Here is a 111533-nt window from a genome sequence, read left to right as displayed (position 1 = left end):
ACCTTGCTGTACAGGATACACACAACACAAAATAAAGTCTTCACGGGATTCACACTTGTCAGCGATTTATTTTTTTAAAAGGGGGAGGGTCCTGGAGGTGAGGGGAGAAGACTGTAAAGGGGAAAAACTGAAAATTGAATATGTGCAAGTGTAAACCAACCCAAAATACAAACACGGGGGAGGGAGGAGGAGGGAATTCTGATGCAATTATACAGGCGGGGTACTTAAAAAAAAAAACCAAAAAAAAAAAAAACACCAACAACCAAAATTCCAACCTTGTAACTTGGGTCTGAGTTAGTTTATATAAAAATTAAAAACTGTATAAGGTTTCTTTACTAAATTCTACAGGACTATCGGATACCTAGCATATGCTTACAAAGTCTGCCCCATCCTCTTTTCCCAATCCCAGGGCCCAGGCCCCAACCAGAGCCTGACTCACAAGAGCCAATCTCGCCATCCCTGTAGCCTAGACCTTTTGCTCTTGGAAAAGGGACATCCAATGGCTTTGGGAGCAGCAGCCCAGTCTCCCCACTGTCTGATTTAATTACAGTGGTTTCTGTGAGGGTGGAGGGATGTTATTCTCTTAAACATTTGCAGCTTGAAACAGTTGAGGAAGCAGCTTAAAAAAAAAAAATCTCCCTACCCCCATCAATCCGCAATCCCCCAATTCAAAAACAAACAAAAACAAACCTAAAATCACAACAGCGACTGTGCTCCCCTTCCAGCAGGCCCACCCATCCACCACCAACCACCAAGCCCATCCCTACACTCCATACATTTGATTCTTGAAAATATTAATTACAAAATGCCCTTTGCCCACAGCCCCTAGGAGAGAACTGCATATAAGCTTCATCTTCATCCCCATGGCTCCCTACCACACAGGGGTCTGGGGCTTCACCCACCCCCTGATCTACCCCTACCCCAGGAAGAGGTTCAACTGCAGCACAAGCTTGGGCAGAAAGGGGAAGGAAAGGGAGGCAGGGAACCCATCACCCTCTGGCTCCCCCTGGGGCCAGCTCACTTTTGTGCGTTATAACGTAGTCCAACTATACAATAGGGGGTGGGAATTGCCCAGCCTCTATACCCCCATCTTACAGCAGTCACAGCCAGGGGGTGGGGAGGAGGGGGTGAGGAAAAGGGCGGTAGGTTGGGTAATGGAGGGGGCCCCCCCACAAGGGGAGCTCCATGTATCCGCCCCACGCCCCCCTACCATTTATAAACTGGTTTTGTAAAAAGAAAATAGATATATTTATATAGAATATATAAAGCACAAAAATTAGTAGTTTTACATTTGCTCTCCCCGGGGGTGGGGGGAGAGGGGAGGGTTCTCACCTCCAGCCGGCTCCCCCATGCCCCACAAGACTATGTACAATCCCATGTATAAATAGATAAATACCCCCCACCCTCCCCGCGCTGACACTAAGCTCCCCACCCCCACATCACCACCTCTTCCCACCAGACCAGCAGCAGTTTGGTGACTGAGGGAAAGTGGGAGCTCTGGGCCACACCCCGCCTCACTGGGTATGGGCATGCCACTCAGGGATAGCCCTCACCTCTATCACCCACCCACCCCATCCAGGGGCTGGAGGGCAAATGGGCTCATGATGGGGTTGGGAAAACAGGAGGGAAATATCCTGGTCCTAGGTTTAGCACATCCCTCCTACCCCCATGTCCAGATGGAGAAGGAAGTCCTAGAGCAACTAGGGGGCCAGTCATCCCCAATCTTCATCATCATTAGCCTCAGCCGCCATCCCATGCCCAGAATTAAAAACAAAGATGGATTTTTTGTTGTTGTTGTTTTCTTCCTCCTCCTACCCCCCTTCCACCCACTCAGAAGAGGGCAGTGAGGTGGGGGAGAGGGTTGGGGCAGTAGGGGGCTTGGAGAGGGTCTCACATTTCAAAACAGCAAAAAATCCAACACTTAAATGAGGTAGGTGTGGGTGTGGGGTCTCCTTGCCCGGCTTGCCTGGCTTGCCCTTCTGGGCAGCTGGGCGCCTCTTTCCCATTCATGTTGCATTTGTCAGAGTGGAAAACAAGGAAACAAAACCCATAGAGAGAAACACAGAGGATACGAGGGAGACAGAGACAGATTGAGAGGGAAGGGGATGGGGGGTGAGGGGGGGGGGCAGGACCCGGCAGGCAGGGCCAGGTGTGAGACCCGGCCTTTGGGATTGTCAAGCTTAGTCAAGTCTCTTTGCAGCCTTGAGTTGGGCCGGAGAGGTCAGTGGGAGCAGCAGGGCTGTGAGGCCCGGCCACACATCCTCCTCCCCGCTCCCTGCTGCCTCCCAGATGCTTCTGGGTAGTTCCCGGCCCATATCCCCCTCAAACCTGAGATGCCCAATGGCTGCTTCTGTCTGGCTCCTCCTGGAGCTGGGGGCAGAGATGCAAGCCTGGGGGCCGATGGCAGGGAAGAGGGTTATCCCTGGTGCCCAGGGTGGGCTTGGCCTAGGGCCCTCTGCCCCAGCCTCCTGCTCCAGGGGCTCCGGTCAGCCGGCAGCCCCAGCCCTGGGTCCTGGCTCTGGCCGCTACCTCTCTTCCCTCTCATCCCTTTCAGGGAAGAGGTTGGGGGTGGAGGGACTCCCCTGCCTGGTAGCCTCAAAGCTTTTTAATTCATCCATTTCCGACAATTCCAGGCTCCACAGTGGCAGGGGATCTTGTGCTGATCGTCCTCAAAGTCAAACTGATAGTCATAGGTCAGCTGTTAAGAAAAGAGGGCAGAATCAGTACCAGCCCCTCAGAGGAATTGGGGAGGGCAGAGATGATCTGCTCTGAGGGCAGTGGCCTTGGAACTTGGCTCTGGGGAATAACAGAGAAGAGAGAGCTGCTTTGTCACTCACTCATGATGCTTCCTCTTACCTCCTCTCCTTTGGGGATTCGCCGGCTGGAGATGATGATGATTTTATCCTCTTTGTCAAATGTTACAACTTCCGCCACACAGTTAGGGGCACAGGAATGGTTAATGTACCTAGGCAGTGGGACAGAGTCAGGGATGCCACATGATTAACTTGGGATGATTTTGGTTCCTTGTTGGCCTACCCCAGTGTATCACCGTCAGAGATCCCTACATCCCTCCTTCCTAATTCCTCTCACCTGGCAGGGCCTCCGGTCAACGTAGCATCAATCACATGTTCATTGTTTATCCGGAACATGTAGATGCCTCGATTCTAGAAAGGAAAAAGTTGCAGAAGGGACAAGAGTATCAGAGAATGGCCATGGTGTGATGGTGGGATCAGGTAGCAAGCTCAGGCAGTGAGTTTCATTTCTTCTTTTTCCTTTCTCCCACCTCTCACCTCCTCCTCCCACAGCTTTCCACCTGACCCCCATACTGCTCCTTGTTCCTTGGCTGAGTGTGGACCATGCACCACGATGGCCCCTCTGTCAGCCCCTACCTGCTCCTCATAGATTTTCTCCCGCCGGTTGGCCACCTCGTTGCGAATGATGGTGCCAATGTATTCAATGACCATTGTGTGCTTTTCTAGGTCCTTGGCTGCATAAAGCCCCAGGCCCTGGATGCGGGAGCGAGCCAGATACACATTGTTCTTCCACTCAGTGCGCAGCCGCCGATATTGAGATGACTTGGAGTGCACAAACTGCTTGCTGTACGGGGTGTTAGTCTCGCCTGTGAAGGTGCTCTGATATGCCTTGGACATGCTGGTGCTGTTCAGGGTGTGGGGCCTGGGAGGTAATACAGTGCATAACAAGACAGCTCTCCCTCAGACCAAGCACACACCACCTGCCTCCTCCCTGGGATGTGCAACATGCCAGTTAGGGGCATGTGCTGCCTTGGGAATAGAGTGGAGGCATATGGGTCTTGGTTTTGATGAGGTAATTAACTAGCTATGGGGACCCTTCCAACACCCTGGGTGGCACAGAGATGGGGGGTGGGGAGTGGAGTGAAGGGAGGCACCAATTCCCCTACACTGAGCCCACTCTCCCATCTCCTTGCCTTCTACCACCCTCCTGCCAAACTGTGCTTAAGGCCGTGCTCTTCTGGGAGGAATTCCCCAAGCAGCCCAGGCCTGTAATTTTTTGCTCAAACGCCTGAGTCCTACCGCCTGCATATACTGGAAGCCCTGAAAATGGGGCCTGTGCTTACCACATTGGACTGGGTTTGAATTAAAAGTGGCTCTGAATTCACAGCCAAAAGGGACACGCTTTCCTTTCTTCAGACTGTCCCCTTTCCTAATGTAACATTGGGCTCTGTGCAGATGGCTCAGTGCAGGGGAATGACTGCTGCCTGGCAGGATGCCTTCTCACCACCCTAGGGCACCAGCCAAATTCTTCCCCATCCCAGAGCAGTGGTTTTCAAACATTTTTTACTCTTCTTTCTTTAGCAGGAATCTTTTTTTTTCTTCTTAACAAAATGTTATTGGAACTCCAATACATCAACTAGATGAAAATGAAATTCTTCTGGTTGAATTTGAAGGGGGAGTTATACCCGGGGAGGGCCAAGTTCTGCCCGCTTAGTTCGTGTGTTCCAAGACATTTTGGAACACACACAGTTTGAAAACCACTGTTACAGGGCATCAAGGATGAGGGCTGACTGGGGTAGAGTCAGACACTCTACGACAGCCTGAGGAGTAACCGAAGGCCTTCACAAAAGCCCTGCTACCGTGAATTCTGCCTCCCTCTACCCAGTGACCAAGGTCAGGCTACTGAGGAACACAGAAGGAACAGGAAACCACAAATCAACATGTAATGTTCTGGTCCCAGCTGTGACCTTTGTCTAGTCACTTAACTTTTCTGGGTCTCAGTTTTCTCAGCTGTGAAATGGGGGTCATACCACCTGCCCTACCTACCTCATAAGGTTGTTGTGAGGATCAAATGAGATAATGGATGTGAAAACGCTTTGAAAAAAAAAGTATAAAGTGCTATACAAATTTAAGGTTTTATTACTTTTCTATTATATTTCTAATTATTTACTTTTGAAACCAACTCAGCCTGGGGAAGGGAAGGTGACCCTAGCACTCATGGGGCATCTGAGGTTTGGGAGAATCACAGGTCCCCTGGGAGCAAAACAGGAGAGGAAGGAGATGACTGGGGCCCTTATACAGTTCATAAAATTTTACCACGGTCTACCCAGAACCTCCCCAACAGCCATTCATTCCCAGGATGCCCAAGATAAGTCTGTCCTAGACCCCAGGTCAACCCAGGACACCTGAACAGGTTGGGGGGGAGTTGGGAAGGGATACCGTATTGATAACTACACACCCTCTAACCAGGAGGCCTAGAGTGAACCCCCAGTCTCTCCAAGGGGAACTATAACCTGTAACCCCAAACTCTCCATTGGCCAGAGGGTCCCTACCAACTCCCACACTCATATCCTTTGGCCCCAGCCCCACAAGCTCACCGTTTGTAGTGTGTGAGGATTTTAGGCTCTGATCGGGCACAACCAGTGGGGTTGATCATGAGTGGTAGCTCCATTAGGGGGTGGCGTCCATAGCGGAATAAATAGTTTTGACAGCTCTCCACTCCAGGCAGCTGTGGGCACAGGTCATGCTCACCTTAGCCTGAGCCCTTTTGGGGCAGGACCAAAGTTCTCAGTGCCCACTTCTCCCCCAGCTCCCGGCCCCTTCTTACTGATTCAGCTATGCGCAGCACAGCATGCACCGTCAGCCCAAAGAGTTCCTCGCCTTTCAGGTACTCAGGGAAGAGCCTCAGCATGTCGGCCTCTTTTCTCATGGCAGCCACAGGCTCAATGATGCGATTCCACACAGCTAAGAGGCAAGGAAAGAGAACAACCCTCACCATCTGGTGAAGTTCCTCAGAAGGAACTTCTGCTCAGTGAACCCGACCCTAAACTTGATCTGGAGCTACCTCCCTGTCACGGGGCTGTGTGGTTCTTCAGGACCCACTCATGGCCTCCCAGTCCCACTCTCCTTCAACAAGCCACACTTCCCACTCAGAGGGGCATTAGAGTGCCTTGTGACACAGAAACATGAATCCAAGGTCCGGGAGACCCAGCACAGGTCACAGGGCTTGCTGAGAGTCAGAACAACAGGCCTGCTCTGGCACTGGAAGATGAGTTCAGGTTCTAGTACTAGCCATTGGACCTTAAGCCAAATACTTAAGTCTAAGATTGTTTCTTGAAAACCTGGGCATAAGAACAGTACTTACCTCAGAGGGTTGTGTGAACAAAATAACCTATGTAAATCACTTAGCTTAGTTTGTGGCACATAGTACATGTTCACTAAAAGGTAACTGCTCTTATTATTATTTTTATCATTAACACTAAAACTAAGATCAGCCGAAACTGGTTTGGCTCAGTGGATAGAGCATCTGCCTGTGGACTGAAAGGTCCCAGGTTCGATTCCGGTCAAGGGCATGTACCTTGGTTGCGGGCACATCCCCAGTGGGGGGTGTGCAGGAGGCAGCTGATCGATGTTTCTCTCTCATCGATGTTTCTAACTCTCTATCCCTCTCCCTTCCTCTCTGTAAAAAATCAATAAAATATATTTAAAAAATAAATTAATTAAAACAAACAAACAAAAAAACTAAGATCAAAAGAATTTTGTCCAGAGAAAAGCAACCATGGTTAGGATCAGGTTGGGTGAGCCAGATGGTAAGGTCTCAAAACTGTATTCTTTTGTTCCACTGAGGATAGAAAAAGGAGCCAGAATGAAGTTAGACAAGCAAAACATCTTCAATTACAAAGGAATTTAAGGTGAGTAAGAGAGGCTAAAACACTTTCTCTGGGGATTTTCAAGAGACCTCCACCTACGCGCAATAGAGGGTGTAGAGTGCAGAAGATCACTCACAAGGACCCTGCAGATCCCTTTTCCACATTGTAAAGATGATTCCAGGAGAAACTTGCCCAACTCCACATTACCATTTCCAGGGCCCACTGCTCACCCTGGGGAGAGGCGTCAGTGAAGACCAGGTCCTCCAGGCCCTGCTCCATGACTTTGATTATGAACTCCGGCCGACCGTTGTTCTCACCAATAGAGCAGCGGTAGCAGCAGCGGCGGTTGTTGGTGCGAAGGCTCCAGTAGATGCGTGTGGCTTCGTAGCCAACGGGATAAAGGGCAGTGGCACTGTGGAAGTCGGCCATCTGATGAGGGAGCAGCTGTCCAATGGCATGGAACACAAGGCCCCCTACCCGGAACATGTGCAGCCGCTCTCCCCGCTGGATGATGCTAGCGATTTGCTTCACCTCATCCCGCTCAATGTAGACCCGCCGGAAGACAGCAAAAGAGCTCAGCTCTTGCTCACAGGGCCCTTTGATCTTATGCATTGGACACAGCATGGTCTTGTCCTTGAAGAACATGCACTTGGCGCGGATGGCGCAGGCAAAATGGTAGACGTTGGGACAACGCATGCGATTGCAGCTGCTGGTGGCACCGGTGCGCTGGCACAAGGAGCACTTGGTTAGCAGTCCTCGGTGGAGGGCCACTTCCACGTTCATCAGCGCCCCACCCTGGGTCTCATAGACCTCCGTGGACCACAGGGCACAGTTGAGGTGCACCCACAGGTCCAGGTCCAGGTTCAGCAAACGGGCAGGCCCATCAGTGGCCCCATCACCCTCCTCATGACAGAAGCAGCAGCGCCGCATGTCTCGAGGCACCTTGTCAGGTCGCAGGGCTGTGCCAAGTTGTTCCATAAACTCTGCCACTTCCCGCTCATCCTCTTGCTGCCCACTGCCCTTCTGGATGGTCAGGAGCAGCCGCAGACGCTTCCAGCGCACCCCTTTCCACTTCTTGAGCCGAGGGGGCCGGCAATCTTCACCTTCTTCAGGGGGCCGGGCTCGGGGCTTGGGCCGGGTGGACTCAGGGGAGGAGGCCAGGGGCAGAGGCGACGGGACAGGTGGCTCAACTGAGGGTTCAGCTGGGAGCTCGACCAGGGGTTCAGCAGGGGGGCTGGCAGGAGAGGGTGCCAAGGGGGATGGGGGTGGGGAGGGTTCTTCAGGAGGTGGGGCGGAGAGCTGTCGAACGTCCAGATTGGAGACATTGTAGGTGTAGCTGTGTTGGGTGGGTGGCTCTGGGATAGGGCTCTCCTATGGGAGGGGGCACGAACCCTGTATGGTTAGTGCCAGCCCCTCACTTAACTAGCCCCCTCCCTCCTCCCACCCAGATCCCACTCTCCCAAAAGCCCTCTCTGCTATCTCTGCCCTAGCCAGAGACACCCCTTTTTCTCACCCAGACCCACCTGTTTCAGGAGGCTCAAGATGTCTAGCTGGCTCTTGAGAGTATAGCCAGGCAACACGGCATCAAATTGCTTCAGCCAGTCAGGGCCAGCTTCTGGGCTCTTGCCTCCCAGACCCTTTTCTTTCCCACCTGCAGGAAGGAGGGGGTCAGAGCCTCCCACCAGAATCATTCCCCTTAGGTCCCCAGGTGTTTTCCTGCCACACTCACCAGGGCCCTCAGCTTCCCCCTTCTTAGGCTCAATGCCTGCCCGGGCAGGGCTCTCTGGGAACAGCACCTCATAGGAGTTGGGGATCTTCATGCTTAACAGCTCTGCCACTGCCACCATCACACCATTCAGGTTCTGTCAGAGCAGGGAGGGGAAGGGAGAGCCTTGTCAGCAGGTTGTGTACAGTGAGCACTACCACCAGCTTGGTGGGGACAATGACACCTAGAACACAGCCCCACAAGCGGCTGGTCAGTCCAGCCCCTGTGCCATCCAACTCTTCCCATGTACTTGTTTTATGGTGGCCTTTCCCAAACTGCTGTGGGCATTAGCAGGAGCTCCACAAAAGGGGCCGGTGTCAACTAAGTTTAGGAAATGATATACATTATATCCATAACTTGGGAGATTAATGATAATTAGCAAATTAGAGAAGCTGAGGAGTCTTGTAGTAAGGACTCCTGTTTGGTTGTTTTAACTGGAACTGCCCATTTCCTTTGACAACAAAACCCTGTTAACATTAAAAAACAAAAAACAGTTTCACCAAATATAATGGGGAGCTGCTTGTATCATATGTCACATTATATATACTCTCTTTATTTGTTGAGTGTGTCTTTACCACAGGACTGTGAACTCCCTGAAGGCAGGGACCCCTCATGCTTCATTTACTCTAATCCTACAGCCACTAGCCTAGGCTTTCACATGGTAGATCCTCAGTACATAGCTTTAAAGGTCCGAATTTACCCAGACAAGCTTCAGGGACTGCCCTCTGATCAGCACCCCTTAGGCCTCTAAGGCACCCTCCAGGACACACCTTGGCTGCAGCAGCAGAGACCGTCAGCATGACTGACACCTCACTTCCTTTGCCCTTTTCCCAAGTTGTGGCAGGCAGCTTTCCAGGGGCCTCCAGGCCTAGAGCCCCATAAGGTTTGGTATCTGGGAAGACTAAATGAGAAAGAGGAATCTGTTAGCCTCAGCTGCCCTTCTGCCCCAGCTCCGACACCCCAGCTCGGCCTGGCCTGGCCTATGTTCAGGGCAGCCCCTACCTGGAATGCTGGCCCGAGGAATGATGGGGATGACAGGGGAGAGAGCCCGGTCTTCCTGCTCCCACTGCCCTGAGCCCAGCTGAGGGAAACGAGGTGCCTCCTCCCCCAGGATGCTCTCGGGGGATGAAGCTGGCACAATGCTGTCAGGAGAATCGCTGTCCTCATCACTCTCCATCCTGTGGGCCAAAAGTAGACATTTGTTGCTACAGCTCTGCAGACCCCCACTCCCAAATCTAAAGATTAGTAGATATCACAGCCTTACTTAAAATCTACTATTGGCCAAAGGGAAAATGAGACAACCAGATCCCTAACCCCATTCCTCACCCCCATTTCCAGCACAATCCCCACCTGACATCCTCGGTCTGATTGTGAGGGGGTGTAGGCAAGGCAGCCAGCAGATCTAGACTCTTCACCTCTGAAGTATCTGAGGGGTAGGTAGGGAAAAGAAAAGTCAGGCCTAGGGTAGCTAGAGCTGATGGTGCTTTCTCCACCACATTTCAGGCCTAACTAGTACAACATCTAGCTTAGCTATCATGACCACTGTCTACCCATCTACCCATCTACCAGTTTGGAGCAGACAAACTGTATTTTGAGCATTTCCAATGTGTCAGGTGCACTTTTTATTTACACTATTTTAACACTCCATTAAGTATTATAATATCTATTTTATAGTGAGGAAACTCAGGCTCATACAAGTCAATCAAGTTACTGGGCTATAGTAACATGGCTAAAAGAACGCAGGAACCAGGATTCACAACCAGCGCTGACAATAGTTTATACCCACCAAGGCTGTCTGTTCATTATAAACAAAAGTTTCATTAACACTCTGTCATCCACTTCCCTCACTGTCTTGGTTCTAGACTCCCGATGCCCATCCTTGTCTCCAACAAATTAGTCCTGAAGAGGTCCTTTCTATCTCAAGTACTGGTTGTGTGCACACAGCGAAACATGCATCTATCTATGTCAAACTGTTGGACAGGGTACACGAACTGGCTTGGACCCCAGCCACCAAATCCTTCTAGAGGAGAGGCCCACTCTACTCTTGACTTACCCCTCAATGTTCCTTCAGTATCCCGGGCAGAGGCGGCATCCTTGGGGTGCTCCCCCAGCTCTTCAGATGGAGTGACGCCATTCACCATCTTCTGCTGCACCGATGGGGGTGGGGTGGGGGGCAGCGACGAGGGTGGTGTCGGCGGGTTACTCAGGTTATTCTGGGGGTGGGGTGGGGTGTTGTGTGCAAGATGGCAGGGGGAGACTGACATAATCTCCTGGCCCCACACTACATCAGCAACTTCCTCAAGTATCCCACTCCCACCTCCACCTCCCCAAGAACCTCATCATCCCCAAAAGGTATTGTCATTTTCTAACCTTGGTAAGCAGCTGGGAATAGTAGTCAGGGCCAGTGGGCAGTGCCCCACTTCCAAAGGTCCCCCTCAGCTGGCACTGCCCATTGATTGGGCAGCTACTGCCAAAGGGAGCAAAGAGGCTAAAATTGGCGGTGATGGTAGGCTCCGTTAGGGGCAGCAGGGACAGCTCCTAGGAGGGGCAAGATGACAAGGTTGGAAACCTGCAGCACGTACATCTCTGCCACTGCATAGCTGGGGGCCAGGGTGCCCCCTTTTCCTGAGTTGGGACCAGGGGACTGGCTCCTGGGGGTCACCTGTTTTAGCTGTTTCAGCAAGGCCTCGCTGGCCCTGACCCCGTCCTCCTTCCGCAGCTTCTTTCGGGAGCTCACCAACCTGTCGCTTGCCTTCTGTACCCGCTTGGGCTTCGGTGTCAAAGGTTTCCTGGCTGCTGTATCCTAAGCCGGATAAACCCACAGTGAAGGTGGCTGTCTTCCTCAGAGCCCTCACCTCTTCTGTTTGACCAAGACCTTCTCACTCTGCCCCACGTTCCAGGCCCCACTCTACCTGGAGTACTCACCTCCTTATTGCTGGGGGTACCCTGTAGTTTCTGCTCCAGCCCAGCCAACTTGCTGTCAATGTGCCCGTTGATCTCTGTTCGCAGCCCCTCGGGCCCCCGCCCAGTGCTGAGTTGCACATTCTTTGCACGTAGAAGCTTCTGCAAGAGCAGATGCCCGGCCTCTGAGCGGGGGCCTGCCAGCAGGAGGTGGTTGCTGGTACCTGGTGTCCCTATTGGCTCCCCATTGGCCTCCCTCTTCACCACCTGGGTTCCCAGGGCACATGGCTCTTCCCGAGGCTCCTGCTTGATGCTGAGATAGGATGGTTCGGGCACCGCCTGCCCATTCACCTGCTCTGGATGCCCAGGTACCAGGCTGCTCTGCTCCGGCTTCTGGGCTTCTGCTGGGTTGTCTGGGGGATCCCAAGGTCCCAGCCCCTTGCCAAATAAGGTATCTGCAAGCTGGGCAGCAGCAGGTGAGATCTTCCCAGGAGGCAACTCCAAGGGCAGCCCTTGGGGTTTGGGGGTCCCTGGCTGTGTGGGAGGGAGCTGGGCCTCAGAGGGGAGCTGGGAACTAGGGGATGGTAATTGTGAAGAAGGTCTCTTTGGCTCTTGTGGGCTAGATGGTGGAGGTGTGGGATGAACAGGACCAAGGACTGGTCCAGTTGATAAGGCTCCTTGTGGGGCAGGGAGCCGGGGTGGGCCCTGAGGTCGAAGTCCTGCCCCTAGCTCCTGGAGAGGCCCTGTCTGGGATCCAGGGAAGCCCCCAAGTTGGGGCTGGCGGCCTAGGAGGCCCTGGAGGGGAGAGGGCTGGGTTCCAGGCTCCTGATAGGGTGGGGCCTGGCGTATGCCCTGACTCTGCTGTAGCTGCCGCTGCATGAGGAGCGCCTGCAGCTGCTGCTGCTGCTGAGGGCTCAAGTGCCGCAACTGTGGGTTTTTGGCCAAAACTCCTTGGAGCTGTGCTCGAAACTGACCCACTGTAGGCATGACTCCAGCCCCAGGCAGGCCCTGCCCAGACTGGGGAACAGATCCTGGTTTGGCAGACTGTGGCCCTGCATTATTTTGCAAGGGCCGCTCTAGTCCATGGTGCTGTTGGGAGCCCAGAAGGTTCTGAGTTATGGGCCCAGGCTGCTCCCCTAAGGAAACAGAGGATTGGGCCAGCAGGTGTGGCACAGAAGAGGCCTCTGAAGATGATCCACTGTTTGATTGCCCATGGCTGCCCACACCTGCTGTGTGGAGCAAGTTAACTTGCTGCTGCTGCTGTCCTTGGAGCCTCAGAGGTGGCTGCAGTGGCACAGAGTTGGGCTGAGGCTGGGCCTGGGGTTGGACAAGCAGGAGTTGTGAGTCCCCAGAGAGTGAGGGCTTTACTTCCCCTGGTTCAGTGGGCACTGCCTCAGGTACAGTCCCTATTGCTACACCTCCCTGATGTGTGGAGGGTCCCTCAGTGGCCTCTGGAGGAAGAGTGGTCTCTACAATGCTTTGTTCCTTGCCCGTTAGGAGGAGGGTTGGGCCCAAGGCTCCGGGGCTAGAAAAGTGTTGTTGCAGAGGCTTGGCTGGCATTCCAGGACCAAGAGTCACTTGCTGCTGCTGTTGCTGAGGAGACAGTAAAGTTCGACTCTGGTTTAAGAGGCCTATCTGCTGCTGCTGCTGCTGCTGCTGCTGCTGCTGCTGCTGAAGCTGCTGTTGCTGTTGTAGCTGCTGCTGCTGTTGCTGTTGTAGCTGCTGCTGCTGTTGTAGCTGTTGTTGCTGCTGTTGAAGCTGCTGCTGCTGTTGTAGCTGTTGCTGCTGTTGAAGCTGTTGCTGCTGCTGTAGCTGCTGCTGCTGTTGAAGCTGCTGCTGTTGTAGCTGCTGCTGTTGTAGCTGTTGCTGCTGCTGTTGAAGCTGCTGTTGCTGTTGTAGCTGCTGTTGCTGTTGAAGCTGCTGTTGCTGTTGTAGCTGCTGTTGCTGCTGTAGCTGCTGCTGCTGCTGTAGCTGTAGCTGCTGTTGCTGCTGCTGCTGTAGCTGCTGTTGCTGTAAGGAGGCCATTGGCTGAGTGCTAAGCTTGGGCTGCCCACTATGTGGCATCAGACCCTGCTGAAGATGAGAAAGCCCTGCCATGGGTCCCTGCTGCTGCTGCTGCTGCTGCTGCTGCTGCTGCTGGGCTGTGACCAGTCGGTGTCCCATAAGGCCCTGACTTTGCGGTGCCAGCTGAGGTGAACTTGGCACCCGGGACTGGGTCAGAAGCACCTGTCTGTGAGGACCCTGAGGGCCCAAAGCTCCAGGGTGCGGTTGCTGCTGCTGCAACACTGCCACCTGGGCAGGGCCCAGCATGCCCTGGGGCCCCTGGGGTGGTTGAGGGGACAGCTGCTGGACCAAGAGGCCCTGATGGCTGCTGGAAGGCAGAAGCCCTTGGGGCTTGGGACCCAGAGCCTGGTTTGCCTGTATCCCAGGTCCCTGCTGCTGTTGCTGCTGGATTGCCACCTGCCCTAGGAGGTGCTGCTGCTGCTGCTGTTGCAGTTTCTGGGCAAGCTGCATGCGTTGCTGCTGTAGCTGTAGCTGCCTTTCCTGCAAAAGCCTCGAATCAGGTCCCAAGCCTCGAAGAGCAAGATTGCCAGGAAAAAAGCCCCCTGAGGGGCCAGCCAGGGCTCCAGCCCCGCCAGAATGTTGTTGTTGTTGTTGTTGGGCCAAGGTTGTGTTGAGGAAGGGGCCACCAGGCTGTCCAGGGAGTGCCATGCCCCCTGGGGGCAGACGAAGTCCAGCAGCTTGCCCACCAGGGGGCCCCTGTGGTGGCTGTAGCGCATGGCCAGGGAGCAGCTGACCAGGGAGCTTGGTGAGTAGCCGAGGACTCTGGGAAGGGCTAAGGGCCAGCACCGCTGAGTGTTGTTGCTGCTGCTGCTGCTGTTGCTGCTGCTGCTGCTGCTGTTGCTGCTGCTGCTGTTGCTTATTCCGATATTCTGCCATGAGATTTGTGTGCTCCTTCTGTTGCTTCCGGACCTAATGGGAAGGTCGGGGATGTCAGCCTCGAGCCTGCCCACCATGCCAACCCTCTTCCCAGCTCCTGGTTGCTAAGCTGAAGCCTGCTTTCCCCACCTGATCCAGCTGTTTTTGGATCTTGCTCTGCTGCTCTGTAACCAACTTGAGCTTCTCAGCATCAGCCTCTGGGAACTCCCGGCCAGCCTTTTTGGCAGTACGCTGTTTGGCACACAGAGCCTTCCGGGATTTGCGGTGCACACCAATCTGTTCCTCTAGTACCTTCAGCTGCATCTGTAGGAGCTGTTGGGTATGGAACAGCCACTCTTCATACTGCCGCTGGTCAGCCTCATCTGGAAAAGAAAGCTGGTGTCAGGACCCATAGAATGGTGATCCCAATTCCTCTTCCTTCAAATGCCTCAAGCCATTTTCTTTTAGGCTCCTCCCCCTCCCCATACTCACTGATCACTCCCTGGGCAAAAGTAGGTGGATTGGGACGAGCCTGGGAGGGGTCACCAGCATTCCTCTCCTGCAATGAGAGACACTGCTAAAGGGTCATATTTCCATACCAGCCCCTAAGAAGGGTGACCAAACAGCATGGGACACAAATTCCCACCTGAGCACTTACCTGGCCACTCCCAGCTGCTACGTGGTTCTGCAGATCACTGCCAGTCCCCCCTGAGAGCCTCTGGGCTAGCAAGGACACTTGCTGCCTAGAGTTCACCAAAGCAAAGAGGATGTGTTAGTAATGGGGAAATATGAAAGGCAAAGAGGAGAAACAAGGAGGGAAGGAGATCAGGAAGGAGAGGGGAAGAATTGGGAAAGAAAAGGTCCAACTGCCATCCAAGTCTTACCTGTTCATACCAGGTGCCACTCCAATGCTACCCTGAGCCATCACCTTCTTGATGCCTTTCAAAGCTACCATCTTGGCCTTTGCAATGGGATCAATGATATCTTCTGCAGCAAATTTGTCCAGGTCTGGAGAGGGGAGAACCAAGGGAGCTGGGCATTTGGGTCAATGCTCCATTCTATGTCTGCTATTGCTTCCAACACTTTAACCTCTATCAAGCCAAGCAAAACAATGGCATTGCATGATGGAAAGACCAGTGGACTAGGAGCCAGGCAGCCTAGGTGACTCAGCTCTACTATTCACAGGACATGTGGCCCTGTTGTGTTAGGAAAAGGTACTCAGTAAATATTTGTTAAACCAATATATCAATGTTATTTCACCTTTCTGAGCCTCAGTTTACTCCACTATTTGGTAGAGATCATGACTCCCTTTTCTGCCCATCTCATGTGGCTACTGAGAAGACCACATATGACAAGAATATGAGCACAGTTGACCCTTGAACATGGATTTGAACTGAATCCAATTATATGCAGATTTTTTTCATTAAATACTGTAAATGTATTTTCTCTTCCTTATGCTTTTTCTCAATAACATTTTCTTTTCTCTAGCTTACTTTATTGTAAGAATACAATATGTAATACATAAAACATACAAAATATGTGTTAATTATGTTATCAGTAAGGCTTCTAGTCAACAGTAAGCTATTAATGGTTAAGTTTTTTGGGGAATCAAAAGTTATACACAGATTTGACTACGTGGGGGTCAGCACCCCTAAGCCCATGTTCTTCAAGGGTTAACTGTCCATTTTATGACCTAGAAAGCATTCTTCAAAAGTAGTGTTCTTACCTGGCCAGTAAGGCTGATTGGTTGAGCATCAACCTATGAACCAGGAGATCACGGTTCAATTCCTGGTCAGGGCACATGCCCAGGTTGCAGGCTCAATCCCCAGTGAGGGGCGTGCAGGAGGCAGCCAATCAATGATTCTCTCTCATCATTGATGCTTCTATTTCTCTCTCCTCTGAAATCAATAAAAATATATGTATTTTTAAAAAGTAGTGTTCTTAGAGCAACTAGTGCAGCCCAAGAACCAATCTGGCAAAGCCCTAGATGCCAGAGCTATTGTAGATCTGACATGGATCACCTACATCCCACTCACCTGCCTGTCCTGGATGCTGGATAGAAAAAGAAAAATAAGCAACCACCAAAAAATCCAATCTTTCTAAAATCATACACATTGTATATTTCTCCAATACTCAATAAATGTTAACTGACTCCCCACTTTTTAAAGGACTAACCAAAATCCCTCCACTGGTCTTTTGAGGCAGTAACACAGTTAAGAGGATCAGAGGGCCAGAGTTCAAACTCTAGCTCTGTTAGTTGTGTGATCTTGGGCAAGTTACTTAACCTCCATTCCTCATTTTCCTTTTCTGTAATCGAAGATAATAACAGTACCTATTTAATGACTTTGTTGTGATGATTAGATAATGAATGTACAGCACTCAGTACACTGATTGCAAATAGTAATTACTCAATAACTGCTATTACAATTTGAGGTCTATGGTAGTACCCACTCACTTTCCTCTACACAAATTCTACTCCAACCTAACCACTCACTCATTCTTCAAATATACCCCATTGGCTCTCCTGCCAATATGGTTCCTGTTGTTCCAGGATCAACTGTATTCAAGTCTTTTCATCTACCTGGAGTGTTTTCTCTTGCACCACTTCTCTCCAAGTCCTAATCCTTAGGTCTTACCACAGCTACAAAGCCTTTGCTAATCAGGCTTCATGTATTCATCCCATTCCCTCTCTCAAACATCTGAATGCCTGCTATGTGCCAGGCACTGTTCCTCCCTTCTTAAAAGCTACAGTGCTTCTGCCTATCCTACTAGTATGGTATTTAGTCAGATTTATGTCCCACCTCCCTTAACTCTGAATTACCTTATGTCTGTAGTCTCAGTGCCCATTTGTTGGCGACAGTGACCACCCCTGCGTAACTAAACCAGTGCTCCCAGCTGAGGTTACCTGTATCTGGGAAGAAGCTGTTAGCCAGCTGCTGCTGCATCGCCAGCTGTTGGGGTTTCATGCACATGGAGGGTGGCATGGTACCCATGGGCTTCTGTGCCAGCACTGGCTGTGGACTCTGCTGGGACACCAAGCCTGCCTGCCCCCCATGCTGCCCACTTATCATATGCCCTTGGTTGGACACCATGGCCATGGATGGGGCCAGGCGCTGCTGAAGGGCATGAGCTGGTGGCTGGGTGGGCATCAATGGTTGGGCCAAGCCTGGCTGTCGTGAACCTCCAAGTCCCAGGGCAAGCTGTTGTTGGGGCCCAGCCAAAGTGGAAGAAGAGCCCTCATGTGGCAAAGACATGGTCTGGGCAGGGCCTGGTGTGGACAGTAGAGAATGCTGCTGTTGCTGCTGGGCTGGCTGCAGCTGTGCTGAGAGCTGCTGTTTCTTCTGCAGCTCTTTCTTCTCATGCTCCAGCAGGTCTTCAATAAGCAGCGGTAACTCGCTGGCGACCAGGGAGCTCTCCATCTTGTCCAACTCATCCCCAGATGCTGCATGTCCACCAGGCAAGGTCAGGGCTCCACTCTCTAATTCAAACTTCTCCAGCAGAGAGGACCCTCCTGGGCCACTCAGTGGGTTAGGGGTCAGCAGGTGAGCTGGTGGCCCTCCTGTGGCTCCAGTGTGCCCACTGCTGGAAAAGGGTCCTGTGCCCAACCGTGTGTCCCGGCTGCCCATCACACTCTGTCCTGGCTTCAGTCCCAGGCCTAGGGAAGTGGTGGCAGGTGCTGGCTCTACCTTGGGGTTGGTGATGGTGAACTGGCAAGGGGAAGGGTGGCGTCCACCCTCCTCCACCTTGGGCTTCACCTCAGGGAGCACTGGTGCCAGACGGGGCTCAGAAGCACCAGCAGCAGGGGGAGGGCGTTCCTCAGGGCCCAGGGGTCCTGGCTCCACCCCCCGCAACAGGGCCTCCCGCTCAGCCTTTTCATTGGCTGACTCCACCAGCCTCAGGTGCTCATTGAAGATGTCCTTCTTGTCTCCAGTGTCCAACTCAGGGTCAGTATAGGCCAGTAGGTCAAACTCATCTCCATTGAGCAGGTCATCTAGGTGGGGATCGTTGGTCTCCAGGTTTTCCAGGGTGCCCAGCTCATCATCTCCCTTGGCCACATCCACACCCAGGCCCAAGTGAGCAAGTTCCTCATCATCCTCCAGGGCCTTGTGGGCATCAAAGTCATCATCCAGCTCAGGGTCCTCACAGGGTAATTTTCCAGCTTCCAAGGCCAGAGGAGGGGGGCGGCCAAGCTCAGTGCTCGATGGGGGCCGGCTGACCAGCTCCAAGCCAGGGGGCAGGGTGGGACCCTTGGTGTTGGGCGCTGGATGGAGGCTGTTGTTCAGTTCAGGGGCCAGCGGGGTTGAGGGTTTCTGTGGGGGAAGGCCTGATACCGTTAGACCACGAAGCCCTTCAGGAGCCAATCGGTGCGAGTCCTCACTTATAGGGTAAAAACGGGGTCTCTGAGGGGGACCCTGACCAGGAAATGGAGGCCCCCCAGGTCCTAGTCCTTTTTGTACATTGTGCCGCAACTCAATGAACTGGGCAGGACCAGCTGGACCAGGCACTGGCTCACCAGGGCCAGGCAGGCGAGTGGGAAGTCCTGCCAAGGGGGAACCTAGGTTTTGGCGGCCAAGTTCAGGCCCAGGAGTTGATGAAAAGCGAGTAGACATGGCAAGTCTCATGGAGTTTGCTGCTGTTGCTTGCTGCTGCTGCTGCTGCTGCCAGAGGTGTTGCTGTTGCTGCTGTAAGGGCAGGGACCCAGGATAGGGTGCTCGCTGATAGAAGGCTTGGGAGCCTCCCACCAGTTGCCTGGAAGAATATGCAGTAGTCAGTAAGAGAAGTAGACATCAAGATGAAAAAGAACTAGAACATGGGCCTAGGGCAGTAGGGAAGGGTAGAATTAATGTGGCAAGGGGGAAGGAATAGGGAAGAAGAATGATACTGGAGAATTAGAGAGACAGGTAAGTCAGAGGCAGTACACAGAGGTGGTCAAGTCTGTTCCCTTGATTTGCCCCCAGTAACCCTGGAGCCTCACCGGCTATTCACATCCATAGAGGAAGGGGTGGCTGGTGGAGGTGGCCGGGAGAGTCGGTCATCACTTGGGAAAGCCCCTGGCCCTAGGATGGGGCCACCCAGCTTGTTTGAGGGCAGCCCAAGGCTACTCTTATCCTAGGAGAGATAAGAGGTAGATGAAGGTGGGGCCACCTTCAGTAACCTGGGCCCTCCACACCTTGCCACCCTACCTACCTGGGTCCCAGCAAAGGGGGTCTGGCCTCGACTCAGCTGCTCAAAGGCAGGGTTGCTGGGATCAGCACCCCAGCTCCCTGGAGGCCCCACTGCTCCTGCAGCTGCTGCAGCTGTTTCCTTCTCCTGCCGCAGGGTATTGCGCTGGATCTGTTGCCGAATCAGCAGCTCTCGCAGTCGCTGGCGCTGTGCAGAGAACAGAGAAGGGTAAGTCTATCGTACTCTAACCACAGGGCTGCCACAGGTACAGTGGAGGTACGAGGAAGTCCCATGATGTCAACTCACCTGCCGTTGCTTCTCCAGCTCTGTCTGGCTGAGGCTGGAGATACCTGGGTCCTGGGTACCTGGAAGTTCAGGTGCTGCCAAAGAGCCGGCCATTCCAGCTCCTGGGTCTTCTCGCTTATCGACTGGAGAGGTGATGCCAGCCCGCTGTGAGGCTCCATGGGGCGGGTAGGGGAGGGATCCATCGGGCGCAGGTGGTGGTAGGACTGATTGGGGGCGTAGCGGGGACAGCCCATAGCCCTCTCCTGTGGACCCGCTGCTGGGTCCCAGAGGGCTACCCGATGGGTGGAAGTTCCCTGTGGCTACTGAGTAGTTTGTGCTTTGAGGCTTGCCCAAAGTAGGGCCAGGCCCAAAATGGCTGTTGATCCCATGGGGTGGAGGGAGACCAGGCTGAGGGACAGGGGGCTTTAGGGAAGAGGGCTCCCCTACTGCCTGAGGGAAAGTGAAACGCATGGGAGAGGGCGTGCCCACAAATGCACCCGTCCCAGGGGATCGGGCGAAATTTGGGGGCTGCCCACTTGGGACCTTGGCATGGAGCTCACCTGCTGGCCCTGAGGGCAGGGCTGCTGGAAAGCCCCCAGCCCCCAGTGGAGTGTGGGCTAGAGGCCCAGACTTAAAGGCAACTTCAGGGGGCTGGGGTCGGGGTGGCTTATGCAATGGGGCAAATGGGTCCCGGGACTGAGGGCGAGAGGGTGGGCGGGAATAAGGGTCAGGGGACTGGAAGCGAGGGGTCACAGGAGATGGACAAAAAGCCTCAGCAGACAAAGGACGGGGTGTCAATGGGGACTGGGAGCTGGATTGGGACTGGGGACTAGCGGGCACTCGGGAGAAAGGGTCAGAGGGCAGTGATCGAGGGGGTAGGGCACAGCAGCTCTCAGGGGCTGGGGGCTGGGGTCGAGGGGTCAATGGGGGCTGAGCATAAGGGTCAGGGTAGGGGCCAGGGCGAAAGATATCTGAGTGGCTGGGGGGAGAAGGGGCCAAAGCCTGGGCAGGGGATGGCTCCTGGGGCCTTAGACCCAAGCCCGGGCTCTGGGGCTCTACCTGAGATGCCCGAGGGGTCAGGGGGGCTTTGAAGACATCAGGTGCCTTTAACTCCAGGCTGCCCAGGTGGGGGCCTGAGGGTGAGTCAACAAAGCCCAGGTTTGGAGGCCCATAGCTAGGAGAGGATGCCCCAAGCTCTTCCTTCTTCACCTCCAGGGCTTTCCGAGACTCCCCAAAAGGCGGGGGTGACAGCAGGGGCTCGGAAGCCTTGCCACTCCCTACCCCTGGGCTCTCAGGCACAGCCAGGTTGTCCAATGAGGGGCAGCGGGGTTTGAGGAAGGGGTCAGGTGTGGAGGGCTGGTGTCGGGGGGTGCCAGGTGGGGTAGTGTGGAATTCCCCTGGCTGGCCAGTCCCAGGACGAGATGAGGTGCCCAGCGTCGGGGGCTGCACAGGAGCCCCAGTCGGACTAGGATAGGGAGGATAGGTAGATGGTGCCGTGGGGAAGCGGGGCTCCAGAGCGTAAGCAGGGGCCAGTCCAAAGGGGTCCTGCGAAGGCACTTGGGCGGGCACCTGGGGTGGGAGCTTGAGGAAGAGCTCACCGGGCGAGTCGGGGCCAGGCACCGTGCCCGCCGGCGGCTTCAGGAACCCGTCCGCAGAGGTAGACAAGCCGGCGGCGGTAGTGGGGCTGCCAATGAAAATGGTGGGGGCCGCAGCGGGGGGCGGACTGCCCAGTGCCCCTGGCTGGGGGGGAATGCGGAGATGTAGGGCCGGTCGGTCAGTCTTACGGGCCATGTCGCCCACCTTGGTCTGCTTGTTGATCTGGCTCTCAGCCTGCTACGGAGGAGACCAGGCACAGAGCAGTCAGGCTGCTGTGGACAGGCCCTACATCCCCCTACCATCAGAGGCCACCTGCTACAAGACATCAATGGTGCAGCCTGGTGGGGCCCCCACTCACCTTTTGCACCTTGTTGATGCGGTGAGCCGCCCGGTTATCTTTGGCCTTTTGCTAAAGGATGGAGGACACAGCCTTAGGCCTAGGGTTCAGCCTCATGCCCAGCCCCCATCCCTCACATCACTCACATTCCCTACCCAAAAGCTGATCCCTTCTGGCCCAGATGCTTTAGGAGTGGGGAATGGAAAGAACTGAAATTCCCCCCAAATACCTCCCCCGTCCTGTTCCCAGTCCTGCTAACTCAGGCTTCCTTCTATCTCACCAGATAGGGGGCTTTATCAGCGGCTGGAACTTTTCTCCAGAGCTTCATGATTTGTTTGCAACGGCTAGACCAGTCTGGAGGGCAGAGGGATTGCATTAGGGAACTTGGCAGGTGACCCCTGCACCTGCCATGTTACCAGGTTGTTGTCTCTCTTGCCCTCGTCCCACAGGTACCTGGGTAATCTTGCTTGAGATTGGGAAAGTTAATGTTGGCATACAGCACAGGCGAGATAGTGGAGAGTTGGCCCAACTCCTCATCCTTCTCCCAGCGCTGAAGGCTCCGCTGGTTATAGGAAAGCCCGTCGCCCTCACCCTCCGTGGTGGGGGTGGTGGGGGTGGAGGGCGTGGTGCCCCCTGAGCCTGTCCAGGGACTGTCTGGTTCACCTGGTTCCGGGCTAAAGAAGCCCCCGCGCTCCCTGGGGCGCAGGGGCAGAGAGTCACAGGGGGCAGGGATGCCACACCCCAACCCAGACAAACTGCCCAGAGGCCCCAGGCCAATACCCTGCCCCAACAGAGGAGGGCCACTAAGAAGGAGGTGGAGAGAAAAAGGGGAAGTATTACTACAGCAGCACCCAGGGGTCCAAGGTTCCCTCCCTTGGCATGAGCCCAACCGGAGGGAAGGGACTATGGGGACGGCCCATGAAGATTAAGCATAGATACCAACCTAGAATCCAAGAATGGGGATTGGCAGAGGCCTGGATAGGAGTCCATTGGGCTGCTGGAGGGGAGATTGCCCAAAGGGAGTCCACCTACAAGAGGCACAGGATCAGAGAAAGGGAGCAAGTGGCCCATCCTGGGGGCAAGCTAGGCCGTACCGCCCACTAGTCTTCAAACCACCCATATCACCTTGAAGAAAGGGCCTCTGCAGCGGTGTACGGCTGCCATCTAGGCCAGGGGTTCCACAACCCAGATGCTGCTCTCGTTCAGAACCCAGAACGTCCTTGAAGAGCTGCTGCAGGTCCTTGGATTCTATCTTGGGCAGTTCTATAAGGGATTGATGGAGGATGCTGCTGAGGGAGACTGAGGAGTTGAGGAGACACCACACATCTGCAAATAGTCATGGCCGGGGCAGGTGCCCAGGACTCCCCACTGTATAAATGAGAGTCTCACAAGCAGGACCTTCTCCTTCTCCCACAAAGGACCCTTTATACATGAAGAGAGCGGGTCACAGCCTCACCTTCTGTAGGAATCCTGTCTAAGTCAGAGCTAAGCATCCCTTCTCCCGGGGTTCCTGGCTTCTCGGGGTCACTGGGCACTGGGGATGCTTTTACGCCCCCATCCTCAGGTCCTGCAATGAGCAGGAGAAACCCATCACCACAATGACCAAACTGAACCACAGAAGGCATGGAAAAGTTTGACGGAGGCAAAACCAAGCTAGGACGAAGTCCTCCCAGCAGGCCTCACCTGGTGTATCAGCCTTGCCCTCAGCACCACGGGATTCTTCATCTGCAACCTCTGTACCGTCATCTCCTATAAGCAATAGTCGCCATTCCAATCAGAGATGCCCCACATCTGACATCCAGAATGGGTCTCCAGCTCCACAGGCCAGGGCCCTTGGCCTACCCTCAATTCCTGGAGACCAGCCCATGCCCCACCAAGTTCATTTCCCAGCTCCTAAGCACAGAGGAAAGTTGGGTCCCTTCAGACCACCTTACCACCACATGACTGACCTTTCTGTAAGGTGGGGAGCTCCTTCCTATCTGAGCCTCCATCCCCCTTGGCTTTTGGGGTTCCTAGCGCAAAGCTTGGCCGGCCCACCCCAACTGCAAAAAGGGCCTTCCGGCTCAAGTCCAACAGCTCCTTCCCAAAGAAGGCCTCCTGTGGGAAGAGGCAGGGAGAAATAGGCTTCTTCATGTTCTGTAGGGCAGAATTCCCTGCACCCTTCAGAGCCTAAGGCCCACCTGCAGGTAAGCAGGAAACATGTCCTCTAGTTTGCTCTTCTTGCGCCCTCGCCGCTGCTGCTTCTTCTTTTCTTCTGCATCTGCTGGGCTCTGTTCCACAGAGCCCTCTGCAGGCAGGTCAGCCGGCATCACTGGGGACAGATGGGAAGTGTCAACTTCTCTAGGGACACTGAGCATGCTGCTCCCAAGCTGGCCTGAGGATGCTTTTTGCCTACCCTCTCCCCCAAAAGCAACCGGACCCACCACCCTCTCAGCCCTTTGAGTGAACCCTCCCCCCGGGCCTCCCTGGCAGTGCCCTATAGGTCCTGTGATCCCCACCTTCTCCCAGGCCCCAATGGAACCCTCACCCGTCTCACCCTCGTCGGGCTGCCCATCCCCACTCAACACCTCCGCCTGTGCAGCAGGCCCCTTTTTCACACGTGTGTGGGATTTCCGCTGTCGCACCATGAAACCACCAATGCCTAAGAGGAGGCAGAGCTGAAGTTGAGAAGCCACTAGGGATTGGGTGAGCCACCCCTCCCCACCCCATTCCCCATCCCAGGGCCTCACCAGGACGATAGGGTTTGCGTTTGCGTTTTTTGCTCTCCTCAGTCTCCTCCTTGCCAGGCTCTACGTCAGGGCTGATGGGGCCCTCCAGTTTAATTTCACACTCCATGTGCTCCACACCACCTGTGTATTTGAACAGAGAAGATGGAGGCAGAGCAGAGATGTGGGCCCTTTTTAACTTTGTCATCCAGCCACCCAAGAACAGAGAGCCGAGTGCCTTGCCAGAGCCATTGGACAAGACCAGCAGTGGCTTGAGAATGACCAGGAGTGACAATGCTGCTCCTTCCCAACATCCAACTCTCACAGGCACGCTCCCGCTTCTTTGGCACTCAGATTCCCCAGCCTTACCTTCACCCTTGAGCAGCTCTTCGGTGTCTAAGTCCCCATCCTTCTTGTCATCAGGGCCAAGGGCATCTGAGGGCTCGGAACCTTCCAGCCCAGCCTCACCTGGGAGGCCAAGCCGTCCTCGCCGCTGGCGCCGCTTGTGTAGGGGTGACATGGTAAGGTTACGCAGCACAGCCATGCCAGTTTCTGTCAGCCACACACCCTCGAAGCGAAAGTACTGGGGCTCTGCACAAAGGGGAAGAGCATGTGACCCCAGGGAAACCAGAACTCCAAGTTTCGGCCTAAGTCCCCAGCTGGGACAAAAGCAGTGAGAGACAGACAAAGTCCAGCCTGTGGCCTGAAGGGTGGAGAGGACCGGTCACCACTGGTTGCTAGCTAAAGTTCTAATTCTCCATCAATGACCTAGGAGGATTCAGGCTGCTACTGCAGAAGCCTGACTTTGCTCATGATTAACCCTAGGTTCACCAAATATATTCTCTAGCTGTCTGGGGCTAGAAGTGCCCCTACTCGCTGAATGCCAGCACACAGTGCCCCAGATGCCAGGAGCAACACCTACATTATGATGGAGGAGATGGCTCCAGCCCCTTCATTGAGGAAACAGAGCAGTGTCCTGTGCTCTCTGGAGATGACACTCTGGTAGTACAGAGGCCATGTTTCCTGGTGGAAGAAACTCTGCCTGGGAAACCAGAGGCCTTGGTTGTAGTCATAACTTTGTCAATAACCTAGTGGGTGACCTTGGGCAGGCTACTCAATCTCTCTGGCTCTTAGTTTCCTCCTCTTAAAATGAGATAAAGTTAGGGGGGTGGAGCTGGACTAGACAGTGTCTAAGTTCTCCTTGGCTTCGGCACTCAGAATTTCACCTGGCTCTTTCACCTTCATAGGCACCAACTCTGGAGGCGCAACAGGTGCTGTGGAGAGGACAAACCAAGGCGGTTTGAGGCCCTGTCCCAAAGCAAGGCACCCCAGTCCTGACTCCTCCTCCCCTTCCCCAGCACCTGGTACTCACCAGCAGGCTTAATTATGTAAGGCTGGCAGGAGACACAGTCAAAGCCCTCATCAGCTGCCTGCTCCACATCATCCTCTGTGAAGAGGCTCTCGCAGCCGGCATGCATCCACCTGGAAGAAGGAAGACATGAGGAGATAAACCCAGACAATGCAAAGCTGAGGATAGGGAAGAGGGAGCCAAACCAGGGGAAAGGAGCACCCTCACCGTTCACAATGGCGGCACTGGATCAGAAGGTCCTCTTCCACATATGGGGCATGACAGATAGGGCAGGTCACTAGGCTGGCACAGGGCCCGCAGTGTGTGTAACTGTTCTGCCATTCACAGTGGAAGCCAGGGGAGGCGGCCCCACACTGCATACAAGACACACACCTGGTGGGAGCAGAAAGGTAGACCCTCAGCACCTAAGCTACCCAAGGCAGCCAGAGGTGCCCTCACTGAGAACCATGTGACCCAGCCTGGTCTTCTAAACCCAACCTGTCATGTTTTCAATATCACATCCACTCTGACATCTCAGGCCCAGGCCCCTCTCAAGATCCTGGGTCTCCTTACCACTTGCACTTCCAGCCGCCCTTGGGCACGGTGAGCAGTGGGGGGTCCAGGCAGTAGGTGTGGTAGCTAATGTCACAGTCATCACAGAGCAGCAGGCGTGAGGGGTCTGAGGCCTGGCCGCATACCTCACACACGATGCACTCCACACAACGCCAGCCCTTTAACAGCATCACCTTGGTGATCTGGTACAGAAGATGGCAATTCCTCAGGGTATGATGGAGAGGAGAGGGCAGACTTCTTAGGGGAGGATGGGACTTACATGGGTGGGGCTAGAGGACCCCAGTGCCTAGGCCAGACCTCCATTTGAGCAAAGAAAGGCTATGCTAAGCACCCTCACCTCAAAAATATGTAGTGACTCTATACTTAGGCTCCCAGGGACCTCTGCTGTTCAGAGAACAGCCTCTCCTGGCCACTGCCTCATTATGCATGGACTGGCAACTTTTCACTAGCCAAGTCCCCAACAAGATTATGGGTAGGATTAGATTGTATTTCCTCCAATTTTTCTGGAACATTTAAAACCTGCTACTAATGCAAGTTAATGTTAGCAGTGGACAAGTTCTAAATGAATATCAAACTGACTGACTAAATGGACAACGAACTGACTAATTATGCTTGAGTCAAAAACACTGCTTTCTCTTTGTGGACATTTGCTTATGATTTTCACTTTACATTTTATCTCCAGACTATATCATGCTTTCTGCTAGTAAAGTTCTCATAGTTTCTGTGATGGACTCGATCATACCAGCAACTCATGGTCTACCACCAAAAAATTATAAAGACCACTACCAATTCCAAAGTATTTTTCCCCAGGATGAGTCTGATAATCACTGGTGACTGGAGAATGACTTTCACGACCAATGGCCACTTTAAGTGGTGTGGGGGCCTAGGATAAGAAATAAGTGACCCCATTCCCCAACCCAGGCCTCTTGGGCTCTGAACTCACCTTGCTGTTGACACAGTATGGGTGATAGCACTGCGAACACTGAGAACAGGCAAGGAGGTGGCCCTCTGCTCCCCGGCCAAAGCTGCCACATACTACACACATGTCCTGGGGAAATACATAGAAACCCAATGTCCAACTAGGTAGGTCTTCTTTTCCCACTCAGTCCTGGCAACTAACTACAACTCTAATCTGAGGGAAGGAGTCAGGGAACCAAAAGCCCAACCCCTGGCCTCAGGACACTGTAAGCCATCATGAGGCCCTGTTCCTTTTTAGCTTGATGTGTTGCCTGGCTGGTGTGGCTCAGCGGTTGAGTGGTCACCAGTTCGATTCCCAGTCAGGGCACATACCTAGATTGCGGGTTGGATCCTTGGAGGCAACCAACTGATCAATGTTTCTCTCTCACATCTCTCTCTAAAAATCAATGAACTTATTTAAAAAAAAAAAAAAATAGCCTGATATGGGTAAAAGTAAGAAACAAAAGGAAGAGAAGATGTGTAAAGATTGGTGAGGCTGAGAGAGTAACATATGTGCCAGTATTCTATTAGCTTTGCGGGATTATTCAGGTGAGAACATACATAAGCTCCCTTCAACAGGGCAGAAATCATTTCTGCCTTTTCAATGCTATATCCCTAGCTCCTAGTTCAGTGCCAAGCTCAGAGGTGACACTCAAGAGAAATCTGATGGATAGAAAAACAAATGAACAGTGTGATTCCAATTCACTGTTTTCTGATTAGCTGGGTAGAGAAGGTCTTTGGTTTTCTGCATCTGCTCTCCCACCTAAACACATACACCCAATGTGAGTCGGCCAGTCACATATGGTACCTGCATTAGGACAAACTTGTCTGTATTGGAGAAGAGAACCACAGTATTTTGCATGGTGTCGTCATCATCATCTTCTTCCTCCTTGCTGGGAGAGCTATCGATATCAGCAACCTTATAGGCAGAGAGTTGTGGAATGTGAGGCAGCTAAATCTGCGCCAACTAAGCTGCTTTCCTCTTTGGTGCTGGGGGAAGGAGGTATGAACCCCTGGCTAAATGAAGGCCAGAAGTCAGACTAAGAAGCAGAAGAACACCCCAGCTCCCAAACTGGGCCTCAGCCCAACGGCAGAGATTTCAGAGAAGCCTGGGGACCAAGTGGACAGAAGGAGTAGACAGAGCCGGACAGGCCCTAGGCTAGCAGGCAGGCAGGTGAGCGTGCAGGGGACTGACAGGATTAAAGGGTGTTTAATCTTGAAAGAGCCAGCTGAAGCATGTTTGGGGGATGGGAAGCCTCTCCTTACTACCAGAGTCTCAATGGAAGAAGTGGTTGATTTTAGCCGGGCCCGTCCTCTCCCACGTCCTCCATGTGCTCCTCCACGTGGCCGGCGTCTTCCTGGGAAACTACTGCTGCGACCCTGAGTAAAGGAAGTGGATAGTAACAGGGAGAAGTTGAGGGTTAGTGAGCTGGGCCCACAGGTTTGGAAGGAAGAGAAGAAACTAATGGGTAGAGCATTGCAGGTAATAAAGGCCAGGAGTCCCAGCAGGACAAGGGAAAAGCTAACTCTCAGACAGCAACAGGTAGGTAGCTCTTCTCCCAAGAAAACTGGCCAAGTGGTACAATGACAAAAATACTGGTGTTAAAGGCCTGAGTTTCTAGTTGATTCTATTACTGAGTAACCATGAAGCTGGGAAAGTCACTTCCCACTCTATGTATTAATATTCTCCTTAATAAAGAGTGGACTAAAGGAGCTCTGATCATCTAGAATTCAATAAGCCAGGTGGGAAGGTATTAAGTGACACAGGATTGTACCTCTGACATTATTAGCATGAAGTTGACCACATCCAGTGACTGGATAGCCCCTCACCTGTTTGATGCGGGAACGAGCTGGGGAGCTGCGCCGCTTCCCCTTGTCCCCTTCGGCTTTGCCTCCACTGACAGCTGTCCCATTATCACACAACAGCGAGTCATCAGTCTCTGGCAGAGAGTCAGTACAGAGCCGAAGGGAGCCTTCATCTCGAGCTGGACTAACATCTGTAGATACCCCCAACTCCATAGACAAGGAGCCGCCCCCCTCGGGGTCAGGAGAGCCCAGCAGGGGCTCTGAGCCAGGAAAACTGGCACTGGCATCGCCCTGGCTCAGATTGGAGATCTCATTAACGATGTCGGATTTGATGAGAACAGGTGGGGTAGGGGCCACTGGTGCATGTGGCTCCTCTTGCTCTTCACAGGGTGAGCCCTGCCCTGTCTGCTTGCACTCTGGGCCATAGACCTCCATAGGGGTCACAGGGGCCAGCTCCTCGGGGTCCAGGAGCACAGGGGAACCCTTAAGTTCACTAGCCAAACTGCCAGGGGTCTGTCCAGCCTCTGGCTGGGAATCAGGAGTGTCAGTCCCATCCAGAGGGGCTGTGTCTTCCCCCAGGCCAGAGAAGTCTTCTAGGGGTGGGGCAGGGCTGGGTGCAGGGCAGGAAAGGTTCCCCATGGGGGAAGGGAGAGGACTAGTAGGGCTAGGCTCCAAGGCTGGGCATTCAGGTTCTGGGGCTTTCTCAATCTCCATCTCAGGCGGCTCAGCCTCATGTGAGACCTCCATTGCCTTCTCTATGGGACTCAGTGGGGAGGGAATGGACAGTGGCAGAGCAGGAGGAGAGCACTGGGAAGGAGGGGAGTTCTGGGGAGGTAGGGGATGCTGGAGGAGTGGAGAACACCGAGGGGGAAGGGGCTCCATCAGGATGGGAGATGCCAGTCCCATTGGGGAGCCTGGAGATGGGGGAAGGATCATAGGGGGTACAGGTTCGGGGTCAGTGCAGTTAGCTTCTGGTGGAGGGCTAATGGGTGTCTCTAGGATGGGGGCAGCCAATGGTGACTCAGGGTCACTGTCCCCTTTGGCACCAAAGGGGTACTCTAACTCCCCCAAAGGAGAGAGGGCTGGTGGGGCCACAGCTGTGATAATGGGTGAGAGCGGAGGAGGAAGTGGATCTGGAATGAAAGAGAAAAAGGGAGCCTCTTAGATTAGATGTGCCATAAATAATCAAGACTGTCCCAGAGAAAGAGGGTACTAACATCCCCTTACCTGGTGGCATCAGCTGAGGTGACATGGATGGCTCCCTAGATGGGGACAACGGCAGCTCCTCAGGCAGAGGGGACAGAGGTGGCTCCCCAGGCTCAGACAGAGCCGGCTCTCCAAGCAAGGGGGATAAGGGTGGCTTCCCAGGTGGGAGGAACAAGGGCAATTCCTCAGGTGCAGAGCATAGGCCTGGCTCCCCAAGGGGCTCTTCAGGTTGAGGGGACAGGCATGGCTCCTTAGGGTGGGGAGACAGGTGTGGCTCCTCAGGCATGGGGGACAGGCATAGCTCCTCAGGCCGGGGGGACAGGCGCAACTCCTCAGGCACAGGAGATGGCTGTGGCTCCTCAGGCATGGGGGATAGGTGTGGCTCCTCAGGCTGGGGGGACAGGCGTGGTTCCTCTGGCTGGGGAGACAGGCATGGTTCCTCTGGCTGGGGGGACAGGCATGGTTCCTCTGGCTGGGGGGACAGGCGTGGTTCTTCCAGCTGGGGGGATAGGTGCAGCTCCTCAGGTGCAAGGGTTAGGCACAGCTCCTCAGGCTGGGGGGGCAGAAGCAGTTCCTCGGCTGCAGGGGACAGGCATGGATCCTCAGGCCGAGGGGACAGGTGCAGCACCTCAGGCCGGGGGGACAGGCACGGCTCCTCAGGCCGGGGGGACAGGCGCGGCTCCTCAGGCCGGGGGGACAGGCGCGGCTCCTCAGGCCGGGGGGACAGGCGCGGCTCCTCAGGCTTGGGGGACAGGCGCGGCTCCTCAGGCTGGGGGGACAGGCGCGGCTCCTCAGGCTGGGGGGACAGGCGCGGCTCCTCAGGCTTGGGGGACAGGCGCGGCTCCTCAGGCTGGGGGGACAGGCGCGGCTCCTCAGGATTGGTGGACAGGCGCGGCTCCTCAGGCTTGGGGGACAGGCGCGGCTCCTCAGGCTGGGGGTACAGGCGCGGCTCCTCAGGCTGGGGGGACAGGCGCGGCTCCTCAGGCTGGGGGGACAGGCGCGGCTCCTCAGGATTGGTGGACAGGCGCAGCTCCTCAGCTGTGGGGGACAGGCGCGGTTCCACAAGTCGGGGGCAGAATTGCAGCTCCTCAGGCAATGGCGACAGGGGTGACTCCTCCAGTGGTAGGGACACAAGCAAGTCCTCCGGTGGCGGGGACGCAGGGGAGTCTTCAGGTGGTGGTGATGTGGGTGAATCCTCAGGTGGTGGGGATACACGTGAAGCCTCGGGTGGCGGGGATGTGGGAGACTCCTCAGGTGGTGGGGACAGGGGAGATTCCTCAGGCGGTGGGGACAGGCGTGACACTTCAGGCAGGAGAGATAGGCATGATACCTCAGGTGGGGGGGACATAGGCGAGTCTTCAGGTGGTGGGGACATGGGTGAATCCTCAGGTGGTGGGGAAAGGCGTGAAGCCTCAGGTGGTGGGGAAAGGGGAGACTCCTCTGGTGGGGGGGACAGGGGTGATTCTTCAAATGGTGGGAACATACGCGATGCCTCAGGTGGAGGAGACATGGGTGACTCTTCAGGTGGAGGAGACATGGGTGACTCCTCAGGTGGTGGAGACAGGCGAGATGCTTCAGGTGGTGGGGAAGTGGGTAATTCCTCGGGTGGTGGGGACAGGGGAGACTCCTCAAATGGTGGGTTCAGGGGTGATGCTTCAGGTGGTGGGGACAGGGGTGTCTCAAGTGGAGGAGATGGGGGTGACTCCCCTGGTGGAGAAAAGGGTGACTCTTCCAGTGGAGAAAAAGGTGATGATTCAGGCGGGGGAGACAGAGGAGACTCCTCAGGCGGTGGAGAGAGGGGTGATTCCTCAGGCGGTGGGGATAGACGAGATGCCTCAGGCGGCGGGGATGTGGGTGATTCCTCAGGTGGTGGGGACAGGGGCGACTCCTCAGGTGGGGGCAGCAGTGGCATCTCCTCATTTAGGGGGGCCTCCAACTGTGGCTCAAGTTGGGCCCCTGCTCTCCCTGCAGATATAACATACTGTGCTCCTATCTAGCTCAAATCCACTCCATAGAAAGTGCAAAGTCTAAGGCAGAGCAGAAACTGTCCCTTACCTCAGAACAGAAGGGGATTACTTTCATGGACCCTCAAACCCTACTCACCTAGTGGTTTGGCTTCACATTGCAGGGGCCCCGGTTCCTTGGGTTGCATAGAGGTCACGTGCCCACCCTTTGGCTGCCCTTGGCATGCAACGTACAGAGCATCGGGCTCATCAGTGGGGGTATCGCCAGGCTCTGGGGGTGAGGATCTGCAGAGGGTACAGGGGAGTAGGCATTGTGGCTCTCGTCAGCTATCAACTCCTAGAGAGTGCACTGGGGTAAGGCATGAATGCTATGGATTGTACTGCCCACCTCAGGGCTCCCTCTGCCAATCTCAGCACTTCCGATCCCGCAGCCCAATCTCTTTCAGTCCACACTACTTACCTGCTACAGACAGCAGAACGCTGCTCAGCAACAGAACTGATAGGCTGTCCTCCCTGGGCTTTGTGACAGCGGTAACAGAGTGAGTAGTTCTCGAACCACTCAGAGTTGGGATTCAGCTCTGCTGAGCCTGCCCCACAGGACCGGCATACCCGGCATGCCTAGGAGAAAGGAGAAGGCAAAACAGGCATCAGTCAGACAGCAGAGACTAGAGGGAAGCATGGGACTTGTCACAACAGAGAAACTCTGGATGTTATAGGAGGCAGAATTAGAAGAGTAAGGCAAGATCAAGGACCCTCACCTTGCACTTCCAAGAGTGAGCAGGCAGTTCTTCCATAGGTGGTTTTAGGCAGAAGGTATGGTATCCTTTGTCACACGTCTCACAGACCAACATCTTAGAGTCATTCCCAGGTTTCCTGCAGAGAAAGGGCACATAATAGGGTCCCTCCCTGCCCTTGTTTTTAACCATAAACTGTGCTTTGCCTAAGGCTTCCCTCCTGCCCTCCCATTCTTACCTGCAGGCTTGGCACACTTTGCATTCAGGGCACTGCCAGCCAGCACGCTTGCGGGCAGTCAGAGCAGTGTCCAGGCAGGCCCCATGATAGTGATGCCCACAACTGGTACAGAAGAACAGGTCACACAATTCCCCCGGTCCCTCACATACTGCACAACGAGCCTCCTCTACAGTCAAAAGGGACAGAGAACACAGGTCAGATATGGATTCCTTGCAGGACTCAGAACAGTGCTGTGTACATAACTGGCATTCCATGGACCAGAATGAACAAATAAATAGTTACTAAGTGTCTGCCTAATATATGCTAGGCATTGTTCTAGGCATTGCAGACATCATAGTAAACAAGACAGGCAAAGCCCCTGCACTCTCAAAGTTCACACCTATTTTAATGAGGCAGGCTGACAGTATAAAATTACCATCTTTGATGAGTGCTCTGCAAAGTACAAACCCCAGGCACTCTTGGCCCCTCACTGCCTGATGTACAAGGGGCAGGACTTCTCACCCAGATGCGCGGCACCCTCACTGTGCTCCGGGCATAGCAGCTGCAGTGTTTTCATGGATAGGAAGGAACCGCTGGCAGTCGCACAGGGGAAGTGGTAAAGCCGTGGACATCCGGGTGAGCGACAAGGGATGGAGGCACCAAGCCTGGTGCAGTGGGAGCAGCGCTGCCAGGGTGGAAACAAAGCCTCAGTGCCAGTCAGCTCACTCCAGAGCAATAGATCAGGCACTAGCTCTGCCCTAGTATGCCCACTGCCCTTCTAAATTCTACCCTGACTCTCAGAAGCCCAATAGCCCTGTCCACCCTGCCCTTTACCTATGCAATCCCCTGGCTCCAGCCCCACCTGTGAGATCCCTGAGAAGATGGCCTTGTCCACACCACATAGTTCTGGGCCCCCCTTCCCCCATACACCGGCCGACCACACAGCACACCAATGGTGAGCCCAGCAGGACCCTGTATAAGTGGAAAAAGGCAAACAGAAAGGAATGAATTAACAAAAAGGTGATCACTGGCTTTGGACCACCCAGCCCCTACCCTCTTTCCTGCCCAGGTCAGTTACTTACCTCCAGGTTCTCCTAGGTGGGCAGGTGTCAGGCCCTCAGGGAAACCAATCTGTGATAGGTCCTCACTGGGCAGTGCTGCCTCATTGCGCCCTGAGCTCCCCCCAGGAGACACCACTGGACACCGGGGCCAGTCAAATGGCAACTCAAAGCGCCGTAGCTCCCGCTGCCCATGCAGACTGGGCTCCCCGCAGTTACAGAGAGCACAACGCCGCAGTGGACCCCCACTGTGGACATACAAGCATCAGCACAATGCCGGGCCCCTGCCCACAGTCGTCCTCCCTCTCCCCCACACAACCCCACGATTTAACATGCCTGTGCTTCCCAAACACTCATATTTTCCTAAATATTCCTCTTGAACGCCCCAGAATCTCAAATCAAATCCTTCTGTACCCTTATGTCCTCATTTCCCCAAACTAGTTACCTGCGGTCCTGGGGAGGTTCCTGAGGCCTGAGACCCCCAGAAGTGGGCACAGATACCTCCACCACATGTGGGTTGGGAAGGTCTGCCTCAGTGGCGCCTGACTCCTCAGAGGCTGCATGTCCATCAGCTGAATGAACAAACAGAGAAGCATACATCAGCCATCACCCACTATTTAATACTAGTCTACTCACCAGACCTATGAGATTATCTAAAACCGTTGGTGGATCACACTGAGGGCATTTTGACTTTTGTCCCAAAGAACAAAGTCCTGCAATTACCTATCTATTAGACAGACTTAGCTCCTGTCCTTGTGCCAGGACTAGAAATTTAAGGTTGTCTGGGATGAGCAGAAAGCTGTCAGTAAACCCAAAATTTGCCCTACTCACCTGCCGGTTCTGAATCTTTATCCTCACCAGGCGGCTTCTGGCTATCCATCCCTCTCTCCGACTGGGCAGGGCCCTCTCGGGGAGACCTGTCAAAGCCAAAAAAAGATATCTATATGCCCAGTAAGTCTCTCCACTAAACACTTTTCCCAGAATCCTAGGAGGAATGCAGCTAATGGTATCTAGACCTTACAGAAATCAGAACAAAGCCATACCTACAAACTACTGTACTAATGACAAAAAAGTTCTGCCTAACCTTTATCCCACTGCCTACTTCCTCCCCAGATAAACACTGACCCTCTTCTCCAACTCTGGATTCTCAGAGGATCCCCTCCCCTTTCTCACTTCCTTACTCCTAAGAGTTCCCAGGGCAATAGCATCCAACTAGAAGCACATTCAGTCTACATCTAGTATCCCCCTTTGCTTCACATCTGAGTTATGGGCTTCTGGTGGGCCCTATCCCTATCCTTTTCACTGAGGCCTCAAGTCAGCTACCATCCTAGAGGTCTGTCAGTGCCAACCAAAGGGTAATCATAAGAAGTCTGAGTACAGCTGAAATCCCTCTCCCAGAGACAAGAGTCTGGGGTCTTGCAGGATGTAGAACATGTTACTGAAACTAAAGCCCAGGTATGGATAGATCTCCCCAACCTCCACTGGTTCCAACTAGGACATCCCAATCACAACATAAGAAACTCCCCAATTTCTACCCACTGCCTATCCAAATCCAGCTCAGGCCTGGCCCCTGCAGCAACTGAACTCAGGATCTCACCCAGCCTGAAGTCCTCAGGTTGTTGCCCTTAGCAACGCCAACTGCCCTTCCTCCGAAGATATCCCTAGTAGTTAACAGAAGTGGGCCTTAAGAGTCACTGAGCATGTGTAGCCAAGCCTGAAGCTAGGCATGCTGGGAGTTGTAGTCTCAGGAAGCACACTGCCACTTGGAGGAGTTCTAAACAGGACAGGACACAGCCCAGCAGAGTAGCTTCCTTCCTCTTCTGTCAACCAGGGTTTCCACACGCACTATGGGGGTGTGGAGTAACGGTCCCCTCTTCTAAAATATGCCTGCCTATACCAGAGCCAAATGAAAAAAACACTAAAGTTATATGTAAGAATATTGAGACCCACATCTTTGGGCATATTTTCCTAAACCTCAGGGAGAACTAAACACAGCCCAAAAAAGAAAGAAGAATAAGAAAAATTACAGAGTGAGGTAGAAAAAGGGTTCCTACAGAAGGAAGAAAGGGATAGGTGCCAGCAGCTATTAGTGGTATCTAAGGTAAGGGCTTAGCAGAGAAAGAAAAGTATAGTATTCCCAGAGAAGGAGGAGGGCGGGGAGAATCCCTAAAACAGAACTCTAAATAAAATTTGAGAAGTTTATCTCTTGCCTTTTCCACTCCTTTTGTTTAACCAGAGGGGCCACATACAAACCTTAGCAAGGACAAGCCCCTCTTCTCAAACCAACTACCAAATAACCTTGTCAGCCACTTGGGGTTGAGTGACTGGGGCAGATGAGACAGGGGAAGCCCTCAAAGGTGCCCAGGATCAATAAATCAATTACTTGAGAACCACAATATTAGTCTTCGTTCCCTGAACTCACACTCCACTTCCAGAGATTAATAATGAGCCTCTGTGACATGTCAAAGAAAATTTTATTTTATTCCCCCCAAACTATCAGAATCTACTAGATTAGAAAAGTGAAGTATCACTTGATGCCTGTTCCCTCCATTCCCAAATCATCTCTTTCCAAAACCTACCATACAACCACACCTGAAAGGAAAGCAAGGTGGTTATCTGGCAGGCCCAAGAAAAGCTGCTCTGGAACTTCAAGGGGCCCTTAGAAGGCACCTATGAGAAGCAGGGGCTGGAGGTCAGGGCACTAGCCAGGCCCCTCTTCCTGTTCAGTCATTCAAGGCTTGAACACACCCAGAAAGCTTCAAAGTTTCCTAAATGTGTGAATTTTACTGTATGCCCCCAAAGATCTTCCACCTGCTCTGCTCTTAAAGTTAAGTCCAAAGGAGTCACAAATAAAAAGCAACAGTGATAATACAGTGGGTGGGAGGAAGACTGCTTCACACAAGGCCAGAGGGACAAATTCCTCTGCCCTCCCCGGAGCACAGGCCTCTCAAGCTGGTAAGCTTGAGGAGGTACAGAAACCACCTGCATCCAGCCTTGGGAGACAGAGTACCAACATCCTCCAAAGCCACAGCCTCACTCATAGAGTCACGGAAGATGAGAGATCACAAAGTGAAGAGGAGAATGTCCTCCAAGCTGTACTATATCTAGGGGTACCTCCAAGAAGCCTGAGCCCCATTTCCCTACCCCTGCAGTCTGGCACCTGCACCCCAATGCTGAGTCCCAGCTGTCAGGCCCCTGAACAGATCTAAACAAATAAATACCACAGGTTCCCTGTCCCATCATTCACAGCCAGAAACCACACAAACATATATACATCAAGGGTTTTTTCACTAGTTCTAAAATGAGCTAATGCCTGGCTAGGCTTCCTCTGGGTAACTAGAGTTCCCCCTGAAGTACAGATCTAAGGAGTAAAACTGTGCTGGCTGCCCTTAGTCCTAGGTCTAAGAAGCCCAAAACAGCAAGGAAGAAGGCAGGGTGGCACACTTTCCTCTCTGCCTCTATCCCAGACCAATAGCTTTAACTCCATTTTCCCAGCCAAGGGGGAAATGGAGGCTTGGAGGGGTGAAAGGCTGAAGCAGGCTCTTGAGTGAACAACTTCTGTAGGACTCAGGACTTCCTGGTTCCCAACCTGAGAATCAAACCACACCTCTCCCCACCCTCGTTTTGGGTTGACCCTCTAGGAAGAACCCAAATGGCAACACCAGTCCTGTAGACCCTCTAGACCAGCGGTCGCCAACCTTTCGGACCTCACGAACCACCAGAGGTCCGCTGACAACCGGTTGGCGACCTCTGCTCTCGACAGTCCCTGGGTCATCCTGGGGTAATCCACAGCTAACAGGGAGAGGCCCCTCCTAAGGAAGTTCATTGAGGACAGACAACAGGAGATGTCCTCCATAGGAGGCAGGGGCAGAGAGCATGGGTGACAGCTAACCTCACTCTACCACCCCTGTGCCACCTCCCACCTCGGGGTTAATATCCAGAAATCTTTCAAGGGCAAAATCCCTAGTTTCTCCTTCCCAAGACCAGGCTCAAAGAGATCTAGCCCATGTATGTATGTTTCAGGGGGTGGAATGAAGGAGTAAGACACACCAGCCAAATCCCTGCTGGGCAGCATGACAGCTGTGAGAGGGGCTGTCCCAGCCCAGGGCCCAGAGGCATGAGGCTCATGCTGCACTCTTCCTACACTCACATGTATACCCCTTCTTCTCAGTACCTTCGGGCAGGTTTGGAAACACTAGCTTCTGCAGAAACAGCTCTGCAGATCATTTCTCCTCCAAAGAGATACAGACTCCTCTATTCTGTAGGCTTGGGACAGGAGCAGAGGGCCAGTTAACATTCCCTGATCAAAAAGGGTTGGAGAGGTTGGCATGGGCCTGCAGGACTGGCCAAGGACTTATGAGCAACCAGCTCACCACACCAGGTCCTGAGAAAGCGGGACACAAAAGCCATTTTTTGCAGCCCACATTCCCAGGGAACAAATCTCAACTGCCTCCTCCATAATCCTCTAGAGATTATGTCCATCCTGAGAGGAGGGGAGGCAAACCAGGCTAAGACAGCACTAGGCCTCGCTGCGGTCACTTTGCCAGGCAGGGGTAGTTTAAAGTTGACCAGCAAGGCCAGACTGCCCCCAGCCCCACCTCCTTCTTGCACCAGCCACCCCCTTCATCACACTAGTCAGTTTCCACACACTCTCCCCTGTTCACAGTCAAATAAGGCCTGGTGAAGGACCTAGGATTCCCTGAGCCTCCCAGAGGCTGCTCTGAGTACCCCGATGGGCAAGAACAACCTTAAAGTCCAACCTGGCAGTAAGTCTGACGGCAGTGGCACCCTCCCCACCCTCCCAAGTTCTTCTGTTCCCAAGGCCCACAAGGAACCCTGAGGGAGAAGCAGTAGTTGATGAGGATCGGTGCTGGCACCAGGGCCCGGGTCCTACTTTAGTAGAGCTCCCCCAACACAAAAATAAACAGGCAGAGAGGCGATCTGGCCAGGTTTCTAAAACTCCCGTGGTTCCCTGAACCCCCAGTCTTTAACGAGGCACACCCCAAGACACCAGGCCTCAGTTCTGCCCCAGCCACCGGCTCAGGTTCCCTTGACAGACCCTGCCAAAAGAGCCCTCCTCAGCCCTGGCACCCCTTTCTCCAACCTAAAGGCCAGCTCCGGCCAAGACAGTCCATCTGGCTGTGCCCCCAGTCCAACCCTTTCTGGGCCTTGGCCGGACGGACTTCACTCACCTCTTCACAGGGCGATCCAGAAATCCTCATCCGAGAACATGGCCAGAGCCCGGGCCGCTCCCCGACCTCCAACCGCCAGAGCGATCACAGCCGCCCCCCGCACGGGGGGGCTTAGGGTGGCCAAGAACGGTAAATCCAGGTCGGAGTGGCCACCCTCCCCTCCAAAAAAAAGCAAGAAGCCAAAGACGGGTTCTGTGCTTCAGGTTCCAGCAGTTTAGGTTTCCATGGACAGCCCGAGGGCGGCGAATCCCGAGCGGACACAAAGAGAGCACCGGCGGCTTTGATCTCGGGAGCGCAGGCTCCGCATCCGCGTCGTCTGGCGGCCTCTCAGTCCTCGGGCCGGGCCAGCGCCCCGGCCGCCGGCGCCGGGCTCGGGCAGGACCAGGACGTCGAGGCTCTCCAGATGGAACGTCGAGGCGCCTCCCCAGCGGCCCGGAAGGAACGCCGCGCCGCCCCGCGCCGGCCCGGATGGAACGGGAGACCCTCGCGGGAGCGCCGAGCCCCTCTCCCCGCCCGGGCCGGCGCCCCGGGGCCGCGCGAGCTACGGCGACGCGGAGACGGCGGGGCCGCGGGGCTGAACCTGACACACACCCAGCGACCCCGAGCGCTCGCCCTCGGCGGCTTCGAGCCCCCCACCTTCTGCTCCCCCCGGGGAAGGGAGGAGGGTAGGTGGGCGAGGAAGAGGAAGGGGCGGGCGGTGCGAGCCCTCTGCCCGCTCTCCACCGGCCGCTCCAGGCCCTGCGCTCGCCTCCCTTCCCCTCTGGCCTCCGGAGCTGCCCCGCCCCCGGCCTGGCCGGCTCTGATCGGCGACACTCCCTCGACCCCCGGCTGGCTGTGGTCGCGGGGGGCCTAGAGGTGTATGGCCCAACCCCGGCTCCCGGCGCCGGGGGGTCAGGAAACTGAGCGGAAAGTGGGGAACGAGGCAGCCATTTGCAACCGGAGAGGAAAGTAGTGCAGCGCGGCGCCGCTCCGCCTCCCCCCCTCCGCCTCCTGTTCGGCCGGTAGGGTGGTTCCTGCGATGGGGCTATTTCCTGGCCCAAGATCTCGGCAGCGGTCGTGGAGATTCTGGAAGCCTCCGGTGCAAGACCTAGGGGGGGCCCTTTTGCCTGGGGAACCCCACTGGAGAAGGGGAGAAAGGAGAAGATTGGCCCTATTTTGTGTTGGAGCGGAGCAGCGGAGGGATACGGCCCTCTCGGAGGAAAGGCTGTGACTCTGCAGTTCTACGCACACGCTGCGGGATCCCTCCGCCACGCGTTAACCCCGACGGCGCCGGGCGGCCGCCGGGTAGACACGTGGGAATGAAGCCCCCCTCCTCTTCGCCCGGGCCCTGGAACTGCCTCCTTCACTGCCCAGTTCGGGAAACTAGGACTTCTGTCACTTTCTAATTCCGTTCCCTTGGAGTTCTAGGTCCCCGAAACTCCAACTGCCCCCTTGAATTAACCAGAAGCAATCTTTCCTGGGAGGGGGGACAGAAGAAGAGCCAGGAGATTGGCCGCTGCTCTGCATCTTGGGAACTGGAGTCCGCAAATGGAGAAAGTGAGGCACGGCGCCTGGCGCTGCAAAGGGTGGCTTTTTGCCACGTTCGGGGACCGAAAAAAAAGCGGAACGAGTCGTTGCTTCTGACTCTCAAAACCCCTCGTGAGGAAAATAGACTGTCAGTAACCCCCCCATTACCACACACACCTCCCCCATCAAAACATAAATGTAGTTCCCGTCCTTTCCCGGGTGCCCCGAACCCCAGTCTTTTCGGATCTTCAGGGCCTGTGTACCCTTTTTTTAGTAAACTAGAGGGACTGTACCTTGGATCCTGGCTGCCACCTGGCTGGAGTACTGTTTGCAGATCCCAAACACTCTGCAGACCACCCCCTTTCCCCCCCTCCCCCATAAGTCTGGATGAGGAATGGAATGCCTTTTCTGTCTTAGCTGTATCCAAGGGATGGTCAGGAGGAGACAAATTCATTATGTACTAGATACTTTATATATTCTTAGTTATGCATTACGTGGATTATGTCTGTATTACAGATGAAGAGACAGGGTAACATTGTCCAACAAACCACATCTAGTAGGAAGTAGAGCCATGAGTAAACAATGGCCATGTTTTTCCTAGGATTGAGGATATATATATATATTAAGATGTGGAGAAAGGCAGGCAAATCAGGTGCAGGGCCAATTCTGTGGGAAAGGGTTTACAGTGCTATCCAATAGAACTTTCTGCAATGATGGAAATACATTATAACTACACTATCTAATGTGCACTATAGGTACACTAATATAACTTGGCCACATGTAGCTATTGAACACTGAAATGTAGGTGGTACAACTGAGGAACTTTTTAATTTTAATACTAAATTAAACTTAAAAAGCCACGTGTGACTTGTGGCTTCCATATTGGAGAGTACAGGAGATCTAAATCCCTACTGGCCAGAGTCATAGAAGGGATCAGGACTAAGAGTGTCCTGTGCTAGCCACACACTAACATCTGTGCCTTGCACTGACCATGCAGGTCTATTTCAGCAAAAAATTCCAGCAGTAATCCCACAACCATCCCAGCTATAGTGGAATATATAAATCAAGACAAAAGCTGGAAAATGGAAGCCCCCCCCCCCCCCCTACTCTCTGCACCCAAAGGCAGGGAGGTAGACTCCACCAGTAAGACCTCCAATAACAAAATAGCTACCATTTCTTAAAGGCTTATTATGTATGAGAAGCTGTGTTAAGCATTTCATATAGCACCTCAGTTTAATTCTCACCTCAACCCTGTGAAGGCTTGACTATACTTCATAAATGAGAATTTGAGGCTCTAAGATGTTAAGCAAGATTACACAACTAAGTGGAAGAGTAATTATTCCAACCCAGCCATTCACCACTATTCTTTACTACTATCCAGCCTTGAAGTTGACCGATACACTTCTAGGAACCCTCAGGCAAAAGCCTATACCAACCCTCATGGAAATGGCAGCAGGAAGGCAGGCACCTGTAATGAGTGTTCCAGGTGAGATGTGCAAAAGGACCTAATTTAATGTAAGGAGAGAGGGCGATGACAGCCCTAAAGAGATTCCTAAGCCACTAAGATTGCTCTTTGCAGTATGCTTCTTCCAGCAGCCCTTATTTCTTTTTAGATTCTGGATCAGAGATGCAAAAGCAGTTGTCGCCGAAACCGGTTTGGCTCAGTGGATAGAGCGTCGGCCTGTGGACTGAGGGGTCCCAGGTTCGACTCCGGTCAGGGGCATGTACCTTGGTTGCGGGCACATCCCCAGTAGGGGGTGTGCAGGAGGCAGCTGATCGATGTTTCTCTATCATCGATGTTTCTAACTCTCTATCCCTCTCTCTTCCACTCTGTAATAAAATTAATAAAATATTTTTTTTAAAAAAAGCAGTTGTCAGGGCTTCTGAAAACCAGCATGACAAACAATTACCCCCAACTGGAAGTCCAACTAGCCTGGAGCGAAGCACTAGCAAGATCACAGCTAAAAATCACACCTAGGTTTTGTCCATCCTCCCCAACTAAGAATACCTCAGTCTCCCCCAGTTGGCAGAAGTTTATGCCCTCCTGTGAAGGATACCATTTAGGTAACTCCTTGGAGGAGATATACAGCCAATTAAGCCCTAGGACTGGTGGGAAGTGGGGGGTAGGCACAGAAACTGTACATATATAGGACCAAACCTTCCTAGCTGAAATATATCCATCCTCCTCCTGAGGTGGTGGACCAATAAGGACAGAAGCAATAGCCTTGATGCCTAAAAAAGACAGCACAACTCCAAAGATGTGAAAGGCATCAAAAGGTCACCAAAGGTATGAAAATAGTAAAGAAAATCTGTTTTAATGAAAGGCACTGCAGACATGGGGATACAGGAGGATGGATACACACCAGAGGCATTATTTCTTACTTTACTCGATTCTCTTAGAAATACCAAATCTTCACAAAAGTTTAGTCCCTGCCTCTATACTCCTTCTCGATTCTTACATCATTAGGAATGAGGGGATTCCTTCCTCTTCCCCAAATCCTACCTTCTCTGAGTTCCAGCAAATGCCAAGGCCCAGGAGAGAAGCTAGGGCCGTTGTGGCAGCTGGCCACTAGAGGGTAGTGTTTCTGTAGTTAAGGGGCTCTTGAGAGCCTACAAACTTGGATGGGTGTGGCAGCCAAATGGTACCTGTAAAGGAAGTCTTAGGGTAATGGTCCTGAATGAGTGAGAAGTCAGGAGTAGGAACAAGGTAGGAGGAAAGAAATTAGCCCTGAATCCTCACCAAAGACCACAGTCATCAATCCTTGGAAAATGAGATATTGGCGCTGTGTTCTCCCAAATACAGAGAAGTCAACTACAAAAAGATTTCTCAGTTTATTTGCATATATACATTGTCACCCTAAGGAGCTAGCTCCACTTCTAGAGTCCCTAACTCCTTCACCCAGCCAACATCCAAAACCTACACAGGAGACTGGGTCCTGAATACCCAGGACTCATATCGCAACCCCGCAGGTTATGAGAATTCATTTAGCAAAAACAGAGGCCAGTGCCCATTAGACATCCTTGCCCCTTTGTAAACATTGACAACCAGGCCACTGGAGCCTGGGGAAAGTGTGCAAACGTGAGGGTACCATACTGTGTGCCCAGAGGTCCAGGACACAGCTGGCAACCATACCCGTGAAGTCCTGAGGACCTGCCCGCCCCCTGTGGCCTGGCAAGTGCCAGGGGAAGAATCCAGGCAGCTACCCCATGCTTGAGGGTTCACATGAGACTGCAGCGGCGCTCTTGCCCGTAGGAATTCTCTACACGGGCAATCTCCTGGATGACTTTGGTGAAGATGCCTTGAGTCAGCTGCACGGGATAGAGATTCAGGGCAAAAAAAGTTAGTTCATTGCCAATAGTACCACCCAGCTCTGAGGTGAATACCCCCCTCTCCACCATCCCCACCACCAAGCACTTCCATAAGAAAAAATACCGCCACCCCCACCATCTTCCTAATTTTCAGACCCAGCACCTGATTCTCTCGAGCAGATGATTCCATGAATGTCGCACCCCATGACTCTGCCAACTTCTTCCCTTCAATTGCCTGGACCTCCCTGGAAGCAAATTTGGGGCATGAAGATGGAAGACAGCCATGTCCCCATGTTCTCTACAAAATCTTTTCTTTTTTAAATTAAAAAATATATATACAGAGAGAGGGAGAGGGAGAGACAGAAACATCAACGATGAGAATCATTGATTGGCTGCCTCCTGCACACCCCCTATTGGGGATCAAGCCCGCAAACTGGGTATGTGCCCTTGACTGGAATTGAACCTGGGACCCTTCAGTCTGCAGGCCAACGCTCTATCCACTGAGCCAAACCAGCTAGGGCTCTTTTTTTTTTTTTTTTAATCCTCACCTGAGGATATTTTTTTCATTGACTTTTAGAGAGAGTGGAAGAGAGGGAGGAAGAGGGAGGGGAGCAAAGAAAGAAACTGATGAGAGACACATGAGGCACATCGATCGGTGGCTTCCTGCACCTGCCCTGACTGGGCAGGGATCGAACCCAGGTACATGCCTCTCACTGAGAATCAAACCCACAACCCTTGGGTCCGAGGGCCGATGCTCTAATAACTGAGCAATACTGGCCAGGACTGCAAAATCTTTATAAAATCTAGATTTCTTCTAACCCATCCCACTTCCAATATTTAGAAGGAGGGTTGGGGAAGGAGAAAATATAAGTAAAACAAAGAAGCCCGGAACTAAGGCTTGAAATATGAAATTATAGCTTTTGCAACAGAAGAGTTCTATCTTAACCTTCAAGTTAGAAACAAAAAGAGGTGAAATGACTTGGTTCAAGTCAGTGGCAGAGCCAGGACCAGAGCCGGATTGATTTGTAGCCCAGCTTACTTTCCTTCATCTTGAGCTGCAGAGATTACCATACCTGTCTGGAGAGAGATCTGCCTTGTTCCCCACTAGCACCACCGGCAGCCTGTGAGGAAACAATAGTTACTACAGGATCCCCTCCAACCACCCATGGACCCCAACCTCCTTCACATCAGGACTGGACAACTCCCCATCAGACCAGACAGGATCTCGTCCCAGCCTCCTCTCTAACTTAAACCAGAATTCCCTTCTGCTCTCTCCCATGCTGCAGTATCCACATTATGTCTCTATTCCCTAGGTCCACTTACCGAGTTTTCCCATGGCCTTCATGTAACTTTTGGTACAGATTCTCAATGACGTGGAAGCTTTAAACACAAGAAATGGAGCTATCAGACTACGGAATCTCAGAGGGAAGGCAGGGGAGGGTGGGTGGATGGGAAGAGATCAACCAAAGAATTTGTATGCATATATGTATAACCCGTGGACACAGACAATAGGGTGGTGAAGGCCTGGGGCGGGGGGTTGGAGGTGGGCTAGACAGGTCAATGGGGGGAAAGGGGGGACATATGTAGTACTTTCAATAATAAGGATTTAACTTTAAAAAAAAGAAAAGAAAGAAATGAGCCACAACCCTCAGATCTTCAAAAGTCCCCTACTCCCAACCTTGGTCACTTACCTATGCAGAGAGGTGACAGAATACACAAGCACATAACCATGGACTCCAATGATGAATGAATAGGGCAGAATGCTGTACTCATCCTGATAAGAAAAAGAAATATTAATACCTAGATCCATAATACTCAGATGACAAAGGTTGATGGACTGTATCCTGGTACCCTCCCTGGGGGACTCCCTATTCCAGTCACTTTTATTCAACAAGTATCTATTGAGTAGCTCCAATGATTGCTACACACTACCAGATGCTAAAATGCTTTTCTTTTAATACTAATTTATAAGTGAACCACAGAGGCTACCAGATTTCATCTCTCAGGACTGAACTACCACATTTAGATACCCCACCCCAAACTCGTACCTGCCCTGCAGTGTCCACCAGGTGTAGGTGAAACTCGTCTTTGCCAAGAGTCACTATCTTGCTGTAAGCTGTAAAGAAAAGAAAACTTGACTGTGAGGTGCTTTGTAGGGCTAGCGATGTGTACCCCCATACATTTTTAACCCCGGGGGGAGACACAGATGGACTAGGTCCAGGGAGCTCTCCAGGAAACTGGAGAGAAAATATTAAGATTCTTATTGTCTACATCTGCACCATTCCGGACTCAGTATCTTGCAAAATCCACACTCTGGCTCCACTCATAGAAAGGACTGCTAGAGAAGAGATTAGATTTAATGCCTAATCAAATAATACGATTAAATTATTCCTTGGCATCAGGATAATCCCATATTATGGAGCTGGGTGGGGCACCCAAGCCCTCCCTTACCGCCCAACCCCCAGGGAGTTCACTCACTATTATCCACTGTAGGATCATAGCCTTCCAAGAACTCGCCCTCCACAAACTGATGTGCCAAAGATGTCTTCCCTGTAGAAAACAGAGGTAGTATCCAATTAGCTATCCACATTCACACCCTCTGTCCTTTTGGGCTGTAGCCCAAGAGTAAAGGGGACCCCAAATTAGCACCCTAGTCTGTGAATGCCCCACGCAATACTTTCCCTTAGCCTACCCTCAACCCTCTTTTCGCCCTGGGTCTCTGCACCTAGGCCACCGGATGCATTCAGTAGCCCCGCAGGAAGCCTTTCCCGCCTCCCTTCCCCACCCCACCCCTGGGAATTTCCGAGATTCCCTAGGATCAAGTCTGTCCCTCCCCCGGACACCTGCGACTTACCCAACACAGACCACGCCCTGCCATCAAACGCTGACCCCGTCCCTACCCCCACCCCCAAGACTAATGCTGGAGACCACCCCGGTATTCCGATAGCCAAGTCCACATTAACCCTTATATATTCCGCTTCCTGCAGCCCTCCACACACTACCACCACCCCAGGCTTTCCTCCAATATCCTTTCAATCCTCGCTCCACATCTCCATCCTAACGATGCCACCATTCCTCCCTAGTCGCGTCCCCGCGGCAGCGCGCCTCCTCTGGCCACAAAGCAGCGGTGCGTCCATGCTCTCCCCAGGGCGGAGACTCACCTACAGAGCGGTATCCGAGGATGACCACCTTCCTATAGCGGACTAGCGGCATGGCAGGGGTCGGCCCCGAAGGGCTTGCAGAACTGCGGGCTGGGAAAGCCCTAAGAAGAGGAGGTCACAGTGTAGACAGATGCAGCAACTGGCTCAGAAAAGCTCTCTCGAAGGTGCAAGGGGCAAGCTAGAAAGAAACCAAAACAAGCGCCGCGCCCGGAGCTCGCCACGTGATCACAACACAGCAAGACTAAAGCGAGGGAGAGGCGCGCCGGGAGAACTACTGTGCCGCGTCGCGCCGGGCTCCGCCCCCCAGACCGCTCTCCATTGGTCTGTTAGAAAAGATTAGGGTGGGGCCACCCGCAGGAGGAAAGGGTGGGCCTCACGTGTAGCGGGAGAACCAGGAGCTGCGCGTGCGCAGACTAGAGCCGGTTCATTCATAAAGAAACAGAAAGGAACCCAGGGTCCTAGAGGTGTTTGCGTATTTGCGACTTAGCAAAAGTGGTTGCAAAGAATCATGGATAAAACACATCCATTGTGGCTGGCCTGGAATTTCTGATCAAAAGATTCTAGGACTTCCTTTTGCAAGATATCTGGGGTCCTTGAATAGGAAAAAAAGGCCAAAGTTCTAATATATTCCCTCTGCTTCCCCCAGCCTTCTGCCCCAGACTTTTATTGTCAAGTTTCCACCGTCTTCCAGGATCTAACTTCGGAACTGCAATTATTATTCTTGGGAGAATTGTTACAATTTATGGCCAGGTCGTTCGAGGTTTCGTTGTCATAATCAACATTTATTTATTCAACAAATAGTTATTAAGCATATACTATATGTTCTAGACATTGCTCTAGCTTTGAGGATAGAGTGATGAATATGACAAACAAGGTTTCTGTGCTCACGAAACATAAAACCTAGTTGGACCTAGTTGGGTCCCTGCCGATTTGGCTCAGTGGATAGAGCATAGACCTGCGGACTGAAGGGTCCTGGGTTCCATCCCAGTCAAGGGCACATGCCCGGATTGGGCTTGGCCCCCAGTTGGAGGCAGCCAATTAATGATTCTCTCTCATCATTGATATTTCTATCTCTCCCTTTCCCTTCCTCTCTGAAATCGATAAAAATATATAAAAATAAAATGTTATGTATTTAAAAAATCTAGTTGGGAAGAGACAAACATATAAACAAGGAAACATTAAGTATTATTAAGTGCTGTAAAAGATAGTGTAATAAGAAATGACAATTTTAGACCAGTGATAATTTTTAAAATATATTTTTATTGATATCAGAGAGGAAGGGAGAAGGAGAGAGAGATAGAAACATCAATGATGAGAGAGAATCACTGATCAGCTGCCTCCTGCACACTCAACACTGGGGATTGAGCCCACTACCTGGGAATGTACCCTGACCCAGGGAATTGAACCGTGACCTCCTGATTCATAGGTCAATGCTCAACTACTGAGCCATGCCAGCCCAGCAGGCTAGTGATACCTCTGCTCAAAGGAAGCCTTGTTTAAACTCAGGTCTGAATGACAATAAGGAGCTTGCTAGCACAAGATTTCCACAGAAGAGTCCGTCACTGTTCTGCCTGCCACTAAAATAGGGATAATTTTCTTCTCTTTTAAAAATATGTTTTTATTGGCTCTCCCTCCAGGGAGAATGCCCATGCATTTTCCTTTTCTATTTCCCTTTCTCTTCCCCTTCCCCCGATTCCCCCTCCCTAGGCACCATTAGCTTCCTCACTCCCAAGGGCCCTTCCTTTACCTCTAGAACTTGTTTCCTAAGCCTATTTCTTCCAGGAATTACTTTTTCTATCTCTGTAATTTACAAAATAAGTTCTCTTATAGTTTGGGTCTTGCTCTGAATTCTTTCCTAGCCAGAACCCATGTACCAAGGTTGCTGAACTCAGGTTTGGTCTGACCCCACCTGTCAGGCACATGGTGCCATTCCCACTGCCCACAACATATTTGGTGCTGCATGACTCGGATTGTTTCATCACTGGCTCTGTGAAGCACAGTTATGGGAACTCCAGGTGTGACCCAAAGGAATCAGCACAAAAGATCTGAGCACCAATGTCACCTCCTTGGAGAGGCCTTGCCTGACCACCTTATTACATAGCAGTTGCATCTCTCAGTCCAAGAGTTGCATGGATGAAAATTCTGCTACGTGAGATATCTGATATTTTACTGCTTAAGTTTTCTTCTAGGATTTTTATGGCTTCACGACTTACATTTAAGTTTTTTACCCATTTTGAGTTTATTCTTCTGTATGGTGTAAGTTGGTGGTCTAGTTTCATCTTCTGCATGAGATAACACCTCACACCTGTCAGAATGGCTATCATCAATAAATCAACAGACAAGTGCTGGTGAGGATATGGAGAAAAGGGAACACTAGTTCACTGCTGGTAGGAATGCAGACTGGTGCAGCTACTGCGGAAAACAGTATGTAGTTTCCTCAAAAAATTAAAAATGGACTGCCACCCAGCCGGCATGGCTCAGTGGCTGAGCGTCAACCTGTGAACCAGGAGATCCCGGTTAATACCAGTCAGGGTACATGCCCGGGTTGTGAGCTCCATCCCCAGTAGGGGATGTGCAGGAGGCAGTCGATTGATGATTCTCTCTTATCACTGATGTTTCTCTCTCTCTCCTCTCCCTCTCTGAAATCAATAAAAATATTATTTTTCAAAAATGGAACTGCTGTTTGACCCAGTGATCCCACTTCTGGGAATATATCCTAAAAACTCCGAAACACCAATTGGAAAGAATATATGCACCCCTATGTTCATAGCAGCGCTATTTACAATAGCTAAGATTTGGAAACAGCCCAAGTGCCCATCAGTAGCTGCATAAATAAAAAAAACTATGGCCCTGGCTGGTTTGGCTCAGTGGATAGAGCGTCAGCCTGCGGACTGAGGGGTCCCAGGTTCGATTCCAGTCAAGGGCGCATGCCTGGGTTGCAGGCTGGATCCTCAGGAGGGGACGTGCAGGAGGCAGCCAATCAATGGTTCTCTCTCATCATTGATGTTTCTCTCTTTCCCTCTCCCTTCCTCTCTGAAATCAATAAAGATTTAAAAAACAAAAAAAAACAAAAAAAACTGTGGTACATTTACACAATGGAATACTATGCAGCTGTAAAAAAGAAGAAGAAGAAGAATCTCTTACTCTTTGAGACAGCATGGGTATATCTGGAGACTATTATGCTAAGTGAAATAAGCTAATCACAGAAAGACAAAGACAAATGTTACATGATCTCACTTATTTGTGGGAGTTAATGAACAAAATGAATTGACCAACAAGATAAGACCTGAGGCATGGAAGCACGGAACAGACTGACATATTGGGGGTGGGGAACAAGAAGAGATAAACCAAAAAGCATGTATTTATATGCATAGCCCATGGACACAGACAATAACGTGGTAAAGGCCTGGGGAGTAGGGGCTGGGTGGAGGGGAATAAAGGAGGGGGAAATATTTTTAATATGTTTTTATTGATTTCAGAGAGAGGAAGTGAGAGGTAGAAAGAGATAGAAACACTACTGATGAGAAAGAATCATTGAGAGGCTGCCTCCTGCACATCCTCTGCTTGGGATCCAGCCTGCAATCCAGGCATGTGCCCTGACTGGGAATCGAACCATGACCTCCTGATTCATGGGTCAATGCTCAACCACTGAGTCATACCAGCAGGGAATACTTTTTTTTTTCTTTTCAATTCCAGGAGAGAGAGAAGGGGAAAGAAGGGGAAGTGAGGGGAAGGGAAGGAGGGCAGGGGAGGAGAGAGAAGACCAGCTAACCTAAAGCAGATGAAGCCTAAGAGAATGGCAGGGACCGGGCCATGTAAAGGAGTTTGGGCTAATTATAGTACCTAGAAAGCTGTTGATGATGTTTAAGTTGGGGCAAGACATAATCTGAATTTTGTTTCTAAAAATCTCCCTCACTGTGGAGAATGCTTTGGGGTTCGAGAGGGATAGGAGCAAGTGGAGAAGCAAGGAGATCAGCTACAGACTCTTACGTATAGTCCAGGTGAAAGGTGAGGGTGGCTAGCCTAGAATGGTAGAAATGAATAAAGTAAGAATTTCAGATATGTTCTGAGGCTGAGGTCAAGATGACTTGCTAAAGAATTGGATACAGGAGGTGAGGAAAAGAAAACACCTATATTTACAGAGAGTTTCACATTGTGCCAGGTGCATTTCATTGTTATCTCCTTTAATATTCACAAAAGCCCTATGGTTGATAATTGGTAGTATTCATTCATTCATCAACAAATACTTATCAAACAACCACCATGTCCCAGACACCCTTCTAGGTGCTGTGAAAAGAGCAGGGAACAACACACACAAGGTCTTTGCTCACAAGAAGCAAGTATTCTTTTGGGAGAAGACCAACAATCTACAAGTAAGCAATAAGTAAGTTATAATAAAAAAAAAGCTATAGCCCTGGCTGGTGCAGCTCAGTAGTTTGGGTTTCCCCGGCCTGCGGGGTCTTCTAGCGGGGGTACCGAGGCGGCGCACCTAAGAGAATGAGAGACAGACAAGGGACGCAAAGAATGGAGGCAAGACAAAAGGGATTCTGATCAAGCCTCAAAACTTTATTTTTACAGCGTTCCTTATATGTGATTTCTAGAAGGGTGGATGCCTAGGAGGGGTGGGGGCTGACTTAGATAATCGGCTAAAGTCGTAACTATAGATAAAGGGTGTGGCGGTTGAAGGGCGGCTACAGAAGAAATGCTTTGTCCTCAGGCAAGAGGAAGTGGGCCTAGTTACAGTAACTTACTGAAGGTCAGAGTTAATCCTTTGACCGACTCTTGGTTCCTGACATCTCCTCCCTCTCTGTTTAAGAAACGGGAGTGGGCATTAATCGACCGAGGAGACATTGACCTGGTTCCTCCCGTGGGCTTTGCATACCCACCGTGTGTGGCTCTTGACATCTTTTGGGGAGGAGAGGCAGAGCCATTATTTTTATCGATGTCAACCTCTATGCAAACCAGGTATACTCTCAGGGAAATCCAGAGGAGGTTGGAAAAATATCCCAACCTTCCCTTGCAATGCTTTGCTCTGCACCCGGTTCGATACCCATACCTCTGGCTCTGGCTAGAGCGTAGGTAAGCATCCCTCTGGTTAAGATGCTGTCCCCATAGGGAAGGAGCGAGTCTGGGTCCGGAGGTGCTCGTGCTCTTGGTAAACCGAGCCCCAACTATCGGCCATTTCCAGGCATTGATAATGAATCTGAATGGGTTTTGCTAAAGCTGAATCTATTTGCTGTTTTATGAGGTCTAAATGCCCAAGGGCCAAATGTAAGAATAAGGAGAAAACCAACAAGGGGACCAAAGATGGGGAGGAGGTAGGGGAGGAGTCCATTCTTGACGAGGTCTTCTTGTAGCTTCTTGATCTTGTCTCGGACGATGCCAGACTTGTTGGCGTAGAAGCAGCATCGTCCCTGTAGAGCCAAACATATCCCTCCCTGTTCTGCCGTGAGCAAATCTAACCCTCAAATGCTTTCCTTGGGGGCCTTCCACACAGTGGAAGGGATTAAATCCTTTCATGTCTTTGTTCTAGGCCATGGCAATTCAATCTCAAACTGGCTATCAATTTCTTTTTGTATAGAAACGGTTTTAACTAGTTAAAGCCTCCTAATAATTTCTAAAAGTCATTTCTACACCTTCTGAGGCCTAATGCATTGGTTATCAATTACAATCTGTAAGATATTTGAAGGAAGCCTCTTTATTTCCTTCCAAAATAATTTTCAGGTTACAGAGTTTCATTTAAGATTCTTTGTCTTTCTTTTTATAACAAGCAAGCAGTACGGTTACAGCTTGAAAGGCAAGCCTCAGGCGACTAGCTAGCTACATTACAAGTACTCTTACAGTAAGGCTGACTACTAATTTACTTTCAGATTTAACATTTTAACAATAATCTTAGTTTACACTGTAAATACTAGTGAAAGAGAATTTAAAATTTTAAAATTTCTCCTTTTCATAAATTTAGAATTATATTTTTAAGGTATCCTCTTAAGACAGAGGGATCATGGGAAGGCTTCAGTAACTTTCTTAGATTTATTTAAATTGCTTACAAAGACATTGGCTTATTTAAAGAAAGGGGTTGGCCTTTGTTATTTCAAGATGGCAGGCAGTAACCACGTGGCCAGAGGGGCAGGCAAGATGGCGGCTGCCTCACAAGCTGCAAATGTTGCTCCTCCTCTAGCTTAAGAATGCAGGTGGCTATGAGTCAGGATTCAACTACTTATAAAACATTGGCTTCTCATGTAACTTAATTTATATGAGACATTGATTATATTTTAAAAATCCAATTTATAAGGTAACCTAAGTAGGTATCTTTAATTTAAAAAAGGAAAGAAACATTCATTAAACTTATTTGATACTTTATTGGTCTGACCCAAAAGTATAAACACTGTTCCACCTCCAGCCGATTCAAAAATGCAGGCTACTTGAGGCTTTTGTATATGTATGTAAGTAAAATATTCCATGCAATTTCAAGTATCAATCGGTTTAATTAAAAAAATATTTCTTTTAAGAGAGAATAGACTTTTGAAATACATTTCAAGGCCTGTGAAATGTCTTAAAAGCTACTCTCAAAACCTTGAAATACCTTGGAAAGATCAAACATATATATATATATATATATATATATATATATATATATATATATATGTATATATATGATTTAAAGATTATATACTTAAATTATCTTAAGAATATCAATTAGATTTAAACTATATCACAGAATTCCCTTTTTAAAATCAGACCAAGAAGTAACATATTTTGAATTTCTAATTATTTAAGAGAAAACATTTTATTTTCTCAAAAATACGTTTTTATATTTTATTACCACATTTATATAATTTCTCTCAATTTAATTTGCACTCTAAATTTTCAGAGCTTGCAAGTCAAATATTAGCAGTTCTTTGATTAACAACTCCTTTATATTTTTAATAAATTTCTAAAACACAAGACATAAATAGATTCAATTCTGTCTCCTAAATCTTTCATGAAGCAAATTTAGATTAATATCTTAGCACTTTTCCATTTCAAAATATCTAGATATTTAATAAACTTTTATTATTTATATAATTAAGCAAACTTTTAAGATTTTAAGCGCCAAAGCCAAACCTATTTAAAGATGGTGAAAACAGGTTTGGTCTATTCAAATGTAAATGACATTCTTAAAAATGGCTATTGGCGGGAACTTGCCTACCTGAATGCTGGGGGAAGGGCGACTACACCTTCCTGCATTAACAAGGGCATAGCCAGTCTTTATCTGGGCTACTTTATTTTATTTTTTTTTTTTTTAAATATATTTTATTGATTTTTTACAGGGAGGAAGGGAGAGGGATAGAGAGTTAGAAACATCGATGAGAGAGAAACATCGATCAGCTGCCTCCTGCACACCTCCTACTGGGGATGTGCCCGCAACCAAGGTACATGCCCTTGACCGGAATCGAACCTGGGACCTTTCAGTCTGCAGGACGACGCTCTATCCACTGAGCCAAACCGGTTTCGGCAAGGGGCTACTTTATTTTTATATTTTTCAACAATTTTGAGTTTCAAATCCAATGTAAGAGGCGAGTCTTCACTCGCGGCGTTCCGCGGCGACTCAAGAGGCGAGTCTTCACTCACGGGAGTTCCGCGGCGGCTCAAGAGGCGAGTCTTCACTCACGGGAGTTCCGCGGCGACTCAAGAGGTGAGTCTTCACTCACAGGAGTTCCGTGGCGACTCAAGAGGCGAGTCTTCACTCACGGGAGTTCCGTGGCGACTCAAGGGTGTCCGGCCGGACCAATGTGCAGATGTTCCCCGGAGAGCCGACTCTCGTGCCCCACGTCTGGGCGCCATTATTTCCCCGGCCTGCGGGGTCTTCTAGCGGGGGTACCGAGGCGGCGCACCTAAGAGAATGAGAGACAGACAAGGGACGCAAAGAATGGAGGCAAGACAAAAGGGATTCTGATCAAGCCTCAAAACTTTATTTTTACAGCGTTCCTTATATGTGATTTCTAGAAGGGTGGATGCCTAGGAGGGGTGGGGGCTGACTTAGATAATCGGCTAAAGTCGTAACTATAGATAAAGGGTGTGGCAGTTGAAGGGCGGCTACAGAAGAAATGCTTTGTCCTCAGGCAAGAGGAAGTGGGCCTAGTTACAGTAACTTACTGAAGGTCAGAGTTAATCCTTTGACCGACTCTTGGTTCCTGACATTTGGGCATCAACCTGGTTTGATTCCTGGTCAGGGCATACGCCTGGGTTTTGGGCTTGAGCCCCAGTAGGGGGCATGTAGGAGGCAGCCAGTGGATGTTTCACTCTCACATCGATGTTTCTCCTCTCCCTCTCCCTTCCCCTCTCTCTAAAAATCAATTAAAAAATCTTTTTTTTTAAAAAAAGTATAACTGTAATGAGAAAAAAACACAAGACATTAATGGGCTAGCGAGTAACTTGGGGTGTGATATTCTTTTTTTATGTGATATACTAGAACTTTTGAGAAGGTGACATTTGTACCTGAGACTTGAATGATGGGTAGCTATTATCTTACAGATGTGGAAACTGAGACTTAGCCATACAGGTAGCACACAGAAGTTATTTCTTCTGGAAAACCCTGTGAAGTGGGTATTTAGGAGTTGAATTATCCTGGAGGACAGGCTTTGCAAAACTATGGAACCATCTAATGCTTTAAAAAGTTCAGATCTATGAAAGTTGTTTCAAAGAGCCATTTCTTAATCTAGCCTCAGAAAGGGACCCAAATACCTTTTCTACTGGGTAAAAGAAGTTCCTTGCAAATCAGCAATTTTAGGTTGTATAATTGGTCCTGAATGAGGTTGGTAGTGATACCAGATTGAGTCTTAAGCACTGTAAGATAGAAGAACTGGATTCAATTAAATTCCATAAAAATTTATTCATCTCCACCCTGGCTAGTGTGGCTAGTCCTTTAGTGCATCAGCCTGCATACCAGAGGGTCTCAGGTTCAATTCCCATCAAGGGCATGTATCTGGGTTGCAGGTTTGATCCCTGGCCCCTTTTGGGGGTGGTGCAGGAAGCAACCAATTGATGTATCTCTCTCACATTTTCTTCTCTCTCTCTCTCTCTCTCTCTCTCTCTCTCTCTTTCTCTCCCTCCCTCCCTCCCTCCCTCCCTCCCTCCCTCCCTCCCTCCCTCCCATCCTTTCTAAAAATCAATGAAAAAAGTATCCTCTGGTGAGGATTAAAAAACCAAAAATTTTTATTCATCTCCTATTTTGTTCCAGGCACTCTGACTATGTGTTGCATACTAGGGATGTAAAGATAAGTAAAAGATGCCTTATATACTACTTGTTTTTCTACTTTTTTCCACCCAAATTTGTGTCCAAGAGGGAGACCTTGCTCCCTGAATCACAGTGGGATTCAGACTAAGGGGGGCACTCACAGAAGATTAAATGGAGGGAGGACAGTGTCTGTGTTCCCCAATAAAGGTCACAGCACCTCTCAATGCACCCCCACACACACACACACACACATACACATACACACAGCTCTTTTGTTCTGTTTCTAGTAACTCCCTCTCCTCACCCCTCAAGCCTACCATGGTAACAGCCTCTCTGATACTCATCCTGGGAAACTGTTCTACCCCTTGTGGTTTCCCTACACCCTGCTCACATCTTTGTAAATAGTCTCTTTATTAAATCATCCTCAAATTCTCTTGTTTTTTACTCAGGAAGAAAGCAAAAGAGCTAAAACAAAGGGTATATATATATATATATATATATATACCCTTTGCCCTATACCTCTGCCCTAACCAGGTAGCTCAGTTGGTTACAGCCTTGTGGTTGCAGGTTCCATACCCTGTCAGGGCATATACAAGAGTCAACCAATGAATGCATAAATGGGTGGAGTGGCAGATTGATGTTTCTCTCTCTAAAATCAACAACTAAAAATTAAAAATAATAAAATAAGAATTTTTTAAAAATTGAATCATGTGCTCATCTCTAGCTGCAAAGGAGCCTGGAAATTTTAGCATTTTTTTTCTACCCTCTATAGTTAAAGGAAGGGTTGGGGGAAGGAAATTAGAAATAAATGTTTAGTGAACCACTCTACAATCTCAAGACCAAGATATTTATTTATTAAATATCAATCACCTGAAAAAGTAATGCCTAAATGGTTACTTTTTAAAGATCATAGATATATAAAGATCACCAATATAGGATCAAATAAAGGAAGCAAACTATCCTAACATTAGGTAAATGGGCTTGGAATAAAATTTCTAGTGACAGCATCATATATTGCTGTCTCAAACAACTGAGACAAAATAAGATGAAATGCTCCCAGAAAAGAATTTTAAGTATCTCTATGAAAAGTGAAAACATTTTTACTATTTTTACATCAAAATTATGGGTTCTATGGTATAGGTCTTCAGGTCTTCTTGGTTTTCCACAGCTTTGGTGGAGAAACAGTTATGGGTTCACCTCCCTGTTGATGTATCAGTTATCAATTGTTGCATAATGAAGTATATAAAGACTTGGTGGTTTAAAACAACAACAATGTATTATATCTCATGATTTTGTGGGTTGAATTAGCAATTCTGTTTTCTCCTGAACTCACTCATATGGCTACTAGAGGCCACAGACCCTGTTGGGTGGCCCTCTCCTTCAACTACAGCTATAGTTACAGCTCCGTCTTGGTTCCTGTCACTCTACCTTCCCTTGCTCCTTCAGAGTTAGGAGCTATCACCTCTAGTGGCTCCCCACTGATGCCAGACTCAGAATGCTTTACCATTCTTGTAGATACTCCTTCACCCTGGCCACGCCTTTATGAACAGACCTTTCTTTTTTTTTTTTTTAATATATTTTACTGATTTTTTTACAGAGAGGAAGGGAGAGGGATAGAGAGTTAGAAACATCAATGGGAGAGAAACATCCATCAGCTGCCTCCTGCACACCCCCTACTGGGTATGTGCCCGCAACCAAGGTACATGCCCTTGACCAGAATCAAACCCAGGACTCTTGAGTCCACAGGCCGACGCTCTATCCACTGAACCAAACCGGTCAGGGCTGAACAGACCTTTCTTTATATTCTCCTCAATTCCCCATTCGGGTGTGCAAACTGTTTCCTCCAAGGACTATGAAATGATACATTTCTGAATGTTATAGTAGGGAAAATTATCAAATAAAAAAATAAAAGACAAAATTATATTGTCCCATGTCACAGTAAAGTAGCTAGAAGCATAGTGGAAGAAAACATTCTTCAAAAAAGAAAAGTAAATACAAGAAAAGAAAGTTGATTGATTCTGTCTGGAAGGATCAGAGATTCCACAATGTAATTGACAATTGAACTGGACCTTAAAGCTTGAGAAGACCCTAAGGGAAAAGACAAAATGCTAAGGGAAGAGTGAAAACAGGGTGTTTGGAAATGCTAAGAGGACCCAGTACCTGGGACACTGTGTGTGGGGCTGTGTGGAAATTAAAGCTGGAAATTAAGCTGGGATCAGATCAGGAATGGCTTTTAATGCCAGCTCTAAGGATGTAACCTTTACTCAGTATCTCAGAGTTCTCAAAATACACCACTAGTGGTATATAATGTAACTTAGGTAATACACAAACTTTTAAAAAAAATATGTACTTTTTAAAAAACAATATGTTTTTATTGATTTTTAGAAGAGAGGAAGGGAGAGGGAGAGAGAGATAGAAACATCAATGAGAGAGAAACATCATTGAGCGGCTGCTTACTGCACGCCCCCCACTGGGGATCGAGCCCACAACCTGGGCATGTGCCCTGACCAGGAATCAAACTGGTGACCACTTGATTCATGAGTCAATGCTCAACCACTAAGCCACACTGGCCGGGCATTATGTACTTTTAATGTATGATAGGAAAAACAATAGCTATAATGCCAAAACTATGAGTTCATAAATATTCTTACTTAGAAGAGGCTAAAGTTGGTAGTAAGAAACATCAGTTGAACTAGAGAAAAATATAAAATAATTTTATGGGTGGAAAGGGACCATGAACATAATCATGGAAAAACAAAGTTTGGGAAACACTGCAATAAGCAATGGAACCTTTGCTGTTTCCTTGGTGGAGGGTTTGGGGGTAGGGCTGTACCATGAGGAGAGCTATGCTTTGTCAGGATCACACTGGTAGCCTTGTGGATAAGGATGTACAGAGGGAGGTTGGGGCTGGAGCAGCAAGCCCTAAATGAAGCCAATACCCAGGAGGAGAAAGATGAGGGCCTGGACCAGGGTAATAACAGAGAGGATGGTGAGGACTTATGCGAAGGGCATTCCAGACAGAAGTTATGAAATTGATGACCTGATTAAAGGGGATAAAGTAAGGAAAGGTGGCAAGATCATTTACAGAATTAGAGGACAAGGGAAGAAGAACAGGAATTTTTTAGTGGGGGCATGGGGAAAGAATTGAATTAATGCATTTATTTTTGACACATGGACTTTGGGCACTTCTCAGATGTTCACATGTCAATGTGTTTCTAGGCAAGCACAGAAACATAACCAGGACACACATACAGGCATCTCCTTCATATTCAATATGTCTGCTTCTCCCCTTACTCCTGCACTTACTCTTGACTTCTATTAGCATGTAATATGATAAACACCAACCCATTTTAGGAAAATGGGAAGTACTTAGCTCCTCCTCAGGGGACCTTGCTCAATCCAGGAACCACAATCAACAATATACAAAATAATTGAATTATAACTTATTAGAGCTGGAGGATCTTGGTGGTCATCTGTATTGTTATTCTCAAACTTGAAGACGAATCAGAGTCACCTGGAGGACTTGTTAATGCAAAGATTGCTGGGCTCTGCACTGAAGTTTTTGATTCAGTATGTCAGAGCAGGATCTAAGAATTTGCATTTTAAACAGGTTTCCAGATGATACTGAGGTTGCTGGTCTGGAGACTACACTTTGAGAACCACTGATGTTAGCACAGCTTCTCCAGAATACAGTCTGGGAAACTGCAGCCTGGAAAAGTTATTGTTATTATTTATTATTATTTTAACCCTCACCTGAGGATATGTTTTCTTGTTAATTTTAGAGAGAGAGAGAGAGAAACATAAATGTGAGAGAGAAATATTGATCAGTTGCCTCCTGTAGGTGCCCCAAATGGGGATCAAACCCACAACCTGGGCATGTGCCCTGACCAGGAATCAAACCGTGACCTCCTAGTTCATAGGTCAAAGCTCAACCACTGAGCCACGCCTGCCAAGTACTTATTTTGTACAACTGTTGTAAAAGGTAAATGTGATATCCTTATCACTCTATTATGAAACAGTTGGTGCTCATTAAATTGAAGCCATCATAATAATTATCATTATTAGTTAAAAAGTGAATTCACAGTTTGGCCAGAGGAAGGCAGATGGTCTGGCCCCCTCCCTGGACACCACCGAAAATGATGGTCCTGGGAAGAGCACTCAGTGGAGCCAACTTGGGAACTGGACTGGTTTATAACACCTCCACATGCTCATGTGCTAGAGAAGTCTTGCCATAATTCATGAGCTCCTGATCTGGGTCCTACCATGCCAATGTATTCATTGCTTTCTCTTCATCACCCAGAATCCCTACGTCCTCTGCCTAGGGCATTTCCTTTTCCAGAGAGGTACCAGATTATTGCCTAATGAACATAAATTCATTATGTTCATTATATGTTCAAAAGGAAAGGAGTCTCTCTGTGGGTTATTTCAGCCAGGTCATATGGAGGCCTGAAGAACCATCCCTGGCTCTCCAGTGACCACTTTGGGCACCTCCCTCCCCAAGATAATTCTGGATACACAATTCTGATTGACTGAGTTGCCCATTTGCCACATTCTACTTGGGGTTAATAGGTTGATATTGGCTGATCCATTACTCTCCCATGTTAGATATATTATTGTCAAGTAGATAAAGCTGAAAGAAATCTTTTTTTCCTTCTTACTCTTTACTTCCTCCTTCCTTCAATCACCATTATGTCCTTTCAAGCCTACAAATACAAATATTTCCTGAAACTGTCTTTTTTTTTTTTCTTCCATAATCCTCACCCAGGATATGGTTTTTATAAATTAAGTTTGTTAACGCAAAAAACAACAACATTGAAACCTGTAAGGAATTTTTGTGAGTTTATTTGAGCCAAACTGTTGACATATGCCGGGAAGCAGGACCTCAAGAAATTGAGATAATACTCCGGAGAATGGCGGGTTACATTTGTATTTATACATTACAATCAACGGAGGGATGTAGGTGGTTTACATGAAATTCATTGGTGATAGATTAAGGAGGTGGGATAAAACAAAGCGGGGCGGAGGGGGGGCGGCAAACCCTGGGACTGGATAAAAAGTAAAATGATGGACACATACTTAGGTGGATGCAGGAACAATTAACATGATAATGAAGGAATTTGTGGTATCTGTCCTGGCGCCCACCACATTTGATTGTGCCCCAGGGGCTCCAGAAAAAGGGAAGTTACAAGTTACCCAGACATTTCAAGGGTATGTTATCATGGATGCAAAAAGACAGATAGGCTCAGCTAAGGTAAAGGTTGACCTTGTCAGTGAAGATACCAGCCTAGGACATAACTGCCCACCATAAGTGCTTTTAGTTAAAGTTTAATTTCAGACCATCCTTTGTGGTTACTTTAGGTCTCTGAGTTTGCAAGACTGCCATGCAGGCCTCCCCTGAGCTTGACAGGTCAGCATGTGGCCCTTTTCATCCACAAGTTTTAAAGAGAGAGAGGAAGGCCCTAGCTGGTTTGGCTCAGTGGATAGAGCATTGGCCCATAGACTGAAGGGTCCCGGGTTCAATTCTGGTCAAGGGCATGTACCTTGATTGCAGGTTTGATCCCTAATACAGGGCATGCAGGAGGGAGCTGATCAATGTTTCTTTCTCATTGATGTTTCTATTTCTCTATCCCTCTCCCTTCCTCTCTCTCTAAAAATCAATAAACACATTTAAATAAATTAAATAAATAAATAAATAAATAAATAGAGGAAGGGAAAGAAAGAGAAAAAAAAATCCATGTGAAATTAAAAAAGAAAAAGAAAAATCCATGTGAAAGAGAAACATTGATTGGCTGCCTCCAGTACGTGCCCCAAAAGGGGTTGGAACCTGCCACCTAGGTAATCAAGCTCACAACCTTTTGGTGTGTGGGACAACAATCCAACCAACTGAGCCATCCAGCCAGGGTCCGAAATTGCAATTGCCTTTTCTTTCTATATCCACTGCCACCTCTTTCTATCAGCCAATATCATCTCTTACCTGCACTACTGCATTATCTTTTTGCCTACTCTCTTCCTTGGACTCACTGACTCCCCTTTTTTTATTTTTTTAAAAATATATTTTTATTGATTTTTTACAGAGAGGAAGGGAGAGGGATAGAGAGTTAGAAACATTGATGAGAGAAACATCCATCAGCTGCCTCCTGCACACCCCCTACTGGGGATGTGCCCGCAACCAAGGTACATGCCCTTGACCGGAATAGAACCTGGGACCTTTGAGTCCGCAGGCCGATGCTCTATCCACTGAGCCAAACCAGTCAGGGCTCCCCTTTTTTAAATATATATTTATAATATATATATATATATACATATATATTATTGATTTCAGAGAGAAAGGGAGAAGGAGAGACAGAAACATCAATGATGAGAGAGAATCATCGATAGGCTGCCTCCTGCACGCCCCCTACTGGGGATTAAGCCCGCAACCCGGCATGTGCCCTTGACCAGAATCGAACCCCGGACCCTTCAGTCTGCAGGCCGATGCTCTATCCACTGAGCCAAACTGGTCAGGGCCCCACTGACTCCCTTTTGATCCACTCTCCACTCAACATTTAAAGAGATTTATCTATCTCTCTCTCTCTCTCTATCTATCTATCTATCTATCTATCTATTTTTAATCTTTATGGTTGAAAGCATTATGTATGTCCTCTTTTTTTCTCCCATTGACCCCTTATAGCCCGCCCCCACTCCTGGCCTCCACCACCCTATTGTCTGTGCCCGTGGGTTATAAATATATACATACAAGTTCTTTGATTGGCCTCTTCCCACCCCCCACCCACCTGCCTTCTAAAGGGATCTTTTTTAAAAAAATAATTCTTTATTGTTTTTTTTTGTTTTTTTTTAAATATATTTTATTGATTTTTTTACAGAGAGGAAGAGAGAGGGATAGAGAGCTAGAAACATCGATGAGAGAGAAACATCGACCAGCTGCCTCTTGCACACCTCCTACTGGGGATGTGCCCGCAACCAATGTACATGCCCTTGACCAGAATCAAACCTGGGACCTTTCAGTCCGCAGACCGACACTCTATCCACTGAGCCAAACCGGTTTCGGCATAATTCTTTATTGTTGAAAGTATTCCATTGACCCCCTTCTTTCCCCCATTGACCCCCTCCAGCCTGCCCCCACCTCACCACCCCACTGTCTGTGTCCATGGGCCATGCATATATGCATAGGAGGACCTTGGTTGATTACCTGCCACCCACCCACTCTCCCCCGCCTTCCCTGAGATTCTGCACTCTGTTCCATGCCTCCATGTCGCTGTATCCACTCCAGTCATTTGTTTATTTTGTTACTTAGATTCCACATATCTGTGAGATCATGTGATACTTGTCTTTCTCTGACTCACTTATTTCACTTAGCATGATACTCTCCAGGTATAAAGGGATCTTTTTAAAACCTGAAATTGGTCAGCTACTCCTCCAAGCTAAAACCTAATTAATTTAATTCATTTAAATGACTGCCTGTTTCTCTAGAAATATATTTAAAAATCCTTAGCATAGTACAGTGCCTATCAGTACTTGCTAAGGCTTAGTAAATATTTCTTGAAGGGAGGGAGTCAAGTTTCTGGACCTGGGAGGAACTGTCCTGTACCTCTGTGTATTAATTCTGCCTTGCCTGTCTAAATCTCAGAGCACCTCCTTATTTCCAACCTCTTAGAAGCACCTCTGTGTAGCCTCTGGCATTTCTTACAAAGTGATTTCCTCAAGGTCACACAGCTGGTGCAAAAGCACCAAATAGAATATATAGCCCTATTGTTCTTAACTGTCTATCACAGTTAAGTGAGAAGCAATCACAGTTTAAAAATGACAACCACTAGTATGATGCTTGATCCTCCCTCAACACTCCCACCAAGTTTCTAGGTCTTGGGATAGAGAGTCTTTCAAAGATAAAAGAAGTCCACCTCCTCACCACCACCCCCCAAAGAAGTCCCTTCATCTTTAGATGATTCTAATGGTTATCAAAAATTAGACATTTCAAAGTATAATCTATCCTAGCCAGTTTATCAAAGGATAGAGAGAATGAGAGAAAGGAGGCTGTGTGTGTGAGAAACCCACAATCTCCTTGTGGTGGCCCTGAGGTGATTTGAGCCAGCTGCCTCCAAGAGAAAAGGAAGGTGGGTGACTTTGGCTTCAGCTTAGTTCAGGGAGAGATTCATAATATATAGTCTCAAATATTCTACAAGATACCATAGACTAGCCAGGGACTAGAACAAGGAAGGGATGTGTGTGGAGGAAATGAGATTAATCTCAGCTCAAATGTTGGGTAGAATCCCAGCTGCTGCAGCTGCTGAGGGCTTAACCAGCTGTTCTCTGGGCAGCTGCAATATTCAGCCCAGACCTGGCTCTCAGGGTGGCAGCTCTGTCTCAGGTTAGGGCCATCAGCTCCAATCTAAGCCAAGACGCTGCTGAAAGAATCGCTGGAAAGCAAGAGAGAATAGGAAAAGAAAAAGAAAAAAAAGTCCTCAATTTCAAGGACTTTTGTTTGGACACCATGCAGGATGAAATCAGACAACTGTGTTCTTAGGATATGTAGTCCCAAAGAGAAAAGTTGAGGGATGGTTTGGGTTTCAGAGAGAAGCAAAGCCAGGGCTAGAGATATCACCTTCAATTCTGTTCCTATCCTCTCCTGTCCTGCTTAAATATCCCTACACTGTCCCCCACCATCTGCTCCCATAACACGTTCTGGGTGGGATGGGGCCTTTCCTACTTGTAATCAGAACTAGCAACATTCACATGCTCAGATAAGGATCAACTTACTGAGGGATAAAGACAATCCAAAAAGGCTGCCCACTTGCCACTCTCCTTTTTCACATGTAAGTTTGACTTTTTTTTTTTCTCCTCACCTGCTTCAAATCCTACAGTTGCTTTTCATCTTCAGGACAAAATTTGAAAAACCTTGAAGTACATCACATATCTCTCTCGCTATACTAAACTTGTCAATGCTCCTCAGATTCACTTTACCCTTGCTCCCCTACTCCAGGCCTTTGCACACACTGTTCCCTCTGCTTGAACAACTCTTACACATATTTCAGGTCTCAGTTTAAATGTCACTTCTCATCTCTTCCATCACACTCAGCAACCTCCTAACCACCTATGCCTGTCTCACCAGATGAACTGTAAGAGCTGTGCTTGAATTTACTGTCTTATTCCTATGGCACAACACAACGTTTGCAACATTATAGGAACTCAGTAAGACCTTATTAAAGATAGCCCCCCTCTCATGGGAGAGGTTCATTTGTATACATATATGTATATCAAGTCATATTTAGAGACAATAATAGGGAGAGGGTTTGAATGTGCTAATTAGCCACAAAATCCTCCATAGGGAAATACCCTGACCAGCCATAGCTACCTTCCCATAGACAACTTCCTCAAAGAAAGCTTCCCCCAATATAGCAGGGACCACAAAAGCACAGTCAGGCGTAAACATGTCAAGGAGGGTCTAGGTCACAAACACTCATTATTCAAGCAGCGTTGATTATTTTCACTAACACCCTGTCTTAGCCCTGGCCTCTCCTGACTTCAAACATTTCTGGAAGCTTGCATTATTAGTCTGCTAGGGCTGCCATACAAAATGCCATAAACTGGGTGGCTTAGACATCAAACATTTATTTTCTCACAGTTTTGGAGGCTAGGAAAGTTTAAGATCGAGGTTCCAGCCAGTTTGGTTCTGGTGAGTGCTCTCTTCCTGGTCTGCAGACAGCCACTTTCTCACTGTTGTCCCGGCATGGCCTTTCCTGTGTGCATGTGAAAGGGAAAGGAAGCTCTTCTTTTAAGGACATTAATCCAATCAGTCCAGGACACCACTGTTATAACCTCATTTGACCTTAATTACTTTCTTAGAGGCCCCATTACCAAATACAGCCACATAGGCATTAGAGTTTCAACATAATTTGCGGAGGACACATACATGAAGTCCATAACAAAGCTCAAGTCCCCTCTTTTTTTAATCCAAAAAGAGCTGAGAGTCTTCTTATGCTTTCTGTGTTGGTGTACCAGCCTGCATGTATTCCTGCCAGAAACCTGTACCTATGTATATATTTCCTTACCTGGTAGCTAGGTAGATTTAGTTAGGGAAGCTAGCTATCCAGGCAGGAGGAAGAAGAGCCAATGAAAATGAGAGAGAAGTAACTGTGACAAAGCTAGGATGTATTAGTGACTCAAGAAGAAAATGAGGAAGAGTCAAAAACAATTTAAGACCCATAGGATGTGGCCCCATCCATCAAGGCAGTCTTATTTCTTATTATTCCTGTTCCAGTTCCACCAGTTACTGCCAACAGTCAGTTAGCAAGTGACTTAAACTCCTCTTTGCCTCAGTTTCCTCATCTGTAATACAATCTCATAGAGTTATTGTGAGGATTACATAAGAATGCATATAAAGCCCTAGCCAGCTTGGCTCAGTGGATAGAGCGTCAGCCTGCAGACTGAAGGGTCCCAGGTTCGATTCCAACCAAGGGCACATGCCTGGGTTGTGGGCTTGAACCCCAGTAGGGGGTGTGCAGGAGGTGGCTGATCAATGATTCTCTCTCATCCTTGATATTTCTATCTCTATCTCCTTCTCCCTTCCTCTCTGAAATCAATAAAGAAATATTTTTAAATATATTTTATTTTATTTATTTTTTAAAAAATATATTTTATTGATTTTTTACAGAGAGGAAGGGAAAGGGATAGAGAGGTAGAAACATCGATGAGAGAGAAACATTGATCAGCTGCCTCCTGCACACCTCCTACTGGGGATGTGCCCGCAACCAAGGTACATGCCCTTGACCAGAATTGAACCTGGGACCTTTCAGTCCACAGGCCGATGCTCTATCCACTGAGCCAAACCGATTAGGGCAAGAATTTTTTTTTTTTTAAAGAATGTATATAAAGTGCCAGAACAGGGCCTGGCAAGTCACAAATGATCAGGAAACATTAGCTACGTATGGTTATATTTCCCTATCTCCTGCTCTAATCAGTTTGCTCATCTTCATCCCAGATTCCAAGTCCTTGCTCACATTGTTACTTCTGCCTGAAATGCCCTTTCTGGTCTCCTCCACCTACACATATTTCAGTATCCTATTTCTCCACAAGCTCCTTTGTACTAATATGACATTTAGGGCCCATTCAACTCACCCTGACAAGCTAACAATGCTGCTGTAGTAGTTAACCATCATATACCTTTAGGTGTACTCCTACAGGGGAAGGAGCTGTTTCTTAATCTGTTGTGTGTTGTCCAGTGTTTTACACAGTGCTACACTGCAGAAGTTCAGGAAATCCTGCCTCAAAAAAGAAAAGGGGTTGGGGGGGGGGGGGGGGGATTGGATTCGGAGCAATAAAAAGGTCACCTAATCTTGAAACAAGAGTGCTTTTAATTATATTTTTGTTCTAAAACAAACCCAAATGTGTCACAGTGCCTTCTGAAGAAAGGAGTGTTATGAAATCATATAATTATAGGAGCAGCAACCCCATGAAAAAATTTTGGGAACCATTGATAATGCTTCTAGAGGAGTGGTAAGAGGAGAAGCAGAGAGGCACCAGAAGCAGCAAAGGGAGTGAGATATGGATGCAGAACACAGAAAACATTTACTGAGTGCCTGCTCCACACTACGCACATACTCTGATCTTGTCCACAGTCTTGTCAGGGAGGCATCATTGTCTCCAGGTTGGCCTGACTCCCAGGCCGTGCCCTTTCCCCAATCCTCATTACCTGTTTTGTTTATGAAAGAGGTATTGCAATTGGAGATGTGGTAGGGCCAAGTGAATATGCCCTCTGAGCCCGCTTCCTGGAGATGCTATACTTTGCTGCTTCCAGGCAGATGATGGATTTTTTTTTTTTCTGGAAGCTGGAGGGCCTCCAGAGGACAGGGATAAATAGGGATGGAAGCAGTGTGTGTGTGTGTGTGTGTGTGTGTGTGTGTGTGTGTGAGAGAGAGAGAGAGAGAGAGAGAGAGAGAGAGAGAGAGAGAGAGATGAGCCTCAGGCCTCCGGCTTGGGCTGACAGGATGTAGTTTAAGGGAAACCTTGTCCCCGGATATCCTCCTGCCCAACTTCTTAAGGTGCTAGGAATCATCACCATTATGGTTTTATGGCTTAAGAGCTTGTTACAAGGGGCCCATCATTGAAAGACTACTTAGTGTATCAGATTAATCATTACCTGAAGTGACATGACTGGAAGGCATCAGGATCTGATAGAGGGCAACAAGGACAGATTTAAAAACACAGTAGTAAAACTTCAGTTCATTTCTGAGGTGCCACTAGGCACCTGGTGTAGACTGAGGGAAGGTGGGTCGAAGGGCACTAAAGATACACAGCTGCTTCCAAAAGTTGCCTTTATCAAGGACCACCTGCAAATCTAAGTATGCTTTCACCTCTAGAAATTGACTCAAGGGTCACAAGAGTGAAGGAGATGAAGTGGCAACTTGGATAAGCATGGACATCTGGACTACTACAGACTAAACTCTACCTCCAGCTTCCAGGACCCAGAGCTAAATCAGGCAGGAGAGGTGCATTAACGCCACAGTTTGGAAGGGCACCCTCCAAGACAGGCAGGAGGGCTCCTCGCTAGCCTCTTAACACCCATGGCTCAGCCCCAGGAGCTTAACAAAGCCCCAAGCCTCACGTACCATTTCTTCCTCCTGCAAAAAGGCTTCTTTGCGCAGGTCCAATCCACCCATTCCAGTGGAACCGTGGTAATTTCCGACTACGCGGGAGTTCAGCGCTCTTAACGCTGGCGTTGGTTCAAGGGTCAACTGTATATAGTTCTTTTCTTTGGTCTAGAAGGGAACTGGTTCTGAAGACCACCAGAGGGCGGTGTATAGCAGGGACCTGGCTTCTGGGAGGACACCGCTGCTACAGGGAAGGGCGGGCTTCCGGTGATACCACCCACCCCTGACCATCCCCCAGGCCTTAGAAACACCCTTTCCAGTGCAGTCCAACTTCCTCAGAGCTTCCGTGGCTAACTCAGGGGCACCTGCCTGCATGGATTCTAGGTGTCTGCTGTGTTGGAAGCTATAGGTTCTGGAAACACTCAGGCCAAGGAAACAGAGCCAGCAATAATGGCAGAGGAGAGAGAAACAGTGGAGGAAGCCGGTAGAAACAACCAGGACAGGAGAGCAGGAAGGGCGCTTGGGTTGTAATACCCATATGCCCTTGTTTGGAGCGCCGATCTCCCCCCATACATCAGGGCTGAAGTGGGTCTCCGCCCTCATCCTCGAAGTCCTTCTGAAGGAATAGGTTTCAGCCTTCTTCTGTCTGGATGCTTGTCTTGACCAAGAGTGTGGGGGGGACTATCAGTTATGACTTAGCTAGGAATTCCCACGGGTCACCAGTTGGTCTAATGACATCTCAGAAAAACACTTGGGTTCCATCCAGACCCCATACCAGGGTAGGAGGTGGCTAGGCTGATGCATGGCCTTGAGAGAGGGACCAGGACTAGAGGTTAACAATAGGGGAGCAGAATTCTTTGAGTATCAGTACCCACAATGGCCTCATCCCCACCGGAACCCCTATGAACAGAGAAAGAACATGCTGGGGCCTTCTCACTCCCTGGACAATTCTGGCCCCTGCATCAGCTGGTAGGCACCTTACTGGCAGAATGCTGTCCTCTCTGGGTGGGAGAAGGAACAAACAGCCTAGAGAACGGCACAACTTTTTTGGTCTCTTGATAATCGATTAGGACACCCCCCACCCCCAGGAGGAAGCAGGACTGGAAGACCTACTGGGAAGGAGGGATGAAAGGTATTGATTCTGGGTGTGTCCTCTTTCTCCCCGCTCTGGAGGTGCATCACCCTCGAAGTAGAGATATTTTCCAATAATCTCCCGGAAACTTTCCCTTTATTAGCCCACCTGCAGGAAAATGTCAGACGTCAGACTGACTGGCTGTGTGAGACAGTGTTAACGCCCGTGTCTGTGCCCCAGCCCCTCCATCTTGCCAGGCTGGGCAAGCACATCATTATATTATGATTTATAAATAGAAAATAAAATTATCGGGTGGGACTGGGGCACTGGGGAAGAAGAGGCGAAAGAGTCTTTGTCAAGGAGTACCCACTATCAACCCACCTACCTAGGACCTGGGAGCACCTCTTCAGTAGGAGGTTGCCCCTAAACCGGGCAGTCCCGCATCGCCTCCATTTTCCTCCCTTTTCCTCCCTCCCTCCCGCCCAATCAACATCATTCGCTGCCCACCTCCCTAGATCTCAGCCCCCACGCCCCGGTTCCGGCGGGCGCCTCGAGGTCCCTAAGTCCAGAACGCTCAGCCCAGCAGCTCCTCCGCCAACCAATAGAGGAACCTGGAGTACCAGTGCATGCCTGTCGGCTGCACCGCCCCTCCGGGGAGCAGCGCCCCCAGCGCGTGCAGCAGGCGCAAAGGAGCAAAGGCGCGGTGTGCCCACTGGTGACTCTCCAGAACCGCATAGCACGAGGCTAGGACGTCGTTGACCAGCAGCGTCCCATGCGCCGTGAGCGGCGCGAACACGCCCACGGCTTCCTCTCGAGCCACACGGGCCACGCGCGCCGGCCGCAGCGCGTCCCCGCCGGGCGCCAGCACCGAGTCCCCTGCGCGCAGCCGGCGCGCGAACACCGGGGCAAAGTCGCCTGGCGCGGGCGCGGGCCCTCGAGCGGCGAACACCAGGTGCCAGGGCGTGAGCAACAGCTTGCGAGGGGGCCTCTCGGTCTCCACAGCCACGAAAGAGGCGCGGCGCTGCAAGTCCCGGTCCAAGAAGAGCAGCACCGGCGTGGGCACCACCCGGCCGGCGGAGTCTGCCGCCAGCACCCAGTCCCCGCGGTGCAGTTCCCGCAGCCCCTTCCGCTCGCCACTCCGCAGGCGCACAGTGGCATTTCCCGGAAAACAGCCGCCGGCCCGGACCGCCAGTGAGTTATCTGCAGGGAACAAGCGTGGAGAGGATTAGATGAAGTCCAGTGGTTCCAGAATGTTAGAACAGGTTCTTAAAGATGTGGGTCAAGCCCCGCGCAGACCTCAGCGGCCCCAGGACAACTGCAGTTTCCCAGGGGTCTGGCCTCAACCTGGGCAGCAATGGAAGGGTGGCTTATAACACGAACAGCCACCTTGGTCTCCCCTAGACTCGCAACAGGGCTGTGCAGCCTCAGTTTCCCTTTGGGAGGAACTCACCACCCACCCCCTACTGTACCGGCTTTGACCGACACGTGGACGTGGTTGCGGGACTCGTAGTACACCCAGTCGAAGCCGGCTTCCACGGCCAGGCGCGCCAGCAGCCCATACTTATTGCGGTCGCGGTCGGACGTGGTGATGTCCAAGGCCCGGCCTTCGTAGTGCAGTGAGTCCTGAGCATGGTGGCCGTCCTCATCCCAGCCCTCAGTCACCCGCAGGCGCACTCCTGGCCACATGTTCATCACAGCAATGGCCAGCGCGTTCACTCGCTCCTTACATCGCTGTCGGGAAGAAAGGAGTCAGCCTCCGCATGACCACTACCACCACCGTGGGGGCCAAAGCGACCTGAACGGGAGGGCAGATTCTTCTGCTTCCAATCCCCGCTGCTCCATTCCCTCTCAGCTTTCGGGTGCCCTGGGCAAGTGAGACTCTGCATAGGTGTAGTCGCCTGTCTGCACTCCCTTTTCAAAGCATCGTTGGGAGAACTGTGGGGTCACGTCTGAGTTTGAGACAGGAGGCGCCTATATCTAGCTCTTTCCCTATTTTTAATGTTGGCTCCTCACCCCAACTCATTCTGGGACTTCAGCTCAACCTGGGAGAAAGCAAGGTTTAGAGGGCGGGTGGAAGCTTGGTCAGGGTGGGGTTGAACAGCCCGGCTCCCCGAGAGGAGCTTCTGTTTGCTGGCCCCCACCGCACGCCCGGGCTGCCCTCCCTCCGCCTGATTCATCTTTTGTTTCGTTGCCTTCCCTGGCACCGGGCATCGCTTCCTTCCTTCCTTCCTCCTCCTCCTTTCGGCCCCTAGCATTAACCCCTTCAGAGTGCGGCTGCCCCCCACAGAGGTGCCCTAGCGGAGCCGTGCGGGATCAAGGCTGCTGGAAAAAGGGCTGGGGTGGCGGGGGCTGCACGAAGTACAATGGCCATTCTCCGGGATGACTTAACCAAGCGAGAATCCCGGGCCGAGGCCGGGGACCCGCCGGGAGAAGCGGACTCAGCAGCTCCATCCACAAAGGCGCTTTTCAGCCACCCCGGCTCAGGGAGAGGAAAGGGCAGAAAGCCGCGCCCCCTATCCCTGCTCCGGCCGGCCAGTCCCCTCCCCCAGCGCGGCCAGACCTCCGGGTTCCAGCTCAGGCTCTGCCAGCGCTGAAAGCTGCCATCTCTCCATCTCTGGCCGGAGAGGCGTGGGAGTAGCACCTGAGAATAGCCGGAGCCGCCCTTGTGTGGATCTGGGGGGCCCCCTGCAGGGTGGGAGCGGAGAGAAGGAAAAGCAGCAGCGGCTGGAAGCCTGCACCCGGGGGAGTGAGACCACGGTTATCTTGGCCGCTCCATTCTGGGAGCCGGAGACCTTGGCGCGCACCATAGCGCGGACCCGGCGGGAGGAGGCGCAGAGAGGACAGCTTCTTTTTCTTCTTCTCTCCGACGTCTCACCTTGGACTTGGTTTTCTCCTAACTGCCAGAGGGACACTTTCCCCCTGCCCTTCTTGCTGAGTCTTCTACACCTCCGCAGGGTTGGAGAGGAGGGGAGGGGAAAGACAGAAAAAGTGGTAACTCCTTCCAACTTTTTGTCGTTTTGTCCCTTAAGGCGGCCCGAGGCCTTGACCTGCGGGGGCAGCAGCCCAGTGCAGAACCAACTCAATGGAGGCCTTTTGCAGCCAGGGTGTGGGAGATAAGCAGGACCCAAAGGGTTCCCAAGCCTGTCAGAGCCCCTCCTGGGTCTGTCCCTTATTCTGCCCACTCTGCTGCAGGTGGCAGCCAGAGGAAGCATTCCATGACCAAGAAGGAAAGGAGTGACCCTTCCCAATCTCTGGGTGAAAGAAGGGATTCTTTCTCCCCTAGACAGGTTTTCCTAACAAAGTAACCTGGAAAACTATTGCAATTAATCAGAGGAAATCCGTACCCCTCCCTCTCCCCCCACCTCCCCACTCCATACACAATTAGGTGGTGTAATGGAAAGTGTATAGGGCTTAGAATCAGGAGTCCTGAATTCTAGTCCCAGCCATGTCACTAATTAGTTTTAAGACTTTGATTAAATCACTTTTCCTCCTGGGGCCTAGCTCTCACTGTAAAATGGGAGGAGGGGTGATGGTGGAAGAATGTGACCTCCAAATTTCCTTCCAGTTCCAACATTTGAGATCATTGGCCAAAGGGGGTCCTTCTCTCCCAAAGCATTACTCACCTCACCCTAGGTTGGTTAAGTTCTGATCTGCCCCAGATGCTCAATACGTGGTAGTTGAATTTATTTTATGTTTTAAATTCCAACAAAAGCCCCTGAAATAAACTGGGCTTGAGGGACACAGGAACCCTTTGATTCTCAGGTGGGTCCCTCTGTTCTTCTGATTGAGTACTGCTTTTCACCTCAGGACAGGCGTTTAGACTGGAATAACCTTGCCCCAGTTCTAGGATGCCTCCCCTATACCAGAGACAATTCCTACCCAGCCCCTCCTTCAGGTACATGGCCCGGTGACCTGACTCTTGGCCACCTTTTCTCAGCCTCCTTCAGTCTTCTTGGCTCACAGAGATTTTCCAAAATCAGGTCAGAAGCCAGGCTAAGGGCATAGCTTTCTGTCTACTGCCTAGCCAGCTCCTGGCCCCCAGCTCACCCCAGCCCTTCCTGCCTGGCTCGGTAGCTGACCCCCGGTCCACGCCTCAGCCATTTCCCGTCTCGCCTGCCGCCATCCCCCTTTCCCCGCCCTCGCCTTCGAAGTCTCTCCCAGCTTCACTCTCACTAGTCCCTCCTTCCTCTCCCCATCCAAGTCTCTCCCAGTTCGGATCTCTCCTGACCACTCAGTCTAGCCAGCAGAACTTTTATTTTGGGGAGGAGTGGGGTGGAGGAAGTTCTTTGAGATTAAGGTCTCTAGAGATGAAGCCCAGTTCACTCACCGGGGCTGCAATAGAAAGTAGAGAAGTTGGCAGTGCCCTGGCGCAGGTGAGGAGAGGCCCGCCTTACCTCGGTCATCAGGCGGTCTGCGCCACTGTTCTCTTCATCTTTGAAGATGATGTCAGGATTGTAGTTGGGCACCAGGTCCCGGAAGCGCTCGGAGCCCCTGGCAACCCTACCTTCGGCTGGCCCACTGGCGCCCAGGGTCCGTTCGGGCACGCTGGGCACAAATTGCTTGTAGAGCAGCGGCACAAGCTGCTTGCGCACGTAGCGGCGCCGGCCAACCGGCCCCCGGCCCGGCCCGCAGCTCTGGGCTGGCAGCGTCAGAAGTGCCAAGCAGCACAGGAGCACCAGACTGGCCAGCAGCGCCATGGATGCAGCGGACTCGGGCCAAAAGGGAACGTTCTTATTCTTACCAGCTCGCCTGGCAGTTGGGCATTCCCCGGCACCAGAGAGCGCAGCAGGCAGAACTGCCCCAGAGTGCCCTAGAGCTCTTGTGGCTCTACGCACCTGGCTGCCGCTAGCTCTGCCTACATGCCCCCAGGGGTTCTGTAACCTGCTACAGACGGGCCATCATAGCAGGGAAGTGGGGTCGTGGGTGACTGCCAGCTCAGCCTGGCTCTGTCGCCAGGCTCCGGCGCTGCCACAATGCCCGGGCTCCGCCTTAAGTGGCCCCCTGACCCCGCCCCCCGCCCAGGACCGGCCCGCCCACTACCACCAGGGCGGGGTCTCTAGCCAGTCACCACTGGTCCAGTTTGAGATTAAGGTGTGTCCCATCCTGGAAACCAGGTAGTTACTTGCCTAGGAAACCCTAGCAGCTTTACAGTCCTTGGCTGTCTGGTTAAGCATCCTTCTACCTCCCAGTCTGTGCTTGGTACCAAACCATCCTCCTCTGATATTTGCATTGGATCTTTGCTCTCCCAAAGCCTACCCTGGCAGGCCATGTCCTCTGCTACTATCCAGAAATACTGGTTCCAGTTCCTGCCCAAAGTCAACCATGCTCTTTGGGCATACAACCTGAGCCTCCCTTGTCTGTCCGTGGTCTTCCCAAAACCTCTGCCATTTCCATCTCTTCTGTTGGGAGTTTTCCCTAGAATCAGCAACAGAGCTTCAAGTTATAGTCTAGTTTAGGACTTCAAAATTTGGCCCCCTTGCTAGACACCCAACTTCTTTTTAAATGAGTAACTTGTCAATTGGAAGTTGCTGGAAGGCAGTGGCTACTTGAATTCTCTAACTGGTTTCCTTTCACCTTTCATCTAGCCATCTCTCTAGCCTTCTTGCTCTCTGGAACCCCCCGCCCCAGCCCCCCGGGGCTCTGCTTCCAGACAGTCACTCAGGTTTATCTCAGAGGCTTTGAGCCTGCTACACTTCACCCACCAATCTACTACCCTTTAGAAATCACTTTCTCTAAGAAGCCTTCTCTGATGTCTTGACACTGACCACCTCTATTTCCTTGAAAACCAGTAATTAACTGCCATTTATTGTGGATCAGTGTTAGAATTATGTCACCCCTAGTAGACAAAGCAATTAAGCACAAACTTACTTTTCATGTAACCCCATGGTTAAGTGCCTGGCCTATAGTAGAGTGCTCAGCAAATATTCATGGCATGGCACCTACACTGTTTTTTGTGAGGTTTTTTTTTTTTTTGGGGGGGGGTGTTTTTGTATTCCATATTCACCCCTCATGCAGCTCCATAGCTAGCACTTATAGCACCTTTGTGTACATTAGAAAAAAAGCACCCCTTCCTCAATACACCTGCCATATTTGCAAGAAAATAGTCATAATAACTATACATTGACTATGAGGTGAATGGTGCCCCTAAATGTTGTACTATGCAACATATACATAACCCTGAGCAGAAACTTTGTCCCTAGCCCCAACATAGCAGGGGGCTTGCATAGTACTTAAAGGCACTGATAGCCTCTGAAAAGATGGAGTTGGGTTCTTCTCTGAGGTAGATCACAAACCTTTGTTAGCTAGCCATTTCTTTTACTCCACATCCAATAGTCAAATCGGGAGGACAGGACTGAGTGTGTGTGTGTGTGTGTGTGTGTGTGTATACAAGGGGGTCTTATCCTATTCCTACACCCATGCCTACCTTCCCCCAATAACCAAAGCACAGAAACAAGGTCATGAGTATAAGGAGAGTCAGGGGACCAGTCAACTTTAGACAAGGCTAAGGGAGAGGAGCTTCCAACTGCCTAATTGTGTGGCCTAACACCAGACCCAAGTCCTCAAAGAACACTAAGAATGCAGATGGAGGGGAAGGGAAAGGATGGTGGACAGGACCATTCTGTTTTTCTGAGTTGATAGACTCAGGACTTGGGAGGAGAGCAAGGCTATTCAAATAAACACAGAGAGAGCCTTTTAAAAAAAACCAAAGCAAACCTTGGGATCAACTTTATTGCTGATGGTTGTGGCCTTTTCTTTCCCACACCCTCATCTCTCTGGTGGTCCGAAGTCCCCCCAGGATAACACAGTGCTTAGGTTCTTCTAGACCAGAGGCAAAGGGAGACAATCTGCCCCCCACGTCTGCCCCTGCTCAGTCCCTCCCCTGTCCCCACCCAACCCTATTGCACATCAAATCATGTAAACATGGCTACAGGCATGGCCTGGAATAGCAGTGAGGCAGATTGATGTGTTAACGGATTTGGGACCAGGAGCCAGACCCAGGTCACCCAGCCCTACCCCATGCTAAGGTCCACAGTTAAATCTAGAAAAACAAGGGGGCCTGGTCCCAAACTCTGGCTCAGATTATGCAACAGTGCAGATGGCTCAGCTCCCCTCTGCCACCCACCCCTCTCAGATTCCAGGTCCTAAGGATCACCCACTCCTGGTGTTGCTTCAGGACTGGGTAGCAGATGGCAGTGTCCAGTTTTTTCCCTCTCACCCCCAACTGGAGGTCACTGGTGTTGGGTCTTCCTAGATGCCCTGGGGAAACCAGAGACAGGCAATGGCAGTCTGTCCAGTCCTGGAAAAGAGGGAAGGCAGGCAGTCAAAAGTAGGACATATGTACAGACCTCTGGGATAAGACAACCAAACCACAAAATGGATGGACGAAGCAGGTTACAAGTAAAGCAGAAAGCCTGCCATCTCCCCTGCTGGAAAGACCACTGCTCCAGAGGGCTCCACCCCACCAGCCTGTGACTCCCACTCCCTCTTACCAAAAGCCCGGATCAGCTCTGCCCGAACAGCTGCGGTGAAGGTCTTCACCAGACAGAGAGTGGTGAGGCCCGCAAAGGTTGCATTGTAGAGGAACACGATGTAAAAATTGCCCAGCCAGTTGAAGCGTCCAAAATCACCCAGCAGGTCAAAGCGAGTGAGTCCTGAAGTACAAAGACCAGGATGGAAGGTGGGCATCCCAGCCCCTCCCTGGCTCAGAGCCCAGCTTTCTGCTGCCTCCTGGTGGCCACATTTCAACACTGCAACTGATAAGTTGGCCTCTCCTATTATTTGAGGGGGGAGGGATTTTATTTTGTAATTATTTTTATTTTAAAAAAGAATTCTTTATTGTTGATAGTATTACATATGCCCCCTATTCCCCCCATTTACCCCCTCCAGCCCACCCCCATCCCCTTCCTCCCCGCCTCAGGCCCTCAGCACCCTTTTATCTATGTCCATGGGTTATGCATTCAAGGTCCCACCCACCCTCCCCCGCCTTCCCTCTGGGATTCTGCACTCTGTTCCATGCTTCCATGTCCCTGGGTCCAGTTCATTTTGTTACTTAGATTCCACATATGAGTGTGGTCATGTGAAACTTGTCTTTCTCTGACATTTCACTTAGCATGATACTCTCCGGTTCCTCCATCCTGTCTCAAAGGGTGAGAGATTCTTCTATTTTACTGCTACATAGTATTCCATGGTATAAATGTACCACAGCTTTTTTATCCACTCATCTACTGATGGGCACTTTGGCTGTTTCCAGATCTTAGCTATTGTAAATTGTGCTGCTATGAACAGAGGGGTGCACACATTCTTTCTGATTGGTGCTTCAGGTTTCTTAGGATATATTCCTAGAAGTAATGGATCACTGGGTCAAATGGTGGTTCCATATTTAATTTTTTGAGGAAACTCCATACTGTTTTCCATAATGGTTGCACCAGTCTGCATTCCCACCAGCAGTGTACTAGGGTTCCTTTTTCTCCACATCCTCACCAGCACTTGTCATTTGTTGGTTTGTTGATGGTAGCCATTCTGACAGGTGTGAAATGGTACCTCATTGTCATTTTGATTTGCAGCTTTCAGGATAATTAGTGACTTTGAGCATTTTTTCATGTCTCTTGGCCATCTGTATGTCCTTTGCCTATTTTTTAATTGGATTGTTTGTCTTCCTTTTGTTAAGTTGTATGAGTTCCTTATATATTTTGGATATTAACCCTGGCCTCTCCTAGTATTAATTATTCCTACATCCCAAGCTCTGTCTCAGAGGAGTTCAGGGCTATAAAGAGTCAGCAGCTAAGCTTGCTCCAACTTCCTTGCCAGAGTTTGGCATGTTCTCTGATGGGGTCCCCTCTGGCTCCAGGTATCCCAAGGAGCTACCTGGGCCCACCAGTTGTTGCTGGGTCAGGAACTTATAAGCTAGTCACTAGTATTTTTTTTAATAGGTAGAGCTGTGTGGAGGCTAAGAGCTCTGACTCTGATCAGACTGCTATGGTTCATATCCCAAATCCACCTCAACTAATTGTGTGATTTGGGGCAAATTCCTTAAACATCTGTGCCTCAATTTCCTCAACTATAAAGCAGAGGAAATAATGGGACTATAAGAATTAAATAACACACATAAAGCACTCACTATATGTGCCACGAGTATTTTAACCCTTGCTGAGCCTTTAATAAAATATCATAACAAATAAGATTTCTGGGGCCCTCCTCCACTTAACTTCAACCGAAAGGAACTAATTGATGGACCTACAAGCCTAGTATACTACTAAATCCTCATGGTTTAAGTATAAATGCTACAGGGGAAAGAGTATGGACTTAAGAACCAAATAGAACTAATTTATTTTTTTGATTTTTGATTTTGAGAGTACATTTATTAAAGCTGGGAACAGGCAGGGGTTGGGGGAGGTAGAAGAGGGTATGGGGGAATAAATGGTAATGGAAGGAGATTTGACTTGGGATAGTGAACACACAATACAATATACAGATGTGTTACAGAATCATACATCTGAAACCTATATAATCTGATTAACTAATGTCACCCCAATAAATTCAATAAATAAGGTAAAACAAAACATAATTATATAATAGATATATAAAAAGCTGGGGACAGTGAAAAACAGGAAAGACTTAAAATAGAAGAGACAAGATCACAGCAACAGGAGGGAGCCTAGGCTGGGCTGCCTAGACTTGGGAAAGGACGTCAAAGTAACAGAAGTGAGTCACGCTGGGCTGCGTGGACTCAGGAAAGGAAGTTACAGAGGCCAAAGCAGAGTTCTTAGAGACAGGTTCAGGGGGTTAGCCTGGGATAAGCTGCTGCTGCCCACTGCTCTCCTGGTTGCAAATCTCTTGGGGACCCTTGGAGCTTAGGAGAAAGAAAGCAAAAGTACACACCTGAGAAAAGGGGGCACAGGCATGCTCAAGAGAGTATGTTCAAATAGAACTAGTTTAAATCATGTATGATATATAGAAAATGATGTAGTGGCGAGGGATTACCTATGCAACTCTCATACTACCCTGGAGTGAACTAGTTACATTTTAAAAAAATTTCTACCAGGTAATTCTAGATCATAGTTCTAAAGATAGGAGAAGGACTGAGTGTATTATTTGATGCCCTGGTGTGTGCAAAAAGCACTGGGCTGGGATTAAGGAGACAAGGGTTCTAGCCTGACTTGGCCTTGCCTCAAACTAGCTATAAAATTGGGCAAATTAATTAGCTTCTCTGTATTTCATCCTTAAAATAAAAATATTTAGCCCTGACCGGGAGCTCAGTTAGTTAGAGTGTTGTCCCAATATGCCAAGATTGTGGTTCAATCCCAGTAAGGGAACATACAAGAATAAACCAATGAATGCACAAATAAGGGGAACAACAAATTGATGTTTCTCTCTCTCTCTAAAATCAATAATAAAAGAAGAAATAAAATGAGAATGTTTATTAGATGATCCAGCCCAAAGGAAGATTTAGGGAAAAGTGGTACTTTTCAATCAAAAAAACAGAAGTAAATGGGGAAGGCTATGTGATGTAATGGAAAAGTATGAGCTTTGAAGCAACACTACTCTGAAACTCAGCACAAGCATTTCACAGAACCTGTTTCTTGATCTGTATCATGGGCATTATACTTTATCATAAGTTTGTTGTGGGATTTAGGGAGAATATGTACATAAAGTGTCTGCTTAGCACCAGTAGGTACTAAAAAGAAGCCAATTCCCTTATCTCTTTTTTTTTTTTTTAATTGACTTTTTACAGAGAGGAAGGGAGAGGGAGAGAGAGAGTTAGAAACATTGATGAGAGAGAAACATCAATCAGCTGCCTCCTGCCCACCCCCCACTGGGGATGTGCCTGCAACCAAGGTACATGCCCTTGACTGGAATCGAACCTAGACCCTTGAGTCCGCAGGCCGATGCTCTATCCACTGAGCCAAACCGGTTAGGGCCCCTTGTCTCCTTTTGCTACTTACCCAGGGTTCGAGAGAAGACAGGAAGTGCTGAGCTTAGGACCAGGAGACAGACACAGTTCCCGATTATCTGAATAGGAGTAAGGAAAGGGGAGATGAGGTAGCAGAGCTACCAGGATCTAGTCCCCATGCATGTTTCCGGGATACATCCTCTACTCCTACCCAACTACCTGTGTCATGGCTGTGTCATGCCATCTGGGCCGCAGGCCCCGGAAGAGTGGAGAACTGTAGAATCCCACGATCGAGGACACCATCAGATAACTGCCACTGGAGTTAGGGAAGAACTGGCCAGCTCCCAAGGATTAATGCCTCATCTCAAAGGGAATACGCCCCTTTCCCCCAGCCCTCCTTTCAAAATCAAGTCTTTTCTTTATTTCTGAACCTCAGGTCGGTGAAGACTTACTTGCCCCCTTCCCATCAGTCCTACTACAAGTCTGCCCAGAGCCCCAAAGGAGAAATTCAGAAGACAGAAGAAATAGTGGGTTTCCAGAAGGATACAAGATGAGTACAACCTGAATGACAGCACCAAAGGAGCCCAGCTTGGAGAAGGAGACCTGGCCCAGGGAGGCACCCTGAGGAATGAAGTAGTATCACAGTGGAGCACTCTCCACAATCAGCACCACCCAGCACCCAGCCTTCCCTCTGGCCTCAGTTTCTTCCCCCTCACCCCAGCTTTTCTTAGGTCCTCCCCAAAAGATATAGTGGGAGGGCAGCCCAGTACCTGCATGCCCCGGGGCATGGCAGCCTCATCGATGAGCAGCTCCAGAATGTGGATGGCCACAATGAGCACGGATAGGCCCTGTGTGAGGCAAGGTAACAGATTCTCATCCATACCCCCGCCCACAGCAGTATCCAGAGTTACATGTTAAGAGCAGACACTCTGCCCTGGCCGGGTGCTCAGTTGGTTAGAGCGTCATCTTGATACGCTAAGGTTGTGGGTTCAATCCCCGGTCATTGCACACACAAGAATAAACCAATAATGAATGCATAAGTAAGTAGAACAACAAATTGATGTTTCTCTTTCTCTGTCCCCTCCCTCCACCCCCTCCCAAATCAATCAATAAAACAAATTTTATTAAAAAAAAAAAAAAAAAAAGCAGCCCTAGCTGGTTTGGCTCAGTGGATATAGTGTCGGCCTGTGGACTCAAGGGTCCTGGGTTTGATTCTGGTCAAGGGCACATGCCCAGGGTGCAGGCTCGATCCCCAGTAGGGGCATGCAGGAGGCAGCTGATCAATGATTATCTCTCATCATTGATGTTTCTATCTCTCTCTCCCTCTTCCTTCCTCTCTGAAATTAATAAAAATATATTTAAAAAAAATAAATTAAAAAGCAGATACTCTGCTCCAACATTTTCAGTTTCCAAGCACTGTATGGGACCTCCTCAAGGCTGATGCTAGTAACAGAGCACTATGAGGGTATTGTAAGATACTAGAGGCCCGGTGCACGAAATTCATGCACGGTACGGGGCGGGGGGTGTCCCCTCAGCCTGGCCTGCACCCTATCCAATCCAGGATCCCTTGGGGGATGTCTGACCAGCAGTGTCGAAATCCGGGACTGCTGGCTCCTAACCGCTTGCCTGCCTGCCTGCCTGCCTGCCTGATCACCCCTAACCACCTCTGCCTGCCGGCCTGATTGCCCCTTAACTGCTCCCCCCTGCTGGCCTGATCGCCCCTAACTGCCTCTGCCTCAGCCCCCCCCCCCACCGTGGCTTTGTCCAGAAAGACGTCAGGAAGATGTCCGGTCTAATTAGCATATTACCCTTTTATTAGTATAGATACCCTCTCCAGGTGGAAGAATTGCAAAAAAGCTAAATAGAAAAATGGATTCTTCCCCCAGATTGATAAGACTTATTCCCAAGTCCAGGTTGTGGCAAGTTGGGGGACAGACTGAATTTCAACCCTTATTTTCACCCACAGCAAACCTGGGTAACTACTCAGTGGCCCTGTGAGGCCTTGGGTAAACTCCTTAACTTCTCTGTTTCTTCATTTACAAAATTTGGATTGATGTGCTCAACACAGGGCAGGACACAAAGTACACACTCAGTAAGAGGTAACTAGTATGATTGAAGATAACCAGGTCCCTGAATCTCCTCCCACTTCCCTCAGAAGGCATAAAGTACTCAAGGGCTTACTACTCGCCACCCCCATCAAGGATGGTATACTCACCGTCAATAACAGCAAGCACAGCATGGCCAGGGGATAACCCAGGTTCCGCTGCCAGGCTGAAGCCTTCCATCGCTTCTCTGTGCAAGGATGGGAAGCGGTTAGCACGGGCTCGGAACAAGAGGCTATTCTTTCGGAAAGCCAGGTATTCCATCCCTACTAATTCACATACCCAGTAGGACCCTCTGTGTCTGCAGAGCCAGCACCTGTCTGTGCAGCAGCTCCATGTCCAAAGGCAACCAGCAGGAGGTGGGATCTGAGGGCAGAGAAGGTGGTGCTGCCTCTGCCCAAGCCAAGCCTATCATCCCACCCGGGAAGAATTGCAACTCACTGCAAATCCTGCGGGTCAAAGCTGCTTCTTCAAAGGCTGAGCAGTACAGCTGCTCCTCCAGGTCTTCTAGCACCTGGGAGCAGGGGAAAGGGAGGGTCTAATAGTCAGGGGCTCCCAGATCCCAAGGGCCCCAGGAGCACCCTGTTCATCCCAGGGCTTTATCGTCCCATTCCTTCCTCTACCCCTCATTCACTACCCTGGGGTCAGCAACTTATCCATCCCTCCTGACTGCCTTGCGTTCTGCTTTGTATGTCTGGTAACCAGCTCCAGGTGATGGGGGTGGAGGATATAGGAGCCAACAAAGGCAGTGGCCCTCTGCAAGGTGTGTACCACACAATCATAGGGTTGCTTTGTTTTTTGGCTCCAGCTTGGCAGGAAGCTCACCTCACAGGATCAAAAGGCAAGGAGAACTACATACCCGCGGCTTGACCAGCAGCTTCCCAGTAACCGAGAACATGCGTGCGAGACCTAGCGGAGTACACACTGTGGAGACAGAAGCCAGTCATCTGACAGACCCTTCTCTCCATCATTCCCCCTAACCACCCCTCCATTCCCTCTCCTTCCACCCTTGTGGCTCCGATCCAAGGACCTTACCCATTATCTCCCAGACCCTAAACACTCACCCAGGAGCAGCAGGACGCCAAGGAAGGAAATGCAGGAATAGAGGTAGGGGAGGTAGTACTCCCAGAAGTCTAAGGGTAAAAAAAAGGAGTACAGTCAGCTCATCTCTTTCCTGCTTATTGGAACAACAGGCCTCAGAGACAATACAAAACTTAAAGAGGTTAGGCAAGTAATGCAAATTAGGAAAGCTGGCCTGTGCCATAGAAGAGGGAGTGGCAGGGACTATAGCAAACTGGAGATCCTAAGCCCTACCTAAAGGGCACAACTGTTATACTCCCCTAGTCACCAAGGAGTAGTGTGGCCAGATCCTCAACCTTGTCAAGCAAAGCCAGAGATCTGGATATTAATGTGAAACCTCCCAACTTTAACATATATATAGCAACTGACTCGTATGTTTTTAAATCATTGCATGGGCCCAATGGAACATTTCTGCAGGTTGGATTTGGCCTGAAGTCCATCATTTCAAAACTTTAGTCTAACGGATTATTTATGCATTTATGTATGTATGTATTTATTTAAAATATATTTTTTTATTGAATTCGTAAGAGGAGAGGGAGAGAGAGATAGAAACATCAATGATGGGAAAGAATCATTGACTGGTTGCCTCTTGCACGCCCCCTATTGGGAGATCGAGCCTGCAACCCCGGGCATGTGCCCACAATTGGAATCGAACCTGGGACCCCTTCAGTCCGCAGGCCAATCGATGCTCTATCCACTGAGCCAAACCAGTTAGGGCCAGTCTAACGGTTTAGATGATCTCAATCTTCTCCACCTCAGAGGGAAACAGTTAATTCAGGAAGGGGAACATCTGCCAACTGAAGAACCACTCAGCCTGGAGGGTGGGAAGGAAGCTGGCCCTCTCACCATAGAGTGACTCCCTGCTGGTCTTGTTGTTGTCCACAATGGCTGACGCCACCCACACCATGCCCAGCACCAGCAGAGTGAGGAGCATCAACATTACCACTGTCTCGTAGACTCGGCCCAGGACACCCTATGGAAGAAGGCAATAGGTGTGGATGGAGAGAAATGCCAACAACGTCGGGGCAGTGTGGGGAAGGAAGGAAACATTGGGAATGGCAGCCTGGCTAGGGGAGCCAGAGGACTGGATTCAGGAGAAAGGGGAAAGCATTTCCCTCTTATTCTGCTAAATCACTCTGTCCTCCTACCCCACAACCGGAATATCCATTCCCATCTTGATATTTTTCCTTTGTAACCTCCCTCCTCGGGTCCTTTCCCCATCCTTGTTTTGCCCTGGGAGGCTGACTCCTGAGGTCTGCATCACACAAGCTCTTTGCCCTTGGTTTTCCTGTTCAGCTTGCCCAATGGAAAGAACCAACAGCTCCTCTGCTGGTGGTTGCACCTCCCCAGCTTCAACTGGGTTCCAAAAGCTATTTTTTCTCTCTGCTCCTGCAAGCCTATGGTGGTAAGGACTTCCTGATGTTACTAGCACCTCAAACTCCTTGTTGATCTCCTCAATTCTAACTATACCTCTATAAATAGTTTCTTCATTAAAATCTCTTTAGTTGAAACATCTAAGTGAAATTCTGTTTCCCGCCTGGATTGATAGATACATCCCTCACTCACCTTTCTGGAGCCAGCGAAGCCCTCAGACTCAGTGAAGAAGTATGCAAAGGGCATGAGGAAGATGAGGGACAGGTTGGAGAAGAGAAAAACGAGGTTCCAGAGGCCTAGAGCAAAAAAGGAAAGGCAGAGGTGGTCAGAAAAGGGTGGCCCAACCCACTGGGGACTGATCGTGTGATCGGGAAGCTGGGGATGGGGTGATTATGACTAATGAGTACCAGGCTGTCTGTATCTGCCTGACACTTTCTGCTCCCTATCGCCCTCCCAAGCTGTAACCAGGAGCCACGCACCATGGATGAGGGAGCCGTTGAGCCACTGGATGTAGTAGTTCCGAGGCAGTGACAGCAACACCTCATTGCTGATGATGGAGAAGGGCAGGAGCAGTACGGCACCCAGGGAAACCGCCAGGGTAAAGGTGCAGAGCTCGAGCCTGGGTAGAGAAGAGATAGTGTCCTTGCTCAGCTCAGACACTTCACTGAGTCCAAGAAGCCCCATTCATCCCTGCAGGCACCTGTAGTTTCTCCTGGAACCAACGAGCAGTGACAGACCAGGGAAGGAGCCATCAGCTGGGGCTCCACTCACTGCCCCCCAGCCCTAGTCCTTACCTTCAGGGAAGCCTTGGCACATGGGATGGGTACATCTCAGGCATTTATGGGAGCCTGGTCATCTGCCATGTCACTTGCTCAGACTGTCCTCAGGAATGTGATCCTCCCACACATGCCCGTAGGGTGCACCAGGCATAATGCCAACCTAAGAGGCCTGGCTTCTCTAATCAGAGATGTGAATTTCTAAGCTTGCCTCTTCAGCCCACATAAGAGCAGGGTCACCCCATATGGCTATGCCCTGAATGAAGCTCTAGGACAAAGGGAGAAAAGGGAGCTAAAACCCAACTTCATAGCCAAGGCCTGTGTGCTGGGCTGCATTAGTTGAAAAGAAGGGACACTTTTATTTATTTGGTCCATCAAGGGGGTATGGTTGCCTTCTTATAATCTGTTGGCCCAGAGGAGCCATCACTGTATCTTTCTCTATACTTACTAGTGAATAAGATTCACGCACACCTCCCCTTCAGGGGTTCTACCTTTCCCATCCCCTGCTGTTTTCATTAATCTGCATCCTACCCTACTCCCTTCCCAATGGATGCTGGGAGGTGAAGCCAAGCTGAAGTCATTTCTGGTGACTCAAGCCCCAGCTGACAGTTTCCGGCCTTGAGGATCCCAGGAGCTCCTGGCCTAACCAGGGAGACAGGAAGAGCAGCTTTTCCACGCGTCCCCAGGGTGGGGTAAAGCCGGAAGAAGCCAGAAGTAGGGTGGAAGCAGAAACTCTCTCTTTATTTTGTGACACCCCACTCTCTCCGCCAGCTCCAGGGCCTCACTAGATTTCAGCTTCTAAAGGCAACTGGTGCCAGGCGCTCAGGCAGCGACACTTACGCAATCTTGTTGACTGTGGCATCTTCATCATCCACTACAAAAGACAGAGGCATGGGGAAGAAGCAGAAGATCAGTGGGCAGCTCAGGGAACCATCTGTGTTGCAGCATGCCTTCCTTCCCCGTCCCTGCCCCCTGAAAGAAGGGCCTGCGCCCACAGAGGCAGAGCTGGACAGGAGGCTCTGGAAGAGCTCATGCTATGAACCCCACAACCTGTTCGCTGGCCAAGGTAGCAGTGGCCCCAGGTGGAGAGAGAACAAGCTAGAAACTCTCTCACTTCCCTCCTTCCCCATCACAGGTTCCTCTTTGTAAGCTCAAAATATGATAAACAACTGGTCTGTGAGGTTGGTTACATCAGTGGCTGGGTGCAGCAAAGAGAAATGCAAGGAGTGTGTGTGTGTGTGTCGGGGGGCGGGGGGGAGCGAGATTCAGAGAAAGTCCCCAAGAGAATTACACTGAGGAGTAGCTGCCTTCTTGGGTGGGGGGCTCATGGAGGGGAAGAAAGGCTAGGGCCAGGACAGGATAATCTGAACAGGCTGAGGCAAGTGTGTGGACTGCCCCTCTGCCCCCCCCCCCCTGCCCGCTCCCTGTCACACAATGCCTACGGGAAGGAAAGCTCCAATCTGAGCACAGATTGGGAAGAGAAAGGCCACCATCACCAGGTCCTGGGGTCCCAGCAGTCACGCAGGTCTCTGGTCCCGGGTGTGGGAGCACTAGGAGAGGAGGTGACAGAGCTTGTGCCCATGATAACATTCACCTTTCAGTTGCCCATTTTAGGTTTAAAGAGGACTTTTATATTAACCATCTCTTTGGTCCACATAATAACAATGGACTGGGTAGAGACTGCTAGGCCCATTTTGGAAAGGATAAAACTGAGGGCCAGAAAAGTTATAGGACTTGCCCAGTGGCTTTATTGGTTGTGGACACTTCTATCTAGACTTTCCACTATACCACACTGTCCCTGCCTGTGGAGGCAGGGAGGCAGAAGAGGCAAAGGCACCAGAACAGCCACCTCTCCTTTCCCAGCAGGTACCATAGACCCATTCTCCTGAGGCTGGCTCCATGGCAACAGGAACACTAGCAGAGGACGAGCAGAAGGGAGGAAAGTCACAGGTACCTGTAGTGAACTCAGCAGGCTTCTTGAAGTGGGTCAGGGTGATGTGGCAGAGGATGTAGAGTGTCGCAAACAGAAGTGTTGAGATCTATGGCAGAGTATGAACTGGGATGAGAAACTCTAAGTCTTAGAACATTCCATAGCCCCAAAGGCCTTTCTGTTCATTCCATGGGGTCACTTCCCCAAAACAAGGCTGCATACTTTCTCCCTGGTACTTCCTTCCAGTCAAGGCCACAGGAGCCTTTAAGAAGCAGCAGATGCCGAAACCGGTTTGGCTCAGTGGATAGAGCGTCGGCCTGCGGACTGAAAAGTCCCAGGTTCGATTCCGGTCAAGGGCATGTATCTTGGTTGCGGGCACATCCCCGGTGGGGGCTGTGCAGGAGGCAGCTGGTCAGTGTTTCTCTCTCATCGATGTTTCTAGCTCTCTATCCCTCTCCCTTCCTCTCTGTGAAAAATCAATAAAATATATTTTAAAAAAAAAAAAAGAAGAAGCAGACAGCCCAAGGTTTGGCTCAGTGGATAGAGGGTCGGCCTGCGGTCTGAAGGGGCCTAGATTCAATTCCAGTCAAGGGCATGTGCCTGGGTTGCAGGCTCAATCCCCAGTAGGGGGTGTGTAGGAGGTAGCTGATCAGTGATTCTCTCTCATCATTGATGTTTCTATCTCTCCATTTCCCTTCTTCTCTGATATCAATAAAAATGTATTTAAAAATATATAAGTGGAACAAATTGCTGTCTGTCTCTCTCTCTCTTAAAAATCAATCGGGAGCCCTGAAAGATCAGGTATGCTCTAGGCCAAACCAGAGCCTCATTTAATCCTCTCCCCCTAAGAGTAAGACTTAGTTGGAGCCCAATATCTACAGTTTCTAGAGTCAGCATCAGCCTCTTTATAGGCAGTCAATCCCTGCTCCCTACCTCAAGTGACTTCCCAACTCTAGGGCCAGGCGTCTCAAGGCCTGTCCCATGCCTCTGGGCGACTGGACCTCCAACTGATAGTTAAGACAGGACTTAACCAGGTTACTCTGCACATGCATATATCCCTACCCTACCCCAAGTTAGCTGCTATTGTTCAGGGGAAAAGCTACTGCTCAGTTTGGCTCCATAAACAGGGAGTCTTGAGAAGAGACATTATTGTATTTGAAGTAGTCCAAGAAGGCAGAATCAGTCTTGTGGGTTCTCCAGTCCCCAAGAGGAGCTGACACCACAGGAAATCTGCATACAGCTATCCATACAAAGAGGAACAAAGTCATAGAGACCCCAGGAGAGCCAGGGGTCTAGGACAAAGTTGTAGCCTTTGACATTAGGAAAGCTGAGTAGAATGAGCCACTCAGATTGGAACCGCAGAATTTTTACAGCCTAGTGCTCCACCCTGGGCTTGCGCAAGTAATAGCTAGGAAGGTGGGAGGGCTCAAAAGGTCATGCTGGAGTTACACGCAGTTCCAGCAGAGGCTAGGTCATTCTCTAGAGCAGAATTGGTGCCAGATGGAGGAGCTACCAGAAGCCTTCAGGCTGCCCTTGCCCAGCACTGATTCCTCAGCTAATGGGACTAAAGGATGGGGGAGACATCCAAGAGGCTGCTTCTCTGTCCAAGGTCTCATCCCTCCCGGTTCTCTAAGAATGTGGGCCGCTGGCCATACACTGTCTCAAGGCCTGGACGAGCCTCAACATATGCCCAACCCCACCATGTGGGACTATCCGCTAAGGGACACATAAGGAAGGATTTCTGAGAGCAGATATGGCATTCTACACATGGACTAATAAACTTCCTACCTTTCAGTACTCATAAATAAGGACAGACTCAGTTAAGTAGTGGCTCACTTTATCCCTCCTCCAATCTGAGGCTGCCCAGGGCAGACCAGAGCCCAGCCTGAGAAAAAATGAATGATAGGCCACTCACTAACATTTCTATTCTTTCAAACCTTTCTCTTTTCCTTTCCATTTAGTACATGGAAGAGAGGGCTACCCTGGGGAGCTCAGAGGAAGAAGACTCAGGAGAAAGGAGAGAGATGAGAGTTCAAAGCAGGCCTGAGGAAGATTTTACTTCCTTAGCGCCTCCGAGTGTCCCCCCCCACCCCGCCCAGAAGTGAGGAGTCCATTGCTGTGGTGGGTTCAGCTGATGCTCTTCTAGGTGGCACTGAGCGAGGGAGGAAGGCAGCCAGGTGCTCTCTAGAGCACTGAGGGGAACCACTCACAGGGGAAATCCCTAAATGTTTGGATAGCTAGCTAGGATCCTCCACTTGCAGGGTTCCTAACAAACACCAATAAGGGGACGGAGGGGGAGGGGGGAAAGGATGGAGGCTTAGTTTTTCTCCATCTCTACCCAGTAGAATCCACACCAGCAGGAGTCCCTTCTTCCAAAGTGGGAGTCCCACCAAAGTCCCCCTTCAACAAACATCAGTTAGGAGGTCAATGCAAACAAGCCCTCCCCTAATCAAATCCATCCCTCTGGGTCTAAGACGGGCAGACTTACCAAACTCTCAGACACATGGGGACCCACGCCCAGAACTACGGTGCTGGGCGGGGGAGGGGCGTAGAGAAGGGGGGAACGGAAACCGATGGGCTTTGTTTATGTCGCAGCTACCCAGAGGATCCGACCTAGTGGTTCACCAGCTGGGGCACCGGTCCTTCAGTCTGGGCCGGGGCCTTTCGTTGCTCGTCCCTGGTGCGCACGGGGTCTGAGGGCGCTCTGAGCCCAGGTGGTTGTACTCCGACCCCAACCGCTCCCTCTCCCGCGACACCCTTTGGTCCTAACCTTCCCACCCGGGTCCCACACTCACAATACATTCGCGGACCCTCTCGTGGAACAGCTGCTCTCGCACGGATAGCACTTCGTAGTCAGCTGCTTCCATACTCTGCTCAGCATGACTGGGGCGGGGTGGTCTCCGGGCCCGGGGAGGACCGGCGGGGATAAAGCCGCCGCCGCCAAGCACCCGGACCCAGCCGAGGAGCCTTTCCTCGCAGCCTGCGACGGAAACTCGGGGTAGGTAATCTGAGGTCCAGATTCAGACGTCCGGACGCCCCGCCCTTAAAGGGGCAGGCACCAGCGCGCCTTGTTTTAAAGGGCCCCTGTCCCCACTCTGTCCCCTCCCCTTTAAGGTCGGGCCTCTGTCAGGTTTCAACGTAAACACCCGCCTCCAGGCTCGTTACAAGGAAGCGTCAGTCCACATTCTACTTTACGGGAGACAGAGTGACGACACAAGGAGTGGGCGGGTTCCTTTCATAAAGCGAAACTCATAGGCTCTTAGAGCCGCCGCTCATAGGTAGAGAAACGATGATAGGCTTTCCCGTAAAAGGAGGCGGTATCTTTGAAGCCAATCGGTGCTCCATCTAAAACTAACCGACTCCTCACCTCCGGCTGTAGAGAAGAGAGAATTTTGGTAACGACTAAAATTTTAGTTCGGCCGTGGTTTAAATGAACCTTTTGGAACAAGGCAGCCAGGGAGGATGTGACAGTGCCATGGGGGTTCTGAAAGGTTACCGCTTCCCAGGAACCCAAGGTCCATAGCACCATTTTCTGAAAGTGTATATATGTTAGAGTGGGGCCCCCTTCACGGCCAGTTTTCACTCAGTTACTTTTGGGATGGCCAAGTGTGTGCTAGAGCAAATACTAAAAAAAACACCAAAAAAAACCTGAATAGTGAACTACAGAAATATTCTCCTGAAACTTTGTGAGGAAATGTCCATAGGGGACCATTGTTGAGTGGTGCTAAATCAAACGGCCGACCTATGTACCACTCACTTTACAGACTTCATCTCATTTTAATATCACAACCTTTAAGAGGAATGTGTTGTGATTAGCATTTTAGAAATTTTAAAAAGGTGAGAGGTTGTCACGTGCCCAAGGTCACATGATCAAGATATGCAAGTTAACTTCCTGAGGTCTCTGCCTAGAGGTATTGTTTGAAAAGGCTCACCTTCCTGAAGTTAAAGCCTTCCTCCAAATTGGAGGAAGCAGTGCAGAAAGTCAAAAGAAGGGTTGAGTTTTGCAAAGCCTCCCAATGAAGAATAAGAGCCCAATTCTAAAGGCCTTAGACTACATCCAGTTAGTATCTGGTGCCAGAATTAACAAGTGAATTCTATACCCTGGTAACCATGGGGCAAAGTATTTTGACTTCCTTTCTGTTTCTCCAGTGATTTGCAATAGACCCTTGGGAGCTGATTTTCCTCTTAGCAACCAAGCCTGAAGTAAACAGAACGTCAACCAGGAGAGAGAGTAGACACAGTTACAAAGAGGAGAAGATAGCTACCCGGGTCCTTGGGTCTGCTGCACGGGATGGAGAGGATAGACAGATGGCTTGGGTCTGTTGAGTGTGTTGTAGGAGCACACATGAATGGGTCAAGGCCCTGCCTGGAGGGACTTACAGCTTGTCAGGGAGAAGTGGCTCTGGAGCTTAACACGTCTCAGATCTCAATTTTAAGCACATGTGATTTAGTGATCTTATTAAAACACAAATCAGATCTTGTCTCAGCTCAAAACCTCTCAAAAGTGACCCCTTTGCACTTAAAAATTCACCTGCTTTACAGTAAGCCTTCAAGGCTTTCAGAAGATATATTAAACATGCTGTGTTTTGTTGGGCTCACTGTTATTTTTTTTAACAAATTTGAACAAAAGCTTAAAAAATCAGAAAATGACTCCTTAAAAGTTCAGATATCTGTCTCTCCTCTCTCTTTTTAATCCTCACCAGGGGATATTTTTTCATTGATTTATTTTTTTTAGAGAGAGAATGGAAGGGAAAGGGAGAGACAGAAACATTGATGTGAGAGACACACCCCAACCAGGGCTAGGGATTGAGCTTGCAACCAAGGTATGTGCCCTTGATCGGAATCCAACCCAGGACCCTTCAGTCTGAGGACCAATGCTCTATCCACTGAGCCAAACCAGCTAGGGCTGATATCTGTCTGTCAAATAGAAGATCTGGCAGAGCTGGGCAGCAAGGACCTATGGCTCTGTGGATGCAGGAGGATGTACCAGTCTTGCACAGCTCCTATTACTTGGGGAAGCACCTCACCAGTTTTTCCATTTACACTGTCAGCCCAACTGTTTTGTGATCTGTGAGCTATCTCCTCTCTACTGCTTCAACTTGGCACCATCTTCATTCTGGCCTTTGGTCAGTTTCTGGTGGACCCTGCCAACTTTCCTTTCTCAGGACACTGCACTTGCTGTTTCCTCTGCCTGAAAGTTCCCCGCTTCTTCTCCTTCCCAATTCACTTTTAGCTGGCTCCTGTTTTCTTTAGGTTTGAGTTTAAATGTTATCTGCTCAGAGATCTCTCCCCCACCCCCCACTACTTTATCTAAAGCAAGTTTTGTTTTACTTTACCTCCATTTATGTCTTTACTCCTTTCCTCTCCTCTTAGGGGACTAGAACCCTCCATTTGGCTTCTAATTCATTCCTTTCCTTTCAACCCCATTTCTTAACCCAGTGCAGTTCTCACAGTAAACACTCAATGTTTGTAGATTTGAGATCTGTCCAAGAGATTAGTTACCTATTTTTTGTGGGGAAGGGGCCACCTTGACTGTGGAGTAAATTTCAACATCTGCAAGCAACACAGAGAAGGGAATAATCCAGATTGAGCCTTCACTAAATGCTAAATGTTAACAGATACTTTACATAGATTAGTTTATTCAATGTCACAAGGATCCTACTAAGTAGACTTTTTAATTTTATTTTTTTAAGGTTTCAAGTTAACGTTTATTGCACACTCACTGTAGGTAACTGCCAAGTCCTCAAAATGTAAAATTTAGCGATACAATTTTACCTTCAAGGACTTCAGAAATATGCCAACTATATAAAAACAATTTTGTGAAAACGTGTAGGAGATAATAATTTGAGTGAGAAAAATATGACACTGGAGGTTTGGGGATAGATATTTCAACATAAGCAATGGGTTCAGAGGTGCAAAAATATGGTAGTAGACTTTTTTTAATGTATAGATGAGGAATCTGTTCAAAGAGATTAAGTAACTTGTGCTAGGAGCTACAATAGTAAGTGGTGGAGCTGGGATTTGAACTGGCTTATCTGACTTGGAAGCTTCCCTTTTCCCCAGTATATCTCCCCAATCTTTGTATTCCTCTCCTTACTAAACTGCTTAGATACTCAGTGTAATAGAAAGGTAAAACTTGAAGAATCCTGGCACCCTACAGCTGTATATGAAAGGTTCATCGTTCTACTTCTTCCTGTGAGGTCACCTTTGAGCTTTCAAATGTTGACTTATTGCTGAAGAGCACCTTGAGAGGAGCAGACAGAAGGCCCAGAGGCACCGACTCGCAGAGGTTAGAGGGGATTTGGAAAGGTTACCCCTTTTTAAAAAATATGTATTTTTTTTATTGATTTTAGGGAGGAAGGGAGAGAAAGAAACATTAGTGATGATAGAATCATAGTCCAGCTGCCTCCCCCCACTGGGGATTGAGCTCACAGCCTGGGCCTGTGCCCTGACTGGGAATCAAACCTCAATCTGGTTCATAGGTCAACGCTCAACCACTGAGCAATGCTGGCCAGGTGAAAAGTTACCCTTTTTTTAATACAAAGATTTCAGAAACTTCCCATTCAGATTATGGGTTATTTTCATTTTCTCTTTGCTTACCTACATGTCCCAATTTCCCCACAGAACACATAAGAAGTACAGAAAAATTCCTGTTCATTCAAATAAGACTAGTAGCTTTAGGGTAGTTTTATTCCCAGAACTTCCTGGGTATTCAGGAAGAACTCATCCAACTCTAAGGTGAAAATACTATAAACTATGCTATGAACTGAATGTTTGTGTGCCCCACCCCCACCCCAATTCATATGTTAAAACCCTAACCCCAAATGAGATGGTTACACTAGGTGGGGCCTTTGGGAGGTAATTAGATTTAGATGAGGTCATGAGGTATAGCCCCCAATATGGGATTAATCCTATTTAATAAAAAGTGAATATGCAAATTGACCGTCATGTCATCACAAAGATGGTGTACCCATAGCCACAAGATGGCGGCGCCCAGTTCCCTCAGCCCTGCCAGAGTCCCACAGTTCTTTCAGCCCAGCCAGGGGGCAGCAGGTGCATGGTGCAGCCGGACCCTCCCTTAGCCCCCCAGCCACCCAGGGCTGGCCCGAGATGCAGGCAAGCCTTGGATGTCGGCTGCCCAGCTGCCCGGTTGCCCGAGGCTCAGGTAACCAGGGCTGGCCGAGGCTTGTGCTGCCGGCAGTGGCAGCAGCAGAGGTGTGATGGGGGCGTCGCCTTCCCCTGATCCCTGGGTCACCTCCCACCCCTGAGGACTCCCAGACTGCAAGAGGGGGCAGGCCAGGCTGAGGGACACTCCCTCCAGTGCATGAATTTTCATGCACCGGGCCTCTAGTATTTTAAATAAATAAATAAACAACCTCATTTTTTCTGAGTTGCTGTACCCAGGATCCCTTACTTACATACTCACTCACCCTTTGAAGGAAACTCTCTTATTGTCCATATCCTTCTTAAGGTGCACAGAACTGGAAAACAGTTTGCATAGTAGGGTGGTCAGTGAAGAAGATGGTGGGAACACTTACCTACCTAGCTTTGCACACTGTTGTATAGACGGAATGTCTAAGGTGACATCAGCCTGTTCTGGCAGCTGGTCACAGCTGTCTCATGGTACCCAGTCATTTGGTCAATATGAGGCAGCAGAGGTTTCTACGTATTAGTGTCATGAGATACTACAGTTGGGCCAGGGAGAGGCTGAGAGATTTCTTCTTCTACTTTTTAAAAAAATATATTTTTGTTGATTTTTAGAGAGATAGGAAGGGAGAGGGAGAGAAAGAGAGAAACATCGATGCGAGAGAGCAACATCAAGGGATCAAGCACACAACCTGGGCATGTGTCCTGATTAGGAATCTAACCAGTGACCTTTTTTTTTTTTAAAATAAAATTTCTTTATTGATTTCAGAGAGGAAGGGAGAGAGATAGAAACATCAATGATGAGAGAGAATAATTGACCGGCTGCTTCCTGCACACCCCCCACTGGGGATCAAGCCCGCAACCCAGGCATGTGCCCTTGGCCGGAATCGAACCCGGGACCCCTTAGTCCGCAGGCTGATGCTCTATCCACTGAGCCAAGCCGGCCAGGGCATAACCAGTGACCTTTTGGTGCACAGGACGACGTTCAACCAACTGAGCCACACCGGCTAGGGCAAGACATTTCTTCTTATTTAAAAAGAATCTCTAGAACAGAGGAGCAATTTTATCTTCCACCTCCATTTGATGTCACTGTCTACCCTGTAGTGTCTTCCTGAGGCATCTTAGACCTTAGGGACTGGGAAAGTAGGGGAAGAGGAAGGCAGTGGAGGGGCAGTCTTTGCTAGCTTTCAGAATTAAAAGTTTGAATTTATGCTCTTGCCCAAAATTAATTCTTGGAATATTTATTAACTATTAATCACATACTAATTAAGCACCAAGCTAGGTACTGGTGATACAATGGTAAGCATAACAGACATGGAGCTTATAAAATCTGGTTGGGGAAATATATTAACTAAATAATCACATAAATAAATATAGAATTCTAAAATACTTTAAGAGAAAAGTAGAAGATTCTATAAAAAGGTATACTAGAAAATCTGATCTAGTTTGACCTAATTTTCAAATCCTTGATCAGGTGACACTTGGGTTTTCATCATCAAAGGAAGAGTATGAGTTAACTGGGCAAAAGGGGTGGGATCAGTTATGGATGGAAGAAGTATTTCATATAGGCAGAGAGAATAGTGTTGGAAGACCCTAGGCAGGAATGAGGTTATGAGGTTGATTTTATCACAGTTGGACACAATAACGTATAGCAGGCTGTCAGTTAGGAGATGGGTTGGTCAGTTGAGGGATGGGTAAGATAGAGAATTTATTCCATTTTATGGACCAGATGGCAGGGAGGAAAAACCTGGCCCTCACAACACAAGGATATCAGTACATACATGATTGTATCCACATTCTCAGGTGGTTATTGACTTTGAATCAATATTAAGCTCAGATTAATCTGGCAGCATACTCCTTCTTTACCCCTTGTTGACTCCAAGGCCATGTTTTTATACCTATCCCACACTGGGAAGCACCCTAGAGGCAGGAGCTGAGGTTAAGAGCTCCTTGGGTGTGGGGTTTGCTGTGGCTGTCTGATTCACAATGACCTTGCACGAGTTCCAGCTGGCTCTAGGAATGGACAAAACAAAAAGTGACAAGCACGTGAATGCTAGGGATGCCAGGTCAGTCACTTCCTGTTTGTTGTACATCTTTTAGGTTCAGCACCCAGGTGACAGCCAGGGCAGAGTTCACAAATCTGAGCTCAGCACTTCTGGGCAGAGAACTCCTTGTCAGTGGTGCCATCTGCAGGGCATTAAGGAATTTGCCAGGAATTTGATGGGATTGGGAGGGGGAAATGGCATTTAACCTCTCTCCCTCAAGCCTCTTAGTCTGAATGTGTCTCTGAATCACAATCCTGGTCCTTCATAGGGCTGAAAGACCCTTATTGCCTCGGATCTTGTGGCAGGCAATATTTAAGGCACCTGGTCCTACAAGGCAGGACACTGGGCTGTGGTATCACTTCCCTTCTTCCTCCCAATTAAATCTGCCATCTGCACCTGGCTGGTGTGGCTCAGTGGTTGAGTGTCGACCCATGAACTAGGACAGTGGTCGGCAAACTGCGGCTCGCGAGCCACATGCGGCTCTTTGGCCCCTTGAGTTTTTTTTTTTTTAATATATATTTTTTATTGATATTTTACAGAGAGGAAGGGGGAGGGAGAGAGAGTTAGAAACATCGATGAGAGAGAAACATCAATCAGCTGCCTCCTGCACACCTCCTCCAGGGGATGTGCCCACAACCAAGGTACATGCCCTTGACCGGAATCGAACCTGGGACCCTTTGAGTCCGCAGGCCAATGCTCTATCCACTGAGCCAAACCAGTTAGGGCGGCCCCTTGAGTTTTTAGCAAAGGCCAGCTTAGGAGTACCCTAATTAAGTTAATAACAATGTACCTACCTATATAGTTTAAGTTTAAAAAATTTGGCTCTCAAAAGAAATTTCAATCGGTGTACTGTTGATATTTGGCTCTGTTGACTAATGAGTTTGCCGACCACTGAACTAGGAGGTCAAATTTCGATTCTTGGTTGGGATGCTGGGTTATAGGCTCTATCCCAGGTTGGAGGGCAACTGATTGATTATTCTCTCTCATCATTGATGTTTCTATCTCTCTTTCCCTTCCTCTCTCTCAAATCACTAAAAACATATTTTTTAAAAATTAAAATCTGTCATCTGCAAATAAGTGATGCTAAGCCCTGGCCAGGTAGCTAAGCTGGTTGGAGCATCTCCCTATATGCCAGGGTTTTGGGTTCAATCACCATTCAGGGCACATAAAGGAATCAACCAGTGAATGCATAAATAAGTGGAACAGCCCTAGCTGGTTGGCTCAGTGGATAGAGTATCAGCCTGTGGACTCAAGGGTCCTGGGTTTGATTCCAGTCCAGGGCACATGCCCAGGTTGCAGGCTCCATCCCCAGTAGGAGGCATACAGGAATTAGCCAATCAGTGGTTCTCTCTCATCATTGATGTTTCTATCTCCCCCTCTTCCTTCCTCTCTGATATCAATAAAAACATATTTTTTTAAAAAATAAGTGGAACAAATTGCTGTCTGTCTGTCTCTCTTAAAAATCCATCAATCAATAAAAAAATTTTTAAAAATGAGGCCAAGAATGCTGGATTGGGAAGGTATTTAAGCATTCTGGTGTTTAAAAAAAAAAATGTGGGAGGGCCCCAGCTGGGTGGCTCAGTTGGTAGGAATGTCGTCCTATACATCAAAAAGGTTGCAGGTTTGATTCCTGGTCGGGCACATACCTAGGTTGCAGTTCAATCCCTGGTCTAGTGCGAACAGGAGGAAACTGATTGATTTTCTCTCTCTCTCTCTCTCTTTCTCTCTCTCTCTCTCTTCCCCTCCCTCCCTCTCTTCCTCTAAAATCAGTAAGAACATATCCTCAGGTGAGAATTAAAGAGAAATAAGTGGGTGGGTAGTAAATTGAAGGTGTTGATGTTAAGGTTAATTCCCATTATTATCCTTGCCATCTCTAAGTAAGCCCTCATTAGGCTTTTACTTCTATTTCTTTCTTTTCTGAGTAAATGGCTCTTTGTTTCTTGGCATCTTGGTTTAGGATGCTCTACTCATCTCTCAAGCTTGGACATACATCTCTAAGCTTACAAGTCCAAGACTTGATTGCCCTATTTGCCACTCCCTACTGAGAAGGGCAGGGTGGAAATCTATAGTGTAAAAGGGGAAACAGGGCCAGAAGATTGAAAACCTGCCTAGTGACAGAACAAGAGGTCAAGTGTTTCTCGCTGTTCCCTAGGCCTCTCCACCCTGAGACTCACCTCAGGAGGTGCTTAAAGAGACCTGGGCCTGTCCTCTTCCGGATACGGTGACTTCAGTTTAGGTATTCACCATGGCCCAGCGTTTGACATACCGTCAGAGGCTCCTACAATACAGCCTCTAACAAAACTAGACTGTCCCGAACCCCTGGTAATAGAATTGTTTACCTTTACACCAAGAAGGTTGGGAAAGCACCAGAATCTGCATGTGGTGTGTGCCCAGGCCGACTTTGCGGAGCTCGTGCTGTGAGACCTAAAGTTCTAATGAGGTTGTCTAAAACGAAAAAAACACGTCAGCAGGGCCTATGGTGGATCCATGTGTGCTAAATGTGTCCATGACAGGATCAAGTGTGCTTTCCTTATTGAGGAGCAGAAAATCATTGTGAAAGTGTTGAAGGCACAAGCACAGAGTCAGAAAGCTAAATAAATTTAAAAATGAAGCTTTTTTGAGTAATAAAAACAAAAGTCTCATTCTGTTAGAGAGAGGAGAGAGAGAGAGAGAGAGAGACACCTGGGCCTGGCCTGGCCACTGTGGCTCAGTGGTTGAGTGTGGATCTATGAACCAGGGGGTCGCTGCTTGATTCTGGTCAGGGCACATGCCTGGGTAGGGGGCTCGATCCCCAGTGGGGGCATGCAGGAGGCAGTGGATCAGGAATTCTCTCTCATCATTGATGTTCCCCTCTCTCTCTCCCTCTCTCTCTCTGAAATCAAAAATAATAAAGTAAGAAGAATCTGGCCTAAGAGGGAAATAATCATTATTTTTACCTCCCCTGGAGCATTCTGTGGGCCATAAGCATTACTAGGCACAGTGCTTGCTGCTGGAGCAAAGATGTAGATAATAAGACCCCAGTGCTCCCCTAAAAGAATGCTTGGTAGCATTTCCCGGGTGCCTTAGCATGTCATTTAGCCATCCCTGCCATGTCACACACTTGGTATTTCATGCCACTGAAGGCTTTGATTACTGCTAGTCAACTACTAGTCATCTTTTTTTTTTTTAATAACCACATTTTAAAAAATGTATTGATTTTAGAGAGAGAGAGAAAGAAATATGGATTTGTTGTTCCACTTATGTATGGATTCATTGGTTGATTCTTGTATGTTCCCTGACTGGGGATTGAACCTGAAACCGTGTTGTATTGGAGCGATGCTCCAACCAACTGAGCTTCCCAGTCAGGGCTAGACATCATCTTGATAAATAAGATGATTGGGTACAGCGGGGACAGAGGTAAATACTGAATTTTAGAAGCAAGTTGGAACAATAACCAAATTAAGGTATAAAGGGGATAGGATAGTTCAGGAGTGTGGATAGGTGTCTCTTCTAAAGGACAGCTTAAAAGACAATAAAAAATACTGAAATTCGAGTTTGAACTGTAGAAAATGGGAAGATATTATGGTTTCTATCTTGCCCTCTCTTGGATTGCTCATTCTGGGGGAAGCCTACTGCCATATTGTGGACACTCAAGGAGCCCCATGGAGAGGCCAGTGTGAAGAACTAAGGCCACCAGCCAACAACTAGCACTAACTTGCCAGGCATGTGAGTGAACCACCTTGGAACTGAATTCTCCAGCCTGTTAAGTGTCAGATGACTTCACCCTTGTGAGAAACCCCAAGACAGACCATCAAGCCAAGCTGCTCATGAATTACTGACCCTCTGAAATTGCATGAGGTAATACACTTTGTTTTGAGCCACAAAGTTTTTGAGCAATTTGCTATGCAGTAACAGATAATAAATCACAAACACCTATGTACCTACAACCCAAGCTTGTCATCTTAACATTTGCCTTATTACACATAATTTTTATTCTTTTTGTTCTTGTTGTTAATCCTCACCTGAGGATATTTTTCCATTGATTTTTACAGAGAGTGGAAGGGAGATGGAGAGACAGAGAGAAATGTCGATGTGAGAGAGAGAGATCGATTGGTTGCTTCTGGCACCGACCAACCAGGGCCAGGGACGACCCTGCAACCAACCGAAGTTCATGCCCTGGATCAGAATTGAACCTGGGACTCTTCAGTCTGCTGATGCTCTATCCACTGAGCAAAACTGGCTTTTTTCTTAAAAAAAGCAATGGTCCCCCACTCCAAAATAAAATATTACAATTGAAACACTGGTTTCTTAATCCTGTTCCTGCCTTGTGCCTCAGAACTCTGAAAGAGCGTCATGGCACCTTTTGCATCAAGTATTGCTTGCCTCTGCATTGGTTTGCTGCTGCTTGCTAGGCTCTACCAACTACCTTTCCCTCTTGTTTTGCAGAAAGAACTGGGACATTTCAAACATTTTGAGATGGTCTTCCCACTGAATTAACTCAAAACCATAATTCCCATTTGGTTATGAACCCAGTTTAAAGCCCTGGCATTTGCCTTCCCCTGGGGACTGTGGTGGCTCCACTTGTGTTGCTATGTTAGGCCGGCTGTGCTACCCATCAGAGCTTTCTTTCTTTTTTAAAAAACATTTTTATTGATTTCAGAGAGGAAGAGAGAGGGAGACAGAAACATCAATGATGAGAGAGAATCATCGATCGACTGCCTCCTGCATGCCCCCCACTGGTGATCAAGCCTGCAACCCAGGCATGTGCCCTTGACCGGAATCGAGCCTGGGACCCCTCAGTCCACAGGCTGACGCTCTATCCACTGAGCCAAACCGGCTAGGGCAGAGCTTTCTCTCTTAAATGTCTATGCCAATTCAGATTGTTTCCTTCAGAAGCTAGGGAACAGCTATTTTGGAGATACAGAGTGGGACAAAAGTAGGTTTACAGTTTGAGTACACAAAAATTATTTTTAAGAAATGTTTCTACTGACTTTAGAGAGGGAGAAACATCAATGATGAGAATCATTCATCAGCTGCCTCCAGCATGCCCCCTACTGGGATCAAGCCTGCAACCTGGGCATGTATCCTGACCAGGAATCTGACTTCCTGGTTCAAGGGTTGATGCCCAACCACTGAGCCACACCAACAGGGCACGAAAAACTTATTTTCCATACAAACTGTAAACCTTTTAGCCCACCCTGTACATAGTATTTATGGGCTACAAAAAAACTTGGGAAATTTTTGGTCTTTCCTACTTTTAAACCAGTTAAGATGGCAACATCTTCAGCATTCTTAACTTATCCCTATGCTTTCTGAATTTGGAATGTACATTTCCTTCTAGGTTAAATCCTCTATTTGCTTATGTAGCCAAACTATATACTTGATTATGTATGCTCTTAACATTTACAAATGTTGCCACTTCATCCCCTGTAGTAAAGCAGTGCTCTTCCACAAATGCACCTAACTTTTTAACAAGTCAATATTTGCAGGAGATTCAAATAGATTTATAGATATGCCTTGGAGATATTGTAGGCTTAGTTCGATTGCAATAAAGCATCATAATATCTGCAGTCTTTTTACTGGAAGCTCTTTTGTTCAATTTGTTAAAAAAAAAAAACCACTGAAGTGCAGTAAAACCAGAATGCCTATACTTGTTATTGCTAACTCATTAGTAATTACCCAATAATTTCAAGAACTAGATTAAGCAGAATGACTTTCGGTACATTAGAACCAAGCTCTGCTTTTCCAGATCAGTGTGCTCGTTTTTCTTCACAGATATAGCTACTCAGAAGTGAGTTTAGCATTCCCACCTTATTGCTGTCTCTATCCTCCAAGTATAGAAAACTAATCAACTTAGAAAAAAGGACAGAAGTCAAACTTTCTTTCTCCATGTCTTTACTTTTAAACATGAAGGGAAAATTGTACAGGTATACATAAAAAAAAGGCAGACATGATTACAGGTAAAAGCGAAGAAAATCTAATCAGAAAGCTTTAATGACTGTCAGCTGTTTAACCTGAAGTTCTGAGTATGACATGTTGCAGGGCTGAAAGGAATTAGTATTCTTCTCCTTCTTCCTCACCCTCTCCTTCAACAGAATCCACACCAACTTCCTCATAATCCTTCTCCAGGGCAGCCATGTCCTCACGGGCCTCAGAAAACTCTCCCTCCTCCATGCCCTCACCCACATACCAGTGGACAAAGGCACGCTTGGCATACATCAGGTCAAACTTGTGGTCCAGGCGAGCCCAGGCCTCAGCAATAGCTGTGGTGTTGCTCAGCATGCACACAGCTCGCTGTACTTTGGCCAGGTCTCCACCAGGGACCACAGTGGGAGGCTGGTAATTAATGCCAACTTTGAAGCCAGTGGGGCACCAGTCCACAAACTGGATGCTGCGCTTGGTCTTGATGGTGGCAATGGCAGCATTGACATCTTTGGGGACCACGTCACCACGGTACAAAAGGCAGCAAGCCATGTATTTACCATGGCGAGGGTCACATTTCACCATCTGGTTGGCTGGCTCAAAGCACGCATTGGTGATTTCTGCTACAGAAAGCTGCTCATGGTAGGCTTTCTCAGCAGAGATGACAGGGGCGTATGTGGCCAGCGGGAAGTGGATGCGGGGATAGGGCACCAGGTTGGTCTGGAATTCAGTCAGATCAACGTTCAGGGCCCCGTCAAACCTGAGGGATGCAGTGATGGAGGACACAATCTGGCTAATAAGGCGGTTAAGGTTAGTGTAGGTTGGGCGCTCAATATCGAGGTTTCTACGACAGATGTCATAGATGGCCTCGTTGTCAACCATGAAGGCACAATCAGAGTGCTCCAGGGTGGTGTGGGTGGTGAGGATGGAGTTGTAGGGCTCAACTACAGCTGTGGAGACCTGGGGGGCTGGGTAAATGGAGAACTCCAGCTTGGACTTCTTGCCATAATCGACGGAGAGACGTTCCATCAGCAGAGAGGTGAACCCAGAACCAGTTCCCCCACCAAAGCTGTGGAAAACCAAGAAGCCCTGAAGGCCTGTGCACTGGTCAGCCTGTTAGAAAAGAATAGAGGAAACACAGTTATTGCTTTTTGTGATGTATTTTCGCTTTTCATACATTCCAATGATCTAAATCTTATTTTGACAGGAAACACTTTAAAAAAATGTAGGCCTTTCTGGAATAACTCAGCATTTATAAATTAAAAATATTTCTTCATTAAAAATTATGAAATGATTTCAAATAATTCATGTTTTAACAAACAGTAAAGAAATAATTCATCTCCCACTCTATTACATTTCAATTCAGTGTTTAAAAAAAAGAAGAGCATACTTTAAATGTCTACCTTAGGCTCATTAATTTCTTTATCTTGAGAAGAAACATACCAGTTTCCGAATTCGGTCCAGGACGAGGTCAATGATCTCCTTGCCAATGGTGTAGTGTCCACGGGCATAGTTATTGGCAGCATCTTCCTTGCCTGTGATCAGCTGCTCAGGGTGGAAGAGCTGGCGGTAGGTACCAGTGCGAACTTCATCTGCAAAAGGGAACCAAAGCAGCCACCCATCACTAACAACCTGCACAAGCCTGCTCAACCCCAGGGCCTCAACGGAGCCCCCTGGCCACCCCTCGTGTCCCAGACCCCGGGGTGTGTGTGTCTTACTTGTGTTACTGAGGTCAACTCACCAATGACTGTGGGTTCCAGGTCTACAAACACTGCCCTGGGCACATGCTTGCCAGCGCCTGTCTCACTGAAGAAGGTGTTGAAGGAGTCATCTCCCCCGCCAATGGTCTTGTCACTTGGCATCTGGCCATCGGGCTGGATGCCGTGTTCCAGGCAGTAGAGCTCCCAGCAGGCATTGCCGATCTGGACACCAGCCTGGCCAACATGGATGGAGATGCACTCACGCTGTGGAAAAGAGAAAAAAAAAGAAAAACCAGGATGAAACTAATCCAGGATTGTCTTCGAAGCAGAACAATACACGTATGGAATCTTAATCTTACTAATTGCCTGGGTTTTTTAAAATGTTTTCATTGATTTTTTTAGAGAGAGGAACATCATTGATTGCCTGCCTCTTGCACACCCTCTACTAGGGATTGAGCCTGCAACCCAGGCTTGTACCCTAACTGGGAATCTGAGCCACACCAGCCGGGAAACTAATCGCCTCTTTTAAAACAAATTAAAGTGTAAAACTTTTTTTCTAGGAGACCACCACTGTATGTTTTGATCTATATTGCTTTTAATGCATTTCCCCTTTCTCCCTGTAAACCAAGGAGAGACCTTAGAGCTTTCTCCTTTGAAGGACCAAGACAGAGAGGAGGCCGTTCGTCCAGCACTCAGGCTCAGAATACCATTTTAGACTAGATTTCCGGGCAGCTCCCAGTACAGGAAGCACGTGGCCAGAGCAGTGAAGAGGAAATGTCTGGCCCGGGGCGGGCTCTGCGACACAGGATGAATGAGCAGTTTTAGGTGTGCGCGCCCAGGGGGCCCGGCGGGGCCGCGCAGCTGCAGGGGGATGGACAACCAGCCACGTCTGCAGAAGGGCAGCCGTGGCCAACCATCCTCATGGCCAACCATCCTCAGGGCCCGCAGGCGTTGGGCTCAGCCCAGCACCTCCACATCTGTCAGGGCACACAGGGGATTATCCGGGCCGCATATCTGGACCAAGATCGGATTGCAGTTGCTTCAAAATCCCTCACCACCACCACCACCACCACCTGTTCCCGCAAGCATTCCTGACGTAGCTGAGAGGCCACGGAGAGGCAGATGGCCTCTATGGGCCGCTGGGAGGTGATTGTCCTAATACACTGGCACGGTGCAGCACCCGGACAAGGAGCCTTCCTCTACATTCATCTTATTGCTTTCATTAACACACACACACACACACAGTATCTAGGGTAACAGGAGACACCCTCCAGCCAGACCCGCAGCGCCCCAGCGCGCAGGCGCAGGCTGCAGTGGCGGTCTCCCGCAGCTCCCCGGCGGGAAGGTAACGGTCGCGCGTGCGCTTTCGAGTCGGGTTCCTTCCCGCCTCCGCTTTTCGCGCCGAGGAGGAAGTGAGGGGCGGGGGGAGCCCGCGCGCGCCAGGCTGAGGCGGGGGACGTGAAGGGGGATGGGAACGCGCGGGAAAGGACTGTGTGGAGGGTCTTGGAGCGCCGCGCCCTGCGGTGAGGGGCTAAGTAAGAACCCTAACCACGGGGGGAAGAGCCGGCGCGCCGCCATCCCCTTCCAGAGTCCAAGAAAAAAAGGCGGGCGGGGGGGGGGGGCCTCCACTGATGGACCCCAGCTTTTCTCCACAAACCGGAGCCGCTCTACTCCCACCCTTGGCTCTTACCTTTTTTTTTTTTTTTTTTTTGCCCTCCAGAAGGACAGCGCGGGTCTCAGCCCTCTCTAGTTAGAGGCCCTCCGCAACCCCAGCTTGTGTTTCCCTCTTTTCCCCAGCGAGGGAAAACGCATGCGGCCCACTCACCATGGCTGCGGGTTTGCAAGCGCAGGAAACAGGAGCAGACGCCGGGTCCCGGTTACTGTTCCCGACAAGCTAAGAGTCGAGGTAAGTAACGCACTGAGGCGGGGGAGGCGCCGGAGTCGCTTAAGTAGGGTTTCGGGGAGGGGCGGGCGGGCACGGGCGGTGCCACGGCCGCGGGCCCCTCCCCCGGCCCGGCGCGCCCACTCGGTGCCCGGCTCCGCCGCCGCAGAGGCGGGCGCCCGAGCCCGGAGCCCCCTCCCCGCGCCGGCCCAGCGGGGCGGGGTCCTCCGCGCCTGCGGGCCGCGAGCTCGGGTGCCGCAGTCTACGGCGCATGGCTGCCGGGGCCTGGGCGGAGGGCGGGCAGCGCCGGGTTCGGAGACAAACCATCCTGGGAATGCGAGAGGAAGCTTGCCTTAATGTGGACCAACGCCAAGACCTAAGTCTGTGCAGTTTAAAAGAGGAAGACTATGAAATGCAGAAACTTCTGGTCCGGGTAGCTCAGCTGATTATGTTCAGTGTTGCCACAATTTGTCAGTGAGTTTTGCCTGTGCCTTTTCCCAGTTCCTTTAAAGGCAGTGTATTCTGTACTTCCCTGATCGTGTGGAGTACGCGAGGTTTAGAAAACTTCCATTTGGTGTACTGTAATGACTTGTTCTGTAAACTAAAGGTACCAAACGTTGGAAGCAAAACAGTCATTCAAAGCATTTAACATCCAAGCTGTCTTTAAAAGAGCCCCCTTTTTGGACCTCAGCCAGCAACTTTATGGTGTAGCCCTAGGGGCTTTTACAAAGGGAGATTTAAAGACACTTGAGTGGCTGAATTGAAGACAAACTTGGGTAGAGACGAAATAGACACGGAAGGATATTAGAAAGTCAGGATTCCTTATGCTAGTTTCGTAAAGCTCTTTATATAATAAGTGCGTTGTGTTGTGTCCAAATAGATTAGTTGGTTAATAGTTTAGTGCTAGGGGGCCCAGATTATAGTGAGTAGACGCGCCCTGCCTCCCCGCCCCCCGCCCTCCACCCCCTTTAAGGAGAATATTCCAAGACCGTTGTTAACCTTGGAAATGCATAAGGAGGTTAGTTAGGGTTATAGTGTGGCCTTTAAATGGTTCTAGCAGAAAGCTATTATTATTACTACACTACTCAAAATATCCTCCCATTGATAGGGTATTAGTAACAAAAAAGGTAAACATAAGACAGTAGAAATTCATAGTTCACATTCAGTTTTTACCTGATTCAGATTTGGTCAAGCCTTCACCCTTCATATCAGACAAATAAAACATTTACATGTGTGTGCAGTTTGTAACAATATCTAGATATTTTCCACTCATATTCATATGATCCTGGAATGCAAACAAGGAAGTTCTCATTTATTTCTCATAAATATTTTTTGTAGTCCTGTTCAAAGGTTTTTGACTCAAAACCCAAATTTTCATACATTATCCAAACTGGGTTATAGGGGACAGGAATATGTTTGAACATTGTCTCACTTATTATTGACATACAATATCCTATTAGTTTCAGGTTGTTTTACTTATACTTGTTTTTGAAAATTTATTTGTCCCACTTATTCTTAAAAGGAGATGGAAAATACAGGCATATGCTTTATTGTGCTTTGCTTTATTGTGCTTCACAGATACTACATTTTTTACAAATTGAAGGCAAGGATATCCACCAGCAAAAAGATTACGACTAGCTTTATTGCAGTGGTCTGGAACTGAACCTACAATATCTCTGAGGAATGCTTGTCATTAGCTTGTCTTAACTGGGAGTATGAATGTTATGAAACAACCTAGCTGAATTCCATTCTGCTGTCTGCTCTGGATGAAAGCCATTTGAAAAGAGGAGCCTCCCTCCTCCTAGCTTTCTGCAGAATCTTAGAGCTTTCACTGCAGGGATTTGCTCCTGTGGGCCTATGTGTCTCCCCAGATGACTTCCTAAAACTATTAGCTTTGCTAGCCTTGTTTTCTGTGAATTCCCCTGTTGTGAATAAGGAAGTATTTGGGCTTTCTTTCTTTTTTTCTTTCTCTTTTAGATTCCTGAGGATACCTTAGGTTTTAGAAAATAAGAGAGCCAAAGGAACCTTTCAATATAACCTAGTTTGGTATCTTTATGCCAGAAAAATATTGAGTAATGCTAAATTAATTAATTTTGCTACCTCTTTAGTACTTGATAGGAAAGGCTGACATTTTTTCCCTTTTTTACCCATACTAACTTACATGGTTCTATACATGGATGTATACCCTTCATCTATATTTAACAACTAAATCACAGTTGTTAAATTGCTGGAATATAAACACAGTATTATCCATTGTCTTAACTGATTATATAGGTCTTTCTTTTGTTGGACTGTTTTAGGGCCTATAACTATTTGCTTTGAGTCTTTGATGTAGTGGAAGACGTGTTGCTATTTGAGCCACTCCCATCTTTGCTACTTAATATCATGGCCATTTGCTACTGTTCTAAGGAGTCTGTAACATTTGTTGATAGTTCCATATTGTGGTTTAGACACAAAAGTTGACAAAATATTTTGTTCATTTAAATAGTTCTACAGGAGAGACATATATAACAAATAGCAAGCATCAATGATTTTCAAACATTTGGCCTTTTATTTTTATTTATTATAGTGTTATACATTTATAAATGCTATTTTGTGGTCTGTTTTTCCACAGTTGTGTATAGGAGAAAGAAAATGGGCTTTAATTTCAAATAGTACTAGATTCAATTCTAACTTTGTCAGTTAATAGTGGTATGACTTCAAGGGCATGTACTTAGGTTGCAGGCTCTATCCCTGGCCCTGGTTGGGGTGCGTGCAGGAGGCAACCAATTGATGTGTCTCTCTCACATCGATGTTTCTCACCCTCTCTCTCCTCCCTTCCATTCTCTCTGAAAAAAAGTAAAAATAAAATAAAATATAATATGTTTAAAATTACATTCTCTTTAATCATTTAAATTTAAAATTTATTTGTGTCTATCTAGTCTCATTGCCTTAATTATTATCTATATACTGGTGACTACCAAATTTATGTCTCCCACCCAGACTTTTCTTTTCCCTGAAGCATATATCTAGCCACCTACTTAACATACTAGTATATCATGTCTAAAACAGGATTCTTGAATTCTACCCCCTCTCTACACTCACATGCACACAACCTGCTCCTTTCCTCATCTAGTGTTCTCCATCTGAGTAAATGTTACTTCCATTCATCCAGTTGCTTAGGCCAAAGACGTCTGAGTTACTTTTGACTCCTCTTTAAAAAATTTTTTTTAAATATATTTTTTATTTATTTCAGAGAGGAAGGGAGAGGGAGAGAAATAGAAACATCAATGATGAAAGAGAATCATTGATCAGTTGCCTCCTGCATGCCCCCTATTGAGGATTGAGAGCCTGCAACCCAGGCATGTGCCCTGACTGGGAATCGAATTGTGCCCTCCTAATTCATAGGTTGATGCTCAACCACTGATTCACACCTGACTCCTCCTGTTTTTTTTTTTTTTTTTTTTTAAATCCTCACTCAAGGATATTTTTCCATTGATTTTTAGAGAGAGGCAAAGACAGAGAAATATCGATGTGAGAGAAACGCATTGATTGGTTGTCTCCTGCGAGAACGACGGGGACCAGGGCCCAGACCAGGGAGGAGCCTGAAACAGAGGTACATACTCTTGACCAGAATCGAACCCAGGACCCTTCAGTCCTCAGGCTGATGCTCTATCCACTGAGCCAAACTGGCTAGGACTTGACTCCTCTTTTTAAAAAATGTTTGTCATCTAATGCATCAGCAAATCCTGTCAGTTCTACCTATGAAATATATCCTAAATTGTCTGTCATCTCTCTCCCAGACACAAAAATAGTCTACTTACTGCTCTCTCTGTTTCTATTCTTGCAGTCTTCTTCTTTTTTTTTTTTTTTTTTAATGAATCTTTAAAAATACAACTGTAATCATGCCTACTCTGGAGGCTTCTTTTCATTCTTAGAATAATATTAAATTTTTACAATGTTCTAAAAGGTTCTAATGGTCTGGTTCCTAGTTTCATCTTATATATCATTTTACCCCCTTACTCATTCCACTTCAGGGGCACTGGCCTTCTTACCTTACCTCTAACAGAGTGATCATGCTACTTTGTCTCAAGGCTCTCCACTTGTTCCCTTTGCCTAGTTTGCTCTTCTTTCCCTAGATGTCCACTCCCTCATTTCCTTAGTTTTTCTTTCAATATTATTACCTCGAAGAGTCTTTGACCTTTCTTTCTAAAATAGCACCCTTCATCCCTTCCCTTTCCCCTTTAACCTGCTTTTCCCCATCTTATCACATTTATTATTTATTTGCTTATTTCCTGTCTCCCCACTAGAATTTAAGGTCTAAGAGGGGAGGATCTTGTCTGTTTTGTTCACAGCTTTAGCCCTAGTAGGTGGTGAATAAATATGTGTTGAATATGAATTGAATGTATAAATGTGTATCTTCAAATGCCTAGCATAGGGTTGTTATATATTTGGTATTGAAAATATATTAAATGGATATAGTATCACTGATGCACTTTATTGTTTCCTTTTGTATGGGAAGATTACATT

At 49.2% G+C, this 111533-nt stretch overlaps 5 protein-coding genes, 1 non-coding gene and 1 pseudogene across 9 annotated transcripts; 1 reads left to right on the top strand and 6 right to left on the bottom strand.

Moving 5' to 3' along the window:
• Positions 1–1419: 1419 nt before the first annotated feature.
• On the bottom strand, positions 1420–39394 carry KMT2D (lysine methyltransferase 2D). Its single transcript, XM_054719113.1, has 57 exons — positions 39349–39394; positions 34988–35073; positions 34602–34728; positions 34181–34404; positions 33961–34070; positions 33621–33783; positions 33120–33285; positions 32906–33020; positions 32608–32765; positions 32287–32432; positions 31247–32148; positions 30812–30946; positions 30205–30649; positions 29002–30110; positions 28438–28551; positions 27980–28090; positions 27158–27262; positions 26215–26396; positions 25870–26034; positions 25666–25775; positions 25520–25567; positions 24663–24884; positions 24318–24437; positions 24125–24229; positions 23769–23899; positions 23538–23685; positions 23272–23337; positions 23045–23155; positions 22714–22851; positions 22532–22616; positions 22042–22262; positions 21869–21942; positions 21610–21660; positions 19677–21488; positions 19395–19577; positions 19183–19316; positions 17113–18956; positions 15092–15215; positions 14866–14950; positions 14700–14766; positions 14358–14590; positions 11313–14261; positions 11050–11190; positions 10758–10925; positions 10441–10600; positions 9738–9813; positions 9390–9565; positions 9158–9288; positions 8352–8484; positions 8146–8273; positions 6853–7993; positions 5581–5717; positions 5351–5481; positions 3390–3675; positions 3091–3164; positions 2857–2965; positions 1420–2698 (listed from the first exon to the last, which is right to left on the bottom strand). The coding sequence occupies exons 2-57, from the start codon at positions 35034–35036 to the stop codon at positions 2606–2608; spliced, it is 16671 nt and encodes a 5556-aa protein (XP_054575088.1). The 5' UTR covers positions 35037–35073; positions 39349–39394; the 3' UTR covers positions 1420–2605.
• MIR9287 (microRNA mir-9287) lies at positions 23889–23966 on the bottom strand. The gene has a single exon (NR_129013.2). It is a non-coding gene; the product is annotated as a microRNA mir-9287 (primary transcript).
• Positions 39395–43680: 4286 nt separating the features above from the next.
• Positions 43681–47542, bottom strand: RHEBL1 (RHEB like 1). Its single transcript, XM_008140634.3, has 8 exons — positions 47325–47542; positions 46642–46713; positions 46212–46279; positions 45855–45937; positions 45487–45543; positions 45237–45284; positions 44327–44408; positions 43681–44163 (listed from the first exon to the last, which is right to left on the bottom strand). Exons 1-8 carry the CDS (start codon positions 47374–47376, stop codon positions 44074–44076), a joined length of 552 nt encoding a protein of 183 aa, XP_008138856.1. The 5' UTR covers positions 47377–47542; the 3' UTR covers positions 43681–44073.
• Positions 47543–70733: 23191 nt separating this feature from the next.
• DHH (desert hedgehog signaling molecule) lies at positions 70734–75047 on the bottom strand. Its single transcript, XM_008140636.2, has 3 exons — positions 74592–75047; positions 71667–71928; positions 70734–71397 (listed from the first exon to the last, which is right to left on the bottom strand). The coding sequence occupies exons 1-3, from the start codon at positions 74892–74894 to the stop codon at positions 70772–70774; spliced, it is 1191 nt and encodes a 396-aa protein (XP_008138858.1). The 5' UTR covers positions 74895–75047; the 3' UTR covers positions 70734–70771.
• A 1829-nt stretch (positions 75048–76876) lies between these two features.
• LMBR1L (limb development membrane protein 1 like) lies at positions 76877–91377 on the bottom strand. Of its 4 annotated transcripts, XM_054719109.1 has the most exons (18): positions 91146–91376; positions 88375–88459; positions 87863–87970; positions 87261–87294; positions 86124–86263; positions 85837–85940; positions 85117–85243; positions 84255–84323; positions 84050–84114; positions 83632–83704; positions 83473–83556; positions 83304–83380; positions 81859–81936; positions 81636–81709; positions 81308–81398; positions 81141–81207; positions 77688–77849; positions 76877–77494 (listed from the first exon to the last, which is right to left on the bottom strand). In XM_054719109.1, the coding sequence occupies exons 1-18, from the start codon at positions 91215–91217 to the stop codon at positions 77427–77429; spliced, it is 1578 nt and encodes a 525-aa protein (XP_054575084.1). In that variant the 5' UTR covers positions 91218–91376; the 3' UTR covers positions 76877–77426. The 4 variants fall into 4 exon arrangements, with proteins under 4 accessions (XP_054575084.1, XP_028000100.1, XP_028000102.1 ...); XM_028144299.2 differs by having other exon boundaries at positions 83473–83704; positions 87917–87970; positions 91146–91377; XM_008140637.3 differs by lacking the exon at positions 87863–87970 and having other exon boundaries at positions 76878–77494; positions 91146–91375.
• A 3180-nt stretch (positions 91378–94557) lies between these two features.
• Positions 94558–100183, top strand: LOC103285263 (60S ribosomal protein L34-like; annotated as a pseudogene).
• A 3215-nt stretch (positions 100184–103398) lies between these two features.
• Positions 103399–107075, bottom strand: LOC129149800 (tubulin alpha-1B chain). The gene is made up of 4 exons (XM_054719108.1): positions 106968–107075; positions 105184–105406; positions 104886–105034; positions 103399–104555 (listed from the first exon to the last, which is right to left on the bottom strand). Exons 1-4 carry the CDS (start codon positions 106968–106970, stop codon positions 103575–103577), a joined length of 1356 nt encoding a protein of 451 aa, XP_054575083.1. The 5' UTR covers positions 106971–107075; the 3' UTR covers positions 103399–103574.
• Between the last annotated feature and the right edge of the window lie 4458 nt (positions 107076–111533).

This window comes from Eptesicus fuscus, chromosome 7 (assembly GCF_027574615.1).
Source record: "Eptesicus fuscus isolate TK198812 chromosome 7, DD_ASM_mEF_20220401, whole genome shotgun sequence".
Taxonomy (NCBI): domain Eukaryota; kingdom Metazoa; phylum Chordata; class Mammalia; order Chiroptera; family Vespertilionidae; genus Eptesicus; species Eptesicus fuscus.
Note: the sequence above shows the minus strand (reverse complement) of the source record. Positions and strands in the feature narration are given on the sequence as shown.

Bases quoted from the DNA above. Each gene is read 5' to 3' on its own strand.
- KMT2D (XM_054719113.1), bottom strand. From the start codon at position 35,036: ATGGATAGCCAGAAGCCGCCTGGTGAGGATAAAGATTCAGAACCGGCA. The intron at 21,661-21,868 runs GTGAGATAGAAG...TCCATCCTTTAG, and splicing joins CTGATAAAGCCCCCTATCTG to CAAAAGGCCAAAGATAACCG. The intron at 5,718-6,852 runs GTGAGCAGTGGG...CTTGCCTCTTAG, and splicing joins CACTGACGCCTCTCCCCAGG to CTGTGTGGAATCGCATCATT.
- RHEBL1 (XM_008140634.3), bottom strand. From the start codon at position 47,376: ATGCCGCTAGTCCGCTATAGGAAGGTGGTCATCCTCGGATACCGCTCT. The intron at 46,280-46,641 runs GTGAGTGAACTC...TTTTCTTTACAG, and splicing joins TGATCCTACAGTGGATAATA to CTTACAGCAAGATAGTGACT. The intron at 44,409-45,236 runs GTATGGTAATCT...ATTTGCTTCCAG, and splicing joins GCAGATCTCTCTCCAGACAG to GGAGGTCCAGGCAATTGAAG.
- DHH (XM_008140636.2), bottom strand. From the start codon at position 74,894: ATGGCGCTGCTGGCCAGTCTGGTGCTCCTGTGCTGCTTGGCACTTCTG. The intron at 71,929-74,591 runs GTAAGGCGGGCC...TCTTCCCGACAG, and splicing joins CAGACCGCCTGATGACCGAG to CGATGTAAGGAGCGAGTGAA. The intron at 71,398-71,666 runs GTACAGTAGGGG...TGTTCCCTGCAG, and splicing joins CCACGTGTCGGTCAAAGCCG to ATAACTCACTGGCGGTCCGG.
- LMBR1L (XM_028144299.2), bottom strand. From the start codon at position 91,217: ATGGAAGCAGCTGACTACGAAGTGCTATCCGTGCGAGAGCAGCTGTTC. The intron at 85,244-85,836 runs GTGAGTGAGGGA...CTTCTTCCATAG, and splicing joins GCTTCGCTGGCTCCAGAAAG to GGTGTCCTGGGCCGAGTCTA. The intron at 81,710-81,858 runs GTACTGGGCTGC...TTCATTCCTCAG, and splicing joins CCATGCCCCGGGGCATGCAG to GGTGCCTCCCTGGGCCAGGT.
- LOC129149800 (XM_054719108.1), bottom strand. The intron at 105,035-105,183 runs GTGAGTTGACCT...TCCCTTTTGCAG, and splicing joins CCTGGAACCCACAGTCATTG to ATGAAGTTCGCACTGGTACC. The intron at 104,556-104,885 runs GTATGTTTCTTC...CTTTTCTAACAG, and splicing joins TGGACCGAATTCGGAAACTG to GCTGACCAGTGCACAGGCCT.